General features: G+C 50.2%; 5 protein-coding genes across 5 annotated transcripts in view; 2 read left to right on the forward strand and 3 right to left on the reverse strand.

Moving 5' to 3' along the window:
* MFGE8 (milk fat globule EGF and factor V/VIII domain containing) overlaps window positions 1–5,216 on the reverse strand; it is a gene marked incomplete at both ends in the record, with an annotated part of 9,250 nt that extends 4,034 nt beyond the window's left edge. Inside the window, 5 exons of the mRNA XM_082004872.1 lie at window positions 214–395; window positions 850–963; window positions 1,489–1,614; window positions 1,892–2,017; window positions 5,144–5,216. Of these exons, the coding sequence (XP_081860998.1) occupies window positions 214–395; window positions 850–963; window positions 1,489–1,614; window positions 1,892–2,017; window positions 5,144–5,216 (621 nt within the window). The remainder of the gene's footprint in view (window positions 1–213; window positions 396–849; window positions 964–1,488; window positions 1,615–1,891; window positions 2,018–5,143) is intronic.
* A 24,855-nt stretch (window positions 5,217–30,071) lies between these two features.
* Window positions 30,072–53,933, forward strand: ABHD2 (abhydrolase domain containing 2, acylglycerol lipase; the record flags this gene model as incomplete). Its single annotated transcript, XM_082005202.1, has 9 exons — window positions 30,072–30,265; window positions 40,019–40,194; window positions 41,769–41,936; window positions 44,597–44,780; window positions 48,459–48,551; window positions 50,202–50,315; window positions 51,571–51,640; window positions 52,509–52,593; window positions 53,636–53,933. The coding sequence occupies 9 exons, from the start codon at window positions 30,072–30,074 to the stop codon at window positions 53,830–53,832; spliced, it is 1,281 nt and encodes a 426-aa protein (XP_081861328.1). The 3' UTR covers window positions 53,833–53,933.
* A 9,730-nt stretch (window positions 53,934–63,663) lies between these two features.
* Window positions 63,664–67,766, reverse strand: RLBP1 (retinaldehyde binding protein 1; the record flags this gene model as incomplete). Its single annotated transcript, XM_082005058.1, has 7 exons — window positions 63,664–63,965; window positions 64,076–64,186; window positions 64,834–64,992; window positions 65,673–65,851; window positions 66,893–67,094; window positions 67,359–67,487; window positions 67,755–67,766. The coding sequence occupies 7 exons, from the start codon at window positions 67,764–67,766 to the stop codon at window positions 63,807–63,809; spliced, it is 951 nt and encodes a 316-aa protein (XP_081861184.1). The 3' UTR covers window positions 63,664–63,806.
* Window positions 67,767–70,929: 3,163 nt separating this feature from the next.
* On the forward strand, window positions 70,930–95,191 carry FANCI (FA complementation group I; the record flags this gene model as incomplete). Its single annotated transcript, XM_082005274.1, has 37 exons — window positions 70,930–71,111; window positions 71,245–71,317; window positions 71,918–72,048; window positions 72,461–72,617; window positions 72,698–72,755; window positions 73,211–73,252; window positions 73,740–73,863; window positions 74,795–74,880; window positions 75,058–75,190; window positions 75,458–75,550; window positions 76,049–76,185; window positions 77,011–77,191; window positions 77,776–77,863; window positions 78,425–78,555; window positions 79,205–79,275; window positions 80,181–80,295; window positions 80,679–80,801; window positions 81,910–81,978; window positions 83,232–83,333; window positions 84,135–84,314; window positions 84,409–84,530; window positions 84,932–85,096; window positions 85,646–85,825; window positions 87,157–87,320; window positions 87,733–87,809; window positions 88,262–88,378; window positions 89,141–89,192; window positions 89,764–89,891; window positions 90,020–90,088; window positions 90,217–90,304; window positions 90,601–90,785; window positions 91,408–91,464; window positions 91,545–91,604; window positions 92,299–92,385; window positions 93,509–93,604; window positions 94,167–94,292; window positions 95,126–95,191. Exons 1-37 carry the CDS (start codon window positions 71,028–71,030, stop codon window positions 95,189–95,191), a joined length of 4,017 nt encoding a protein of 1,338 aa, XP_081861400.1. The 5' UTR covers window positions 70,930–71,027.
* Window positions 95,192–95,553: 362 nt separating this feature from the next.
* POLG (DNA polymerase gamma, catalytic subunit) lies at window positions 95,554–105,445 on the reverse strand (the record flags this gene model as incomplete). The annotated part of the gene is made up of 22 exons (XM_082005355.1): window positions 95,554–95,615; window positions 96,677–96,837; window positions 97,818–98,026; window positions 98,298–98,469; window positions 98,776–98,898; window positions 98,993–99,239; window positions 99,332–99,467; window positions 99,947–100,064; window positions 100,162–100,215; window positions 100,335–100,495; window positions 100,730–100,852; window positions 100,954–101,025; window positions 101,216–101,336; window positions 101,475–101,699; window positions 101,770–101,893; window positions 102,105–102,256; window positions 102,370–102,552; window positions 103,000–103,079; window positions 103,310–103,456; window positions 103,715–103,882; window positions 104,335–104,530; window positions 104,853–105,445. The coding sequence occupies 22 exons, from the start codon at window positions 105,443–105,445 to the stop codon at window positions 95,554–95,556; spliced, it is 3,627 nt and encodes a 1,208-aa protein (XP_081861481.1).
* Between the last annotated feature and the right edge of the window lie 35,059 nt (window positions 105,446–140,504).

The following is a 140,504-nucleotide window of genomic DNA, read 5'->3' on the forward strand; positions in this document are numbered from 1 at the left end:
GGGGGATTGCCACCCCAGGTCCCCACCTCCCCCGCCAGGAACGTTGCCTTCTCCAGGCACGTCACCAGATGCCCCTGGGTGGCACCTCGCTGCAGCACTCTAGGCCTGCCATTGCCACCAGAAGCAGAGAAATCCCATAAGAGCACCCAGCAAGACCAGCCGTGGCTACGGGGCTGCCCACTGTACCGGCGCTCCCAGTCCTGCCACAGGTACCTGGATCCAGGGGCTCTTGTCATAGTTGCTGGAGGTCCAGGCGTTGACAATGCCGTGGTTGTTGAGGCGGGCAAGCTCTGGCCCCCAGCGCTGGAGGCCGAGGAAGCCGAAGTAGACAGAGGACGCAGAGAGCTGGGCATCGGAGATGGCTCCTCCTTCCATGCCCAGGAGAACGGCACAGCCTGGGGGTGCGGGTGAAGGAGGGCAGAGTGGGGACATCAGCACCAAAGAGAGACGGTGACCAGGGAGCAAAATTGGAGGGTCATTTGCCTCTTGTCTGGGGACAGGGCAGGAGATGGAGGCCAGCACTAGGACCTGCCTGTCCCTCGTGTTCCCCCGTCCTCAGCTTTCAGCCAAAACCACACCGTTCACCAGCCCCTCTCACGGCGCAGAGGTCTGGGGGGAAAAAGGGCTGCTCTGAGGGCCTCCTACAGAGGAGACGGCATCTTCCCGGGCGTGGTCCCTGCATCAGGACCAGGCTGGCTGGTGTCAAGGGCAGCCTGCATGCAGGCGCCCACCGCTGCCCTCCAGATGCCCCAAACCAGCTGGTGAGATCTCTCCTGGGCATGCTGGTGAGGGGGACAATGGGGAACAGGGAGGAAAGGGATTTCTGTACAGTTGGTGCCAGGGACTTACGGACATGGCAGGTCTTCCCCAAGAATGGAGAAGGACACTTGCAGGTGTAGTCGCTGTCCAGGTCCAGGCAGGTGCCTCCATTTTTGCAAGGCTGGGAGTAGCACTCGTTCTTGTCTAGGAGACAGAGTGGGGGGGCTCAGAAGGTGACCCCAGAGCCAGTCCCAGGGAGGAGACGCCTCATTCGGTGCAGCAGGAAGAAGGGAGAAGCATTCCCTGAGTAAGGACCACGGCACCATCCCTGCTGATACGGTGGCACAGGTTGAAGCTCTAACCCAAGGAGCCACCTAAGCTGTGTCCCTGCTGACTGCAGCCACACGGGTGCATGGGGACATGCAGCCACAGCAAGGCTGGGAGCCCGTGCGGAGCAGGCTGAGCCTCAAGGCACCCCTTGTCCCATTACTCCAGGCACCATGTCCCCTCCAGAGATGCAGAGCAAGGCTCAGACACCGCCACGTCCCTGCACCATGGTCCTTCCCTCTGCCCTGCGAGGTCCAAAGCAGCCCACAGTCCCTGACAGAGGCCAGTGCCCGAAGCAGCCACAGCTGCAAACACCCCCCGTGGTCTCCCCAGACCCCAGGGGGTCCCCAAGCCCTTAGCAGCAAAGCAGTCCCCCCCAGCCCCCCACCCTGCTGTACTCACTGTTCTGGCAGTGCACCCCATCATACCCCGCAGGGCACTTGCAGATGTAGTCGGTGAAGACGTCCCCCCGGTTTGGGACCAGCTGGCACTCGCCGTTGTTGTGGCAAGGATTGGGGTGGCAGGGGCCTGGGGCAGGGGAAAGGCAGGGAAATGGCTTTAGTATCGGCACAGGTGGAGAATAAGAGCATCCAGTGGGCTGTTGCTCCCCAAAGACATCTCATCCCCTCCAAGTGATGGAGGTCACCGCACCCCTGCTTGGATCTCCCCTCTACATGCTCATCAGCAGCGCTGGATCCCAGGACCAGACCCCAGGGCCAGTGCTGCAGGGCCACAACGAGACATGATGCCACACTGCAAGGGTCCTGGACCTCACGGAGCCCCCGTGATGGGGTCAGCACCTCACCTTTCTCCGTCTCATTGCAGTCAATCCCAACGTAGCCGTCGGGGCAGATGCAGAAGAAGGGGGTCTCATTAATACCGGTCAGGCAGGTGCCCCCATTCTGACAGTGGTTCACATCACAGAAGTCACCTGGAAGCAAAGTCACGTGTCACTGCAAGCCATTCCTAAGGCAGGCATCCACCAGCGCCCTGCGGATGCACACGGAGGCATCCTGCAGGAACTGCTCCCCTGTGGATGCTGCGGGGAGGGAAGCATGCGGCAGGGGCCGGCAGGACCGGCTGCAAGATCCTGTGCAGGACTGCCGGTGTTGAGCGATGGTTGAGACCAGGAGCATGAGAGAGCAGCCAGGACCTGCCCTGCGCTGGCACATTTAAAAAGGGGTTTAACAGAGCCTGTATGTCAAACCAAAGCCTAGGGGAAAACCAGCTCTTCGGTGCATCAAACGTTTCCAATGCTCAGCTGGGAAGTGGGTGGCCAGGCTGGGGTTCGCTTGGGCATCAGCAGGACAGGATTATTCGAGGGAATTGGGCTGGTCCCATCACTGGGTTTTGCTAACAAAAGTTAGTACTCGTAAGACCAAAAAAAAATCATTGTGGCGCAGCCTGCACACCTCAGCTCCCAGATGCTGGAGACGGGCGAGGAGGGAGCACAGGGTTCCTCCCTGCACGATGCCTGCCACAACTCCTTTCATTCCGAGCACTCTCCGAGCAGCTCCCACCAGGCAGCCCCAGCCCACAGGCAGGTCCCCCCCAGGCAGCTGGTGGGGCTGCACTGTCCTCCCTGTCTGTACATCCACCTCCAGCATCTCCCACAGTATTGGGTTTACGTGGTGAGGCGGTGCTAGCTGGGGGACTGCAGGGGTGGCTTCTGCTAGAAGACACCAAGAGCTTTCCCCAGGTTGGGGACAGTCAGTCCCAGACAACTCCAAAAGAGACCCGCTGCTGCCCAAAGCTGGGCCCACCACTGACGCTGGTGTGGCCTCTGTGATAATATATGTTAAGATAAGGTAAAAACGGCAGCCCTGCAGCTGTGGGAGAGGAGTGAGAAAAATGTGAGAGAAACAGCCCTGCAGACACCCCAGGCAGAGAATAAGGAGCAGGAAGAGGTGCTCCAGGCACCAGAGCAGATTCCCCTGCAGCCTGTGGAAAAGACCATGGTGAAGCAGATTGTCTCCCTGCAGCCCACGGAGGACTCCATGCCGGAGCAGTCTGCTCCTGATGGACTGTACCCCATGGGAAGGACCCATGCTGGAGCTTTTTCATCTTATTTTCTCCTCCCTGTCCTAGCTGAGGAGGGGGAGTGAGGGAGCGGCTGGCTGGGCACCTGGCAGCCAACCAAGGTCAACCCACCGCACCCATCAACCTTCTGCTCCCTACTGCAGTGCTGAATCAGGCTGCAAGAGCCAGGCTGAAATTCCTCACAGCCCTAATTTATTCTGCCCCAAGAGCTGCAAGACAGCACCACTCTCCATAAACCTAGACCAGATTCCCACAGATGTGGCTGAAAGTCTCAATAACTCCTTGCCAAGCACTGGGACAGCACACCCCTTGATGCCAGGCTCTTTGCCATGGTGCAGGAGCCGGAGCAAGGGCTGAACTCAGGTAGAAACCCAGGAATAACCCCCCACTACCTGTATGCCCTGGAGAAGGTGGAAGTTAATGAGCTGTGGGCTCACTGCCCAGACCCACACCAAACAGCACAGCTCTCATTAGCCTAAGCTACTACTCAGTGAGCTCCTACTCATTAGTCTTTTAATAGTAGGGCTCCTTTGAGTTAATCCTACTCTTCCTGACACTCAACATCTGTAGGGTATGCACTGGTGGCGGACAGGCCAGCATTACGTGAAGGTTTCCGAAAAGATGCTGTAGCTCCCTTAGCCCAGCCTCAGGAGGCAAAAAAACCTGGGCACCAGTTCAAGTCGCTGCCTGCGCTGCCCAGCCTGTTCTGCATGACCTCATGCTCCATCAATGCGCTGCCATGAGCTACAGCATGGGAGGAGAGAGCTCGTGCTGATACGCGGGGATGCCTTTGCCCCACGCCCCTCCATAGGTCTCGGGCACATCCAGCTGCCCCATCCCGAGGATCTCTCCCGGCAGCCGGCCAAGGCCCTGCCGACAGAGCTGCTTCTGTTCAGCAGTAGCAGCCGGCTGCTTCCCCGGGCACGAAGCGCCAACGAACGTGTCCTCCCCAGCATCCACGCTGCCTCCAACGCAGGAGTCGCTGGGGTAGGACACAGCGGCAAAGGTGCAAGGGCTCCTCCCAGGGTCAGGACAGGAGCGGTCCCAGTTTTATACTTTAATTATCCCAAGTAACTGGACTCCCTTTTATCCCCTCCCAGGAATAATCCCTTACGTGGAGGGTCTTGCTAGCCAGCTCCCTGCCTAGCAGTGAGGCACATGGGTCACATTTTCCACTGTGGCAAGTAGTTTTGGATGCTCCTATTTCTCAGCTGTTTCAGGCCTGGTTTCGGAGCAGTTCAGCATCTCCATCGTCCCCACACACATTTTTCTCCGGTCAGGGACAGAGCTGTCATAGGCTGGACAGTCAGGAACCAAGGCAACAAAGACGAGCCACCGCTTTTGGAAATGTTTGCTTATATGAACCCACAGGCTGGCTGGAAGGCAAAAATAACATCCTCCGAAAACTGGGACGGCTAATCCCAGCAGGGCTGGGGGAGGTCAGGTCAAGCCTGTCTCGGGAGGGCAAAACGAGCACCTCTGCGCAGGGAGAGCGAGCACAAACAGGGCCTTCCTCACAGCACACCTTCCTGCTGCTCTTTGTCCCTGGAGCCTGCTCGAGGGCTTTGCTCCCCTTTTCCCGGGTCTCGCCCACCCCTTTCGGGGTGACCCACCCCAGGCATGACCCAGAGGGTGACGATAGAGCCGCTTCTCCCCGGGGTTCCCCCGGCCAGGCCAGGCAGGCGCGCTGTGCCGGGCAGTCCCAGGGAGGCTGTTTACATCGCGGGCACGGTTATCTAAGCCCGAGAGCACGGGACAGCCCGGCTGAGCTATTCCTGGCGCGGGAGCAAGGACAGGGCTGGGGACCTGAGCCCTGGGGCTGTGCACCCGCTCCCTCGCCCCCCCTGCACCCCGCACATGGCAGCCCTGACCCTCTCACCCTGCACCCCAGACCCTCTCGCCCTGCAGCCCAGACCCTCTCGCCCTGCAGCCCGGATCCCCTGCGCCCCAGATCCCCAGCGCCCCGGGCTCCCCCTGCACCTCGGCTCCCCGGGCTCCCCTGCACCCAGGCACTCACCGGCCACGGCCAGCAGGAGCGAGAGCCCCAGCCCCAGGGAGAGCAGCACCCGCCACGGCCTCGCCGCCTCCATGCTGCGTCCCGAGCCGTGCCGCTCCGCACCGAGCCGAGCTGTGCCGAGCCGGGGCCGCTCCGCGCGTCTCCGCTCCGCCGCGGGGCTGGGGGCGGGAGTGACTCGGCCCGGCCCGGCCCGGCGCGGCCCCACGTGCTCCACCGCCCGCCCCCGGGGCGGGGACCGGCCCCGCCGCGCCGGGCTGGGGGTGACCCGCGGGTCGCCCCCCCAGAGCCCCCGCCGGGCAGCGGGAGGGGGCCACGGGCTGAGGAGGCGGGGGTGCAGGCAGGAAGGGGGGTGCAGGCAGCAGGGGGGTGCTCCAGTCACCGCGGGGTGCAGGCAGGCAGGGCGGGGAGACCGGCCTCATAGCCAAAGGTGCTTAATTAGCGACCTGGAAGCGCACGGCGCGCTGATGATGCTGCGGGTGCGGGGGCTCCGCTGGCTCAGCCCCCGCCAGACCCCGGCCCTCGGGTGGCCGCGGGGGACCTCCCGAGCCTGGCAGTGCCCACGGGCCCCCGCGCGGGCGGGCAGGCAGAGGGGCGCAGAGCTGGACAGGGATGCACTGGGGACTGCCAGCACTTGGCAGGAGGAAGAGCTGTTTCACAGCACAAACCCCCTTTTTCCTCCCTGGGTGGGGTGAAAGCTGGAGAGGGCTTCCCCTCCACCGGGACAAGGCACGCGTAAGCACCCCACACCACCCTCGGGACCCAGCATGCCAGCAGCACGGGGTTTTCCCAAGCTCCTCCTAACCAGCATCAAGGAAAACAGCTTGCAGCCAGGCCGGGCGTGCACGGGAAAGGGTTTGGGTTGACAACAGCCCTGTGCCCAAAGCACCACACCACAGGTCTGTTGGTTCAGCCACAAACAAGCTCCTCTTTGAGCTGTGCCCGGCCCCGGAGGGCTGGAAAAGCCCAGCCACGCTCTCAAGAGCAGCCAGTGCCACACGAGGAGCTCAGCCCTGCAAGGCAGAAACCATCAGGCTAACGCGCGTTCAGGCTAAATTCATATTCAGCAGCAAATACTTCGGAAGAGGGCACAGGGAACTGCACAGCATGGGAATGCTGGATCATTTGCTCCCACAATGGAAACCTACTCCAAGCCCTTTTCCTAAGCATGAAGCTGATTTTATCTCTTCTTGCAAAACCCATTTCAGCATTAACTAACCTACCTCAGACACTCCGGCTGCTCATATTTACACGTTGACTCTGCCCAAGTGTTGCTACATTTCTGGCTTTGGCAATGCAGCCACCTCAGCCGGCAGCGAGCCGGGCAGCCCAGCTCCGCGCGGTGCACTTTGACCAGTCTTTCCACCTCGTTTTTCATCTCCAGCATCCAGCTACCGCTGTCAACCAGTGCCCGTGAGAGCACCCAGACTGGGAGCAGCACCCCGGGGACAGACCCGCCGGCAGGTTCGGCTGTCCCAGCGTGCCAGCAATTTGCACGGCTGTTGGTGGCTTTGCTGGAGCACCAGGGCATGAGGAATGCAGGGAGCCGGCCACGTATTCCCACTCAAACACACCACCCTCGCTGGTGGCGTTTCCTTCAATTAATAGTAACATGAAGGGCACTCCAGGCAGAGTTTAACTCCAGTGTAGGGAGAAACAGCGGCTGGAAAGGAGAGAGCGGACAGTACTTGCTTTCGAATAACCCTTCAACCTCAGGGTAATTACTGCTGTGGTGTTCAGAGGAAAACAAGGTCAGGAGGAGGAGAGCGCAGGGCAAGATTCCCAGGCCTGTGCACAGGCAACTAGGACAAGGGTGTTTGTTTGGCCTCTTGAGGGGCTACTGCCTCGGAGAGGATGCAAGACCCAGAGGGAGCTGCAGAAAAATCATCAGCGTCTCTAAAAACAGAACGGAAAATGTTTTCCTTCTGTCCCCGGGGATGTGAATGCTGATGTCCCGAGGAACGTGCATGGGAAAGGATATTAAAAAGCGAGTGGTGGAGGCCAGGCAGAGCTATGTTCTCCATCGGGAAGGCGCTTTCTGGAGGCACCCGTGTCTCTGGAGACCTGCGATGGAGCAGGGGATCCCAGTGAGAAATCGGGGTTGGGAGGAGCCCGTGCTGTTCCAGCTGGAAGAGGGAAGCTCTGGCTATGGGAGACAGAGAAGAGACAGAAGCAACCTGTCAAGGACAGGGAAGCAGCGAGGAATGGAGACAGCCCCCACAGGCGAATACCACACCCCGGTTCATATAGCCGCCAAGTTTTCGCAAGGGATGGCTCTACTTGAAAGAGTTGGGTAGGTCGAAGGTCAGGCATAATTTCACTCCCTTCTGCAGGGACTATTTAGGCCTTGTTATAGCAGGATTTACCACTGGGTTTGGTTTCTGCTGCATGGAGATCTGCCAGGCTTTGCTGTGCTGTAACCCTTTCTGAGCCGTGCAGATAGCCGATCCCCTGGTTCCCGTAGATGAGGTGATAAAGGGGAAAATAGGTGATGGGGCTGCACATTTCTCTGATGAAATCCGCTTTATTTCCAAACTTATACAAAGGTGTTTTCCTGTGAACGAGGGAGGTGAACAATACACAACCTTCCCCTTGCTCAAGCATAAAGCCCCCTTCCGCCATAGAACTGGCCAGGGTGCGTCTCACCGCCGATGAGTTTGCAGTGATGGCTTGGGTATCACCACAGTTTCGGGTTCCTTCTCTCCACTCCCTTTCAGACACCCACCTCTGACCCACGGGACCTCTCCCCCTCACCATCAGGTACCAATGACACCTCCCCACCCCCAGCAAAGTCCTGCTCAGCCCTTGCATGGTTCTTTTCTTGGGTGGCAGCCCCTATTGTTTCAGCTATTTGTTCTATAAAGGAGTTCACTGGCTTAGGTTTATCTCAAAAGAAAGGCAGCCGTTACACCCCAGAGGGATTCCCCACCCAAAGCGCTCCCACAACGCTCCCTGCAACATGGTTTTCCTCCCTTGCCCTAGCATCGAGGGCCCAAAAAAAACTTCTGGCAGAGGTAGCCAGCCCCATCCTTCGCAAGCATGGCTCCTTCCTAGAGCCCAAACTTGTGGTTCAGGCCACAGCACAGGTCCTGGGAAAGTTTCCTGCCCCGTGGGATCAAGCCTCCTGTCCTGCCACACGTGTCAGCCACTCTGAGTGGGAAGGAGAAGCGACCTGCGGGGCCATGGCAGAGGATTAAGCCTCAGTCTACTCCTAATCTCTCTAACAGGATAACCAAGTGCTTGGTGCCAGCATCTCTAACCTCCTGCAGCCCCGGCCAGCGTCACTGCCTGCCGGCATGCCAGCGCGTGGTTTGTAACGGCTGCGGAATACATCCACTGGCCGGGACAATCCTGGCATGTAGCTGGACGTCTCTCTTTATTTTCTAGAATAGAAAAAGCTTTCCACACTCTCTGCCCTTTCCACCGAAAGGGTGACAGTTTCTTTAAACTCAGGCTTTACATTTAGGGATGATAATGTTTAGGTACCAGGAACTTCAGGACTATCTGAAGAAACCTAGACACTGAATATCCTCAGGGCATGGAAAGCTCAGTACAGCTACCAAGTGCCCTTCAGGGTACATAAATCTTTCCATAAAACTTTGTGATTAAATAGGAAGAAGGCAAAGGGCAGCACCATCCCCCAGTTTTGCTCCATTCCCACTGCTGATCATGTCAGACCTCAGATGAGATCCCAGCCAGTTTAACTTCAAGGCCTTGCTTTAACCTCAATAAACAAGATTATATCCAGTTTAGAGCTGGCGTGTCTGTGTAAGGTGCTTAATATAAGCACCTTTATATTACCTTCTTCTCTGAATTGGAATGCTTTGCAGTCTTTAAAGATTTATCTGTGCATATCTCCAACAGAAAAGGTGTTGCCTTCATCTTCACTTGACAGATGGGAAACCAAGGGCTCGAGGGGCTCGAGGGAAGGACATGTCTCCATTTATTTTGTCCATCTAAAAGGTAAGCTGGCGGGCTTGGCCTCTTACACACACCTCCTCAGCAGCCAGTGGTAACAGCAGCATTTCCAAAGGTCATTCATATCTGCTACAGGAGGAATCACCCTGGGAAACAGCCTTCTCCCCGCGGACAATCGGATCAGCACCAACCACTGGCCAGGACTAAACCCCTGCGTGGTGGCGGTGGTTCCCTGCGGTGCCCGTCTCAGAGGACTGCCCAGGATGGATGGAGCAGAGCCCACATCCCGGGCTCGCCTTGCCCCTCTCTAGACTGTTGGTTGAAAGCACCCATCGGTAACATGTCCCGACACTCCATGGTACGCCGTGATGCACAATCGAAACCGCTTATGGATTAGCAGCGGTGAGTGGCCTGACCATGCCCGAGCACCAAGCAGATGCTGTAGGCAGATAAGCCATGGCTCTTTTGTTCTTTTTCAGGAAGCTCTTGGCAAGCTCCTGCCTTGACACAAAGCACTAAATTGTGTACTTGATAACTTTATCATCGAGTTTCCTCTGATAATCCTGGTTTCTGTGGCAAGGGAGGCATCCTCATCCTGTTAACATGCTCGCAAGTCCTCTCCTTACTCAAGCCATCAATTTGGTGCGTGTGCTTCTGGCATACACTTGATGGAAGGTCCTGCAAGACTTGTAGGGCTCAAGGCAAACCTGCAGTATGACTAAACACCAGGGGCTTGATGGCGCTAATGCTATATGAATATGTAACAACACTAATAAACTGTAATGAGCTGGGACACAGGGTTTGCAAGGAGCCCAGAACCTGTCTTACCGGCTGGTGAAGAAGAGGCAGTTTGCTCATTACGGCACGCTCCCCTCCCGCCCATCTTGCTGGGGAGAGGCTCTACCCAGGCGGGGGCCTTATTATTTTGCGAAGTTGCCTTTTGATCTCTGTATCTTGGAGCATAATGAGAAGGTTTGAACTCTGCCCATCCCGCCCTCTCTGTGCCTCCCATTTGCTCTGATCCCCCAGAGCCTGGCAAGCAAGAGGAGATCTGCCATAGCTCTGGGATTCATTTCTTCCCGAAGAGAGGCATATTTGGGGCCTTTTAAGACACACTTCTGTAGCCACATCTATGGCTGGTGGTAGCAGGAAAGCACAGGTCCCTGCACACCTCCCTCTCTCTCACAGACGCCCGACCCCATGGGGCATCCACACCTCAAAGACGGCTCCTTATTCCCTTGGTTCCTGCAGCCCAAAGTGGCTCTCAGAGGCCACCTGGAGCCAGTTGTGCCCCTGTGTGTGGTGGCTGGTGACCATCAGTGCAGGATCTTGGCTCCTGTAGGACCTCTGCTCTGGGAGGAAGCTCCTGGCACCTGGTGCCTTCAGCTGGAGCTACTGCAGAAGCTCCTGTGCTGGCAAAGAGCTGCATCTCACCCCCACCCTGAGACCCATCAGAGCATCCCCCTTGTGATTCAATCTCCCATGCCGGACGGATCCTGCACCACTGGCACACCGGTTGAAGCTCCTTCTCCACCACTTCCTGCCCCTTGGGCTGCACCCTCCAGAGCCGCAGCGGAAACCGCAGCAGGAGCTCATTTGGCACCGCAGTCCACGTCCAGGAGAGCCGGCTCAGCCGCTCATTTACTCCCCTCCCATGACTCCTCCTTTCCTCAAAAGGAAATGAAAACAAGCTCCAAGCCAGACATGTGTCCTCAATGAAACCCATCTGTGAGAGCCACGGCCTGACCGGGGCTGCTGGCTGGTCAGGGCATCCAGACCCACCCGGGAGGAGCGCATGCAGCCAGCCCCGCGGGCAGCGCGCACCCAAGGGGACACGAGGCCGGAGCAGGGGACACCGCAGGACTGCCGGAGCGGCTGTGTCCTCCCCGAGCACTCTGCCTGGAGCCGTGCTACCTCCTGTCTCAGCTGCAACAGCAGCTCCTGGGTGGGAAGCCAGCCGATAGCCCTGCACATCCACGGACATCTCCATACAGTTTCCATATGCACCATTTGGAGCAGTGAAGACCTCCTTAGCAGGAACAAGAGTGTCCTGAGGGGCAGGGGTATCCATGCATCCCCTGGCTCCTTCACAAATTTCCTCCAAAAGGAGATTTCCTAGAGCTCAGCTTTGTATCAGACCCTTGTAAAGTCTCCCAACCATTTCTCCCTCCCTGCTGGGAATTCTATGCTAATGTGTTTTTAAAACATCTGTGCTGTTAGGCATACTCCATATGTCCTCTGCAATCACCCCTCCTTCTCAGTGGGGTTTCCCACCACACCAATTACCTTGTCCAGCTTCCACTGAAGCCTTTATTATGGCATGGACTGATTTACCTTCTGCCATCAACCTCCCTCCAGGCATTTTCATGTTACCGTTCCCTCTTGTCTCTTTGTCCTGCCCCACGGCCCAGGTGATACTGGATGTAAATCCCACCTATTCTGCATCCTCCCAGTGACTCTTGGAGGAGTTAAATGGCCCTGGCTCCAGTGCCGAGTCCCCACTTGTCCACAGCTAGCAATGGGCTGCTACCCTGACAGCCCCAGCAGTAAAACCAGTGGCTGGTTTTACATCCAGAGTAGATACAGTAAGTGAAAACATGCAGGCTTCACAGCCCCTCTTAGCTCCTAACAGGGCTTTGCATCCCCCCAGAGCATTCCCTTCAGTCCATCTTCTGGGCCATGTTCCTTTGTGCCTCCTGGAGATGTTCCTCAGGGGCCTACAGACACAGCTCCAGCACCTCCTCGGTGCATGTGGTGGGGCCAAGGCAGTTATTAGAGGCTTGGATGGTAACCCCACATGTCTGCTCCCTTCCAGTCCTTGACATCCCACCTCAAGCTCAAGGTGGAAAACAGGAGGGAGGTCACCGACACAGAGACCTGATGTGGCTCATTTCCATGGGCACACCACATTGTATGGACACTGCTCACCTAAAAGACCACCAGAACTTCCCCATGACCCAGAGGTAGGTGCAGTCCCTTTAGGGTTGCTGTGAAATGGGTCTCCTTTGTGGTTTTCCTCCTTCGTCATGTCTGCATCTTCTCCTTTTTGGTAGTTTGTTTTCTGCGAGACCTATGAAGGTAAAGAAATATCTACCTGTGCTTCCTCCTCTTCTAGCTATGCCTGCACATTTGCCTCGCCTGCTGCAGGCAGCCAGACAGAGCAGATTTGCCAGCACTGAGGACAGTGACCCCACAACCACAGCCCAGGGGTGGCAGGGCTGTGTTTTGCAGAGCACGTGCAGCCCCACGCAGCAGGAGCGTTGCTCTGCGGTTAGCTGGCAGGCTTTCCAGGCAGCAGCGATCTGCTCAGAGAGCTGCTTGTTGGGAGCATGTTGTGTTTTTGCCTGGTCTTGCAGCTGCCTGTCAGCCGCTGTACAAACACAGCCCTGTCTCCCGTTCCCTACCCATTGCTTGTTCTGCCTCTCCTCAGCTCCACTCTTTGCTGGGCTCAGGATTAGCCACACCTCAGCTGGGCAAACAGGAGCTGATCCTGCCCCATCAGCTGAGGGCATTTCAGCCTCAGCCACCACAAGACTGGGGGAGGTGGTGCTTAGCAAGAAGAGCTCCTTGATTTTTCTCTCTAGCACATCTCCCTTTTCATCATTGAGCAGGTCTGCTGCCCTTAATTTGACACTGCAGCTGATGTGACCCTCAGATTGGTTTCATCTTCTATTCCCTTTCTTTATTCCTCTATTTTCTTGCTTTATTCTTCTATTCTCTCGTTTTGTTCCACTCAGCTTCCTTATCTTCTGATCTGTTCCTCATTTTCTCACTCCTTTTCCCCACTCCTGTCTCTGACCTTTTTGCTTTTTCACCCACCCGAGGAAAGCCACCCTTTCTGTATATCACCTTCTGAGTGCTAACTAATGAGCTAGACGGGGCTGGTATTTTAGACTTAAAAAGCCTTGAAGGTTGTTAGGAACTACAGCCAGCACCTTAGTCTTTATCTCACCTCAAAGGCAGCATTTCCTGCAAATTTTTACCTGCCTTTGAAGGGATGCTGAGCAGGGAGGGAGGAGGACACCCATTCCCTGCAGCACAGCACCCTCTAGCCTCCGCCGGGACAGCAGCTCTCTGCTGACCTGGAAGGAGGACCTCCACCACCATCAGCCAGCCATGCATCCCCCCGGTCCTACAATGCTTTGCCTGTACAGCCCTGTGTAACTCTGGCAAAATCCTCCTGCAGCATTACTGCCAAAGCCAAGGATGGATTTCCTGAACTTTATGGATCAGGATCTTAAAGCTGGTCTGTTCTGAGCAGACGCGTGGTAAATCAGACGTCATTCCCAAAAGGCTGAGACACCAGCTTTGCAAGGTGGAGCCCGCAGTGAGCTGAGGCGGTGTGAGCCCGCAGAAGTGATCATTACACAGCGTCAGCAGCACTGCTTACTTCCCCCAGCCCAAGCAATAATTTAACTCGGTGGCTGTACAGGCAGGGTTTTCAAAAGGGTAGTGGCCAGGCAAGGTTCGCTGGAGGAGCAGCATGGGGTCAGTGACAGCAATAGCTCTGCAGTTGCTGTTTTCTTGGGAAGTTGTCCTGCAACCTGCCAACTCCTTGTGCAGGGAAGAGGGCGATCACCCCCAGCTCACCTCTGGACGTGGCAGCAGACCTTCCCACTTGGCTGTGGCTGTTGGTGCATCTCCAGGAAAGCATCCAGCAGGTGGGAATGCTCTCAATTACCCCTTCATCCTGGCCATCCCACTGCTCCTGCTGCCTCCTCCCCATCTGCCTACCCTCCCAAATCATAGTCCTGTGCTCCCCACCAGCCTCAATCCATGTCCCCGCACCAGCATCAAGCCTGTTTTTCTTCTCAGCCTTGTTTTCCTTCTACACCTCCAGGAAACAGAGCTCTGGCTCTCTGCACCCTAACACCATCACCCTTTTCCCCAAATCACAACCATAACTGTTTCCTTCATACTCACCCTCATCCAAACACTGTTGTTTGCATGCCACCTCCCAGATCTATCCCAATTCCCACTATTTTGGCACGAGGCAGTAGCTTCCACCTCCGCTCACTTCATTTCCATAGATGTTGCTCTCTAGGAAGAGTCTCTTCCCCATACTAAAATTAAGGGTTTTACAGGGGGCTGATAACACCACTGTTCGGTTCACTGAGCATTTCAGTTTGCAGGATTGCAATCCCTCAGTCTCTTCATGCACCACTACTTCTATGGCAGCTTTTCCAGAGAAAGTATTTCACAAGCAGCTACTGAAAAAAATGTGGCTTTAGCAGTCTCCCTCACTGGCTTTCTGAGGCTGGATAATCATAGTCTTTCCAAACTCCAACCTCAGAAACACAGTATAATGGCAAATGTCAGACAGACCACTCAGAATTACATAGAAGACAAATAATTTCCTTTATTCAGTATGACATCTTGGAAACACTCCAGGGGAAGCTCATGCATCCTTCTGGCTTTACTACATTCATTTGTTCCAATTCATCCTGCTTTCCACCAAAGATACCTCCTCTTGCTGCCTGCCAGATACCTGCTGCTCTCATGCAGCCCCCCCTGCACGTAACCCCCCTGCCTGTGCAGACGGCTTTAGGGACAGGTGCCACACCAAAGCACCGCTTGGCTCCTGCAGCTGTGTCTTGATTTACCAAAATGTGTGATAAAGGGGCAGAAATGGCTCTGAAATGGCTCCAAGCAAATGAGAAGTGGCATCGGAGGTGGCTGCAGGGAATAGGTCTGCTCAGCCTGGCAGCTTTTTGTGCAGGGCATAGGAATTTCACCTAACTGTACTCCCTGGAAAAGTCAGGAGTGTTGTGGCACGGATTCGTCTCAGGAAGGTACAGACAGATCGTTCCCCTAAAGCACTGAGGCTGCTTGTGGAGCCAGGCAGTGTTCAAGCACCATGGAGCATCCAGAAGCAGGACCAGTGGCATTGCTGGTGCCAAGGAGTGGTTTTCAAAACCCCTTCCTCCAGCCAGCAGCTGTTGCTGGACATGGGGTAAAAGGAGTGATCAGGCTGTCAGGAATTTGTGGACAGAACCAGCAGAGCACAGCCTGGTAAAGCAGTCGGCTCAGTGGCATTTTTCTTTTGGCCTAAAGAACTGGGAAATGCAATAGCCCATCTGATCCAACATGATCAGTGAAGCCCCCTGTATTAGCAGTTAGAGCCCTCTTGGGTTTGGTAGAAAAACAAAAAAAAGAGAGTCAGAAAGTCTCTAGCAACTGTCTAGAGACTGTGTAGAGACCAGAACCTCCAGTCTACAGGGGACAAAAAGGTGGACAGCAGTAAGTCAGTAGGGCTGAGGTTAGTCAGTTAAGTTCTATAATTAGGAAATAAATAGCGTGCTAAATAAACCCAGAGCAGAAGCTTTTCAGGAGGGTGACAGAGCTGGAAGTTGGCAAGGAGCAGCTGAATCAGAATGTGATGGAAAAATACTGAGCAGGTGGGCCACGTGCCACCTCCCTGGCTCTGGTTTGTGTGATGCAGCCGTTCTCCCATCTCTGGCACTTGTCTCTTTACGTTGTCAGCTCTTCAGTACAGAGGCTGGTCTATTTAGGGATCTGCAAAGTGCCCATTACGCTTTTAGACACCATTTTCAGAAAATACGTAAGAGTCCAAAGAGCACCGTGCATCCGAATCCAACAGGCTCCCATCAGCACAGCTCTGCAGCCTGCAAGCCTTGCTGGTACTGCAGGGAAGGCAGAGAGCCGGCGAGAGAAAATGCATTGCCTTTATTTCCATCTGCAAAGCTTTTTTGTGCTCACATGTCACTGACAGGCACTTTGCTTATTTTCAGCTGGCAATCAAACCCTGTCATAAGAGACGTTCTCCTTTTTGTTCCTGCTACACTGGCAGAGATCAACACCCTAACGTTTCCTCCAGCAAAAAGGTTTCCTCCGAGGTGCTAAGTCCACAGAGTCCTTCAGTGCACAGCGCATTTGCTGAGCAGGAGAAAAGATGGGCCAGGGGAAATGAAGCAGAAAAAAAAGTTCAAGTTCCTTGTGGCAGCAACAGCCAAAAGAGAGGGATGTGAAGAACAGAAGGTGACTGTCACCATAGTATTGCATGGGGGTGTCTCAGGCTGGCTCAGCACCGTGTCAAGTTCTTTCTGCCTGGTACCTTTCCAGTTGTGGGGTTTTAAAAGGTGAAATTATTCTTAGCTTTTTTTTGGCCTTATTGTACAGAGGTAAGTGCCTTCCCAAAGCACAAGGCAAGGCTGTGTGTTCTTCATGTGTTTTTCCAGTGCCTACAGTTTCCAGCACACACGTTTGGCCTCTTTTGCAGTAGCCACACTACTCACAGAGCGATCCTCCTGCCCCTGAAGCATTAGGGTGTTTCTGGACACCCCCATCCCACTTCTCTGCAGGAACATCAGACCAGCATCTGCTGGGCTGGAACTGCCAAACCCTCCCTACAAGGCTGGGAATGAAGCTTGGCTCTTCCCAGCACCCTTTCTTTACAGGATGGTTTGGGCTACTGCTCAGATGGCATTTCGTGAGCGTGAGCTGTTTGCTGTGAGTGGTATAGCCTCGCTCCTGGCTCCTGGCCAGAGCGCTCCACCTACGGCACACACCATGGCTCCCACTGCCAACCAGCCCCACGGTGCTCATCAGCATACCATGGCCCTAGCAACGTCAGCTCCCCACACACTCAGAGGGAGGGTAGCTTCCTCTACAAGCCATGGCTCGCAGGCTGTTTTAATAGCCCAAACCTGGATTTGTATTCACAAAACATGCTTGCTTCCTCCCAGCCATCTCTGCTCCTCATCTCTGCTGGAACCCCCCAAACTGACTCGCACCAGTTCCTCCTTCCCTTTTGGGAGACCCAGCACCTTTTCCACCACATCCCTTCTTCTTGCAATGAACAGACAGCTCAAGAGTTTGGCTCCCACTGCCACAGCCACCTGTGAATTCGTGCTGTCACCTCTGCACTGTCAGTAACCTCCATTTCTCAGCTCTCATTCCTCACTGATGTATCTGAGCACCCCTGGTATGAAAGATAGCCTCATGCTTTATTTCTCCTCAGCAAGAAGTGGGCAGCTAAGAGTTTAGTTTCCTTTGCTTTGTGACAGCATACTTAAGAAAGCTCTCTTCTAATAGCTGAGCTTCTCACAGGTCAGAGAAATCTCCAGCAGCCTCAGGTATCTGAAGTAAAAGCCTTGCCTGGAGGCTCAGCTCCACTTCAGTGGTGTGTTTTCCTGCCTGGATCTGTATTGTCCTGCCTGGATCGATGGTGAGGAGCCAAGGTACACCTGGAATCACTTCGACTGCAATTTTCTGTAATCAAATTCAAACACATTCTTCAAATACTTCGCTAAGAGGCTGATACCGGAAGTTTATCTACTAAGCCTATCTCATAGCCTGATCACAAGCATAACTCAGCTGCCTTCAGACATACTAAACCTCAGCCCAGCTGAGTCGTTGACAAATTTAGCAACCACCATAAGCCCTGGGTATTTTCACAAGGTTAATTAAAAACTGAAGATAAGGAACCTGGCTCTCGTTTGACTGAGTGGTGTGGGATCACATCTGCAGCAAGTGAGGAGGAGTGCTTGCCATGGGGCTGCCTCGGTTTCTGCTCTGCCACTGTCATTTCAGCAGTCCCCTCCACCCTTCCTCAGGCTTGGAGCTCCCTTCTTCACCATGACTCAGTCTGCAACAGTTAGTCATCTCTCCAGATACATAACTCTCTGGAAAATGTGACTTGCTTGAGAGCTTTCTCTACGTAGGAAGCTCGAGCTCCCAGTAAACAGAGGAAACAAAATGTCTGAAATCAGGGAAAGGATTTTTCCATCCAGTTATATAAAGCAACCATTAACATAGCTAGAACAGTTGATGTTACTAGCAACGTAACATGTGGCTCTTTTGGGAGGCTACAAGAAAAGCAAGTTTATAAACATTGCATTGCAGACTTTTTTTTTTTTAGTATTTGCTTTCCTCCAGTGCCTTCCAGATGTGGCAGGCTCCATCTACCTCTGAGCAGATTTGTTGTCTCAGTTGCACATCCTGCCTGCTGGGAGGACACCAGGCAGGCACTCCTGTGCCTCCCAGGGGCCCAGGGAAGACCCTTTCGCTCCTGCTGGCAAGGCCCAAGAGGTGATGCCAGCTTGCACCCCAGTGCCAGCTTTGCCACATGGCGGTGGCCTGGGGGCCCACAGGAAACAAAACCAGCATGTTGAAGGCCCAGCCACCACTTTTAAGGCTCAAATTGTTCCTAAATGATTTTTGATTGCAATGTAATATTACATGACCAGTATTCAGCACCTGGGCACACTTGGATGGATTATCAGTGCCACACTGGCGAGCTTTCTGGCTCATCCAGCCCTCGAAACCACTGAGCTCTGTGTCACTGAGGGGCAAACACGCACCTCAGTCGCAGCTGCTCCCCAGGCTGCCTTTCCCCCCGCGGCAAGGGTGTTGGCTACGGCAGCAGGAAGCGGCCAGCGCCGAGGCCGATGCTTCACCCTCGCGTCACCGCAGCTCCCCACCTCCCCGTCGCGGCCCCGCTCTGTCATGGCGGCGGCAGCCGCAGCTCCCCACAGGCGTCGGCAGCCCCGCCCGCGAGCGCAAATCACCGCCCTTCTCCTGACTGAGAGGTATCCAAGCCAACAGAACCGCAGTGCCCCGCCCCGCTGCGTCTCCACCAGCCAATGGTACCCACAAAATCCATCTGGCGCACACTCCCACCTTCACCTCGCCTTCCGGCCAATCCGCGCGCAGGCTTGGGCGGGAATGGCACGGCGGCGCGGCCAATGGGAGGGCGAGGGCGGTTGCTAAGGGGCCGCGCGTAGCGGAGCTGGTGCAGACGGGTGGGAGCGGTGGCGGGAGTTGCTGGCGGCAACGCCGCTCAGCCGGGCCTGCAGGTGAGGCCGCGGCGGCGCCGCTCCGGGAGCCCCTTCCCCGCAGGGCTGAGGGGGCGGCGGCGGCGGCCGGGCCTGGTTCCCCGCCTGCCTCTCAGCGGTAGGGAGCCTGAGGGGGTGCGGGGTGTCTGCTGGCCGCTGCCCCGCGGCCGGGCCTGTCAGACGCCTGGCGTTCAGCAGTGCTCCCCAGGCTCCTCGTGCTCGTCCGGCCGCCGCCTTTCTATTTATTTCCTACAGCGGGCTTGCCTGATGTGTTTATTTGCTGGGGTGGAGGTGGGGGTAGCCCTGCGGCGGGGTTTGGCCTGGCCTGGCCTGGCTGTGGTAATCCGCGGTCCCGTCCCCTGCCGACGCCTCTCCTTTCGGTTCTTGCCGGGCTTGGAAGGTGTTCGCAGCTGGCAGTATGGTGACGGCCTTCCCCATCGCTTCGTGGAGGCGTGAGGCTGTGCAGGGCGAGAAGAGCGGTGGTGTGAGCAGCACAGGGAGCGAAGGCTGGGTGGGCAGCAGCGGGCAGCTGCCTGGGAGCTGAGCATGGAGCAGAGGTACTGAGGGGGCGGCACTTGCGTGAGTGAGAGCCAGGGGAGTTCTGGCTAACGTCTGTCAGGTTATGCTGCTTCCCCCCTAAATGAGGCTGCTCTTCTATGTTACTCGCACTCCTAGGTGCTGACACTGCTACTAGCATTTTGCAACAGCTTTAGACTTCCTTTTGTTGATGTGTACTATATACCTGCTTGTTAGCCTCTGTGACAGGACTCTGTCCACTCCATTCTACAGCTTTGTGTATCACTTGTGATTTACTCCAGCACAGGATGAGTAGATATATCTGTCACAGCTGATGCATTACAGCTGGTGAAGTCCCTCACCTGACACTAACGTGTTTTAAAGAGGTATGTTAGCAGCAGCTTTATTACCACAGTTATGGCTGGAGGGGTGGCATCCTGTAGTTGCATTCTTGTACAGGTCTCTTCAGAGAATGCATAGCAGCTTCCCCTTATTGTTGATGTACAATTGTCACTGGTGTGGTAAGTACTAAAGATTCCTGTCTACTTTTACAGATTGCTCTTTGGCTTCCACGTCACTGGTGCCTCCTTCTTTAACAAATGTTTGTGGCTTACTAATCAGCTAACTGGTACAGTGTGTTCATCGTGCACACTTTGTTTATCAGTGATTATCATGCTCAGCCATGTTTGTAATATTACTTAGGTTGACATGTTCTAGTCATCACTGATATGGTGTTCATAGAACATGCAGTTCAGGCATTTGCATTTGTGATACCTCATTTTCAGACCTTCTTCAATAATGCTTATTTCCTGTGCAGGGAGTTCTGTTATTGAGAACTAGTCTTTTGTTGTTCTGTTGTTATCTTTTCTTGGTTCATCCACTTCATCTTCTTTCCTAGATGCTTGTTTAGATCTCGGATTGCAAGAGAAGTTTGAATAAATTCTCTGGTTTCTTCTTAGATTGGTGGACATACAGCTTTTCTTACTATTCTAGCCATTGTTTATTTCAGTTTCAAAGTCAGGAGTAAAACCAGGAAGAATATTAAAGAGCTAAGAGCTAATGTTTGGGTTCTTCTGTTCTCATGCCTTACAAAAAGAGTTGTATTTCAGCTTTTGCATGGGAGGTCCTCTATGTTACGAGTGAATTAGCTGGATAGAGGACAAGGCTGACCTAAGATTGTGCCAGACTGTCTTTTCTAGTGGTGGAAAAGATGTGGAGGTTGAAGATAAAACCTTCCATCTTGCAAAACTGTTTCTGAAGTTAAATTTATTTGTCCTACTCTTCTTGTAAAAGCTATATTTTTCTATTCAGGGAATCAATAGCAGCTTAGGCTCTTAGTGTTTCATAAAGCTGCATTAATAAACTTGTCATGTGGAAAACCCAGAGATTAACACACTGAAATAGTCACTGTGCTGGGATGTGGTATTGGGAAGGAAAGATGGCAGAATAACATCATTTGTCCTTGACACAGGCATATGGAGAGGTCATCTAAATGTACAAGTTCCAGCTGTACTTTTAGATGTAATTTGATGTACTATAGAAAATGGTGGCTTTAAAGCAGTGATTCAAACCTTCTTGTAGTTGTAGTTTAACTTCACTTGATAATGGAAATGTCCTGAATGTTGCTGGATTCACATTGCCACATTACTCCCCTTTCTTGCCCTGTGTGTCTGGCCTCTTCATCCTTACTTTCATGCTGCCAGCTCTGGCACTGCCAGAACTTGTATTGAGTTAACAAAGAACAGGATTTAGCAAAGTCTCTGGTAAGGGTGTGTATGCTGGGGTCTTTGGTGCTTGTAATTCCTGTTGAAAGGTGCAGATGCCAGCCTGAAACTGGTGTTTTGGACCTTTCGGCAAAAGCCTAAATCATCATAGTTCTGTTAGTATACTGGAGTTTTCATCTATGCTTTTGAGTTTATCTGGAAGATTGTATTTCATGATGTGTTACAGCTCTGAATTGCTATTCTTAATGTGTGCTATATATCAATTGAACTGAACTTCTGTGCCCTTCTTCACCCTAAATAGCTCGTGAAGATTAAGCTTATATGTAGTTAAAAAATCTGATCAAACTCAGCTGATTGACTTGAGTACCAAACAATTGATTTAATTTCAGTGTGCAAGGGCCGTCTGTCCTTATGAAGAAGCAAAGTCCCACTTGCCCAACACATGTGGGTGGCAGTGATGCAAACTTAGGCAGCTGTCTTAGCCTCTTTTAGCTCTAGGCAAGCCTGTGTGCCCAAAGGCTTGTCTTTTTCTCCAGCTGATAATAAAGATTGTCTCCGACAGCTAACCTTACTCTGCCAGCATCAGGCAGCAGTAATTCAAAATGCTTTGCAAAGCAGTTCTGTACAAACCAGGTGCTTAAAACATCTTTGTGCCTGTGCTCTGTTAGAGGTAACAGCAGTGGAAGGAGGTGTCATACTTTGCAATGTACAGAAGACTTTCATCTGTATCTCTACATTGACCAAGAAGTGCAGTTGCCTAGTGCTTGCTCTGCTATTGAGAAATACTTGAGTTTCTCATCATCGTAGGCTCAGTCTGACTAAAGTAAATGGCAATGACAACTTCCTCTAATATGGACTGAGCTCCTGCAAACACCAAACCCTTCTGAAATGTCTGATATACTAGTTGCTAATAATTGAACTACAGCTGTATTCAGGGTATTGAGTACTCAGTGTAATATAGGCTCCTCATGGAAAGCATCAGGTGGGGCAAGTGACTGGCTGCTAGTGGGGGGGGTCACTGTTCAACAACTTGTCCTGCTTCTAAACTTATTTACCTCTTCAAAGATACGTTTGCATAGAGATGCAGTTTCCAGAAAGATTATGCTGAGGGTGTTCCAACCTGGCTGTCCTGTAACTGGAACATCTACTTCTGTGAAGTTTGGGCATATGTGAATATGAAAGATTGTACTAAGTGAAATAAGCAGCTGGACAGTCATTTACAGGGAACATTCTTGTAAGAGATAAGGAGAAAACGTCCTCAGATGTGTGCCTGTAATATCCCTAACCTCCTGCTCAGATTCAGCAGGAGAGTGGGCAGTGTACCTCTTCAAACTTTGAGTTGCTGGTGACTGCTGTAGTGTTCAAAAACCTCTGTTTTAATGGGCATTCTGACAAAACCAGAGTATTCTGCAGTAGTGGTAGCTGTGTGTTGGTCAGGTCCTTTCTCTTTGCATTTGGCTTTTTTGTCCTGAAGAGGCGTTGCTTCATTTTTAATGTAATGATGTGAATTAAACCTCTCTAGCGTGAGACTTCTGTCTATCATGGACAGACTCTGGGAGAATGACTTTGCAAGTGTTCTGTACTGCTGTGGAGCAGAGCTGCTCATCAGGGGGAAAAAAAAAGCTGGGTGTTTGAAGACTTCAGACTGAAGTGGCACCTCACCTTTTGATCATGCTCGGATACAGGCATTTTCCAACTGCATGAACTGGACCGGTCTTGAATAAAGTTCTCTTAACTGTCTTAACTTGTGCTTTAGTGATAGATGTTCTTCCCCTGCTGTGCTACTTCTCTGGTGTGGAGCATGCTCCCCACTTACTCGGCTGTGCACCCTGTAGCTGAGCAAAGAACAGCTGTGATGTGCTTGGGCTTCAGGCTGCTCCTCTGATATGTATGTCTGAACTCCATGACAGTGTAGGATAGAGTCTGAGAGTGAATAAGTCTTTAACAGTATGATGCTGCATTTCAAAGTATAGTGAAGAAATAGAGCGTACTTCTACGGCAGGGGTTAATCTGTGATGCAGTTTGTATTGGCTTGCTTAGCTATCTGTGGCTTGGTGCTAGTAGCATTCCCTCAGCTGCTGAGCATGGATTGTGGGGTTCTCTGCAATGTGTTCAGTCCCCTTCTTCCCTTGAGCTTAATGCTGCCTACTGACACAGGGTTATGTGGTAGGTAAGTGACACCTGCTAATGCTGTAACACTGTGGAAAGGCGTTAGCCAGCACTTCTCTGTCAGTACCTAAAGGTAACCTTTGCTACAAAGAGCTGAAGCTCTGCCCTGTAGTTCCATAAGGCAGCAGTTAGGGTGTGACAAAGTCCAAAGGCTCTGCAGTAATCGAAAAATGATGTTTGCTTAAATAACATGAGCCTTTCCTTTAGGATAAGGTGCAATTAATTGGTTTCTGTGGGGTCATCAGAGCCTTGTCTTAGCTTAATTTTGTATATCAGGTGTGTGTAACAAAAGCTAATGCAGTGTTTGGCAATCCCTCTGTGACAAACAGGAACCAGATATGGTGACATACAGGGAGTCTACAGCTTTCTTAGGTAATATACAAAAGCTGCCTGTCATGCAGTAGAATGATTTTGATCAGTTAAAATGATATTGTGAAGAAACAAAAGTAGTTCCTGTAGTTGGAAGGAAGTGAAATTCAAGGATGATTTGACTGTAAATTAGCCTTCTTGGGGAAGTGAAAGATGTAAAGAGTTTTTGGCCCTGTTGGCTATAGAATTATTTTCAGGTGCTTTCTTAAGCAAGCTGCCTTGGCATGTACACCCAGCCCTCTTAGGTGCTTGGCTTCTGCTCTGAAAATGTAGGACTTCTCAAAGTCAAAAAAGGAAAAAAGCTCCAGTTAAAGGCACCTGTCCACCTGTGCTGATGGTGCCTTATGCTATGGACTTTGTCCCTGTAACCTCAGAGTACCTCTAAATTTAGTATATGAGCCGAGTATTATATCTGATGAAAAGGTCAAATTCCAGTGAAGGCAGCAAGCCAAGAAATTCTTGTTGGAACATGGTGTAAACAGTACCTGCTGCTTTGTATACTCACCAACCAGCCAAATCCTGGCCTGGGTGCTGGCTCTGGCACAAGACGGAGGGATTTGCAGCAAGGACTTCCGTGTGCTGTCCAAATAATGTTCTTTTAAGCATCTTTGTGATAGGACATGTCAGTGTGCCTTCTTCATTTGGAGACATAATCTCTCAGATGTTTGACAACAAAACTGGTGGGCTTTGCCAGACGCCTGATGACTCTGAGGACTACATTTTATCTCTCATGGCCACATCTCCTAAAAACCTAAGCTGAAGTGCTTGAAGTGCTCAGCTAATTCTTAATTGTACCCTCTATGCTTTGAGGTCTGAGACTTAGTTGGCTGTTTTAAATGTCCAGGAGTACTGAGCAATACATCAAGACTATCTCAGCCTTTGCTTCTGACGTGTTCTCTTGTGAGCTACCACTGAAGATAATAAGAGGTTCTGCATGGAGTAATCTTGGGCTGGTTAGATGCCAGTCTCTAAGTGGTGTGATGCCTTGCTTTGTGTGCCTAAACTGATGAGACCTTGTACTGCTGTGGCCCTAAAATCCTTGCATCTATATGATTTTTTTTTTGAGACTTTGAAGTAGCAGTTCAGGCTTAACACTTTTTTCTGTAAAAATTAAAGCATCTTTTATACAAAAAGTATTAGGCAAAAGTCAGGATATGGGACTGCACAATAAAGCTTGAGGGTTTTTTTTCATGATTCCTCTTGCACGGATTCCTACACTCATGTGGCTTGTGTGACCTCAGACTGTCTTCCAGTGCTTTTACAAGAACTTAGTCTGGCAGCCTTTCCCATCAAGACACATTGCTTCAGAGTCTTTCCCAGGTGTATATATTCCCTACATACGTTTTCATCTGGGTGGTCTCTAAACATCTTCCTCTGCATGTAAACCACTGGAAGCTCAGCAGCATGACACTTCTGTATGCTTCTTGGTCTGAGATTTGAATAATATGCTGGTATAAAGCTTGCCTTTGTTTAAAAACCTTTGTAGTGCTCTGACTTCCCTCCTTTTCTTAGTAAAGTTCCCTTCTCCATAATGTGGTTCTAAATATCTTACTTGGTAGTGATAGGCCTGTAACTTCTGGTTTTGCTGTCTATCATTTTGGAAGAGGCATTAGCTTTGGCTGATATTAAAGGTGATTAATTTTCTGGAAACATTCCCTAAAGAACTAACTTCAGTGAAACAGCCTTCCTTCTTCCCCCTTCAAAGGTGGGGGTGGAACTCACTTCTGATCTCTGATCTGAATCTGCCTTGGCACAACTTTTTAAAGTAGGGTGTTTTGTTTTCCTCTTGTCTAGCAGGCTTGCTTTCAAAGTTTTATTCCTCAAGCAGGCACTATGAATAAATGAAACCAGTCCAGGAAATGTATGATGAGTTAGTTAACGAAGTCTGTCTGCTTAATCTATCTAGAAACAGCCTCTTTGGCTCTTCTGAATCTTAGTGGGGAAGAGAGGGTATTAAACTACTTGGTAGAAGCTGTAAAAGGGGACTTTTAAATGCTTGTAGTGTTGGCCAGGTATGCACTAGTGTTTTGGTGTCCAGCTGAGCTCTGACAGCACTAGCGAGCCAGAATGCTGACTGGTGGGAGGACATCTAGGAGGCTTTTGTATCAAACTGCCATTCCTGGCAACTGGATTCCTTCAAGATTCTTCAGTAAATGTAACAGAACATAAAATATCTTACTAGTGGAGTCCTTTTAATGAGCCTGCCTTTGCTCATGTCTGTGGACGGTTCCATACAGCTGCATCTTTGCTTTAGCCCAAAGGATTTCTGACGCTTCAGTGAAATAAATCTGCCAGGCTTTCAGCTGCTCATTAAAAGGCCTGAGGGAAGGACCCTATGGGAGTAGCTTCCTTTAATGTCTTTGGTTTTTTTTAATGTTGGCTTTCCAGTATGCAGAGTCAGGCTCAGCTTTGGCATGGGTGGAGGAGCTGTAATACTTGGTAGCTATCAAATCCTGTGCGTACCATGTTGAGTCACAGGGTGAAGTGACTTCTTGTCCCTGGAAGAGTGTCCTTTCCCCAGGAAATGTGTGCAGGTCTCAGATTTGTTGTCAGTCATGACTTCACTTACTGTACAAGTAAATATCTTGATGATGGCTTTTCCAAAACCCAGTGTCTTTAAAAGGATACATAAGGAATTTGCTGTAGCTCAGCTGGCTTTTGGTATACTTGTTTCGATTCCTGTCTGGAAAGGGGAGATATAGGGCTTTTGTCATTATACTTGCACAGGTAAGGTGCACTCTGTTAACAGTAATGCTGAAGTGTTTCCTGTAATATGACTTTCAGCTTTTTATTCTGTGACGAAAGGGCAAATTAAAAGACTCCACAAATGCAGCACTTGTTTTCCAGTGATTGATTTTAAAGTTAGTCCTCAGTCACAAATGGGACTTAAGAATATTGCTTGAAAAGACTGTCATTCTTTGGGGTTGTCATGCCTTTAAGTGACTTTTAAAAAAGGAATTGTATACTTAAGGTGCTTCAAAATGATGTCCTTGGCTCTAAGAGCATCAACTTCTTTATGTTCCTCAATGTGGATCTCAAACCCTGTGATGGATGAAAAGGCAGGCTTGATTGCTTGCAGTGATATACTTACTGCTTCTTGCTAATTTTGTCTAGCCTGTTAAAAGTGAAACTGGTGTTCTGTATACAGAAAAGGACAAAGGTTGTCAGTTTATGTTAATGCTGACCCACTTAGAGGAGATTCTAGATTAAAATTTGACTGGCTCAACACTGGTTATCTGTCCTTTTTTGTAAACAGACATGTTTATTGGGCCAGTGCAAAAAGACTTAGCAAAACAGAAGCAAGGTGACCTCATCCTGCTTGTAAATAGGGAGGCATTTGTCCTATGTGATTAGAGGCAGAGCTCTCAGATCCATTTCAGTAAGCTAAACTCTTAAAATTTTAGATCAGAGTGTTCTGCGTCAGCCCCTGCAAATCTGCCCTGGCTGAGACAGGTTTCTTTAGGCCGTCAGAAATACCGACTCTCAAAGAAGTACCTGAAGTGGCACAGCTGGATCCACAGGGTATGGAGTTCACCAATCTGCTTTTCATGGACTAGATCTATTGCTTGCTTAATCACTGCAGACTGCTGTGCAACTGCAGCAGCAGCAGTGCCAACTTTGTGTTAGCTGTACACAGACTAATTGGAGCTTTTAGGTAAGGATCCTGACAAATACATGAGCCTCTAGCACTTGTTTGAGGTGTGTAAGTTTGGTGGATGTGTAATTAGACTGTTTAAAATGGAAAAATACTAGCTCACAAGTATCAAAGCATAATCCTGCCTACCAACAGCTGACTTCTATGAAAGTAACTCCAAGCCAGTATGCTTTTTTAAGGTAGTGACAGGCTAAAATAAGATCTAGAAGTATTGGAAGAGATGTGGTGTGTTTTTAATCTGAAGATTATGTGGGAGAGAAGACTCAGAGATACAGTTTAGTTGGATCAGTTATATTGAGTCACTAGTACAAAATGCTAATGAACAGTCATGCCCATTTTACTCTTAAATTCACTAAAAATGTGAAAACTGTAAATGGCAAACTACCTTAAAATCCAGGTGGCAGGAATGTCTTAAATAATTTTGTATCAATGTCTCTGCTTTATTTAGGAAATTAATAATGAGAGGAAGATGCCAACCGAACTTTGGGGAACTTTCGGCTGGGGAGGATTTGCTCTTCCATTGCTGAGAGAAGCACCATTGCTGTAGTTTGTCTGTAGTCTCCTACGCAGTTGGCAGTAGTGTTGGTGAAAGTCTACTAAGTATGGAAGTGAGGTAGCATGCTACAGCTGAACAGTGTACTTGAACTCTCCATTGAGACACACGATGCCAATGTAATCTTCTGATTAGAATAAATGACTCTGTAGCCCACTTCTCTCTCCCTTCTGCTGTAAAGCTCGGAATTGGAACATAAAAGCTTCAGAGCTGTCCGGTATTAAATGTCTCTGCTTCCCCCACCCTCTGTTCTCCTGCAACACAGATGGTTATGGTGGCAGGAACTTGCAGCTTTGCAGCATGCTCTTAATCAATAGCTGATGTCAGACTTGTTTTCTTCCAACGGATTTTGGTGTAGCTGCCTTGGGTACAGAAAGAACTTTTGAGGTTTTGTCTTCCTGCTAGGAAGACAGGTAAGGCTTTGGTATGGCCTGTCCTGTTGGTGTATTTTCAGAGTTGGAAGCAGCAGCCGTGGTAGAGAGCAGACGGCTCTGGAGCTTTTTCCTGGAAGCTCCAATTCCCCATTGGTTTGTTGTGCCTGTAGGGAATCCAGTTCTAATTGTAAATATTACTTACATTTTTATGGTTACAGGCTGAAAGCTATCTCTTTTATTGGCATCATCAAATTCTTATAACAAGCCTTGGTGCGTGTGCACTAGTGTTAATTAGGTGGCTGTATCTGAGCCTCCTGGTGCCTCTCACTGTCTTGTTGAAGTGTGATATGTTATAACTTCTCAAAAAGCAAGTGTGGGAACAAGTGGAGCTTGTTTACAAGCTTCCATCTGTAGGAGTGAGCTGCCTTACTAAGCCAGAGTAGAAGTAGCAGAAAACTTCTTTCAGACTGGCTTCACACTTCAGTAACAGTGTAGATACTGCATAAAGCTGAGAAGAACAGTAGCCTGTTACTTACAGTATTTTAAATACGGAGGGATTTGGGTGGCTTTTGTAACTGGGGACAGTGTCACTGTCTTGCAAAGATGGTGACTGGTCTTCTGGAAGTTCATAGCTCAGCTTTCCTCTGAAGGTGCGCTGTTTTTGGTTACTGCTGTCTCTCGCTGCTCGTGTGGCTGTTTTTGTGTACTGCAGATGAACTAATAAGCTGTAGGCAATGGATCTAGTCTGGAATCTGTCCACAGGCAAGAGCTTTCCAATGCAGATGAATCAGAGTTAAAGCAGTTATAACTGAATACACAAATGGGACCTTTGTATAAATTTGTGTTCTTCCCTTCTAGCTGAGAGGTGCAGCCTTATCAGTAATAACTAATTTGCTTTTCCTCCCCTCACAGGGTAGCTGGGTAGCACGTGGGTCCAGACAGTGACAATTCTATTGAGGACCAGCAATTATTTCTAGTTTGAAGAAAAAGTGAAATTGGTAAGAGTTGACTTGTCAGTTGCTATCTTACTTGGGTTACCCATGTGACTGAGGAAAGACTGAAGGGAAAAACCTGCCCTTTCAATGTGAATGAAATGTCCCTGTAATAACTGCAGCCAGCTATTTGAACCATGTGTTCAAAAGAAGCTGGATCACTTTAAGAATTTCAGTTCAGACCGGAAGGATATTTTTATATTGTGGATTTTCTAATTCTTTCTGCTGCCCTGCTTCTCTTACTCTGAAGCTCTTGAAAGACTAGATATGAATCTAGTCATCCTTCAGCTGCAGAACTACAGTGAATTAAAAGAAATGCTGAACTCGCTGGCATGTAAAGTGACCACCTTAAATACATGTAGGAGTTGGCACCAGTATTCTCATGGAGGTGCAAAATTCAGGCTGAGGAGCTAACGTAGTTCTTTCAAGTTCTCCTTTTCAAGCCTGGGAAGAAACACGCATCCAAAGCTGCCAATGTGCCTTTATAGCCTGGCTTTTCACTCAGCTTCTATTTAAGTTGGATAGTCTTGGCCAAGAACCTGAAACTACTGACTGGCTGCAAACCATAGGCTTTGACACCTGAGACACTGTTGCAATTCTAGCGCAGCACAGATTAGGAATAAATCTCTTTCACGACTGATCATCCAGTTTCTATTTATTGTGGTGGTCAGCATGTTTAGAGCAGTACAAATAAACTTGCTTTCATCTTAAAAGTTGCTAGTCTGAGTCGATATGCTAGGATTCTTGTAGCAGTGTTAAGTGTAGTTGGTTAGCACCGTCTTATATTTCACAGGGCAATTGCTATTCATATCCAATGGTATATTGCAAAAAGATTTAATATTGTTTTTTATCTCCAGGCTCAAAATGAGTGCAATGTTGGAAACGCCTGAGTTGCCGGCAGTATTTGATGGGGTGAAGCTAGCTGCAGTTGCTGCTGTTCTGTATGTTATTGTTCGCTGCTTGAATTTAAAAAGCCCAACTGCCCCTCCAGAACTCATTTACCAGGACTCTGCTTTGGCCCGCTTTCTACTCAAATCCTGCCCACTTTTGACCAAAGAGTAAGTAGTGTATTTTTTCCATGTTGACCTGTGTTACGGGGAGAACTGCACTTGACCATTATTCTGCCTAGTGTGTTTCTTAAATCTGGGTGCAAATGAATGTCAGGGTATTCTTTTGATAAACAATACCTGTTTCAAGTCAAGCATTTCATTATTGTTAGTGTCCCAGGTACCTGGGTTTAGGACCAAGCCTTGTTGTGCAGGGCTCTCCATAAAGAAGTCATCCCTGCCCCTCTATATGGTTGCTGTATTCTGATATTGTACTATACCAGCACTGTATAGCCCACTGACTCTGAAAACGGGGGAGGGATGGATGCAGTTGGCACTTGGTCTGTTCATGTAGTGCCTTTTTTCTATTAGGGAAGAAGGGGCTCACAGGAAGGAAATATTTTCATGGTGTCTGTGTACTTACAATGAACATAGGGATGGCTATCAGTTTTAAAGTGCCTACCCTTATTTGAAGTACCTTAAGTTGATTGAAGACTAATTAAATTTATTACTGGGTAGAGCACATCATAACTAGTTTATTAAAGTAATGACATATGGGTCAGCTCTAAGCCTGTTGAATCCACTTTCAAGTTGACCTTATGTCAGCTGTGCGTTTGAGCAGGCTGATCCTTGACCTTCCATTCTAGGTTCTCCAGAATCAGTGCAGCTGCCCTTACCTTCACCAATAATATGAAGCATTTACTACAGTTTCATGAGGCTTTGGAGGGACAAGGAACTTTGATTACAGTACTTCTCTTCTGCAATCACTTTGAAAACTTGCAAGTTCTATTTAGAAGTCCTAAACACATCAATTATCTATTAAGTGCTGAGTACAGCTGCATGAACCTTCCTTTCGGATCTCAAAAGTCAAGCTGACTAATGATAGTCATTCTAGGGGAGATGAGAGGCTTTTAACAGTGCTGTGTTAGGTGCCTTGATTACATAAGGTGTAAGATTTTAGGCCATAGGATCTTAGAGTCTAAGACTATAAAGTCTTACAGGAAACAAAGCGTTTTCTGTTTAAAATTGGAGGCCAAAGAGGGCCTAATGCACTCAGAGTTTGGTAGTAATGTGTGTGTTGAAACTGAGCACTGAAATCGGATTCTTGATTATGTCTAGTGCCTTAACTGCAAAGCAGTTGCTTCCCTAAAAAAATACACTAAGGAGGTTCTAGTTACTTGGCATCTCGGACACTTGTCATCTCAGTGTTGGCACTCCAGATTGACATGTCCCTAGTCACTGAAAGAGCAAGCATGAAGCTGTGCTGATTACCAGTCTTGAAGCTGCATTGGTATCAGGCTAATCTTTGGAAACAGATTGTAAGCTAATTCAGAGTCCATTTTACTTCTATTTCAGCTCTGTTTTCATGGCACAAGCTCCAAGCAGTACTGTATTAGAGCCATGTTTTTGACTTTCAGTCAGTTGGAGAACAAAGCATTCCCAAAGGAGTGAAAATGCAGAACATGTCTAAAAATTGCAATACATCTGTTGTGCATTAATTGCAGGAGTCAAGAGCTTCTTGCAGAACTCTAGTGTTGTGTTACTAGTGTGCAATCTTGAGTTGTTTGCTTTCACTGGATCAGCTGAGCTCAAGCTTGCCAACTTCTCTGAAAACTAGCAGTGATGTCCAACACATGGTTCTTGGACAGAACATTGTTAGCAAGGCTTGCATGACACCAGGGAACAAACTCAGCTGAAACAAGCTAGAACAAGGTAGGTATAGAGATAACAAGACTAAACTATGTTAGGGAAGACAGGAATATGATTGCTGTCAGGAATTGAAAGGGTTTACAGGAAAGACAACTCTAAGATGATGTATATGTGGGTTTTTTTGCTATTCTATTGGTATTATCACAGACTTTTTTTATACAGAAATTTTAAAGTGAAAGAAATCCTGTCTTCAGGTGTGAAAGTCACCTGGAGACTAAAGGTGAACAAATATATTTAAATTCCTGCAATTATGCATGCAATAGTTTGTAGGACTAATTAGCAAAAAGCTATGTGAAAACAGCTTGTGCCATACTCCACTGAGAAATCTTGCAAGGCTTTGATTACTTGCTAATTATTCAGAGTGTTAGGAAAGCTGATTAAGCAGCTCTTTTCACATTCTACCATGCAAGCAATATAAGTAGCCCAGCAATCCCTCCTGTTATATAAGTACTAGGTTTGTTGTAAGATCTGTTTTAAGACCAATTCCTCTGTACAGCTGTGAACTGGCTTTCAGACCTGATTTGTTGATCTCCCTTGTGCTTAAGGGAAGAAGGGGTGAGAGTATTGCTGGAAAAAATAGGGTGGCAGGGAGAAAGCAGAAATAAGCAAAGCTATTCTATCTGTGCAGCTGTTCAAAAATACTTGGAAAAAAAACCACTTTTGGATTTTATATCCCCGTCATGGTACCATCCTCACCTATGGACTTAGTCAATACTTAATGACACTATGGTTACAATGTAAGCCAAGTGGTGGTGGATGAATAATTCAAGAACTTTGGATAGTAAAACTGCCTGAGATGGCTGCGTGCCAGGTACTTTGTACTTGCAGATGTTAGTACTGCTTTTTACAGTTTTTTAAACTACTAAAAGCTTTCTACATATCGATCAAACACTGGTAAGCAATAGACTTTGTCTTCCTAGAGCTCATATTTTCTTACCTCAGTATTTCCGTTCCTCTACCCCGTCCAGCTCTGTACTTCGACTTACCAAATGGACTAGCATAATCAGACCCTCTTTCATTCAAAGAACTGCTTCTTGCATGGAAGCTCTTGCAAATCAGCAAGAGCTATTGATGCCCTTTAACACTTGGGCCTAACCCCTGGCTGCAGCTGGCTCCTTTTCCTGTCTTTCAAACTGGTAGAGAAAGTATGCCATCTGCTCTTATTCCTGCATAGAAATGCAGCATTGGCTCTTTGATTCATGAAGACAAATTTGCCTAGTGCTTGCTGGGCAAGAGACTTTTTTTTTAGCTGTTCCTGGTTTCTTCTACCAAGTGTGCCTGTGTATCTTTATTCCTGTAGCATTGTGGCACAAGTGTCATCCTTATAGAAAGTAATTATCCTTGTCATCTGCATACTTTTATCACTTTTTAATAAAGGCAAGCTCCTCAAAGGTTGAGGCAAACAACTGTCAAGCCTGTTAGTAAACACTGTCAAAGATCCAGCCTAGATCCTTCTTATCCTTGGTTTGCACAGTAACCTATAGTGGATAAGGAGGCTGCCTGGTACCAGAAGACTCTTGTGGAGTCATTGCTGTTCTCCTAGATGTAAGGAGTCAGAAAAGCTGGCTTCAAGCTTTTCAATGTTCTTTTCCTCCATCTAATAGCAAACAGTGCTTGATTCCTGTCAACTCCTTAGTGTTTTACCCTGGGAGGAACACCTCCAGGAGAACAATAAACTATAGAAGAGTAGTGTTACTTCTGAAGCTTTGGCAGGTGAACATGTTGAGAGCTAGAGAAGAATGGCAACTCCCTATTGGTAAGTTGAAGCATTGACCTTGGGGAGAGAAGCAGACTTGGGAGTCCAAGTCCTTGCTAGGTACTCTGCTGTGGCATTGGCAGCAGCTTTGTGTTCTCAATCTCTCATCAGCAAGGAAGATGTGCTGTCATGCTCGTGCCTTTTTTAGACTAGAATACTTCTTGCAGTCACTGAAGGTTGAGGATGGGTGTGATGGGCACTTTACTAAATAAAAGCTACCTAAATCAGGAAGGAGGTGGTTTTAACCAAGGAGGCCAGCCTGTACTTTTAAATAGTTCTATGGGCAGCAAACACTTCTCCACTTATGTTAGTTTCTTTTTCAGAGGCTTAGGGGATATGGAAGCTCTGTAAGCTGCTTTAAATTTTTGCTGTTACATATTTGCTGGGTCTTCATCACATTGAACAGTCTAGCTGAGCTGATGCAGAAAAAGCTGCTTTCTACATGTGTGGGGGGAAGGGAATTGAACTCTGCAGTCTTTTAGATGAGCTTTCTTGATTGGAATTCAAATTGCATTCCCTAACATCAAATAAGGGACAAGGTTCAAACAAGGTTTGATTTGTAAAGCATCCCTTAAATACCTCCAAACTGCTCTGTAAAGAGGGGGAAAGAAAGAGAACCTGTCACCTGTTGTAATGCAAGTGGCAGTTCACAGGGTGTCCCCTGACATGGACAAATTGTAGATTCTGCCTGATTGCCATGAGTATCCAATGTACTACAGCACATCAAAGGTGATGTAAGAGTTAATGTTTAAAGTGTTAATCTCCTCAGATAAATGAAGTAATGCTCCAGAAATAAGCCTGTTGCTGAACTTCCACTTTAGATCTTTGAGGACCTGAATGCTGATGCTTGCTAATAAAAATAGCACAGTTTTTGTATGCTTTGTGTGAGCTGCTTATCCAGCTGCTGCTTTCCTAAATTCCTTCATACTGGGCTATGTGCGTGCTCTAAAATCATAATCTGCTGTATGAGAGCCACTAAAACTTAATCTACAATCACATGTTGTAATTGTTTTTAATACTAAAATGCCAGGAGAATGTTTGTGAAACACTTAGGAATTCTCTTGCTCTTGGGCACTGTTGTGGACAGCCACCTATCAAGTTGTGGGGCTGCACTGCACAGCTGCAACACACCATTTGGAGTTAAATGTTAGCATTTGTGAGCAGATTATGTAAGTGTGAACTCACTTAGCCAGTTAAGACTCTGTACTACTTGTGCTGTATAAGTCAGCTTCCATAACAAGTAGCTGGCATCCCCAGACCTGTTCTCCTGTCTGCCTTCTGTTGCAGAATCCTGTTACTGGAGGTTATAGGACTGGCAACTGGGAGCTGTAACTAACTGCCTCACATACTTGTCTTTACTCAGAGTGCCTGATTATCTATTGCAACTGACCAAAACAGGAAAATGAGTCAATTAAAAGCATTTGGGTCTGGAGCAAACTGGGAAGCCATTTTTGTATCACAGAAACTGATATTTTTGTTTCCAGTAAAACACAACTTTGCCTTTGGATCTCCTGTGTTATCAGTACTTGCTCGTCTGTGCTATTGTGGTACATCCTCCTCCTTGTGTGGGCATGCATACACCTCTTTGGCAAGAGGTCTTCCTGACTGCTGTTCACCACCCAGCTGGCTGCTTGGCTCCTGTCATCTGTAAACTGCTATTGCAGAACAGTGGAAACGCTACTTATAGACATGGTGTCTGTGCCTGGGCTCTCATACATCTGTGAGCAGCTTTGCTGGAACAGGGCACACTGGGGAATACATAGTGAATCATCTCCATACAGTGAAATTTGCTGTACTGGGATAATCTCTACAGTACACTGCTTTTCAAAACCACTTTGGCTTACAGCAGGCATTATAGAGAAGTTGAAGTCTGTCATGTTCTTAAACACGTTCCCTTTTTCTACTTAATATCAATGCCAGAGGGAAGCCAACTGCTTTTATGAGTGAGGGGCCCTTGTTTGGAAGACATGGTTAAATTTAGCAATAATGATAGTTTTAGCATAAAATCTAAAAGGCAATGCTTGAATGCTCCTTAGACTGAATACTACATAGTTGCTCCGTCTGCATGATATCTCGCTTGTGTTTCCATGTGTCACACCCTGCTGAGCTTGTTTTGTTAGTGAGCCATAAGAAAAATAGCCTGAGTACATGCTCTTCTGCCTACAGGACGACTGTTTCAGAAGAGCATCTTTTTTCAGCTGTTTGCCATGAGGAATGTTGGCTTCACTACAAAACAGTCTGTGCTAACTATCCAGTGCTGATGGCAATAGCTAGGTTTTTCAGCTGGATTGAGTATGAAAATGTCTCTGGAATTGTTTTTCACATAATATGCTAAATTTTATTTAATCTGTATGTGATTTGCACTTTCAGAGTGTGAGGGTTCTTGCATAATTCCTGGCTAGTTTTTTTGCCTCACCTGTGTGGTATCATGCACCTTCGTGACTGAAGAGTTCTTTCTATGACATCATCTTTGAATGGTTTTAGTAAAAGCAAGCTGAAAATCCACACATCCTGGATGAAAAGATGTCTTGTTGTTCAATTGTGTGTGGTCTTGCACTATTATGCTCAGTACTTGGTCTTGGAAATTCTTGTAGACTTTTTCTCACTGAAAAATATAGATAGAAGTCACTCGTAGGAAGACTTTTTTAAAAACGGATTTGTGCATTGTCAAAATGGAGAGTCAACAGAAACAGTCTGACAGACAGACCATATGCCAGATTCTGCTATAGATTATAAGGATGCTTTGCAAAGTCAAACTTGTCCATCAGCTGAGGACAGCGTTTACTGGAATACAATGATATAGAGGCATCACTTTGTTACTGTGAAGGCTTTATAGGGTTTAGTGGTAGGTGACTTAGACAAGTGGCAACTTGTCTTGATAAATGGAAGTCTAATATTTTCAATAGCTGCTTGCTTTTGCATCAATCTGGTAAGGTGAGTTTTAATATGGTTTAGTTTTTCACTGATTGTGCAAGAGCTGTACAACCTGGGCAACTTCTTTCCCCTTCCCTGTTGAAGTCTTGTGATGTCAGTCTGCTGGAGCCTGGATACTTAAGGGATTTTAGGATATCTATGTCACCATAAGCCTATTGCTTAAAGACTCATGGGCAGTAGTAAAAGAGAAGATAGGTGAGAGAGCGCAGCAGTTTGCTAACAACTTGCATGTATTTCAGAGCTTTAACTGCTTTATTTTTAAGTGCAAACTGCACAAATATACTTGACATGCTTAAGTGTGACTAAGTGGGAGTAACTAATCTCTGCATCAGAGTACTGTTCAAAGCACATTACTCATGCTAGATCTTGACCTTTGAATATTTATCTAGAAGAGTGTAGTTATATACAAAGTGACTAACACTAGCACATCTCTGCTGCAGGCAGTGTGATGCTTAAACAACTGTCTGGGGTTAACATGAAAGATAAGCTGAGCATTTTACTTGCCTGATCCATAGGATGCTCAGAAACACTAGCTTGTGCACTCTGAAGGGAGCAAGCAGTGAATGCACCCTTGTCCATAGGGCTTCACATGGTTTTAGCTTTGAGGGAAATGTGGAACCCATAGGTAGCATTTGTCCATCATTATGGATGGAGTCACATGGATTCCTGCCTTGGTTTTATTCTTTCCTTTAATGAGGAACATATCAATGAAACTGTATGGGCTGTTTGCCTGTATAAGAGCACCATAAAGGTTTGACTTACTGCAGATCAGTACTTCAGGTAACTTCCAGTTGGGTTATTCAAAGGCAAGTTTGGGTTTTTTTCCCCACAAAGAAACCAGCTGTGACCTGAGGAGGCAGGCTGTGGTAAGCAATACACTCTTGGGAAGCAGTATGCTTGAAGCCATTTGTCTTCATTTAGACTCCAGCAGTAGTGGTGAGGCTCTGAAAACTTCGAATTTCCTCTCTAACAACATCCTGTGGTATGTGCTGCTGCATCTGTTCCACTGGATGACAACTTATAGCTGGAAACTGAACATGAGGAAAAGATTGGTGCTTGCAGAGATCCTTGATTTTTCTTTATCAAGGTGGTAGCAGTAATCAGTCACAGCTGTATAACTTGGCTGTTGTAGCTGGAGAAATGGTTTTCCTGTTAGTCCTATGGGGTAAGACTTTGGGTTTTACCTAGGCTAATCTTTGATTTGAAAAGTGCTGTACAGAAGCAGAATCACCAAAACTTTCCAATGCATGTTCTTAATCTAAGATTAGAAACTGGGCAACAATGTTGTTGTCTGAGTCTCTTCTAAAAGAGCTGCGAATTCTTATTGTAGGTTGTATTTGACAGCTCTCATCAAAAAAGCTGCTACCAAAACCCGTCTGCAAAGGACTTCTGTGAAAGAAGACAAAAAGCTAGTCAAGCACAGTCTAGTGTGGGGTATGGCTACTGAACTGGTTATAAAGTAAATGACTGGGGTGAAGCCAGCTGCTTTTTCTTATGCTAGAAGGGCAGTGTCTCTTCCTCCTGGTATAATAGTTGCTGTGCAAAAACCGTCTGCAGTGAGCTGTATGTGATATGAGCAGAACAGTCCATAGTTGTTCTTGCACAGCCTTATTTGCATTGACCACACTATTCCCATGGATGTCTACTTTGATTCACGAGAGTGTATCCACTGACTAACTTCCTTCTCTACCAGCAGTTGCGGAGGATGAGCTTGTACAGTCCCCATCATTGCTGGGAACCTCTGCACGATACCTCTGAAGTGGTATCTAATTCTATGGGAATCTATTTTGGATCTCTTTGGGAAGTGCACTTGTAAAAACTGAGTGAAGCTGCACAATGAACCGCTATGTTGCATTGACTGTAAGAAAACTACCGCATGGATGAGGGAAGAAAACAGGGAGAAACCGCTGTTCTTGTCTTATTAAACAAGCCTAGATAGTTCTTATTTTTATAGGAAGTATTTTTTTGAGGAGTGTGTAGGGGCAACAGGGAGTTGTGGATATGACACATAAGAGCTGGCATGGGGAAAAAGGTCCTCAGAGCTCCTGTGTGAGCAGAAGGGCAATGTTTCTGTCACATTCTAGTGGATTAGGGGCTTAAGTAGTAAATCTGAGCCCCGAGCTGCCTAGTTTTCTGTGAACAGGGAAAAAAAATGAAAGAATATCATCTCTGCTTCATGTGGTCTCCAGAAGTTGAAAGGAATAGTTGCAGGAAGCCCTAAAAACACAGCAGGGAGGGAGTTGCTAATCTCTCAGGATCCAAGGTGGTGTCAGCAGCTCTCAAGCTGCTTCTGGTTACCCTGCTCTGTGTAGCAGAGACCACAGCTCCTTAATTGGAAGTGTGTCCCCTGGGGCTGCTGTTCTCTTAAACAATACATCATTCATGCTTTCCTGTTGAGAGCTGATATAACTATCTTTTTCAAGGCCTTGGTGCAGCCTCTCCTTTGCGGAGTGGCCAGGTGACTGCCCCACCACCACTATGTGGGCAACAATATGTCTCCTGTTAAACCACTTGCAGCTTGGCTTGTGCTAAAAAAACCCCAAACAAACCTGATAACTAAGCCTTTAACGCTTTTCAGCTAATAGCTGTGTTCCCCCCATGTCTTTTTTTGAGGGCCAGTAAAAGAAAGAAAATCTGCTTTGTCACTTAGCTTTAATATGCCCTTGATAAATATAATTGGTGGAGTCCCCCCTCTTATGTTGAAAGGGATTTACTATTCAGTGGAGTTTGGCCAATTCTGACAGCTCCTTTTAAAACTGTCCCAGCTTTACCTAAATCTGCTTGAGACAAAAATCACCCTGTACCATGCTCCTCACTTAACTGAGAAAAGCAGTTCTGTGTAAAATGATCCCACCCATCAAGTCTTGGGCTTTCGGTCTTCTAGAACTTGCTATCAATCCTGTTGTTTCTGCCACTGGCTTGTACAGTTAAGTGCTTACGAAAGTTCATGTGGCTCAACCCAGCAGGCTTCAGAGTTTCAATTAAAACAGATTTACAACATTTTACAGGTTTTGGAGGTCAGTTTGGTTGGCTAGCAACATGCTGTCCAAATGTCATTGAGGCACAAGGCCTCTGTGTATTTGGTGAGAAGCATTTGTGCATGTAATGTTTCAATAGAGGAATGTCTGGATTTTGGCTTCTGCTGCTGCTATCAGTGCTGATTTCTCAGCTTTAAAAGCATATCAGTCTGTCCCCTTGTGTAAGGCTGCAAAGATCAGTGCTGCCAGTTCAGTCATAGCAAAAACAATTTCATATTTGTTACTACATTTGGCAGCGAGGGGGAGATTTGTTATGGGATTGCTTATCTGTTCTCAAAGGCTCATTAACACAGCAGGGATAAACAATTAAATTACTGCCTCTTCCAGGTACATTCCACCCCTGATCTGGGGAAAGAGTGGACATATCCAGACTGCCCTTTACGGAAAAATGGGGAGAGTGAGATCACCACATCCATACGGACTTCGCAAGTACCTCACAATGCCAGATGGAGCAACAGCCACCTTTGATCTCTTTGAGCCACAGTCTGAGCACTGTATTGGAGGTCAGTAAAACAGCTGCTGGCTGCATATAACTGCTAACCTTGATTCTGTGCTCTGTGGGAGGGATGAAGACACCGCTACATGATTTAGTGGTTAGATGTTAATTCTGGTGATGGAAGTGAGCTGCTAAGTAATACTAACCAGTGAGTGGCGGCTATGAGGACATCTTGCTGTATACCTATATCTCGGACAGCAGGAGAGACCCTACTAGACTAATTAACTGTTTGTGGCAAGAGGTGGGGAGTTAACTGAAGAAATGTTCCATAACCTGTGCCTCAAGTGAGAGGCTGGCAAAGAGAATCTGGTGGTAAGCGATGTTTGGAGTGCCCTTTGCCTTCTAAGGCTATGGGATCATAGAACAGAGGCTAGCTGCATGAGGTCCTTCATAGCCTGGTGTGTATGGAAAAGAAACTAGCCTTTATCTCCCTCCTTAGAAACAGATTTTTGGTAGTCTTTACTAACAATAGGTGTTTGAAGATCTGCTTGAAAACAAACTCCATGTGCACAGGATATGAAGGAGTCCAGATATGAAGAGAACTCCATGAAAAAGTAGAAAATCATGGCAATCCCTTACAACACTATGTGTATATATTCAGAGTGAATGTCAGCTTTCAAACTCACTTCTGCTACTACTACTAACAGCAACACTTAAAACTGAATCAATTATGGATTGACTTCAGAAGTACAACTTACTCCACAGTAGCTGATTTCATTGTAAGTCTGTGACTTCCATTTGGCCTTCAGAAAAAGCAGAGTTCTTTTCTTTACTGTCAGTGTTGAGATCCTTGTGGTATAATGCTGCACTAGAACAGTTACTGTTATCTTTATCATTGAAGAGGATCTGAGCAGTGCTTGCCTAATGAGGCAAAAATTCAGTGGTTAGAGCTGCTAAGCATTGGAGCTTTGCACATAAAGAGTCTGATAGCTAATCTGAAGTGCATATGCTAATCCCGAATGTAATTTACTGTGCTTACTTGTATTACAACAATTATTTTCTTAGTTGATGAAATTATATCTTGTTAAAGTAGTGAACAGTGTCAGCAGATCAAATATCATTAGATTAGCCACAAAGCAGATGATAGCTAATGTCAGCCAATTGAATGTCTGTGCTTAGCAAAGCTTTATTGGGATATCTGTTACACCTAATTCTGGAACGGAAATGAGGGGGAAATGGTGTAACCAGTCTATTTGGTGCATGAATGGGCAGTGGGCTCCAGAGCTTCCACACACTTAGCAGTCACAACAGGCTGTCAGAAGGCAGAACATGTGTAATGTCAAAAACATCCTTCAAAGGGAAGAATTTACTCTTGGTCTCTAGGCAGTGCCTGTAGAACTGTTTGGGCAGCTTTCTCTGAAGTTAGAGAACTGTTCATCTCCTGTAACATGAATTACCTTTTCACATCTATAGCACTAGAGCTGCTAGTCTCCTGTCCCATACTGGATTTTTGGCAGACTAGTAGGATTTTTAGCTTGCTTCTGGTAGATGGTTTCCCATGGTTCTGAAATGGAAGCCTTATGAATCTCTTAATTTGCATGAAGTGACATTTACTTAACTTCTCTCTCTTTCTGTGCACAGAGGATGTCACGATGGTAATCTGCCCTGGGATTGCTAACCACAGTGAGAAGCAGTATATCCGCACCTTTGTTGACTATGCGCAAAAAAATGGGTACAGATGTGCTGTCCTGAATCACTTGGGAGCCTTACCAAATATTGAGCTCACTTCTCCACGAATGTTCACATACGGTAAGTACTTTATGGCAAGTGGGGACTTATTTTCAAGCTTGTGGAATTTCTAGGGCTTAAGGAGGCAGTTTTTTGAAAACAAAACTTCTGGAAAAAACCTCTTGTGGCTACTAAGAGCCTGCTGAAATTATTTTAGAGATGCTGAAATGCTAGTTTGGTGGAATGTGAAATAAACCTGGCTCTGAAGGATAAACGCTACTTCTGAGGCTTTGTAAAATGTAATATGAGAGGAGTTTGTACTTTCTGGCTAGGCTGGTACATTTCTATGCTAGGAGGGACACATGAGGATTGGTCCCTGCAGGTAACAAATGTCAACGAACAGCAACAATTCTACAGTATGACAATAAAGCTACGCAAGTGGTAGTGCTTAACGGCCGTGATTTTGGGCTTTCACCTTGAGTATAAGGAAATCTTTCTTAACCTAGAAATTAAAAGGAATAAAGGATGTGGAACTGTGTTAAGGGTGACTCCAGCTATTCTGAACTGCCCTGCCAGTGAGTAACACAATTTTTGTAGAATGTGGCCTTCTTGTCTGTGACCTGATCTGCCTGTTTCCAAGTTGTCTCGAGCTCTCATGTCCCTCCTTACTGCAAACATCTATAGGTACGTCATGTCAGGAGTCAACTGTGGGTTTAGCAGACTGGTGTTTGGTTTCTTTTTTTAAAGATAACGAAGATACTTACTGCTAAGAGTTTGGATTAACAGTTTGAATGTTTATCTTGAACAGTTGAATTGCCAAAATAGAAATACTGTGCTTCGAGATTCTAGTTCTGGCAGGCAAATAGGCCATAATGCTTTGTTGCTTGTTTTAGAGTTATTAAATGTACTCCTTGGTGGAAAATGTTTCAGGAGTACAAAGTACTTCAATTTGTATTGAAGTCCTAGACTGTTAATGGCTTCAAGCCTACCATGTCTTGGGTACTAAGCTTGGCCTCCTTTAAAGCATATGCTTTTTTGATAAGTCAAGAGCTTTCTTCTATGGAGCTTTGCTTTAGACCTTAGAGAGTTACTGTGTAGTGCATATCTTGAGACATACCTTTCAGAGTCTTTTATAGCCTTGGAAAGGACAAGGAATGCCTAACACTTCCTTTGAGTAAGACAGTAAATCACTTGGCAGACTTGCTTGTTAAGTGGAGTGCCAGCAAGACCATGAACAGTCTTTACTCTGCCTCCAACCCAAATATCCTAGTGTCCTTCCAGCTTTTGCTGGATTCCTGGCATATTTGTTGAGAGCAAGTAGCCTAAATTTGGGATTGGCTGAATCCTCCAGCCTTTACATCAAGCTTGACCTGTTGCTATTCTAGTTTCAGGTTTCTGAAATAGTTGCCAGCTGCCCTCAAATCATGAAGGTCAAACACTAAAGTATTTTGACTGCTGGCTTCTTCCAGAGGAAACTAGAGCAATGCAGCACTTGACATCCTGTGGAAAACTGCTCATTAAGAATGTTCATAAGGAAGTGCCCAAGCCCTGCTGAAATGGTCAGCCAGAAGCCTGCTGTTTCATTGAAGTAAACACAAACCCTGGTGCTTGGAGTCTACTCTAGACTAGGCTAGCCAAAACCTGCGTCTGATGCCTAGCAAGGGTGCTATAGTTGGGATGGGGACACAGTGGAGCTGTGTTAGGTTGGCACAGGGTGGAATCCCAACTCTGAGGACTTGCCTGAGTTCCAGGCTATAGAGTTGAGATTCTGACTCTAGACAGGAATAAACAGCTGGAATTTTATCTGTTGCTCATGTGGCACTTCCTGTGTGGCTTGCAGTCTTAAATCCAATGGGAAGGTTAACAAAGTGCGTAGACAGTTGGTATCAGTGTATTCAGGCCATCAGTTTTGCAGCTGTTTCTCTTCATGTTTGCTTTTCCCAAACGCAAAGGCAGGAGAAATAGCTGTAGGTACTCAGATGTTGCATGTGTGGAGGCCTTCAAATTTGTCAAACAATCTGAGGACCCCAAAGCTGGATCAGAAGCTTGGTCCCTGCAGCCTGTGGGACACAAGTGGGTGTTAGCTGAGAGCAGAGCAGATCTGTACGGAGGCATTTACCTGCCCTCTTGAAGAGGGGATACCCATACATATTCTAAGAAGCTGCAGTATCTCTACCTCATCAGTGATTAAAAATGGCTAGCTGCCTCTGCTTAAACCCTTCCCTCCGATTCCAGAGAGCACCTGCTTAGTCAGGCTCTGCAATGGTCACTGAAAGCTCTGTTCTGCATTTCCATCCCCTCACTGCATCAGCATGGATTTAAGAATCTATGGCAACCTTGCTAAAAGCAAGCTGCTTTCCCGACACCCCACTTAAGGTTCGGAAGTGGCAAACTGCCTCAGGAAGGGAACAACGTGCGCTGTTCTTACATACTAATGTTAAGGCCAGAGTTGTTGGATGTTGCTTTGGAAAGAAGAGTTTGGATTGTCAGATTAGCTGTTGCTGTGACTTTTTTAAGCAAGCCAATTTCATCTTACTTTGGTACTTTGTCAGAGCTAGGCATAAGCTAAGGTTCACAGGAATCTTAAAACATACATGAACATGTGTGAATCAGAGCTCCTAAAACCTTATGGTTATTGAAAAGTGAGTGTAAGAAGCTGAACTTAAAGCACACAACTGAAGCTTGAAGTGGGAATTCTAGGTATGTTATAATATGATTCTTGACTTTGTCCTTATTTTTAGGTTGCACCTGGGAATTTGGTGCCATGGTTAACTACATCAAGAAGACTTACCCTCAGACCCAGCTGGTTGTTGTGGGCTTCAGCCTGGGCGGAAACATTGTGTGCAAATACCTGGGGGAGAGCCAGGGCAACCAGGAACGAGTCCTGTGCTGTGTCAGTGTATGCCAGGGGTACAGTGCATTGAGGTAGGTCTAGAACCTTCTCTGTGCCAGTCTCTTCTGGGGTTGTGGGAGGGGGCAGATCTTTGGCAGGGTGCATGTGGAAGGGCAAGGTGGAGAGTGTGTTGCTTCTCTGGTGTTGAACTGGTCTGACAGACTGCAGCGTATGGGATGCTGCCCTCCTGAAGGAGCAGCCAAAGATTTTTTGATTTGGCAGCACAAATAAGCTTTCTGTCAACGATGCAAATAAGTTTTCTGTACCTGGCCAGGTACATGCTGGCAACTTCTGGTCTGTGTGTGTGAGCTGGCTTAACTGTCTCACTGCTACAGCATCCCAAGAGGAGGCATTCCCCATGCAGTCCTGGTATAATTAACCAGGCAGGCTGGGCAGCATGACAAACTGCTGAGATGATGCCAGATTTGCAAGCAGTAGTTTACACTTTCTCATCACTTTGAGAAGTATCCCTTGGTTCGTAACAGCTTTTCTGGCTTCAGTGTGCAGTTTCATCTGGCAGCTCTTACCTGGGGAGACTGGAAGAGAGACACACCGCTCATACACTGTCAGTCCGTGCTTCCCACCTAGTGTGTGTCGCTGAAATGGTGCCGTGGGCTGATGAAGAGGTGGAGAGACGCTTGCAACCATGATATACAATTTGGAAGGTGGGGAGGAGAAGGCTTAGCCCTAAAGTCTGACTAAAATGTTGACCTGTGGCTCCCCACCGGGAAGCCGAGGCTGTAGCACTTCACGAGAGCTGTAATGGCTCCACCTAGTGCTAACACTTGTATTTGCTGATGTCTGGGTGCAGCACTGCTGCGTGAAAACTGGTGGCTCAACTAAGAGGCAGTAACTTTCCAGGTATGCACAGTTAACGAAGATTAAACCAGTGTAACTGATAAGCTACTGCTTTTCGGTTTTTACTGTCTGTACATACGGACAACTGCTAAGATGTAGCTGACTTCACAGTAATTTAATTTTACTTTTGAGCCCTGAGACTCCCTGAAAGGCAAAAGGGGCTGTTGAGACTAGGGTATTTGGGTCAAGATCCTTTGGGCAGATAAAAATGGTGAAACTATGGCAGCCCTGTAAGGGGTTTGCTATGGAGTTTGGCCTCCCAGCCTGGTCATGGTAGCTGGAACTCTTGATGCTGCTGGTGCTCTGCCTGTATAGGGACCAGATTAATATTAATCATGAAGACACCTTTTATGAGTTAAGCCCTTACAGGTAAAAGAAAGAAGCTTTTCTGGAAGCATTAAGATGTGACTAAAAGCTTGATATGCATGTTAGTAATAGTCCGGTATACCTAATCCCTTTTGAGATCAGATGTGACTACTCCTAAAAGAGTATATAATCTATTGCTAGGTCCCCATGAGTTCACACCCTTAAAATTTGAACAGATACTTCCAGGAACAGTTTTTCTGTTTTGTTTCAAGTAAAATGTTGTTAGTTGTCTTGGGGTTCTGGCGTGGAGCACAGCATCCTTTTGAAGCCAGCTCCTCAATTGCAGCTGTCAAACAGTGTTTGCAAGAATCACATCTGGCTGTGGTCCACTTGGTTCATCTTCTGCAATTATGTAATATTGTATTTCTGGTCTCCAAAATGATGTTGCAAGTAATGCTCTTCCCTAAGCCTATTTCTGTAGTAGCATGTCATGATGTGCTGGTAGAATAGCAGGGCAAGGACAACCTGTTTAACAATAATCCACTTGGATATCTGTGTGCAAAAAGAACAGCTGCTTGTTTGAGTTTAATGCAAGTCTTCTGTGGGTTGTGTGGATTACTGAGCTCTTGACTCCACCTGCTGGGTAAACACCTACTACCAAACCTCTGGTCACAAAACATCTCTGTGCATTACTGGCCAGTCAGCAGGAAGGCTTTTCAGATCTTGTGTCTCCCTACTTAATATCTACTTCTGCTTTAAATGATAATTAGCTGAAGAGCTAGGAGAAGGCAACATCAGTAAATGTGTACTAAGCAAAAGACAGGACAGGGGAGGGCCCTGTGCCCCGATTATAGAAGTGAGAGGAAAGAGGTACAAAGCACTTCCAGGCAGAGAATGGTTAAACCTTAGCCTTCCTGGGCTTGGTCTGGTAGGTTAAAATAACTGGCCTAATCATACTGGGCTACATGGAAGTGGATTACCCTGGTAAACATGACCAGTTAGTTTACAACTCTTGTTTTCTTTTTATATTAGCTTGTACAGCCTTTATCCTCCAAATAACTTTAGGAAGTGAAGGAAAAAAGTGGTGGTGAGCAAGGTGAACCAGGGATCTGAAATATGAAAGCCTTTCCAGACCAGAGCATTAAGTGTGAGCTCTACAGATGGACATGATAAAATAGCAGCAATACTAGGATCTGCCAGAGGAATGAGACACTTAGTTTAATGAATTAACACAGCATCTGGGGAATGTGTTCCCCGAGGCTAAATGGGGATGCATCTCCTTATTCTTTAATCTCTTCCTGCACAGGCTTGATTCTGCTTCTTGATCTTGTGGAATGCATCTTTACCATAGCTACAGGCTGTGGGGAGAGACCCCAGCTTTTAAACCCGTGCAGTCCTCAAAATACTGGAAGCTGCCTTTTTTCAGTGCTTGCAGCTCTTCATATTAGGAGTACTACTGTACACCACAGGAACTGCAGGGAAATGTAGTAGCTTTAACTTCAAACATCTCCTAATAACTTAATAGGTTTGCTTGGAAAAATCTTTTCTGAAGAAAGAAATGTGCATCTTCCTGTCTTCCTTAATCTTCTGCCCTGGCATAAACATGGTAGGTATAGTCTGGCTAGACAAAAAGATAAGGAAGTTGTTGTTTGTGGTTTTTTAAATTCCATATTCCAGCATGGCTTACTACAAAAAAACATAGTTTGCTTTTGCTCTGGTAAGGAACTTGCAGGTGGTGGCTTGGGAGGTCACGCTAATCCGCTGTAGTTCTCATAGTATGTTAATGTTTAAATGGTAGGACTACTTCAGTAGCTGAAACGGCTCCCAGCATTCCTGTGTTGCTCAGTAAATGATAGTGTGTTTCCTCAGTAACAGCAAAGCCTGTTAAGAGTAAAACTATAACCTGCCCATGACCCTGCATAGTAAAGGAGTGCTGGTGTCTGGCAGAGCTCACAGAAGTCTGGATGACTTTAGTTCTGTTTTAACAACAGATAAGCTGTGAAGTGCTGTTCTGCTTTGAGAATAGGTAAAGACTTCAGCTCAGATGCCACTTGCAGCTGCAACTAGTATTTATTCCTACAGTGTCTGCCAATGAAGCTAAAACAATAGTGTCTGTACATATTGGAAACATCTGCACAAATTATTTCCTCTGCAGAGCTATATGCACAGCAGACAACACTTTGTTCAGCAACAGGTTTTAGTCCTTTCCTTGGTTAGTCCCATTAGGTAAATTACATTCAACTTATGCAAAGGGATACTAAAATCCTCTTGTCAGTGTTGCAGATCTTGACTGATGGCTCTTAAATGCTCCCATCAAAATTGCTAATTGTATTGTGCAAAATGAGACTGCAGATCTGTTTTCTGATACTACCAGACTTCATCAAAGTGGAAGTCATTTCCTGGAAAAGGTTAAGCTGTGGCAGGGAAGGCCTGGAGATTTGTTTACATAGCCTCTAGGCTGCCATAAGATGCTACAGTGTATTAATCTGATCTTTCAAGATCTCCATTAACAGCTTTGATTGTTCTGCACTGTGGTTTTTTTCTAGGGCACAGGAAACCTTCATGCAGTGGGATCAATGTAGAAGATTTTATAACTTCCTCATGGCAGACAACATGAAGAAGATCATCCTTTCTCACAGGTACTGCAATACATCACTTACACTGATAGAATTGATTGGGTCAACTGCTATTGGATTTATCTTCTCAGTCCTCTAAAATGGGATTCCTGAAAGATTATGCACCAGTTCCTTGCTTGGTGGTCTTCAGATGAACCAACAGAGAAGGGGAGTCCATATCAATCTCATTCATATAGTGTAGATCTTGTTAGAAGAAAGCAGGCTTTGTCTTTTTGCCTTTTGAGGAAACTTGCTTAATGAATAAACAAGATGCACACAGGAAAACAGTGCAATTAGACTTCAAAGTGGAGTATTCTGCATCTGTTTCACTTCTAGCCAAAGAATTCCCTATTCAAGGAGCCTCTTGTTCTGCCACCTACCTGAGGTAGGACTAATCTTCAAGATCTGCTGTATGGGGCTGCTGCTTATGAAATAAGCAAATAATCAAACTGTAGTTCTGGCTTCTAGCTGTTCCTCTAGAAAGAGCATGTAGCCAGCAAAATTTTTAGTGTTGCTTTTCTTAGAGTGCAAGTGTACTTGTAGGATCCCTGTGCTGCTGTTGTGATCTGTGGCTCTCGCATATCAAGGAATGTGTGTATGAAACAGGTGATGTGCTCAACGTTGTTACCTCCATCAAAAGTTCTCTGTACTTCTTTTTAGAGCATTAAATGTGTAAGTATCTTGTCTGTGTATATTCAAAGTTGCCTGACTCAAGGGAAAAGGAAGGGAAATATCTAAGACCTATTAAAAAGCATGTGTCACTTGCAAACTTCTGGTTCATTGTTTACACTCCTGTGCAGTATGAAACACTTGTAGAAGGAATTAGGGCAGCTGACATGTAGGATGATCTATAGAATTCATTCCAGACTGATGAATATTTAGACAACTTGACCAAATCTAACATGTGATGTTAGGTAAGCCTCTGTTAAAATGTTAAATTCATAACACCGAAAGCCAGTGCTGGCTCAATTAAACTTCTTTCCATCATCACTTGTGCTCTAAGGCAGCTCCCCCAAATCAAACCTAGCCTCCCTCCTACTCTGCCCTGCAGCTGCTTCTGAAAGGGAATAAAAACTCCTTTCCAACTTGTGTCTTTTGTTCTATTTGTTAGGGGAGAAGTTTGTTCTGGTAAAGAAACTGATCCTCTCCTGAGGGCAATAACTGATTATGACAAGTGTCCATAGTAAATAGCTTTCTGCTAAGGTAATGCCCCAAGTAACTTCTGCTGTGTGAGCTAACCTAGTAGCTGTGCTGGAGAGACTTTAGGACCAGATGGTGAAGGAGATGCTATGCCCAGGACTGCTAGTGCTCTCACCCAAGCCACCCGCAGGTTTCATCTGGAGCCAAAGGACCCTCCCTCTAACATGCAGCCTGTGTTCCAAATACTCTTAGTGCTGTCTGTTCTAGGAAGATTCTTTTTAGAGGCCCCTCATGCAGTTTTTCAGTATAACAAGAAAGTTTTTTTTTTCTGTAAAGAGACTGCTAGGGTTTCTGTTATGCCTTGCTGCAAAGGGAAGTAGACAGCTGTGCTTGTTCCCAAGAAAGCCTCATGTGTATGTAGCCTACTTCTAGTCTTCCCTTGTCAGACTTAGTAAACTCGGCTGTCCTTGAACAGGTCAAGGCTTTGCTGCTCTTGTGTTATATGGATGTTTTTTCTTGATGTTACTCTTTCAGGCAAGTTCTCTTTGGAGATAACAACATGAAGAAGCCACAAAGCCTGTCAGATGCTGATCTGAGCAAACTCTATACAGCAACATCCCTTATGCAGATTGATGATAATGTTATGAGGTATGAAGGGCAATTCTCTGATCCTGTGTAGATTTCTGAAAGTACCTTCTCATTCAAGTGTTGCTCTTGCATGCTTCTTGCTGTGCCTGTAGGAATCTGCTAAAACACAGTGCTGACAAACTCATTCTTCCTTGCCTTCACATTGAGTAAAACTTACCAGAAACAAAAAATACTATTGACAGTCACAGCTTATGTAGAATCATCTAGGAGGCATTTATTTATCAGTAACATCTGAACCTGCAGCCTTCAATAATGTAGGAAGAGACCAGCTCTGTGTGCAAGCTCTAGGGAAAAAAAGGTGCAGAATGTAGAAAGCAGCTCAGAACTGCTCATGAATCTCCTTATCCCTGCTTGAATTTTGAAAAAAAAAAAAAATCTTCTCCCCATAAAACCACTACTGCCTTCTCAATAACCATTAAGGTTGGCTGAGATAATACCACCTTTTTTTTACTTGTGATACTGACACCTAAATTAAGCTCTCTGCTGTATTAAGCTGTAGCCTGTTACTGCCTGTGTCCTTGAAAACAGCATAGCACTTTCTTCAGCGGCAGTGTTCATACCCAGGCATGTTCTGTATCAGGGGTTGACGCCTTTCTAAAATGAAAATGTAGACTGTTGCCTATACAGCTATAATGCTTTTGGCAGACTGGGAGTATTGCTTCTTTTTAAAAGCCATTCCTTTGGAAATCTCCCTACTCGACCCAAACTAGAAAGGCCTCAGGGATAACAACTATATTCTCTTATGTCAAAAAAAAAAAGCACTTGAGTATAGGTTTACTGAACCCTTGGTTTGGGATGGAGTGCTAAGGGTTTGGCAAAGAACTGGAATCACAGTGAATTCTGGGTGGCTTGTAGGAAGGCCCTTTTGTTCAGTATGTTTGAGGTTCATAAACTGTGGTGGTTTTGTATTTGGAAGGCTTTCAGGTGAAGATGAACAAGATCGTAACTTTTCTTTCTTCCATATGTACAATTACTTAAGTGAAGTAGGATGCTTTAAAAGAAATGGCATGAAGGCTGCTAGACTTCAGCTTGCATGTGTAACTTGTTCCTGCTATTACAATGTTTGAGTCAGCACAGAAAGCATAAAGGTATGTGCTGCCAAAGGTGAGTTTTGCAGACACTGGGTAGAAAAAAAAACATTGTCTATGAAAATTGAGGCATCATTGCTATCTCTGCATATATGTCCTCACTTGAAAGTAAAAGTCCCATGGGTGCTAGAAACAGATGATTGCAATGACAGTCTTCTCTGTTTCAGGAAGTTCCATGGCTACAGTTCCCTAAAGGAATACTATGAAGAAGAAAGCTGCCTGCAGTACTTGCACAGGGTAAGCTCTTGCAATAGAGACTGCTCATGTACTTTCATTTTCCTACTGGAGAGAAAATGCACTGTGGTTTCTGTTATTGATACCTAGACACAGCTGTCTTAGCTGGGATTTTCAGAAACAATCAGACACAGTATATTGGAGTGGGATTTCAGTTATTGCTGCTTGCAATAGTGGGGCTAAATGCTCTGGGCTTTTAAGAGCTCATAACTCTGGGTAGTGGCACCCAAGTGTTCTTGATAAAGCCATGTGTTCAGCTGAACCACTCTAAGTGTTTGAGGACAAGGTGGGAAATGGGTGGTGGCACAGAGCCTGCAGTTTCAAGGAAGAAAGACTTACTAGATACTGTTGAAGAGACTCGGGACACCATCTGGCAGGCAGATGCTTAGCAGACCGAAGTTTTGCAGAAGTGGAACTGAAAGATTAATTTCTCCTTGATCTACTGAGCCAGGGGATGGCAATGTTCCAAGGGAGTTTCCTGGACTTTAACCAAGGTGTCCATATCAGGCAGCTGGTGCCAGCTCTGTTGTGCAAAGCAATACAAAGCAGAAAAGGGTGTAGCTATTCGAATACTGAGAATGCGGAAGATCTGTGACTCAATCTGTATTTGCTCTAGTGCACCACTGCCCCTTTCATACAATTGGGGGGGGGGGGCGGAAATCAAGTGCTGCAAAGTACTCCATTGGTGAAAAGCCACCATCTTAAATTTTGACTCTTTCTGCTTTTCTGATGCTTCTCCAGGCACAGGGCAATTCTGAAATAAGATGTCTTAACTGAGTTAGGCTGAGATGCTTTTACAGTTGCTAGACTGAAATTTAAATACCAAACCCTTACTCTGTTTTTTCCTTTTCTGCCATGTTTCTTGATGCAGATCTATGTTCCTCTTCTGTTGGTTAATGCTGCTGACGACCCTCTTGTGCATGAGAGTCTTCTATCAATTCCAAGAGCTCTTTCAGGTATGTTGAAACAGTCTGTTCCAGCTGTGCATATTTGTGTACCTGCAGCTTCCTTATCACATCATGATCCATGATTTCAAAGCAGTTTGACTTGCCTCCTTATATCTGTAATCCTGTGGGAGGTGTACTAAGCCTCTTTAAATAACCAGTCACTAGAACTAACAAGGCTAACCTTGAGCAGGAAGAACTTCAGTCCTTTCAGGCTCCTTCTGCTGTGTTGGCTTGTTGATAGCCAGCAAGTTACATTTGGGTTACATTCTTGAGTCAAAAAATGCTTCCTCATGTCTTCATTCCTCACTGGGATTTAGTAGAAAGGTGGGTTATTATAGTGATAGTCTTGATCGAGTACAGATGAACAGCCCCCTTTGAAGAGGGTGGGCACGTGCATGGCTGTGGTGTTTGGTACTGAACTAGGATCTCTCCCTTGAAAGGAGTCCTGTGAGCTGTCTATCTTCAGCCAAGGGAAAAAAGGCAAATTACCTTTAGAAGCACAGAAGAGGGAGCTATCTGCTCCTTTGTCACACAAATAGTGTGTACACAGGGAGGGAAGCAGGGTTCACTCTTTTCCTGGTTGAAAGCTGTGAACAGAGAACTTATCCACAGCTGCTTCCAGACAGAAGCACACACAGGGGATTTTTCTCACTGTACATGGAACAAAGTGGCTGATGTACTGTCAAAGCTTTGGTGCAGCTCAATGTGATGCTAACAGTCCTAGTTCCAGCATACATGAGTTAAAGATGTTAATTTAAGAATATTCATTCTTACAGCAATACAGGTATCCAGCCAGCAGCATTTCTTGGGCAATCTTGTACTGGCTGGGACGGGTTCCTGCAGACTGTCCTGTTCTGTGAAGCAGTAAGGTTATGTGCTTTGGACTTCAAAGTAGCTGTGGCCTTTGTCAGTGCATTTCTGCTTCCTACACATGATTACTCCTTTAGGTGCTGTGCCAAGGATAGAATTGATTATCACAACTTAAGATGGCTTCATTCTCAGCTCCAAGATGTTAACCTTCTGGAACTTTGTGCCTTTTTTTTTTTTACAGAGAAACGGGAAAATGTCATGCATGTGCTGCCCCTTCATGGAGGCCACCTGGGATTTTTTGAGGGATCTGTACTATTCCCAGAACCTCTGACCTGGATGGATAAGCTTGTGGTACAGTATGCCAATGCCATCTGCCAGTGGGAGAAGACAAAATCTCACTGCTCAGACACAGAGCAGGCTGTATCTGGCCAGGAGTAATTGACCCAAAGACTCTGGATCACTTCAGTGTATGTCCCCTTTGGGAACATCTTGTTCCCTCACCTGCTGCTTCAGGTTTCCATTCTCCTTGATATCCTATGGCTGGGGTTTGATCACGATGTTTTCTTCCAAAGTGGAGTTAAAGCAGAGGTTAATATTTGGCAAGAACATCTTTGCATATATAGTCACTTGAGTTTGTAATTTACTGCTCTGCTTGAAGAATTTGGTTGCCAACTGGGACTTGTTACAGGATTATTGAGCTAAAGACTGCTTGTTTTAATATAGCAGAAGTTTCAAATATCAAATTCTCTCACCTGCTGGTCAAAAACTTAATCTGCAGCATTTGTTTAGGTGTAGGTGACAGTAACTATGACACTGTTCTCCTTTGTCCCGGTGCTGGAAAAACCCTGTACCAAGTCACAAGCCAGTGAGCCGTTCAGTCTGTAAGCCACTGAAGTGTGGCTTGGACAAACAGATGCTTGACTGCAAGTGGAGTTCCAGCCCTGCACCATCTCAAGGGAATCCTTTTAGTTCCTAGAAATGCACTTACACAAATGAATCAGTTTAAAAATAGTTAACTTTTCTATACTTCAGCTGTCTGTGGATTGGGGTGTCTTTATGCTGGGACTCAAGTAGAGAAAAGCTGCAGGCTGGTAATACCAGTTAATGTTTCTATGTAAACATGTTCTCTTGCACCGAGACCAGATCAGTCACCTTGTTGTCTTTGCCTCTTTTTAAATGTAGTCATCTTAGTACTGGATTTTTTTTGTTTGACCCAGGGCTTTTTAAAGCTGGCTCTGGCTTCCAAATGGAAACCAGTGATTAAGAATCTGCAGGATCTTTCTGAGCTCCATCTATTTGTAAGAATATTTCAGAATTATGTACTGTTAGGGATTAATTTGTTGGGGGGTGAAGGTATCTATTTAGATTTACTCCCCTCATGTCCAAGTAAATCATAACAAAATTCTTCCCCTTAGCTTTCAAAGCATCAGATGGTTTTCAGACACATGATCTGCCTTACTGTTGATGGGGAACTGGACGTCTCCAGTCCTGTGCAACTAAAGTGATATCTTTGCATGGCTAACTACTTTCATATCTGTGTAAATGCTGTAGGATTAGTGGCTCCAGTAAGACACTGGGCTCTTCACTTGAATTCTTTTTCCACACCTAGACTTCCTCTTCTAGTTTTAATGTGTGAAGTATGAAAGCTGTTTGCAGGAAGGATGCCTACTCACTTGTGCTTTTCCCTCAAGTGGCTGTTATGGTCTGTGCCAAGATGGTTATTAAAGATTCCATTCTATCCCCTGGAAGGAAAGTTGTCCCATGACAATCTGGAGACTGAAACTTTGTGGTCAAAATCTTTTTCTCTTTTTTTCCTCTATTTGTTTGTTCTGTCAATATTGTAGTCTCATTAATCCATCCTTAGGATTTTTTTATCACAGTGTCAGTGGAGTTTTTCTCCTGTCACACTTCCCACATCAGTTAGCACTTTATTGCTTCAGCCTTGGTCTGTGTTCCAGGCACTTTATAGCTTAAGGGTGAAACAAGCTGCAAGACTTCATTCTGGTGATACAGGGGAACAAGCCTTCTGGACAGCCCTGTCCCTGAACTTCAGTAGGTTGATTAGGTGAGTTTTTGTTTTAATAAAGCAATAATTAACTATTGTAGCAAAGGTGCATTATCATATCAGGAAATTCCTTTCATTTGCCTTAGGCCAGACACGTTGGCCTGTTACAATGAACTGTGGGTATCTGCACATTCTCCTTGTTAGTAAATCCAGATTTCCCTTTTTCATCAAAGGAAAGATGTGACCAGGTAAAGCTATAGTAAGACTTGGTCATGCTTGTGGCTGTTCCTTAAGAACTATTTTAGGGCATCAGTTAGCAAGGATATTCTTAGTTGGTGGATATGTTGTCTCTGTGTTGTTACCCTCTTATTCATACTGCATCTGTGTATATCGCTAAAATATGTTGCAAAAGTTATTTCAAATTTTTGCTTTAGCTGTTCATGTAATATTCATTGGATATGATTTAAATATCTTCTTGCTTCAACAGAAGTGGAGCGTGTACACATCAAATAGATACAGTATGAATTTAGGTGTGTAGGGGGATACGTTTTTTATCTCCAGTGGGTTACAACTTCAGAAGTGTTTTGACTTTCATAGTATACTATAGCTGTAGCTTACACAGGTCGTGGCTGTCTGCCCTGAGGAAACAAGACTGCCTGTGCTTCGTGTGTCCTTCCTCAATCCAGCTTTACTGTGCTGAGATGAATATCAACTTCAGACAGCTCTAGAGGAACAGAAGTTGTTCTTGGTACTGATGCTGCTGTTGAAGTCAAGAGCTCATCATATGACCAGACATGTGGATACCTATGAAAGAAAGGTCAGTGTGCATCTTACCTTCTTTGAGAGCAAAATATCTGCTTTCAACGTGAGAGCCTTATCAAAAGCCAGGGGTTCTCTGCCCAGCTCCCCAAGCAGCTGAAGCTCTGCCTTCCTTCCCAGGACCCCAGACTAGCAGAACAGTTCAGCTGACTGTCCCAGAATGTGAAAGTCAGGAGAGCGAGAACTGGCTTGGTACTGTCTGGGAAGGTTAATGCTGAGGCGAAGCAAGTGTGTTGCCTCTGCTTTTTGGCCAAGTCATGCCAGTCCCTCTGAAAGCAGAGCTTTGTCCTGGGAAGCTTTTTCTTGGGAGGCGGGAGGGATCTTCCTCCTTCTTTTTTGTAAAGGTCATGCTTCATGAACCAGGCTTTTCTGTTTCTAATGTATGAGGGAGCTATCTTCTCATCAAATGTACCTTCATTTCAAGCTGATTTCACTATAGGAGATGGCCAGTTAATCAACGACCTGTATTTAAGCAAGTCTTCTAAGATGAGGTGAGCAACTGCACAGTTTTCAAAGCAACAGGAGATGTAGCTTTGTCTAATCAAATAGATGTTTTGCTTTAAAGTTGGAGGGTCTTTTTGAGGAATACTCCTTCCTGCCCTGCAACTCAAGCCTTCATACTTCAGAAGTGCCAATGCTGTGGGCTTTCTGAAACTCTCAACTCCCAAAATAATACAGGTCTCTGTCTTTGACCTGTTTTTGCATCTACAGCTGTTCAAACCACTTCTGACTTGACCAACTAATTCTAACCTGTTTGGGGAAGAAGAGCTTTTGTCATGGCTTGTTTTGGCAAGGCTTCTGGAGCCTGAGGTTCAGCTTACTAAGCATTGTTGTCAGTGGAAGCAGTGGGAAAAACCCCTGTTCTCTCAATCTCATCCAATTTGATGCTGCTTTCAGGGCAAGACTTGTGATGTCAGACTTGCAGCAGTAACGTAAGAGATCTTAGGGAAGTGGGAGAGGAGAAAGTTAAGCTGCAGTGTGTGTTGTCTAAAGACCTTCAAAGAAAAGAATTGTGTGTTAAGTCGTGCTGCTGACAGTGACTGGCAACTGATACCTAGTGCCAGTATGCCAAGATGCATGGAACTTTGTCCAATCCTAATCTGAAATACTCTCCCAAAATAAGGCAATACTAGTCTTGTAGGTAGGTGGTCTTCATTTGCCCAGTGAACTCAATCTTAAATGCAATCTGAATTTTTAAGTCTTAGGAGTGAAGACATCTTCATCTCTTGTTAAGGCATGAGGTGGTTGAGCTGTGCCCTTGTAGATCGTTACAGTATAGTCTGATAATGCAGTTCAAGATTACAGCATGATGAATCTATCATGTGCTCTGTTTAGTTTCAAACTGGGATTTAGAAAAAGCATTAGCAGAGCTCTTCCCCCCCGGTAGTCTCATGTGGTATACACACATCTTTCCCATCACTGGATGTAAGTAGCACTTGAACATAAACCCTAGGGACTTTCTGTCAGATAGCAAGTTGCAGAACTACTACTGTTTGATGGTTAGGGTTGTCCAACCATCACCTTTGTCAATGTCTAGAGAGATCTGAAGCTTGTAGGTGGGCAGCTGCGACTTGCTCATGCTGAACATAAGGAGCTTGCAGCTTCCACCACATCAGATCTGCCAGCATCTTTAATGGTCCCTTGGTTAGCTTCTAAATTGAAGGTGTTTTCAGATGGGTCTGAGAGTGTTGTAGTTGCACTGTAGAGACATACACTTGAACTTCCCTGCAGTCTTTTCCTGAGTATTTTTCTGCAGTCATGTTTATGAAGATACAGGTTACAATGGCAGGGCATTAAGCAAAGATGTTGGGAACTACTATCTCCAGTACTGAATTTAGCCAAGCTGTGTCGTCTGTCATGGGTCTGTCACAAGTTCCTAGACCACAGCCCTTTGACACGTGGTGCCTTGCCCTTTTTCTCCTCCTCCCTTGACATCAGCATATCTAGAGACTTCAGTAACAGCTCTATCAGTTTTGGGGGCTTTACTTTTTAGTAAATGAATTTTCAAACACTAGATAGTGAAACTCTGGCAATGTACACTGTACAAGTGTGTGCTAACTTAAAGGACCTTTGTGGGCAGCCTACAGCTAGCTACAGTCTATTTCAAGGCTTAAAATAACAATGTATATATGCAGTGGGTCATTTTCAGCCCTCTGCTCCTCTAGCAGTAGGGATTGAGTCACAGAAGGAGGGTTTGCTTTGCTTAACATGTGACTTACCTTACAATCACAAAGTTCTTGTGTCTGTTAACTCTCCAGCAGTGTAGCTGGAGGTAGATTGCCTAAGTGACTACAAAAGAAAAAGCAGAGAATAGCAACTTCAGGATTTAATTGCCAAACAGTTTAGTCACCTAGATTGCTTCTCAGTTTTTCTGGAAATATTATGGCTGTCTGGAGCTTAGTGGAGCCTTTTTCCAAGAGACTAGAAAACTCCCTAGCCTTGTTCTGCATGTGTAAGTAATTTGTTGTGAAGAGCATCTTGTTTCTGGCTTGAGTCGTGCTCCATGTGTCCTTACTCCTTAGGTGGGTCTGCTGGTTGGGTAGGTCCTGGAGCCATAGTGACTCAAAGTAGTGTCACCTTCATGGCTTCTAGGTGAAAAGCAAACAGTCCTTCTCAGCATGAGGACTTTCTGAGTTTTCTCCAAGCTCAGAATGCCTCAGAGCAACACCAGCCCAAGCAAGGGGTGCCTTGTAACAGTACCCCTTTTGTCACTGGGAGTGTCTGTTATGCTGGCCTGGACTTTCTCAGCTGTTGGGGAAGCTTAGGCATGAGTGCCATCAATGAGTCAAAGTAGTTGCCAGCTTTCCAGGCTGTGGCAGAAGGGTTATTCTGAACATCTGTATTGGTTTTGCTGGTGAATCAATGGACACAACCGCTGCAATCCAGGGCAGCATTTATCAGGTTGGCTCTGCTGATATTGAACAGCCTTTTTCAAGTCTGGTAACAGTCTCCAAAAGCTCCAATCCTACATCACTGGTGGATAAAGGCTTTTCTTTCCTTCTTGCCCAATGGCCTTGCCTAACCCAGGTAGTTTCAATGCCAGTAAGGAGCCTGACCCCACAAGGTGGCTCTACAGAAAGCCTTTTTGCTTCTGCCTGGATGACAAGCTCACATTGTCTATCTCTGGTCATGCAAGAGCTTTGATTAGATACAGAACTTTCTTCTAGGATGTCCACTATAGCTCTACTGGGATGTCAAGCCTTCTCATGGCTCCTGCCAACTGGGAAGTCTTTAAAGAAAAAGGCCAAACAGAACCCACTTGTATTTGATATAACCAAACCCTACTGCTTTGCCCAAGTCAGCAGCTTTCCAAAGGTGCATGTTTTTTCCTTGTGTTACTTGACAGCTTGACCATAATTCAGAGCAACAGATCACTAGACATTCTTCCTGAGAAAGCATAACCTCTTTCTCTGAAAATACCACGTGGAAGAGGTGTGTGGAGAGTTCAGGAAGAACAGACCTGTGTCCTTGTTTTGCCCATGCAGCTGTGTTAGAACAGGCTGAGTGACTTCTAATGTTCTTGGTGAGCAGTTTACTATGAAAATATTTTTGAATTGGCAAGGTTATACTCTGGAACCAACTCTAAATGCTGCCCTGAAAAAGCTTGTATACTGAGACACCCTCTCTGCTGCTGTGTTCTGAGTCAGATTCTCTGGAGCTGACAGCTGCAGGGGAGATGTGCAACTAGCAATGCAATTTTTCTATATCTGCTGATGTTTACCTTTAAAATTATATATATAAATATATATAAAACAGTGTCCTTGATTTTTTCTTTGAATTTTGTTCTTTTGTGATGTAAAATGGAGATCATTGCAAAACAAATTGTAATTTTGTTATCTTTGATTCAGTGGGATTTCTTTATTTAAAAATAAAGAACTTATTGAAGTCAGTGCTACATGTAGTGACTGTGTGCAATGTTATTGGGTGGTGAAGTCCAGCTGTGACTCGACAGGCAAAGCAGCCATGCTTTCTTACTCACTTCCTCTGCAGTGAGGAGAGGATTGTCTGATGTGGGAATACATCGGGTCACCAAGGTAATATTGATTAAAATGCAACTGGGTATCTTAGCATCTCCCCTCAGTTATGGGATTTGGATTAGCTAAAAGAGGAACAAGGGCGATCCTTTAGCCCCAGCCCTTACATGTGAATTGGCATTAGATATTAGGCAGCACTAGTGAACAGAAACTAAACCAAGACAGCCTTGGGGAAAGGCTGTCCTTGTACCCCTGTGGTATATAGCAGTGTGGGAGCTGGCTTACTGCTCCCTCACTTCCAGGCAGGACCACCTTTGTCAGTGATTCCTATCTCTGAACTCTGGTGTTGCCTCTACTTTTTGACCCACTAGTTGACTATTCTAGTGGTAAATGCAAGGGCTCTAATTGTTCTAGGAAATGTGAATGACCTCAAGCTTGCACTCCTCTTCTGGGGTGGGGAGGACAAGAGGCGTGGCAGTGTTGGGAGTGTCTTTTCCACCTTCCACTCCTTTCAACAGTTGGTGCTCCTGTGCCCACCTCTCAAGGACCTGGATCTGCTGCCCACTGAAAGCTGAAGCGAGGGTCAAGTAGATAAATGCAAAGACTGCACAGAGGCTGTATGTAACAACTATGGATGGCGTGCCAGCCCCTGCCACCACTGTCATCTCTAGCTGGAGCCTTCCTCTGCCTCTGTGTTCCAGAGCAGAACAAGGACAGAGCTGCTACAGAAAGCCTCCAGGGAGAAGTCAGTCTTAATTCCTGCTATATATAGAAGCATCTAACAGTCACCCTGGCGCTCTGCTGGGGCTGGGCTTGGTGGCTAAGCATGGGGTGTCTATCAGGCTCTTGAGCTAAGGAGCATGTGGCTTTCTTGGCAGTTGACAGAGGCTGGTGGCTCAGCCTTCCCTAAGGCTCAGCTTGGGGAGCAGGCTGGGGGTTGGGCTTTATCTTCTTCCCTCTGTTCTCCCTTGCAGGGTGTGGCACAAGCCCTAGTGATGCTCGAGCCTTTCTTAGTTGCTTTTTGTCTTGTGGCCAAGAGAGGTCTTTGATGCCTCTCTGGTGGAGAATGGAGATGGCATCAGCTTAAAAACGGAATGCCTGTCCTGAAAATGCTAAAAAGCTATTTTTGCTGGTGGATGAGAACAGATTCTGACAGTCCTGTATCAGCTCCCAGGATCACTAGGTTGCTGGCTAGAGGACTCCTCCAGAGCCAGACCTATAGCTGTGCTGGGATTAAAGGCTGAAGCAGGGACCAGGGTTTAGCTGTGGCCCTTCCTGCTGCATACAGAAGGACTGTCCTCCGGAATGACAGCTTTCCTGCAGCGGGCAGTAAAGCTTTTGGCTTGTGTGTGTCTGCAGAAACAATCATCTGTTATTTTTCCCTACTTGAGTGAGTGGAGTTCCTAATCTTTCAGTGGGTGGCAGAAAAAAAACAAACACAACAGCATCTCTGTTAGGGACGGTTTGACATCTAAGGAGTTAACTGCTTGTTTGAGCCTACAGCATAGAAGAGCCTTGCCAAGAAGCAGTACTTGACTGATATTAAGAGCTCACTGGTGTGTGGGGTTTTTTTTACCTACAGACCAAGTGAGACAGATCTGGAGGGTGACTGGGACTGGTGAGCCCTGGGGGCCAGGACTGTCACTGCTGTTCCCCTGTAATGGAATTGCTCTGTGGGAGGTGTGTTGGGCTCCATCTCTTGTAACAGCTAAATCAAAATGCCCAATAAACATCTACTTCAGAACTCCTTCCTGGCTTGGTCAGAGTCACTCTGGGGCAAAGCTGAGGCTGGCATGGATTGTGTTCCCTGCTCTGTTTGCTGTGCTTTTCTCTGTCTCACCATCAAAGCAAGTGACTATTTGTCCCAGCAGTGGTGAGCAGCCACAGGGACCTCCCAAGAGCTGTGGCTGTCCCAGTCCAAATCCCGGAGGCAGCAGTGTGATGCTTCCATCTGTGCATAGGGGGGTTTTTTGTCTTTTTTTTGTTTTTACAAGTGAGCTGCAATTGCTCTGTGTCCCAAGCAAGCTGTGCTGTTGTGTTTGCACTGGCCTGATGATTGTAAGATTGTCACATGTGATTTCCTTGGGATGGCTCCAGATGCTTCTCAGCCCCGTGAAGAGCACTGCACAGCAAGGAGCTAAATGCAGCAGAGGTGCCTTTCGCTCTCCCTCTGGGCTCTCGCACAAGGTTGGCACAGCCTCAGGCTGGGATTCGCCCTGCATGGACCAGACCTGCTGCTGAAGCTGGAGAAAACAGATTTAACCCCAGTCACCCCTGCTCAGAGGCCCCATCCTCCCCACAGCTCCCGAGCCGACGTCCTGTTTGGTTTGAGCCTGAGCCAGTGCCCTGATGAATGCAGCTCTTGTCAGCACCCTCCACCTCGGCTGACTTTGGGTGGGGGTCTGGTCCTCTGCTTGGCTGATGAAAGTTGCCTGTGGGTAGCTGCAGAGCTGGGGCGGGGGGGGCATGCTGTGGGACCAGCTTGTGGAGAAGGAGGAAACCCAAGCAGAGACCAGTGCCTTGCTCCTCTCTGAGCCCTACTGCTCACCAAGAGAGAAAACCATCTGGAAACAGGTATTGGATCAGCTCCTTGGAGGAGATGCCTGGTTCATGAACCAGAACAAACCACCTTCCATGGGACACAGCTACTTCTGCCTCCCTGCTCCCCACCTTGATCCTGCTGACTCTACATCAGCAAGGGCTAATTAGCATTAGGATCAGGCACAGCTCGTTTGCCAGGTGAGGACCCTCCTCTGCCCTCTGTGGTGACTTTTGGTGGGGCTTCCCTGACTGAGCTCCATCTCATGGTGCTGTGCTAGGAGAAACAGCTGTGCTGAGGCTTTTGAAGGAATTAGGAGGGTATATTCTGTTTGTCTTTCACTGTCCTGTGGTTAAAATCTGTCTCTTAGTGGCTGCTGCAGCCTCTGTTCCTCCTGTCTGCCTGGCTGAGCAGGAATTAGGCAGAGCCAGCTCCACCTGGGCCCCTGCTTGGGTTCTTGTTTGCATTTTTTGGGCTGTTTTTGCTGGTTAGAGCAGATGACTGACAACTGGGGGTTCTTGCTTGGGCAGGGGTGGGGCTCGTTCTGGGATGCATGGAGGATGGAGACAATGAGTTCCTTGGCTGCTATGCCAAAGGGTAGTCAACGATGAGGGGACAGGGGTTTCCTACCAAGCCCTGATGCTCCTGGCCTCCTTAGAACCAGCGGCGCAGCCAGCGCCTGTGCCCGAAAAGCTGCACCCCTGGTCCTTGCCACATGCCACAAGGGACCCCAGAGCTCTGCTGTTAAACACTTTATTTCTCCCTCGCTGTAGCCCTCCCTTCCCAGAGCAGAGACTGTCCTGTCCTCCCTCCGCAGCTCCAGGGCATGCTGCAGGAGAGGGCTGGTGACCTCCTTTCTCTGCTGGCTCCCAGGGGAAGGGTGCTCTGCCTGGGAGCGACAGAGCTGCCGGGCAGCCCGCTGCCAGGTTTGGGGAGGGGAGGGACAGGCGTGGAGCAACGCGCCCAGAGTGCCTCATCACGAGCAGTCATTCAACCAAAGCTACGGCAGGAGGTGGCTGGGGTTAGGGGGCCACCTCTGATCCTATTTTACAGGGGAGGGGGAGCAGGCCCTGGTTTAGAGAGCCGTGTCTTCAGCCTCAATGCGGGGCCCAAAGAGCTTCTCTGCAGTGGCTTTGCCGTCATACTTGGGCAGGTTGCCGCCAAAGTCTGCTGGTAAGATGTCAGCATCGATCTCCTGGTAGAAGGACTCCAGCTCCTCCCCGTGCACAAAGACCTGGAGGGACATGGGAGCGACCCTCAGCAGAGGACCAGGGCAACTCTTCCCGGTTGCTCTCTTTCACCCAGGGATGTGCCTCTGCCTCCTGGTCCCTTTCCCACACTCACCCGCTCCAGCAGTTTGCTCTTCAGGAACGGTTTGACCACGTTGTAGGTCGTGGTGAAGTACCAAGGCTGGTGAATGAAGTGGACGGCCTTGAACCGCGCTGGGAAGGAGTCCTAGGATCCCAAACCCAGACATGGATGGTTACAGAGGCCGATGGCCATGCGGAGCCAGGCAGGCAGCAATGGACACCCCGGCACTGCCATGGCTTCCCTCGCCCTATCTCCCCTTCTCTCTTTGACAGATCCTTTCTTGTTCCGACCCAGCCCCAGGAGTGCCAGGGAAGCTGAATAGCCTCCCAGATGGTTCATTGTTCCCACGCCACAAGGAGGACCGCATCTCTGCTGTCCTCATTCCCAGGAGAGAGCGAAGCGTCTTTGGCCTCTGGTCCAAGGGCAGAAATCCTGGAATGCCTGTGAGTCTCCATCCAGCCTGGACCAGGCTTGGCTGAGAGGGTGGTGAGGAAAGGCCTCCAGGCCATGCCTTAGGATGCTGCAAGGAATGGTAGTACTGCTTCTGGTTGGGCTTTTGAGAGGACAGGGACCTGGGACTGGAAAAAATATGATCTACCTTGCAGGATTAAGCCAATTAGCTGGTAAGAGAAGGAGTGTGTGACGGGGAACAGCGTCTCCATGATGCTTTCTTCTGGTGTCAGCGTGGCGGAAACTGCAAACCCTGCTAGCCCTGCCTGCTCCTTTCCCTGAGCTCTCTGCTCCCCCAGGACCTGCTCTGACACTCTTGGGCACGGACTTTACCACCTCACCTGCAGCATGTCCACCATCTTCTTGAGCTCAGAGGGTTTGATCCCTGATGCCTGCTGCATGGTGAAGCCTTTGAAGTTCTCAATGATGCAGAACCCATTGATCTGGGTCTCTTCATTTTCCAGCAGCTTCTCCAAGATAACACAATAGGCACGAAGGATCTGACGGAGAGGAGAAACAGCAGGTCTGGTATTAGGTCTCACCTTCCATAGACCCCAGGAGGTTCCCAGGAAGAGTCCCATTGAGTATTAGCCAGAGTCCGCTTGGCTCCAGCCTGCTTGTCACAGCCAGCCCCAGGACTTCACAGCAGGGAGGGCATTTTGGGGCATGCTCAACAGCCACCATGTTCCCCTTTCCAGTCAGGTGCATCTCAGATCTGCATCAATGATATGTCGTGACCCAATTCAGAACTGAGCACAAAATGGAGCTGAGAGAATTTGTGAGTTACATACCTGGAGGCCTCTTTGCCAAGAAGCCCTTTGTGTGTCCCGTGCCTCAGTTTCCTCCTCTGCCCTCAGGTCCCTCCTTTCTAAAGCACCTTGATTTAATGGCGTGGTGCCTTTCTTCACCCTGTGTTACCTGGGCTGGGGGATGCACATCCCGAATTTGGCCTGCACCTTGCACCACATTGGGGGAAGGAAGGGGTATCCTTTGGGATGGACTGTGGTCTCCCATGCTCCATGGAAGGATAAATTCAAAGGGCTACAGACTTGCTTCAGCCTGGATGGCTGGAGGCTGTGTGTGGACACAGGTGTATGTGTGCGTAAGGGATGCTGTGTTCAGACGTGCCGAGCAGGGCAAGCCCGGGAGTGGGACCGCTCTGCGGTGGGGCTGGGCTGACCTCATCAAAGGTGATCTCCTCGTAATCCCAGTTCTCAATGTTGAAGAGCATCACCACCCGGCCATACTTGTCTCTGCTGGCCAGGATGCCGGGGTAGCCAGCCTCGATGGTGCTGCGCACAGCCTCGGGGGTCAGGTTGTCGAAGAGCTCGGGGTACTGCTGGCGGAAGTTCACGTAGCCTGGAGAGAGGCAGAAATCGAGGAGGACAACGGCGGCTCACCCAGCCTCAGGAAGCCAGGGCAGCGCTGGGGGAGCCGCCAGAGATGGGGTGGGCTGGCAACGGCAAGACATTGGTCCTGAGCTTGAAAGCTGTGGACTGGCTGTGCCCAGCGTCCACATGGGTCAGGTCTTCTCCAGCAAAGGTTGGGACAGGAGCTCAGCCCTGGCCCCAGAATGCTCGGTGTTATTCTCCCCGTGCCGGGGCCTTCCCATGCCTGCCTTCTCTCCAACACCTCAATGAGCAGATAAAGTCATTTTTCCCCTCATTTCCCTTTTCCCCTTCCTCCCTGTTTGGGTGACATTCCCCAGCTCCCCTCCCTTGGCACCCCGCTGGCATGAAATAAGGAATCTCGTCCTGGATAAATGCAGGCGAACAAAACATCTCGTCTGGGAGCCAGCGCTAGTAATTACAACTCATTATGCCCCATGCTGACACAAAGAGGAGCGGAACCAGGGCCAGGCAGGTCCCTGCAGGCAGCCACCCCCCAGGCTGCCCTCTCGTTCCCCCACCATCCCTACGGGTCATCATCAGTGTGGGTCCCAGGGTTGCTGAGCCCACCAGGCACCATGCACAGAAGCATCAGGGTGGGCGCAGCACCAGCTCCTTACAGGGGTACGTAGGGGTGTGTATAGGGCATGGAGGTCTCAAGGGCATGCAGCCCAAACCAGCTGGGTTCGCTGCACAAACGAAACAGCCTGCCGCTGCCAAACATATTTTTCTTTCATTTTGTCCAGTAAAACAGCAAGGAATGGGACTGTCCTGGCATTGGGGGATGCCTGGCACCACGCTCATTTATTTCCTTCCCCATCCCAACACTTTCCCCTGCATCCCAAGCCCCCAGCCCTGCCTTTTTTCTGTTTATCCTCTCTCCTCGTCCCCTTCCCATGTCAGGGTCCTGCTCTGCCAGCACAGCCCAGACTGGAGGGCTGGAAAGCTCCAGCTGCTGGTGGATGTGTACCCCCATCCTTGCCTGCTCTCACAGCCCGGGGCCCCTCCCCACCTTTCAGCAGGTCGTAGGCCCTGTGGACATCGAACTTGCGGGCACGGATGAAGCGGAGGAAGAAGGAGTCATCCTTCCCCTGCATCTTCTCGGCCACTGCCTTGCACACCTCCTCGCCGCCCGCCCGCTCCTGCACCAGCTCCCGCAGCGCCTTCACCGCCGCCTCCCTCTGCTCCTCCGTCTCGTTCAGCTCATCCTTCGCCTGGGGGGGAGCAAGGACAGGGTCCGGCTCAGTGATGCCCGCCACACATCCCAAAACACCCCAGGGGTCATTTAGGCACCCAAAAGCTGGGTGGTGTGCAGTGGTGCTCACTCACTGCAGCATCCCAGTGCGGGGAAGGCAGGGTCACCCAGGTCCCCTACTCAGAGACCCGCTGCAGTAAGCGCATCCCCACAACGCGAGAGCCCATCGGGGGTCTCCTCTGGCCCCCGAGAAGGAGCAGGTGCTCCCCACAGCCGCCCTCACCTTCTGCAGGGTGTGCGGGGGGATCTTCTCGCACCTCCCAAAGACGGGGCCGTGGTCCTTGGTGGTGAGGCGCTCCAGCTTGGTGCGCAGGGCCTGCTCCTCCTCCGAGACGATGCGGAAGGTGCCCGTCTAGGGGCAAGGAGTGGATGTGGGGTCTCTCCAGTCAGCCCCCCAACTCCCTGCCCCACCACTGGTCTGGATGAGGGGCTATGGCGAAGGGCAGAGCCTCCATGCCTGCACCCAAGGGGATGCAATGGGATGGGGATGGGCTGCATGCTCCCCACCACCGGCTAAGAGCAGATGGGGGTGAGAGGTGTGTGGGGTTCACCCCATCCCGGCGCTGCGGGGAGGGGATGCTGAACCCAGAGGACGGGGCAGTGCAGGGGCAGTACTCACAACCGCAGACATGTCCTCTGTCCTCTGTTGGCCGCAGAACACTGGGAGAGGGAAGGAGGAATCAGTAGCGGTGAGGACCCCGACAGCCTCTGCAGCCCCCCTGTGCCCCACCTCCTGCCCCTCTTGCTCAGGCGGGGACACCCCAACCATCCTCAGCTCCATCACATACTGCCTGCATCTCTGCCTGCCTGCCAGAGTCTGAGCAGCTTTGAGAAACACCAGGGACATTTGCAAAATCAGCTTAGAACTGTGAGTATTGATCGTCTGACACATTCATCCTTTTTTTCTGGCTCTGCCTTTCCGCTGGAGTTTGGGGGCATCTCATGGGGACCCCCAAGCCCACGAGCACAGCCAGCCAGTCATCCCAGACCATCCTCATATGGGCAGAGGCCAGTGCCCAGCTTTGGCTACGTGGGCAGCCAGCTCATGCTTTTACTGCCTTTTATTTCCACTGCCCCATTAAGCCCAAGGTGTTTCCCAAACCCTCAAGCCCTTGCTGCTTCAGCCCAGAGCCCATCGCCAGCTGCAAGGTTGGACCACGAGCCTCTCGGCATCTTTCTGATGCTGTCTGGGTGAAACACCTTGTTCCCACACATGAGGAGGAGGAAGCCTGGCTTCATCCTCCCTCCAGCACCTGACCCTGCCGGGCTGTAGCATCGGCTCCGAGCCCAGGCTGTGCAACGGATGCCTGGCTCCAGCTCAATCACTTCTCAGGGGCATCCTGTATCCCACCAGCGCCCAGGAAAGGGGTGGGCCTCCCCTTTTTCTGGGAACTGAAAACAATCCCAGCTTTAGAGGTGACAGGTTAAGGGAAAGCTGGATTACAGTCTCTGATGCAAAGTTATTTTGGGTGGAAGAAGTCGCAGGTACTCACCAGGTAAAGGAAAGGCTGAGCCGTCCACAGAGGGTCAGTGCAAGGGGCAGAGATGGACGCGCGGACGGCAGGGCCGGAGTGGAGCAGGAAGAAAGCCGGGCGAAAGCTTTGTAGAGTCACCAGGTTGGGATTAGACCGTCACAAGGCATCAACTCACTGCAGCTTTGTAATTAAATCAGCACAAGCCAGGCAAGAAACCCCATTAAAACATTACAAAAGGCAGCTGAGGAGAGGGAAGGAGGGAGCCGGGGCTCCACCGGCCGGCCGGAGCGTGCGTGGAGGGGCGGGCTGGCATGCCGGACCCGATTAATGAAGTATAAAAGCTTCTCGTTGTGTAACTCGCTCATTAGCGCAGGGCAGGGGCAGAGGAGGCAATGGGCAGCCTGCCACCCCGGCCCAATCCCCTGGGCCAGGTCGCTTCCCCAGCTTCTGCCCCAAAAAGCCTTGCAAGGTCCTGCTGTGAATTTGGCCACATGGGCATGGTCCGGCTGTGGGGATGGGTCCATGGCAAAGGGTGCTCCTGGGGCTGATCCTTCTCGGGGCTCCCCAACTCCTCCCCGACGAGGCCACCCAAACCAGCATCCATACAGGACGCCTTTCAGCTTTGAAAATAAAACCTGTGGGCAGATGGGGTGTTTTTATAATGCCCTCAAGTGATGGTTGTCGGCTCGGAGCGTTGGGAACCCACTCCACCCCCAGGGTGATGCCACGGATGCGTGAGGGAGGCAGCCCCGGGATGCAGCAGGGACCGCGCTGAGCCCGCATCTGGGTGCAGCAGGATGAGGCTTTTTGGGGTGTCTGCATCCCAGCGTGCTGAAACCGTGTGGGGCAAGGCAGCCCTTGCAACCTTAACTCTTTTTGGGCCCAGCGTTGCAGGAGCTGGGTGAGGACACAGTGAGGATGGGGCTGTGCATGGCTCTATCCCCAGGCTCAGGACAGGAGCTCGGCCAGGCTCTTACCACAATGGGGATTTTGGGGAGGTGGTGGGGCCAGGCTAAGCACCGGAGCAGGACTGAAGGGGCTTACACAAGGCATATTTTGTAATGCCACCGGGATTTACGGATTTGGTTTCCACAGGGCTGCCCTGCAAACAGAGCTGAGACCCTGCTGCGAGGGAGGGAGGAGGAGGAAGGCACGAGACTCCAGATGAAGGGCAGGGGGGAGCAGGAAGGGAAATCTCGAACCTGTGCCAAGACCCCAAGCGATGCCGCCGTGGCCAGGAACACCGCACGCTGCTCTTCACGGGAGACCTCCCCGAACTTCCCATTCCCTTCCCACGCCAGCGCTGGCACAAGGCTCAGCTCCCTCCCAGAGCTCGTTGGACCTCTGTCTGCAGCCCAGCGGGCAAGACGGTGCATGACGGGGCCACGTTGTCAGCGTGGGGGTTCCTGAACAGACCCAACGGCCCTGTATGGGGGTGGCAGAGGGGACCTGTGCTCCCCTGGCCACCTTGTCATCCTGGCCATCCTGCTCATCGCAGATGAAATGGTTCGGCAGACTCACGCGCAACCCCTGGCACCACCACGCGGATGATTTGTCCCAGGAAAAGGAGTCTCGGGAGGGGTGGCAGCCCCAAGGGGACCCACCCCAAGGTGTTGTGGCCGGATCCCTTTGGGGATCTCTCAGCCAGGTCCGGTTATTCCCCTCCCCACGGCCCCTGGCCCTGGGCGAACCTGTTCCCCCTCACTCGGCAGCGTCAGCTCCCGCTCCCCCTGAGCACGGGGCTTGCGAAAGCTCCCATGCTGTGCTGGCACCGGATCCTCCGGCTAAATCCCACTGCTTAAAGGCGGGCTAAACCTCCTCGTGCGCCCAAGGCCACCCCTCGTGCCCCCCGGAATTAAGGGGTTTACTTGAAGGGATCCGCACCCCACGTGGGTGGCACTCGGAGGGGCCGGGTGCTGCTGCTGCGGGGTGGCCCTGAATGGACGCTTTGTGCGGAGTGACCCAGTCCCCCCACGGCTGTCTGCCCCACGTGCCTGCACCCCATGCTGCCTGCACTCCACATTGCCCTGTGCGCCATGTGCCTGCACCCCACACTACTCTGCACCCAATGCTGCCCTGTGCCCCATGCTGCCCTGCACCCTACCTGCCTGCACCTCACACTGCCCTGCTCCCCACGCCGTCCTACATCCCACACCACCCAGCACCCCACACCACCCTGCACCCCGGGCAGCTGCACCCCCGCCCCGGGACTCGAACCCTCAGCCTCCCTGGGTCGGCCGCGGTCGGCGGGAGCGGCCTGCGGCTGAGAGGGGAAGTGAGCGCTCGGGGGCGGGAACTGTTGCCCGGGTGACGGGCGGGCACTTCCGGGCGGGAATTTCGGGGTGGCGGAGCCAGGGCCGGGGGGTGGTGGCCGCTAGCAGCGCGTCCACGGCCGGGCCGGGCGGCTCCGCGGCCCCATGGCCCAGCGCATCCTGGCGCTGGCGGCAGAGGAGGCCCCCGAGCGGCTACAGGAGGCCCTGCAGAGCCTGGGGGAGAGTGAGGTGTGCGGGGCCGGGCCCTGTGCGCGGGAAGCGGCGGGGGTGCGCGGGCGGGCCCTGTCAGGCGGGCGGAGGCGGCCTCTCCTCGGGAGGCCTTGGGTGAGGTGCAGCTGACGGCGTCCCCTTCTCTCTGCAGATAAGCGATATGGTGACAAGGCAGGCGCTGAAGGGGAGGGAGATGGCAGCTTTGCTAAGAGGGATCTTCAAAGGTGAGTGACCTCAGAGCTGAGCTTTGGGGGGCGCGTAGGGAAGGGGGACCGCAGTCCCAGCCCCGCTGACTGGCCATGAGCCGGTGGGTTGCGGGCCGGCTGGGTGAGGTCAGCGGTCAGCAGCACAAGGAAGTGTCACTTTTGGCAAGAACCAGCCTGTCAGGGCTGTGACAGGGAAACGGGACATCCGAAAATAGATGCAGGGAAATAGGAAGCTGGAGTCACGTCTCTGTAATGAGCCTGTTGTAAGTGGGCTTTATTCTGGGGAGCCCTTGGGTACCTTGAAGTAGAACTGAGCTGGCCACCTGAAACTTAATTGCCAAGATAATTCTTCTCAGCATTTTGACACTTCCTGATCACAGGCAGCAGGTTGAGTGAGCCAGAGGGTATGATAACAGGGTTGAGTGTTTCAGCTATTTTACCCAGGAGTTTCTCATTTCCTGTGCTCTGTTTTTTATCTGTTTTGTCAGATAGATAAAATAGACTGACATGCAGTCAGGTGACAGTTTAGCCCTGCTAATTTCCTGTTGTTTAGAAACATGTTGTTACTTGCATAACTTTTTTTTCTATTCTTTGTTTTCTTTATTTTCTCATTATAAGGCTCCCCTTGTTCCCAGCAAAGCGGTGTTCTCAGGAGGCTTCAGGTTTACAAGCACTGTGTCCCGCTGGTGGAGTCAGGGGACCTGCATTTGAGCAAGGTGTCTGAGATCATAGGACTGCTGATGCTGGAGGTAGAAGCTTCTTGGGGCTGGCTTTCCTGGGTTCTGCTGGGTATCGGTTCACATGTCAATTGAGATACTTCACTAGGCCACTGAGGAAAATGATTTGTGTCCTTTGCATGGATCTGCCCTGGGCTAAGTTAGCTGGTATTGGAACTTGTTGCATGTGTAAATGTGATTATCTTTGGATATTTAGGCTTGGACTCAACACTCCAAACCTATAATTACATCAGCTTGTTTTACTGCTTTGTTCTATAAAGGACTGTATGAAATAGAGGTCTTGAGGCTGAATTCCCCTTTTAGGGGAACATTTCACTGTAAGAAATTTTGTCCTTTGCTGGGTTTTGGTGACGGTTTGGATGTATGTGTGGAATTCTCCTGTGCACTGCCTCAGGCTCTTTCATGTTGTTGCATCTTCTCCCAGGCTCGCCAGCTGCCAGGCCATGCGTTGGCTGAGCTTGCCACCCTGTTTGTTGATGTTATTAAAGGCGGCAGCCTGTCTAACGGGAAATCCTTGGAGCTGTTTTCCACTGTTCTCACTGCATTGGCCAGCTCAAAGGAAAGCCTGGCTTATGGGAAAGGTAACCCCTCTCAGTTCCTTCCCCCCAGCCTGTTCTCCCTTCCTCTGGAATCAGCTCCTGAAAGACTTTTGCTTTTTCAGGTGAATTGAATGGGGAAGAATTTAAGAAACAGCTGATAAATACCCTCTGCTCCAGCAAGTATGTACAACTCTGCCAGCTCTTAGTTACATGGCAAAACATTGTGTTTCATGGTGTGCTTTGAAAAAGACATCATGATAAGCTGCTTGTCACTGTCTATGTCCTGTTCATCTTTGAATCTGTGCCCTCCGTGGCAGTGTCTGCTCTGGCTGGGAAGGCAAGGGAACACCCTGTTCCCAGGTCTTGTAATAGTGTTGCATGAACTCATCTCTGGAAGTGCTTGTTTTTATTCTTTTCTTGGTATTTGTTATTGTGGGGGCTGGGGTAGTTCAGAACCATTATAAGTCTGGGTGGTTAGGGTGCCGGTGGTGATTTCTGGTGGAAATCTGGCTTTTAATCTTAATATCAGAACGTAACAGGGAAATGGTGACATTGAATAATTGTCTACAAGGAGGGAAAGGACAAGTGATAATTCTGCTTGCTCTCAATTTTCCAATATGTTTTTGTTTTACCAGGTGGGATCCTCGGAATGTAATACATCTTGCCAACATGTTCAGGTAATTCTTTGTCCCTTCAACATCAACGCTTTCTGGTGCTGTGGTCATGTCCGTGTCCTATTTCACATGTGGTTTGGGGCAAGTATGAATAGGTCTGACCATACCAGGCACAGCCCTGTAGATGGTTGGGTCCATGAACATCCACATCGGATCTATTTGGATACAAAACACAGCTGGGCAGGCATGCCCCAAAGACTGGTCATGGCATCATGTTTTTTATTCCATGTGTGAGTGAGCCTTGGCAAATTAACAATACGTTAATGAACAAGCATAATGTGGAGGAGTTCTAAGCACTGAAGGTTGAAGAGTGTCCTGGGACAGCGGAAGGGTATTGAGGGATCTGTGGCAACTGCTTCTGGTGAGGACTTTGGGAGCACTCGCTGTCTGTCTGTACATTAGGACCCTCTGTCTAGTTATGGGTTGAATCTGCTGTGGAATTCTGAAGGAAATTAGTGAAAATTATTAAGCTGTATCTTTGATTTAACAGGGATATTCCACTATCGGGAGAGGAGCTGCAGTTTGTAGTGGAAAAGGTCCTTAGGATGTTTTCCAAATTAGACCTGCAGGAAATTCCACCTGTGGTCTATCAGCTGCTGCTGCTTTCTGCAAAGGTAAAAGCTCATGGGAGCTGGCCTTCCCCTAGGTATATACCATGAGAAAAAAATATGTACTGACTGAGCTATAGGCTGGATTTTGGTGGGGATTCTGATTGTTCCCAAACTGTGCTGTGGGGAGCAGGACACAGCAGGACTCCAGAGGGTTTTTTTCTCTAACCCTCTAACTCTTCTAACCCTCTAACTCTAGCCTGAATAAGCTGAATGCTCAGAGGAAGATACAATCTTGATCTTCCTTGTGGGGAAAGAAGGAAACTTTTGGGAAATAAGGGATGAACATAGACCTAGCAGACAGCAGAGAGGATTGGGGTTTTTTTCAGCATTCTTAAGTGTGGTTTGGCTCACTCTCTGTGGTCTGCACGCTGTAATAATTGCTCAGGCAGTATGACTGTCTTCTGGGTTGTAGTCTGACTTGTCAGACTGTCAGAATGTCTCATCTCTCTGTGGTCTTACTGCAAGCAGAGGCTGCCAGTGACATCTCTGCCCTTTGACAGGGTGATCTGGCTCTTTTGCTTGCTTCATCTGTGACCAAATCAATGCCAAAATGTGTGTTATAGGAGGTCATTTGGGTCGACTGGCCAAAATGTATTGTTAGATTTAAGGTTAAGAGTTTGAAAGTCTCCCTAGTTGATTACAACATATAAAAGATCCTTTCTAATTAATGACTTAAATCACTTTAAAAAAAACAAAAAATCTGAGAGCTTCAGCTTCTTCCAACTCTTTGATAAGAGCAGTCAAGAGAAATGTGCAAACTAAACCAGAGGCACTTCATCTGGAAATGAGACACACAGGATCCTTCCCCCACCTCAGTGATTTATGAAAGGAAATGAAGGATACCATGGCATTTGTAATTGGTGTTGGAATAGAGTGCCATTCTCTGGGATACTGCAGGGTCTGCAGTGGCTTAATGTAATGTCCTGCCTTGCAGGGCAGCAAGAAGACTGTTTTAGAAGGAATCATCAGTTTTTTCAATCAGTTGGATAAGAGACAAAAGGAAGAACAGAGGGTTCCCCAGTAAGTTCTTTCTCTGTCATCCCCCTTCTTTACTCCTTGGGTATTTGTAGTCACCCTGGTCCTGCCCAGGGCTTCTTCAATTTGAACTGTCAAACCTTGTGCAAGTAAATCCTCCTTAATACATAATAAATTAATAATGGCATTGGATGGCTTGTTTTCTTCTGATAAATCTTACAGATCAGTGGACCTTGAGGTAGCCACAATGCCCCTAGATCAGCTCCGCCATGTGGAAGGCACCGTTATTCTCCATATCATCTCTGTTATCAACCTGGATCAGGACCTGGGAGAGGAACTAATTAGGCATCTGAAGGTACAATAAAGATGGAACAGGCACTGTTCTGGAAGGTGTTGAAGTAGGATTTTTAAAATCAACTTAATGGTTATCTTTAGAAGGGATTTAATTGTGTTTACAATCATGGTCATGTTCACTTTAGCAAGTGCTATGATATGTTTGAAGAGACATGTTTCTTTCTATACCATAACAGCAGTGTGATATTGGCCTGAGAGTTTCCCTGAACTCATGGAATACTGCAGTTGAAGATAACAAGCTTTCTGGCTGTTGCTTGCTGTTTTCTAGACTGAGCAACAGAAGGACCCTGGTAGAGCCCTGTGTGCCTTCAGCGTGGCTCTTTTGCTATCGGTTGCAGTAAAACACAGACTGCAAGAGCAGGTATGTGGGTGATAAGCCTGCAGAGAACTTCCATGTGGATGTACACTGCAGTCCTTGTAAAGGAAAGGAAGCATGGTTAAGTCATAGTTCCACTAGGATTATGCTTAAAATGGTTTCAGGATGCTCGTGAGGAGGCAGTTAGATCATTGGTACGCTGTAGTTTACTGAACACTATAAATGACCCCAGAGCAATATCAGAATTTTCTAGAGTGGTGATTCCTGTGAGTTGGTATTGTGGGATAAGAAGAAAAGCAGTGTCGTCTTTTTCTAATGTTTTGGCTTAGTGGTGGCCACCTGAAGTGCATCTGGCAGCAAGTTACTCCCCTTGAGGCACTTTGTGAGGTTGGTGTGTTTGTCCTGAGAAAGAAGTGAGTTAAGATTTTTGGCAGGCTGTACTGGAACTTGTGCTGTGGCTGGTGTTCTTACTGGAACATACCCAAGACTATACAGTCCCATTTAAAAGATCATTTCCTCACACCCAGTGATTTTATGTTCCAGATATTTGATTTCTTGAAAACATCAATCACAAGAAGCTGCAAGGACCTGCAGTTCCTTCAGGCCTCCAAGTTTCTGCAGGATTTGTTTCCTCAACAATATGACGTAACTGCTGTAATTCTGGAAGTGGTGAAAAATAGGTGAGTTGTTGCCACATGCTGCAGAACGCTCAATGGGCTTTGGGAGGGGGAGAGTTTCAGCCTTGCTAGAATGCTCTGGGATGCTAAATACTGCTGACCAGGTGCTGGCAGGGAACGGTGTCAAAATCAAACATTTTTATCCCAGTTTTATATATGTGAATTTAAAAAAGAAAAAAAAAAGGCAACAAAATGCAGCTGTATAAATCTGCCCCCTCTACCTCAAATCTCATCATCTGGTGGTACAAAGGACTAAACTGATCAGGACCCTACATGTTTCTTACTGGTAAAGCAGCTGACAGTATGAGTCATGCTGCCGACTGTAGTTTGTGTTCTGATTAAGGGATGAGTGAGGTTCATTATTTTCTTCCCCCACATGGTTATTCCTTTAAACATCCTGTGGGATAGGTCTGTGATCTGTCACCACTTGTCCTGTAGTTTGATGTGAGGCATTCCTCTTCTGTCTTCCTCTTTGACTTCGGGATCAGTAGGATATTTGTGCATCCTGACTGTAGCCTAGCATCATGTTCAAATCAGACCTGAGTGCACATCATTCCCCATAGCAAGGAAACCTTTGGTCTGGAAAGGAAGTCTGATGGTTTGGAGAACCAGGACTGCAGGACGTGTTGTGCTGAGCACCTGTCCCTCAGCCTAAAGACAGTCATGGGGCTGTGAGGAATGTCATCGTCCCTGGCATGATCAAGCATCTCTCACTGCTTCTTTGGACCCTGGAATGACTGCAGAAAATTTTACTGTAGACTGCTCTAGATCTAAAGCTTTTCTGTGATTAAGTTGTCTCTTTTCTGGTCTGTTTAATGTTTTCCTCAGTGCGTTTGGCTGGGACCATGTTACTCAGGGCCTGGTGGATCTCGGCTTCAGCCTAATGGAATCATATGAACCAAAAAAGCCCTTTGGAGGAAAAGCTGCTGATACTAGTTATGGCCTTTCAAAAATGCCAGCCCAGCAGGCTTGCAGACTGGGAGCGAGTATCCTGCTGGAAACGTTTAAGGTAGTGTATGTTTTGGAGAGTTTTTTTCTGGGGGGAGAGGGAACTCTGTTCTCTCTTGGTAAATGGTGTCAAAACCTTGCCTGACGTATCCATCTTGAGCGTTTTACAAACAATACTAGATTTAGTGCCCTATTTGCCCCTGTCCAGCTGGAAGAGGCCACCCTCATAAAGACCTAATCCTACTCTGTTCCAGCTACCATGATACTTGTGTAATCCCTATTACAGTTTCCAAGAAACTGCAGAGAATGTAGAGAAACTCAGGGGTACAAAGAAAATCTGACAGAGGTGGGATTGAAACCAGCAGCTTCACTGAAGTGGTAACTTTGCATCCCACAGACCATTTGACCCATTATGTTCCGAGTGTACTGTGTGTGCCTCACTGATGTGCTGGTTCTGATTGGACTGTGATGAAATCTGGATCAATCTGTGTGAATTTAGCTGAAAGGGGACTTCTGGCAACCATTCCCAGCTTACCTGTTGGATCTGGATTTGCTTTGTACTGCACAATGCCTGTGCTGTGAGGTACAGGAATATCTTAAATTCATGTAGGGTTTTATTTTTATTTATTGTTCTTTCTCTTTCAGGTTCATGAGCCCATCAGAAGTTATATTCTTGAGCAGGTCCTGAACAGAGTCCTCACAAAAGCAGCATCTCCTGTCAGTCACTTCATAGGTAACAGGAAAGAGACAGAAATGTGTTCTGCTTTGTGGACACTCAGAAAGTAGCTTCTCAGAACAAGTTCTTGCTGAAGTGACCCGAAGCCAAGAAAATTGGTTGTTGTTTCCCTCTTACTGAGGTGTCAGCTGCATCAGATTACCTTGTATTCATTGCAGGTGAAAAACATGTTTGCAGGCAGTTGCCATGGAATAGCTGACACATAGAAAGCTGGTATCCATCAGTCAGGAACTTGTTACATGTTCCTAGCCTTGCCTTCCTCCTTGTCCTTGGGCAAGTGCTTGGGAGTAGCTGGGGCTGCCGAGAGGCCTGTGCTGCAGCCTCTTCTCCTGTACCTCAGTGCCCTCTGGTGGGGTGAGGCCCTGCAGCCGGATTGTGAGTGTTTTACACTTTGTGCCTGCAGCAAAGCTCAGATTTTCGATGCTCATCCTATCATGACCTCTCCATGTAATGAAAGGGCTTTGATTATTCTATAATTATGAGCTCTATAGTCATCTTTTGCTCAGACTTTTCTGGCCCCTTGGCAGCTGCTCCTTCTTTTGTCATTTTATTTTTCAGACTTGCTGTCCAATATTGTTGTGTCTGCTCCTCTTGTGCTTCAGACTTCATCCTCCAAAGTCACAGAGACCTTTGACAATCTGTCCTTTCTGCCCATTGACACAGTGCAAGGGCTTCTCCGGGCAGTACAGGTAAAGCTTTGCATTTCTCTATGAATATCCTTGCTAGTTTAGTTCCAGTGACAGCTCTAGGCCACAATTATATGCATGATCTAATAACCCTCCTCATAAAATAAGCCTTCATACTCTGCTGTATGTTGTGCAGTGTAGCATGGAACTGTTCTTCAAGCATGAATTTGCATGTGCCCTCTAGCAAAAAGCGTATGGTGCGGTCTGGCGTGGTACCGAAACTGCTCTGTGCTGACCTTTCATCTGGAAGATGCCCAGATGCTGCACAGTGTAGAAAACTAAGTATACAGTGTTTAGCTGAACAGCTGTAGCTGTCACGTTGACTTTTCTCCTTCCAAGCTCCATGTCAGTATTTCTTTTTGCCTGGGCTGAGATATTGCCCAGCATTAAATTTTTACCTGCTTTGTCCAATCTGGGACAGTTCTTATCCCAAACCTTTGCACTGTGTCCTCACTAACCTGCTACGGTGTCTCACTGCTACAGCTCTCTGGGTTTAATTTTATATTGTTTTAAAATATTTTGGTTTTCCTGCTGTACTGATGACAGTATTGGAAATGCAGGGCCAGATGGGCCTGAGGAAGATGAGCTCATACGCCCCAAGGGCTTGGCATGCCTTAATGCTTTTCTCTCCAAAGCATATCTTCCTTTCCAGCCTCTGCTCAAAGTCAGCATGTCGGTGAGGGACTCCCTGATACTTGTTCTCCAAAAAGCTATCTTTTCCAGGTAAGCTGGGAAGGGAATTCTCTGACAAGATTTCTACAACTCATTTATGATTTTGGAGCAGAAGTATTTTTTGTTTTGCCCAAGTGTCGTCTTACTATGTTCTTGCCATAACTAGGGTGGTGACATCTCCTACCCCTTTAGCCTTGGACTGTAATACAGTTACAGCTGTACCAAACTGAGACACAAATCCCAACCCCCAGCTGAATGAGCTTTGGAAATTTAGAAAGCTGTTTGGAACTGTAAATAAGTAGGCAAAATTAAAACCAATTCTGACGTATGTCTACATGGCTGAGTACATCCAGATGCTAGGGAGAGTCTGGAAGGAACCACTGATCAGAATGCTGAGCTGATCCTTACAAGGTGGTAGAGAAGCAGGCTTGTTGTCTTGGTAATGCTTTGAGCAAACCATCCTGCTGTCTTCATAATGCTGTGATTGTAGACTGGATTTTGTTGGGCATGAATGAATACAGAATTCATTTAGGATTATTATTCAGGGCAAGAGACTCGATCTTGGGAAAGACCCGGGGTTTTGGTGAGCAAAGCAAAACACCAGCTTTTTGTGAGGAATTTTCCAACTCTGAGAAGAGCTCTGTGAGACACTCCTGTTCCAGTTTTCAGAGGATGTGTAACGCTTGCATCTCGGCCTGGGGCTCTCCCTCGGTGTGAGCATTGTGAAGGCAGAAAGGAAGTTGAATGTTGAGAGAGTTGTAGAGCAAGGGAGTTTCCAGAAAACTTCCAGGCTCCCCACTTGTTTGGGACTGTGCTGCCCTCTTGGGGAATACAGTTCCACTGGGCCCAGTCACTCTGTGGACCCTTTTTCATTCTTGAGTTGATCTTGTATTTACTGCTGAGCTTCTTGCTTCCATTTTTCCTTATGCTTCTCTTTTCTCACCCCTGACTCACAGGCAGCTTGATGCTCGTAAAGCTGCGGTTGCTGGCTTTTTGCTTCTGTTAAGAAACTTTAAGGTTTTGGGCAGCTTGTCCTCTTCCCAGTGCAGCCAGGCCATTGGTGCCACTCAGGTAAGTGCTGTTCTGCAATCCCTGGTGTGGACTTACGAGACAGTCTCATGTCTAATACACACTGCTTGAAACAACTCAAGAGTGGAGTGTTTCCCCAAAATGAAAATATAACTTCAGTAAAGATTAGTCCTGGAAGAAAAGCTTTGGAATGCAGTGTGCACAAGGAGCTGGCCTAGGGATGTTGCCTCTCGGAGTCGTTCTCTCTTACAGCACCAGTATTCTGGGGAGTATTCACACTGCTCCATGATGATGATAAAGAGCCTGGCAGCACACTAAGGACTGTTTCAGTGATTGTTTAGGGGCCAGGCCCCTTATCACCTTGTGTCTGTGTTGTGATATTTGAGAATTGTAACCAGTATAATGTGACTAATATTCCCTCTCAGGTCCAGGCAGATGTTCATGCCTGCTATAATTCTGCAGCTAATGAGGCCTTCTGCCTTGAAATCCTGGGCAGCCTGAGGCGATGTTTGAGCCAGCAAGCAGATGTTCGACTCATGTTATATGAGGTAAACAAGGTTTCTTCAATCTCCTTTTAAACAGCGACTAACACTTCTGTAGTCTGGTTGTACTGTAGCCCCAGGTAAATAATGATCACATTATTGTGGAAAACAGCCTATCATCTCAGTTACGTTCTTCATGGGACACATGTACCAAGGACTATTTTTTTTTTTTTTTCAATCCTTCTGCTTTTTATTTTGGATCATTATAAGCCCAAAGACACATTGATACATCTTCCTCATCTCACACATTGCTTAAGAGCAAAAATATGTCAAAGTCTCACTTCCTGTGGTGTGCCCTAGGAAATGGGAAACGAGTTTGATGCCCAGTGAGGAGGAGTGTTATAAGAGGCATTGGATAGATAGAGAGTTGCTGGGAATTAATGATGGGGTCCAAAGAAAACCCTGACTGGACAGTATGGGGAAACTTCCTTAGAGACTGCATAGGAATCTGTCTTTCTCCTCTTCCTTTTGCAATTTTCTATAAAGGTTTGTCTGTCCCTTAGATTTCTTGTGACAAATGGCCTAATATAAAGAGCCATTTTGGGGTGTGTATCTTCACTCCTGAGGTAACCGTGGGATACCACCTTGAGGGGAAAAAAACCCAAACAAACATTCAGGTCAGTTGTTTCCTTCTTGACTTGGTTGGACTGACCTTTGGTTAGTCGCAAGCTTTGGGTATGTTTGTCACTGTTGCTATAAGACTTGTGCTTGCTTTATCCATCCACTGAGTTTTCTCAGTCTGAAGGACTTTTTGCCTCCTACAGCTTCCCCACTGGCTTATTTTGCCTTTGAAGCAGGATTTCACAGTTTGAAGTTGAATCTAGTGCTAGTGTTAAATAGCAGTGAAAGTCACTCTGGGCTTCATGCCACCGCTGCTAGGGAGATACAGCTTGTGAGAGGGCCTCTGTGAGGAAATTCATACTCTTTCTGATTCATACCTTCTTTCTGTGGTGCCTTTGCTTTGCCAGGTATGGGGTTTTACACTGAGCACATTGCTACTTCCTCATGGGTCCTTGCAGTGCCAAAGGGTCGTTGCTGTCTTATGATGCCAACTTATGCATGCGGTTCATTTCTTCGTTGTGTAAGCCAACTTGTCCTTCCTTCCTGTCTTCAGGGTTTTTATGATGTCCTTCGCAGGAACTCCCAGCTGGCCAGCTCTGTAATGGAAACTCTCTTGTCCCAGGTAAAGTACTGTTCTGTAGTGTGGCTGCAGGGACTCGTAAGAATTCTGCACTGCAGCCAGTATAGCAAACAATTCAGGTTAAACATTAGGAAAATAGTTCTCCCTTACACTGGAAACATGTTTAAGCGCTGTGCACTTCTCTAAGGAGATGTTCAAATCCCTGCTACATTGAGAGAGCAGACTAGGTAAATGGCTGGAGACTGGTTCATATCCTGTCACAGAGTGGAAGAGAAAGGATCTCTTGGAGCCTTTTCCAACCCTTCTTTGCTGCAAGAAGTGTGATGCCCAGAGAAGTGCTTTGTGTGCTCCCTGTTCCTTAGCAGTGCACAGAAGTTATCTTCCCATACTTCCCCAAGGATGTATGCTGACACAGTACTTATTATTGCTGTCCTCCCATCGGGAGAATACCCAAGTCCATGTAGGATCTGGGAGGATTAACTCATCCCCTAACATTGTTGCTCGTGGCAACAAGACAATCGCATTTCCTCAATCCATTGGACAGGCTGTGCTTTCTTTGAGACAAGTAATTTTCTTCCCTTTAATCATCTGTAAAGTTCATGCTGACTAATTCCAGCTTTCCTGTGACAGTATGGGGTCTGAGAAGGGAACGTGAACAGAGCCAAGGCAGCTTTTGGGAACAGAGCAGAGGGCACTTAATGGGAACTTGGTGTAAATGTATACAATTTTATAGCATCATTATATGTACAACTTTCCCTATTCAGTTCTGTTCCTATATCAGTACTCAGAGCATATCCCCTTCCAGTGGGGTGCCAGACAGCCAGGAATTGGTGCAAGCATGGTCTCTCATGGATTTGTTTTAGTGCCAAGCATAGCCTCCATAACTTTCTACACCCTTAGACCAGGAAGCAGGATGCCATAGCAGGGCCGAGTATTCAGTATGGATGCTGGGCAGGAGCAGTTATGTCTCCTCACTCTTTAAAGGACGGGTAGCACTGCAGCTGAAGTGCAAGTGATGTTGTGTATTGAGGCAGCACAGCAACAAGTGGTCAGATAAACTTGTTTTAGGGCAGTGACTTGCCCTGGCTGAGAGGTACATGAGCAACTCAAGGAGGGATTTTAATTACTAATAGAGCAGATGACATGGCTTGGGTACATGTATAGTCCCTTTATCATAGTGCCAGTTTTCCCTCTGTAGAACGGAGTACAAAGATTATAAAATTCTCTATTGAAACAACCTAAGAGGCTCAGTTACCAACTAACTGCTTATTTTTATTTCTTGTTTACTGTGACAGATAAAGCAATATTACTTGCCCCAGCCAGACCTCCTGCCTCCACTGAAACTTGAGGGATGTATTATGGCTCAAGGAGATCAAATCTTTCTGCAAGAACCACTGGTAAGAGCTATATTGGCTGGCCACATCTGTTCCATAGCATTTTAGTTGTGCTGCTACATGAGCTGAATACTTTGTGTTTCTTCAGCCTCTTTTAGCCTGGAGCAATTCCTTTAATGACAATAGAGCTGGGCATCTCACCCTTGCCTCAGGCTCTCTATTAGAGCTCCGTTAGCAAAGTGGTTTGGGGAACCTGTGTGAAAAATGCTCTAGGAACAGTATAGTTCTGATATCCTCTATTGAGCTCAGTCTGGGTTTTTTTCCTCCAACTTAATTCCGCATAAAACAGTTGTTCAGTGTGTGTGTAGCAGAGGGAGGAATCTTCCCTTTGGTTTTGCTCCTTTGATGTTGTTGGAGATGAGACCTCAATGATTCATTGGATTTCTGAAGGAACAAACTCAAATTCATCATTTTGTTTTCCCTTAAAGAAGCTTCTGTGCTGTGCTGCTGTAGCACACCCAGGAAAGCAGCAGACACTTCAGGTAGAGCGAGCGCCCTTTTGGAAATTCCCTTTTCATCTCCTTCAGCAGTTGAGGTAGCTGGGTTGAGGGAGCAGTTAAGTCTTTACTTCCTTTATAGGCAAGCTCAGGCAGACAACGTTGTCTGAAGCTAGAACTGGGTAGCTGTGTGCAGGATTACAGATCCCCTCATTCTGGGAATGAGGCATATTCTTGAGACTCACGTGAACCTCCGAAAGCAGCTATGGCTCTTTGCATCCAACTATAATGTATGGCCTTGGTCCACTTCTGCCAGTGACCTCCAACTCTGGAAGGCTGAGTGTGACTGTGTGGCTGCTTTCTTCAGGCCCATCTGCTCTGCTGTATCCAGCACTGTCTTGCCTGGTATAAGAGCACTGTGCATCTATGCCAAGGAGATGAAGATGATGATGAGGAGGTGGATGTGGGATTTGAGCAAAACTTTGAAGAGATGCTAGAATCTGTCACACGACGAATGATCAAGAGCGAGTTGGAAGACTTTGAACTGGTAAATCAGATTTTCAGTTTGACTCAGTGGAAGAAGACACTGAGTTCTTCTCAGGTTTTGAAAAGATTTTTTACTTGTTTCCTTTACCTCTTAGGATAAGTCGGCAGACTTTTCTCTGTCTTCTGGTGTTGGTGTAAAGAATAACATCTATGCCATCCAGGTGATGGGAATTTGTGAGGTACTGATTGAGTACAATTTCAACATAGGGAATTTCAGGTAAAACATCAAATCTTATCCTCCAGCACTAGCTGTGCTATACTGTGCCTTGCTTTTCAGAGTACAGACTCATTGCAAGCACAGAATAATAGTGCCAACACAGAATCAGAATGATGTTTTCTGAGTGTGAGTGCCTTGTGGCACAGATGTTCACAGAACCTTGGGGAGTATCTTCCTTTTGAATGTCATGTGTTGTGGGATATGTGATGTTGACATTTTGTAGGAGAGCAAGTCAAGGAGGTATGGATGAGCTATGCACTGTTAGGGGGGCAGGGAGATGTCATATGACAAGGTTTTATCATTTAGAAAGTGTCATTGTGTAATTTGGCAACTGAAGCTTCAAATGGGAAACTTACAAGACTGGATTGTCTCCATTAATGCTTTCTACTACTTTATTGCAGTAAGAACAAGTTTGAGGATGTCCTAGGCTTGTTTACATGTTACAACAAACTCTATGAAATCTTGAAGGAGAAAGCTGGAAAGAACAAATCTACCTTGGGCAACAAAACTGCACGGAGCTTCCTGTCCATGGGTTTTGTATCTACTCTGCTCACAGCTCTGTTCAAGTGAGAAGCTGTCGTATCTGGAGAAGCTTTAAGGCCTATTCATAAGCTGCTTTTGTGGTGTCTGTATGCTGGCTGTCTTGTGCACTGCATACACAGTACAGGCATTTTCATTTCTGTACAAAGCACGCGTGCTAACAGCACTTATTTGGAGAGCATCATAGTCCAGGCAGCAACTGTAGCCGTGCTATTCCTGGTATTGACAAACCAGCTTTCTTGGACCTTGCTTATGACTTGCAAGACCTTGGAGAGTCTCTGCTCTTCCCGTCCTGTGCCATTCCCAGACACCAAACTCCAGTGTTTGAGCTCCAGTCCTCTATGGAACAGAGCTGGGCATCAGTCTGAACATGTTGGTTAGACAGCCTGGAGAGGCTGGTAGAACTTTATCCTCCAAGTGTTTGCTACAAGCTACCAAAACAAAGGGTCTCTTCCACCCTGAATTCAGCCAGTGATTTAATTTGTAAATGCATATTTAGATTTTGAATCTCATAGGCCATCCCTGTGCTTTTTCAGTGCATCCTCAATTCTCTGACAGTGTTCTTGATTCTTCAGGGACAATGCCCAAAGCCATGAGGAGAGCCTAGCGGTTCTGCGCTCCAGCACAGAGTTCCTGCGCTATGCTGTCAGTGTAGCTCTGCAGAAGGTACAGCAGCTGGAGGAGACAGGACAAACTGATGGACCAGATGGACAAAATCCTGAGAAGATGTTTCAGAACCTCTGCAAAATCACACGGTGAGTCACTGTGGCACCTGAAGATACCAGCCCTAAAAAGCAGCAATGCAGTTTGGGGATTTTTGATTCTCAGGTAGGTTTTTGAAAGAAGAATGCAGTCTATAACTGTTTCAGACAGTTATTATTACTGGGTTTGAGATCATTGCTTTTCTTTGCTCCTGAGAAATCAAGTGCAGGCACTATAGTTTCTGTGCCAGAGTGAGTGATACAGCTCTAATAACAATACTTGTCCTGGAAGAACCAAACGCCATCAAACTCTCATTTTCAGCCTCTTTCTGACTTTTGGCTCATCGTTCATTGTCACAGAGGAGGTAGGATGGTTACAGGCTGGATTCTTGAGGCCTCCGCGATGCAAGGAAGTTAAAATTCACTTCTAGATACAGTATAACACAGATGTAAGAGGGACACAATCTTTAGAAAATGTTTGTTTGGGACTTTTGAAAGATGCTTGAAGATATTCATGCATCTAATCCTTTGGAAATCCAAGAATGTTAAGCATCTAAATGTCTTTTGGGATCTAGGTCATATCTGCATGGGGTCTTTTCAGATCCCACTCAGCAGAGAGCACAAAATGCAAATTACCCCTGCCATGAATAATGCCTGTTTTGTGTCTCGCCCCAAATAATAGAGGCTATTTTTTTTGCAGTCATTAGGACTACATGTGAGCTACATGTTTTGCGTGATTGGACATTGAAATAGAATAAGATCATCTGTGCAGGCAACAGAACTAATGAGAAGAAAGGAGAGGGAGCAAAAAAGGGAAGAAGTGGGCTTAGGGGAGCAGAAAAAAGATGTTTGCCTACAAATAGAAAAGTCTCCTTTGGGCCAAACAATTTTGCTTTCTTCAAAGCTTTTCACTTTGCTTGGCCTGCCTTTACCTTTCTGATTTTATTTATATAGAGCCCAATAGAGATATCTGACATTTCACAGATTCAAGCTGCCAAGAGAAAAGCTCTTTTTGTCACTGACAGATTTGACACCAGTGGTCAGTGCTTGGGTAGTCTGAGACAGAAGGAAGGCCAGGTGGAAGAAATGAGTGTATAAAGATGGACTTGAAATGGGATTGGAAGGTCCCTTGGCACCTGGAAAGAATTAAATTATTTAGCTGTGCAGGAGGAATGCAGTAGCTATTTTGCTGATATTGAAACAAAATCTTCTTAAAAGTGGATCTCTTCTCCCTCTGCTTTCCTGTAGGAAAAAGACCATCCAATTTAGTTATATTAAAAATACGATACTAAGAGCAGAATCTGGGATTAGCCCTGTTCTAGCTCTTGCACTGTGCAGCCAGTTTTACTGGAGCATGTGATGTTAACTCCTCTCCAATCCCCTAGGGTTCTGCTTTGGAGGTACACTTCGATTCCCACTGTTGTTGAAGAGTCAGGGAAGAAGAAGGGCAAAAGCATTTCACTTCTGTGCTTGGAAGGTTTGCTGCGGATCTTCAACACGGTGCAGCAGCTGTACACTGCAAGGATACCCCAGTTTCTGCAAGCCCTGGGTAGGCATGTGGTACAATTCTACTCTGGGTTTCAGCCCATGTGTGGGCAGTTAGGGACCCAGCACCCTTACCTAGTGCCTCTCCCAGTAAGTAGGGAGAGGACTCTGCTCTTTGTCTCTCGGTAACAAGGTGGGCTTAGTAGCATTGATTTTCATGCCAGACGCCAAGTTCCAGAGATATATCTACCTGCTTTTATAGAGCTCTCAGTCTGTCAGCAGAGGATAGTTGGGGTCTGATACAGCATTCATCTGTTTCAAGTTTTCCTTTAACACATTTTTCCGCTCACCACAGCTTTGCAGTCTCTATTCCTCCTCTAGCTGTGAGCAGTTGCAGTCTTTCCTACTTTTGGAAATAAATCCTATATTCTGCTCTTGGCATTTAGGTTTTTTCTGCACTTCTCTGTCTCTGCCAGATATTACTGATGGTGACGCAGAAGAAACGGATATTAATGTCACGGAGAAAGCTGCCTTCCAGATCCGACAGTTTCAGGTAAGTACCACTGTGTGCTGCAAGTGTTCCAAAGCACTGGTAATTCTGGCAGAAAATGCTGCTAGCTCTCTGTTACTTGACTACAGGATTGAGTATGTGATAGCAACCGTCACACTGCTTCACTGGCAGTTCAGGGAAGTTTCTGATCCCTAAGGAAATCTTCTTCAGGGTGCTGTGCAGAGCTGGATTGAAGTGCACATGTATTTACAGAGCTGTAAGGTCCTTCAGAGCAGCATAAACTTACCTGAGTATTGTAAAAGTCACACTGAATCGTATGTGGGCCTCTATGTAAACACTCGTAACAAAAAACAGGACTCGCTCTTTAGTCGAGTCCTCTTTCTATATTCTTTGTCATTCTCATTGTTGCTGATTCCTTTGCTGCCGCTTCTGATTATTTGCCTCTTAAAATGGCCCTGCAACAAGCATGCACACTCTTTCCTTCCCATCATCAGAGGTCCTTGGTGAACCAGTTCAGCAGTGCTGAAGATGACTTCAACTCCAAGGAAATGCAGTCACTCATCACCGTTCTCTCCACTTTGTCCAAACTCCTGGATCCAGCCTCTCAGCAGGTACTTCCCAACCTTCACGGGGTAGCGGGGATGTGTATAGTGGCCATAGGTCTGGGTAGAAGATTATCAGACTGGACTGACTTTTGAGGGCTTTGACATGTGTGCGTGGTCTCCCTTCTCTGCAGACCAAACCATGTCTAAGTGACAGTTTGGTTATGTTATCAAGCATGCTCCTGTCAAATCCCTGCAAGGACAGTTAGGAACAAGTTGTCTTCCCACTCCGCTCCTGCATGTTCTGATCCTGCCTTTGGGCACCTGGAGTCTGACTGACTTGTTTGCCTGAGCAGGGACTCCTAACAAAGCCTTGATGGGGTATGTCTTCCACATGGGAATAGAGCCAAAAAAGGCCAGCAGACTTATGACTGGTCCAAACTGGCCGAGTGCCTAATTCCTTCCATGCAAGGAGGCATTTTCTAAAGTGGACTAGAGGTGCCTCATTTTAACAAGCTAGGGACAGCACTCAAAGTGTGCCAGAAGTCTGGAGTCATCATTTACCTTAAATTAAATGGAGCTGTTACTCTGTCCAGGGGAATGTATAGCCATTCCCCTGTGCTGGATCTCAGCTTTTTAATTGTTAGTAGGTTAAATGTCCCTTGTGGAACTTCACAGAGCTTGGCTGGATGCCTTTCTGCCAGAAGGGGCCTCTGCTGGTCTCCCTTTGCTGTGATTCATTGTCTTGAATTTTTGTATTATTTTTATATTATTAGTTTTGTGCTTTGAATTCTGTTTCAAAGCCATAATATCTTTGCTCCCCTTATGCAGTTCCTTCAGTTCCTGACTTGGACAGTCAAAATTTGTAAAGAAAATGCTGTTGGTAAGTATGCTTTGGGGAACATGTTTAGATGTGATGTCAGGTCTGATATTAGACCCTTAGGTGCTCTGCTGTTGCCTGTCCTGTTTTTAACTCTCTGTTACATTCAGGTCCCATTCTGTGGCAGATTGCCATGACTTTGTGGCTATTGCCACCAGTGTTAGGGTAGAAACTCCATCTCTAAATATTGGCTTTGCTGGAGAAAGAGAAGTCACTTACTCAACTTTTTTCCCTTGTTATTTAGTACATCTGTTGCTCAAATATGGATTTATACTCTGGAAAGATACTACTCTTCCAGAGTTTGTATTGCACTTCCTCAGCACTTCTTGTCATCATTTTTCTATGAGCTGAGGACACTGGCTCCTGTGTGCCATACTTCTCCTTGCAGTATTATATGGGATGCCCGATGTTGTAAACTCTGCTTTTTTAACTGCGGTACTTTGGTAGGATTTTCATCTACTGTGTATTGTTTCTGGGAATGCAGACTGTTAAATCCATACTGAATATGAGACTTTCACTCACTAGGGGAGCTCTGCACCTGATAATGTATCATTTTCTTTTCCCTTCCACACAGAGGATATTGCTTGCTGCAAGGGTTTGCTGTCTCTGCTCTTCAGTCTCCATGTTCTGTACAAGAGTCCTGTCAGTCTGCTGCGTGAACTTGCACAAGACATCCACGCTTGCCTGGGAGACATAGATCAGGTACGATGCAGAAGCAGCCTAACTCCTTATCACTTAGTGCTGTCAGGTGCAAACTGAGAGATCTGGTGCAAACTGTGACAGCAGGTTAAGTTTTACTTGCCAGAATTTGTTTTCTCTCTTCCAACCAGGATGTAGAAGTGGAAAGTCGGTCCCATTTCGCCATAGTGAATGCCAAGACTGCAGCCCCTACTGTCTGTGTGAGTCAAAATAGCATGTACAGAACAACCTGTAGCGTCCAGGGCTACTCTGGTACAAGTGGCTTATGGATTCCTGTTGTGCCAAACTCCCCCAAGAACCTCTTTTGTTATTGGTGTTTCTGTCTTAGCTGCTGGTTCTGGGTCAGGCGGATAAGGTCCTTGAAGAGGTTGATTGGCTTATCAAGAAACTTTCCAGTCTGGGATCAGACACATCAGGTGATGAAAGTATCCCATTCTTTACACCTTTTGTTAAAAACAGACGACGATATAGAGCAAAAAGATATTTCAGGGTTTTGATGTAGCATCATCTGAAGGCAGGTTAAACTCTCCCTTGAGCTGGTTCAACATGAACAATGTAAGATAGTGTTGTCACAGAATCCCTCCAGTGATTATTTTCCCTGTGCCATATGGTGCTTTGTGCACCAGATGCAAAGGTGGTCTTTTGTGCCTCCCACCTGCATAAATGGATTCATTAAACACACATTCACCAGGTATTCTTCTCTTTCTTCTAGAAGACTCTTCTCAGGCATCAAACCAAACCCAGGCTCTGGAGAAAGGTGTAATTCTCCAACTGGGAACTCTGCTGACAGTTTATCATGAGCTGGTACAGACAGCACTCCCTGCAGGGAGCTGTGTGGACACACTGCTGAGAAGTCTCAGCAAGACGTATACAATTCTCACCTCCCTCATCAAACATGTGAGTGCTGCTCTGCTGACAGTGGGCTGGCTGCGATCTAAAAACTCTTTCTCCATCTGCTACAGCGAGCTCATAGTGACCCCTGGCAGCAGCTATGCTCAGGACTGGGCTGTTGATCTCTTGAGTCCTTATTCTGTTGGCTTTCAGGCCCTCAATTTCATGACCTTTCTGCAGCAGTGATAGCTGTACCAGTGGAGATAAAGGAAAGCTTCTCTCCAGCTAAATTTGGCTGCACATGGCTTGGAGTGGCTCTTTCCAGTGTATCTTGTAGGTTCCTCTGCATGCAGCTGTGTGCCATAATGAATGGCACTAGCAGTGTTCTCACAGTGCTCAGCAATCTTGCCCTTGCCACTCATTCCCATCTAAGGCTTGAAGCATCAGACCCGGGGGAACTGGGCCACGAGAACAGACCAGTGGAGCTAGTTTGAGACAAGGTGGTGAATTCCCCCCTTACTGCTCTCTCAGCTCTGGAATGCAGACATGGCACTTGGGATATAGCAAGCCACTGGGGAGGATGGTTCTTGCGAATCCTGCTCTCCCCACTGTGCCGTTGGACGAGCTGCTTTGAGCCCTGCTTGGAAACAGCATACCTAGAAGAAACTTTCTTATGTTTTCCTTGCAGTATATCCAAGCTTGCCGCAGCACCTCGAATACGATTCCAGGAAGGCTAGAAAAGCTGGTGAGTGTGAACGAATTGCTGGGTGAAATGACTCATTGCCTTGAGTTAGGAGTAACACCAACCTCTCTGCTGCTTTGCAGGTGAAGCTCTCAGGTTCCCATTTGACCCCACAGTGTTACTCATTCATTACTTATGTACAGGTAAGGCCTGTACTGTTAGTCTCTCAGATGCTGAGTGGTGTATCAGCTGCAATACATGGGCGTCTTTGGGGTTTATTAATCTTCCTGACATGATTTGAGTTTCTTATATTTCAAGCTTTACTGTATCAAATAATAGTAGAAGACATTCCAGCACCATTGGGACCAAGCATGTTGATTTCTGCTTGAGCAGGGATGGAAGACTGTTTGGGGAGCTGGTTTTTAGCTTTTATTTTCCCCTTCTCTGTTCACGTCATTTCTGGGGGGATGAGATTAATACTGCTGTTAACGACAATGGCAAATAAAGGTCAACAACACTGCAGTAATCACAGCGTACAGTAATGTGGGTGCCAAACACTGCAGTACTGAAGATGGGATTTAGCTGTTTGGAGAGCAATTGGGTGCTTGAGTGAGGAATTACAGGACAGACATGGCATATTGGGGAAGGAAGAGTCCTCTCCTGGGGACTTCTCACACATTCGTATTTTTGTGTGTATAATTATATGTATCAATTATCAAGCTTTGTTCTTTTTTTGGACATTACCCCCAATTCCATCCTTCTTCTTGTATCACTATTTTTCTGTCCTCCAGCTGGCAATGCTGTTAGCTGGCCAGAGCAGACTTCTCTGGCCTTGCTCAGCTGGCCTTTCTTCCCTGCTTACCCTCTAATGCCACATCTTTTGGCATCCTCCTTCAGAACATCCACAGTGAGAGTTTAAGCTTTGCAGAAGAGAAGAAAAAAAAGAAGAGAGAGGATGAAGCTGCTGCAATTGCCACAGTCATGGTAAGATTGACTCACTCTCTATTAGAACATGGGCTGCGTTTGAACTTGGGATCGTACCTCAATGTTTGTGTTACCTGTTGGCTTCACCAATGACAAATTGTTATCTGGGCCTTTAAGTAAAAATCTAATTTCTTCTACCTTAACTTTAGAGAAAAGCTTAAAAAAAAAAAACAAACAACAAAAAACCCAACACCAAACCCTTCACTAAACACAGTCTAAAGGCCCACAGGCATGAAACAAAGTTAAAGTCTGGATAGCCTGTCTTGTCTGATATTTTATCATTTGGCATAAGCTATGAAATTACAGAAATGGGCTCATTTATTGGAACCAACACTGCACACTGTTTCAGTGTTTCTTATTTTTGTCAGTACATTTAAAGATAAAGTAGTGGATTCCACTAAAGTAATGCAGTTGAGAATGGCTGATTTGGCTGAGAGCAAGTGCGCAGGCCGCCAGGTTCCTGGCCTTTTACGTCCTTTGTTTGTGCTCCCAGCCAGCATTCCCTCTGTCTCGTCAGTTGTCCCAGACATTCATACGATGTTAAGGGTTTAAAAGCCACAAGCATGATCTTCCTAGCTATTCCGTGTGTGTGTGTGGAAATGGGCTGAGATGCTGGTCCTTTTGCCACTCTATCAGCATGTGGAACAAACATCAGTAGTGTTAAATAAACAGGGAAAAAATATGGTGTAACAGCAATGTGCTTCCAATGCTGGAAGGCATATGCTGGTGCTGCCTTTGCAGAGCGGGACCAGAAAAAGTTTTGCTGTGATGGCTGTTAGGCTTATCAGGGCTGTGGACTGCAGGCAGAGTACAAAACAGTATCTGGGAGAGCTTCACTGCAGAACCATCGTGGGAGTCAATTTAAAACCAGTAACAAAACGGGCAAGGCTTGGTGGGGCAGGTCTGGTAAGGATCAAGGTTACTGAAGAGACTTTTCTAAACTGGAGTGGTTGGGGTCTTCATGTCATGCTACAGCATCGTTGTCTTTTGGGGGAACTAAGCTGCCACTATGGGTGCTACATTAGTGCCATAGCTGGGATGTTTGTCAATGCTGACAGTACAAGGGAATCTTCAGGCTATTTACTTCCAAATCTGACCTTTCCCCCTCCTTTCTGCATTTCAGGCTAAGGTGCTTCGGGAAACCAAGCCAATCCCAAATCTGATTTTTGCAATAGAGCAATATGAGAAGTTCCTTATCCACCTCTCCAAGAAATCAAAGGTAATGCAAAGCAGAGCTCTTCTGTGACCTGAATTCAGTGGAACAGGGGCATGGTGGAGGGCTATTGTAAAAGGTGGAACACCAATCTCCACTGCTGCTGAAATTAGGAGATTGTAAGAACCTTACCCCTCTTTCAGCCTTTGCCCAATACTACTGTGTTGCTGTCACACTGATACCAGCAGCTGTCAACAGCAGTACTGCCTGTGACCTGGCACTGCATGGGGTTTGGCTGAGCAGAAGCTTACACATCTCATGCCAGCTTTCCTCACCCCACTCCCCCTGTCTGTTTCATAAGCAGGAGAGAAGTGTACCACGATGAGGTACTTACTACACAAGAGTGAGAGTAACTGGTAATCACTGGGCTTTTAGGAAAACATAAATGGGCCACTGGATTGCATGGGGGCAGGTGCTTTTTCACCTACCTTTTGCTTCAGTCCTGCATCATTACTGTGATGGACTTGGCCCCAGAGCTGTGCAAAAGGATTAGGCAAGGTAGAAAACGAAAATTAAGATGCTAACAGCATAATGACCTCTCCCCCTCATTTCACCTTGGTTGCTGCAGGTGAACTTAATGCAATATATGAAGCTAAGCACCTCCCGGGACTTCCGCATCAATGCATCCATGCTAGACAGTGCGTTGCAGGAGCATAACACAGAGGATGCTGAAAACGAGCCAGACAACGACCAGGTCAGATCTCATTTAGCAGCTTTTACTGATAGGTTCCTCCCTCTTTTCAGGCCAACTGTATTTGAGCTGTGCAGGTGTATGTAAAATCAGGACAGTCTGTCTTCCTGGGGTTAGCTCTCACTTTAATACTAAGCTGCTACAAAGGAGTGAACAGTTAGTCTGGCCACTGTTCCCTATGCTCCAGCCCTCTGCCTTGAGACACCTTTATTTCCATGCACCAGTCGACTGTACCCCTGGTCTTAGGGAAGTGAGACTGCTCTTAAGGCCTTGTTGTTTGTCTCAGCAAGCAGAAAGGTCTGTTGGTGTTACCTCTGAGGACCTACAGGCTGGCCAGGCTCAGACCTTTGCAGAATGATGCAACATGGTTTTGCATCCAGGTTAACTTCTGTAAATAAACAGCTGACAGGGCAAACTCTGCAAGACACCATTCTCCTCAGCCTCATCTCCTTGACTAGATACTGTTGGTGAAGGCAGTGCAACCTGTGCTGGACAAAAAAAGAAATAGACCATTTACTTTGATTGTCCAGGTTTTTATTGGTGCTTCTGTCCCTATTTTCCTCAGTATTTCAGCAAGCCAAAACCCAGCACAAACAGTCCCTGTCCTGTGCCATTGATAACCTGTGGTCTAAGTTCCAGCATGAACTGGGGGGGGGGCCTACAGGAAAAGTCTCAGTGGGTGAGAGGAACCCCATATTCAGGTCATTTTGTTAGGGAGAAAAAGAACACTAAATCCTGTTCTGCACAGCTGGTTTCTTGCTTTAGGTAAACATTCCTTAGACTAGTCACACAAAAACAATCACACTCTTCCCTGCTACTCTCCCTCCCCCCTCTAGAGTAGCACAGCAGAGCAAACAGATGAGAACCAGGAACCCAAAAAGAAGAGACGGCGAAAAAAATAAAGCTGGGGTTGCCACTTTCAGCTCCGTGGCAGAGTCACCTTGGTCTTGGGAGAACTGTGTGTATGGAGATGGTGGTTTGTTGTTTCTCTTGCCAAATAACTTACGACGACTTCTTTCACGGGCATGCAAGCAGTGACTCAGGCTACCATCTCAGGTTTTACAGCTGGGTGCTGCCCTCAAGAAGCGCCTCTGCTATCTGAATGTGCTGTTTTCAAAGTCTTCCAACCCAGGAACATCCCTTCTTACAATGAAAAGGAAACAGAGTGACTGGGATCAGTCCCTGCTAAATGATCTCCTCCTGAAAGGACAGCCAGGTGCTGGCATGCTCTCTGGACAGTTGTTGTTCTGGCACTTGAGTGTCATCATTTCTTCTCCAGTGAACCTTTGGTTATTTCAATTAGCTGATAGATATCCAGTGCTTCTCCTGGAAGACAATGGGACAATCAGTTCCCTACACTCTGCAGTACCCTCAGACTGTGAAACATGAGAGTGATGGTCATGATTTGCTTTAGTTCAGAGCGTGTAGCACAAAGCCCTAAATGTATTCAAACTGCTGTTTTGTGTGGTGGTGTGAATGCAAGAGCCAGCACCAGTAGGAAGCTGGAAAGAGGGGCTGTCCTGCTATGGAGTTGAAGCTTGCTGCTGCGTGCAGCTCGAAGCAGAGCTGACAGCTTCCTTGGGTGAGGCTGGTTTTGCCATTGTTTTTGCTGATGCTGATGCAATGCACTTGTTTAATTTGCCTTGTTCTTGGTGAAAAGAGAAGTGCCCTTTTTGCCCACAGAACACAAAAACACAAATCCTGTTTCTAAAAGCACCCTTTGCCTGTAAGACTCCTAATAAAGGTTACCTAATGGTGGAGTGTCTGCTGTGTCCAATGACTGAGAGAAAAAAGCTGAGGGCAGGTTCTCCTTAGCTGGGAAGAGGCTGCTGCACACAGAGGAGCTGTTTAAAGCAACTCCCAGTCAAGAGTTAAATGTTTGTTTGCAGCAGAGGGTTATAGCGAGTGCAGACAGGGATGACTGTAGGCGTTGGGAGTGCTGGGGAAGACCACAGCAGCTCTGAACAGAGCCCAAGAGGGGAGGGGGGAAGGAGAGAAAGCACCGAAGGGTGGAAAAGTTTGGGTCTGGAGGGCAAAATGGACAAGGTTGGTGAGGCACTTCATTTTAGAGGGAACAGTTCAAGCTTGGGCTGTGTTAAAAGCGCATGGTGGGGCTCCTCTATTTATCTGAGGGGCACAAAGCAAACATGGGTATGGGATGACAGAGCCAGGCCTGGCTCATCGCTATCAGAAATATTTGGAAGCAGCAGCACAAACTACTCAGGGATTGTGAAAGCAAAGAGGGGTAGAGAGGGGCTGGAACCAGGGTGACAGCCAAATGGAGGAGCCCTCGGGGAACACCTGCTTAGGCCAAGTGCGCTGCCTGCGCAGGGGAGGCTTCTGCAGAGGGGCCCCCAGGGGGGCTACCTCACGCAGATGCTGCTCACCTTGAGGGATGCCGTATTTCTTCTCCATCCCAGTTGGATTGGATGGCGTGGCACAGTTCATAGTCACCTCTTTTCTTAAGCACTGGTCAACATCCACTGCGCTGAAGAAAGCCACTGACTGGGGCAGATCCTGGAGGCCCAGTTTGTAGGCAAACATGCAGCTGGAAGAACAAACATCACCCTTAGCCTTGTCACACCCAGCTTTGACCACCCACAGGTTCACAAAACGCTGGCCAGCCATCACCAACAGGTTACTCTGCACCCATGCCACTCAGCGGCTGGAAGACAAGGGTGTGTTTTCAAAGTACCAGGTAGCAGGAGGGTCAAGTATTGCTAAAGTGGCTGTGGGAGGAACAGCGTAACAGTACATTGAGCCTCCTCAGAAGAAAGGAGGAACCCGGTCCTTCACTGCTGGCTAATCCTCCCCAGCAGAGCAGATGCTGGATTTTCCCAGCAGGAAGTCCTGTGCTTGCAGGAGCTGGCACAAAGGCACAACGTCAGCGCGCCTGCCCCCGCTGCACCGGCACAGGAAGGCTGGTTGCTGTACCTCCATCACGGCACAGGAGAAAAGAGCTCAGCTTTGGCCGGCTCCCATATAACCAAATACCCCATAGCGCCGGGAAGGGGATTTGGCAAAGCTGGCTGTGCCAGAGCCGTATCGAAGGGAGCCTTTTGAGGGCAAGAGCTTTCTAGGCTGAGCTTAACTTTGTATGGGGCAGGTAGGCAGCAGGAATGCCCCATGCTGCAGAAGGGACAACTGCAAGCAGTGGGGAGATGAGGGATGGGGACAGTTTCAGGCTCCCCACTGCTCATCCAGGCCCAAGAGCTGCTGCCACATGATGGCTGCAGACCTGACTGGAGCACGAGGTGATGTGCTCCATCCCAGCAGAGCGGAACGATTGGCCCAGTCTCTGCAGGAGCCAAAAGCTGAGCTCTGTTTACAGCCATCCGAGTCACGTGCAAAGGAACCGCAACCCCCAGTGCTGCCAACTTCCCTTGAGCAGAAGAAAACAGCTCTGCGCCAGCTCACTGCGGGCAAAGCTAACCCCTCTGCTGTCACCCATCACCAGGCTTGCCCCGTCCCACCCCAGAGGCGCTGGCGCTCGTCCCCAGGAGACATCACAGCGTGGTCACATCTCACCGCGTGAGGAGGTTGGTGATCTGCAGGGCCAGGGCGGCCCGGTAGCGATCCTGCTGCTGGACCAGGTAGCGCACCTCGTCGTGGATGCTGATGCAGAAGCGCCCATTGATGTCAAACTCCTCGAAAAGCCACTTCATGGCAACCAGCATGAGGTGCAGGTAGTCAACAGCTGAGCTCTGCACCACCCAGTTCACTCTGCTGGTCAGAAACTGGTGGAAGGAAACACAGACAGATGCTAGAGGACCGTCAGGGTCCAGGGCCTGGCACCAATTCAGAATAGGTCCTGGGAGAAGCCTATTTATTAAATTCAAGGTTGCTGGTTTATCTTGATGGCATGCAAATAAAGAGCACAGGGAATGGGTCTATTCAGGGCTCCAAGAGCCTTCTGGGTCTCTGCCGTCTAAGGGCTGAACTTAGGGTTGCCATTTTGGAGAAGACAACCAAAGCTGAGCGCTCAGCAGCACAGAGCCCTGTCCTTACCTCTCCCTTGGCCACAGCGGGCTCCAGCGCCCTGCTGATATGACAGCCCAGCACTGGGGTCTGCGGGGAGGGGGATAAGGCGATGCTCTCCAGCTTGTTGAACATCTCAGACTCTGTGCCTCCAGCCCACACTCGGTGCTCCACCACGTCCCACTTCTTCTTTCTGCGGGACCTGGTGGGGCAGAGGGGAGGTTTGCTGGACGCGTGGGACAGGGCTGCGGGCCCTGTGTGAGAGTCTCAAACCCTCTCTCCTGGTTTGGGGCAGCTGGACAAGCCACTGCAGCCTCCTATGGCTAATTGCTCACTGGGAGAGATTGGGAGCTCCCAGATCAAACTGACCCAGCTCTGGGACAGCAGGGAGGGAGGATCGGGCCCGTCCAGCCCTGCCCTCCTTCTCTGCCTGCTACCTGTGGGGCTGCAGCTCGTTCTGCCTCACACCCCGATGTCACCAGAGCTGCGCAGTGTTGGAGCATCTCACCTTTTCATGGCTTCTCTCTGGAGCCGCTGGACATCCTGGGCTGACACCGATCCATCCTCCGCCCTGTCCACAGCCAGGTCCAGCTCCCTCACCAGCCACTCCCCATCCTCAGAGAGTCGAAACCTGAGGGGCAAAGAGTGACACACATCCATGTCCCGGGGGACACCGCCACCATCCCCGTTCCCACTCACCCTCTGCCGCGCTGGGCAGCACCCACCTCCGGACGCCCTTGGTGACCGCGTACATCTGCTGAGCCTTCTCGCGCGCCTGCTGCTGCGTCAGCCGATGGTTGAACTGCATCAGCAGCCGCTCGGCGAAGGGCTGCCCGGCCCCGTAGATGCGCCCGTAATTGAAGATTTTGGCGTGCTCCCGGCTGATGCCCACCGTGGCGGCTGTCTTGCTGTGCAGGTCTGTCGCGTTGCTCTTCTTCCCCTGCAGAGTCATCCAGCCGAACGCCGTGCAGCCTGCCGAGAGGGGAGCAGGGATTGGGGACCAGGCTCGGGGGGTTACCCCACTACCCAGCGAATCCATTCCTCGCAGCGCAGCCCCGGCTCACCGTGCATGCCGGTGAAGTGCGCCTCGCCGAGGATGGCAGCTATCCAGAGCTCCTGGGAATCCACGTCCGCGCCCACCAGGGAGTAGCCAGGCGGCACCTGGACCATGGCTTTCAGCTCGCTGCCCACCCGGTCAGCCTGTGGGACATGATGCTCAGCTCAGCACAAGCCCTGCGCTTCCCCCTCCTCCTCGGCGGCACGGGAGCAGCCTTCCGCCCACAGCCCTGGTGTGCTGGCACCACACTCCCCATGCCCTAAACTCTGCTCTGAAAGTCAAAACAGGGTTTAACACACAGGCGGGGCATCGCTCATTTGGTTAATCCCCCCAAGCTCCTCCACTGTGGAAGAAGGGGAGCTTGGGAAAGGACAGAAACTGCTGCTTCAGTGTTTTCTTCTCCTTTCAGCGAAGTTTGAAGCTCAGGAGCCTCTGCTGACTCCTTCCCCTCTCCCAAAGCCAAAGCACACCAGCAAGAGAAGGGCCCCAGCATCAGCTCCGCCACCTCAAACCCCAGCATCCAGCCCCAACTCCTACTTCTAAATCAGGCTGCTCCCACCAGTCCAAAATACAGAGAGGGTGCCCCAAAACTTCCCCGCAAAGGACCTGAGTGCAGCCGTACCCGGGCATTGCTGGCCGTCAGCCATGTGGGCTCCACCGCCCGGCGGGTGATGGTGCCCGCGGTCACCACCTGCGGCAGGATGGCTCCATAATCGTCCTCCTCATTATAGTCGGGGTGCCTGGGACAGAGGTGAGGGTGAGCACCATCCTGCGAGAGTCCTCCCGGAGGGGCATAGAAGGGATCACGGTCCCAGTTGGGGCTGTTCCTCCCCGTACCTGGTCACCACGCGAGGCAGCTCCCCTTTCTTCAGCCACACCACCATCTGGGAACTGGGGAGACATGCAGAAGGCAAAATGCTGAGCCCGCCACATGCGCACAACCCTCCCCCGGCCACAACACAGCCTCCACGCGCAAAGATGTCACGATTCAGCTGAAGGCAGCTGCTCACCTGATCCGCTTGTGAGCGTTCCTCCAAAACGAGATCATTTTGTTAATCTCAAGGGCTCTAGTCCCGTGGGTGCGGCCCACGGCAGCCCGCAGAGTGCCGTCCTCCATCTGGGGCAGGAAATCCTTGGCAAAAGGGCTTCCCACATTGTTATCGTTCCCGTCCTTTAGCAGCAAAAGAGGTGCCAGGGCTCAGCACATCACCGCTTGACATCAGTAAAGCTCTGTGCACCCTCCTGCCCCAGCTAGAGATACCTTTCCACCACCCTATGCCACGGAACAAGATCGCAGGGTCCCAGGAGTGCTGCAGCACCAGGGAGACAGACAAGCCGACACGGGAGCTGGGATGCGGGGTGGCTGGGAAGCCCCCGGGAAGAGCCCCAGGAGCACCCAACTTGCCTTGTGAGGCAGCTTGAAGAACCAGCACCCAGGGATGTTGACATCATTGTAGGGACCATTGCCGTGATGGTACGAGGGCTGGCTCCTCAAGTCCGCCAGCTCACACAGCTCATCCATCTCCTCCTGCAACCAGCAACGCGAGGTGATGCCGGGAACGGTAGGAGAGGGAAATCAAGGAAACAGGGACCAATCTGCCACCCCATCCCACAGGAAGGCCCCTGTACCTGCACCAGGCTCTGGTGTGCTCTGCCCATTTTCTCTTCCACGTCCACCTCTAGCTGGCTCAGCTCCTCCATCTGTGGCAGAGAGGGACCGTAGGGGGAACAAGGTCAAACACCATTTCTCCAGTGATTTAATACTTATTAAAAGAAATTTCTCACTTCAAGCTCCCAGAGCCACACACGGAGCTGTTTTGTGCATGCATGTGGGAGTAAGCCCAGCCCCACATCTCCCTCCCGCCAAGGGACCCTCCATCCCTTCCTTCACCTTTTGCCACATCGTGCTGCCATCCATCTCCAGCAACTCATCCTCCATGGCAGCCTCCAGCCCCGGGGGCTGCTCCTTGCCCTTCTCCAGGCAGTGCTGCCTGTACAGGTACTCGATCACCCTGACACGAGAGAGGGCAGGGCTCACACACCCATGAAGGGACCGGGGGTCTGGGGCAGCACCTGGGCAGGGTCCCAGGGAGCTCCTGAACCCCCCATGGGGCAGCCCCCGGCTCAGCACCCCGCTACATCCCCCTCACCTGTGCGGGCAGGGAGGGCCCTCCGCCTCCGAGTGGGCTGCCAGCAAATTGTCCTGCCGCCCAGGTACCAGGTAGCCCCAGCCATGCTTCTCCGAGTAATGGAGAGGGAAGCCGTCCCAGGCCAGGCGCATCAGCTTCGGGGTCACCCTCATCTGCAGGCTGATCAGGCTGGGTCCCGGCACCCACCCCGCCTCCTCCAGGCGCGGGCACAGCTTGCGGTACCAGCTGGGGAGCAGCAGGGGTGGGTCAGAGAGCGCAGGGCAACTGCTGGGGACACCCAGTGTCCCCAACTCACCCCGGGTGGCCCGGCAGGTGCTGCAGTCTCTTGGGTTGCAGCGTGACCGTCTCCTTCAGACGCTCCAGGCAGACCCGGCTCGCGGGGGCTTTCAGCTCCTCATCCTCGCCAGGGGGACCAGGGTCTGGGGGGGCAAGGAGGACTAGCTGGCAGAGAGCCCTCTGTGCCCCCTGGCTGGGGACGGGGACCTCAAACCAGCCCTGCACGCTGCATGGGGACACAGGCCAAGCGCCGCCTCACCCTGCCAGTGGCACCGAACCGCATCCCTTCACCTGGGCGCCTGCAGGAAGGCGTCCCTCGAGCGTCCCTTGTCCCCAGGGACCACCCGCGCTCACCTTCCTGCCATTCCTGTGCGGACCCGTCTGCACCTGCCACCGCAGCTTTGCTGTTCTTGTCCTGATCCTTCTTCTTTTTGCCCGGATTCTTCTTCTGCTTAAACTCCTGCGTGTCCCAGTCGAGATCCCAGAGCCAGGGGTCATCCTTGTACCTGCCAACACACTCCTGTCACACCGTGCCTTTGCTCCCAGCCCCCCAAGGACCACCCGGTGCCTGGTCTCCATCCTGCGAGCGGCAGGACCTGCACCCCCAGACCACGGGTACCTGTCCTTGTGCAGCAGCTGGCAGGCATCGTTGGCCAGGTTCATTAGGGACTTCTTCATCTCCTTCTGCAGCTCCTCATAGACGCCCTGAGCATCGTTCAGGTACCTCTTCCAGTTCCCGTTGACTGGCAGGTAGGATACCCCCATCTCCAGCATCCCTGCAAATGTCACGGGGTGGGGGCACCTAGAGCCCGAAGCAGTAAGGAGTTAGATGTCCGCTGGAGATGATTTGCCCTGGAAGCACCAGACTATGCCAGACACGAACATGCCTTGCAATATCGTGTCTTCACCTACAGTTTCCCAGCCCCACACTGCCCTCGATGCCCTTCCTCTCAACCCATACAGATTCCTGTACTTTTTGCCTGCCCTGCACACAAATCGCAGCTCTAAAAGCAGCCCTGCGCACCAGCCACAAAGCGGTATTGCTCCAATCCGCCTCGTTAAGCCTGCTCGCCTCCACCACCCACGCTGCGCTGCCGCTTATTCCTTCTCGCGTGCCTTGGGGTTCAGGGCCTCCCAACCTCCTGCTGCCACCCCAGGGACACCGCACCCCATCCCCAGAGGGACCGTGACCTTCCCTGTCGCCGGTCAAGACCACAGCCAACGCTGGGCAGAGCTCAGCAGCACCCACCTCTCCATGAAGAGCGGCAGCTGCTCCTGAAACACCTCGTGGGTGGCCTGGACATCGCGGGCACAGTACGACATCAGGTCCTGGGGGCACAGGCAGGTGAGAGCAGGCAAAGCGGCCACCCCTCTGCCGGCACAGGGCAAGGCACGGCGGCTGCGGGAGGATGGGGGACATCACAGCCCCACGCCCACCCAAAGCCCTCAAAAGGAAGGGCAGCAAAATGGAAACTACCCCGGCAGCGCCTCTCGCCCCACTCCCAGGGGATGGCTCCGGCTCCTGCTGCCCATTGGGATGTCGGGATCCCTGCCCGCACCTGGAAGTGACTCCTGATGTCGGCCATGGTCCCCTTCACAAAGAGCTCCCGCGCCTCCTTCTCCAGCGGCTCCCCGCCGACGTACAGCGCGTGCACGTCTGCCAGGTTGTTGATGCTGCTGACGTGCACCCAGTCCCACGAAGTGACCTGCGAACGAGGAGCGAGACAAGGACCGGCCGCAGCCGAGATCAGGAGGGGTAAAGGATGCCGCTGCTCCACTTCAAACTAAGGCTGGGTCATCTGGAAGGGGCTGGGAGAGCGTCACCCAGCAGAGCTGCTCCAACAGCTCCTTCTCTGCCAGTACAGGAGGAGATGGTCCCAGTACAGGAGCAAATGCTCCCATTACAGGATCAAATGGTTCCCTGCCACCCACGCCCCTGCCAGCGGCTCAGCTCCCTTACTCACAGCCGGCCCCTCCGTTTTGCTGCGTGTTTTCTTCATGTGCTCCTTGACCTGCTGCAGTCCCTTCCTTTTGCCGTGCTTGGCAGCCATCCAGAGGCTGCGCTGGAAGCCCGTCAGCCCCGAGATGGCCATGTGCATGCTCATGGTGTCCAGAAAACGCACCCGGGAGCCCTGGGACACATCGGGGGAGACAGGAGAGGCGGTTTGGGATGTGCTGGAGAAGGAACGTGCTGCCAAGTGTCCTGCAGCTGCCAGCAAGCACCGCCCCGTGTTACAGAGCTGTAAGTCCTCTGCTCGGGCTGCTTTTATCAAGGCAAGGCTTTGCCTCCCAGCACCCCTCTTCCGAGGGCCATGAGCACCCCCAGCGCGGGCTGTCAGCTGCACAAAGGCTCCTGACACGTCCCCAGCTGCAACCCTGCAGCCTCCAGCACCTTTATGGGGTGCAAGAATATCTCCCTCTAAATGGGTCCAACCTCAACCCGTTCTGCAGCACGAGGCGAGTACAACTGTGGGGTGTCTATGCAGAACAGCATCTGCCAAAATAATCCTGAAAATCCAGCACAAACAACTATCTGGGTAACAAAGTGCAGCTGCTGGCACGAAGCAATGGCACAGTGGATTACCTGGATGAGGTACTGCTCCTTGATGAACGCCCGGTCAAAGGCCACGTTGTGCCCCACCACCACTCTCTCCGGCCAGTCCTGCCTGCCGGCACAGCCGGCGCCCGCTGGGCTCTCCAGGGGAATGAGGTCAGCCAGGGTGAGGTGGCTGGACCAGGAGTACCGCTGCTCCAGCAACCGCTTGCTGCACCACGAGTACCTGTGAAGGACAAGCAGCAGCCCAACAGCCGTTAAAAATAAAGCAGCGGCTTGTGGGACCAAAAGCACCTGCCGTGCCGTGGGGTGTTGAGCAGGATCCCACCCGTGGGAGGGAGGCAAATGACCCCAGAGCGCGCTGCACTTGCTAACCAGGACACACGTCCCACATCCTGGAGCCGCATTTCAGGGTTTCGCCGCATTTTCCCCACAAGCCAGCAGCGGTTTGCAGGAAGAGGCTCTGCTCGGGAGCATCCCCATCATTGCCGAAGCTGTGTCCCCCCCGCCACCACGACCCCAGCGTCGCAGCCGGCACCGCATCTCACCAGGCATGCGGCGAGACTGCCACAGCCAGCGTCGGGCAGTGGCCGTCGGCCACGCACACCTCCACGTCGAACGCCACCGCCCGCTCCTCAGGGAAGTCGACGGTTTCCATTTGCCCGTCGGGGCCGTAGCGGGTCCAGCCGAGCCGCCATGCCCACTGCGTGGGCACGGGGGGCAGCTGGCACTGCAGGAGCTCGTTGGCCGCCTCCAGGTAGGGCAAGCTCTGCTTCTGCGCCAGGAGGCGGAAATGCTCGTCGATGTTGTCCCCGTACATGCGGGGCAGCTGCAGGTCCACATCGGGCAGCGTGGAGGTCTCCTTGCCCCACAGGTCGTGGCGTCGCAGGTGCTCCACACTCCTCTGGATCTCCGCCGCCGAGTAGCGCACCCGGGCCCCCCGGAAGATCTGCTCGTGGAGGGTCCTGGACAGCATCTGGATGTTGAGGGGGTTCACGCGCCGCTGGCCCTCGGCGGGCCCCGGGCTCGGGCTCTCCGGGAGCGGGCAGCTGGCGGAGGAGCTGGAGGCGCGTCGCCGGGGCACAGCACCGCGGGCTGCGGCGCAGCCCCTCACCGGCCTGCGGCAGAGCAGGCGCCTCATCCCGCCCCGCTCCGCGGACGCGGCTCCAGCGCGGGCTGCTCCCTGCGGGGCCGGGAGCTGCAGGAGAGAGCGACAGCGCGGGGCAGCCCCGGCACCGCACGGCCAGGCAAAGCCGGGCTGCCCGGCACCCCTCGCAGCCACGCCGTGCTCCCCCCCGCCCCGCAGGCATGCACACCCTCCCCGCAGGCGTTCCCGCCCAGCCGTGCATGCCTCCCCCCCTCGCAGGCACGCACACCCTCCCCGCAGCCGTGCACACACATACACCCCCCCTACCCCCCCCCGCAGGCACGCACACCCTCCCCGCAGCCGTGCACACACATACACACACACACACACACACCCCCCCCCGCAGGCACGCACACCCTCCCCGCAGCCGTGCACACACATACACCCACCCCCCCACCCCCCCACCCCCCCCCGCAGGCACGCACACCCTCTCCGCAGCCGTGCCCTCCCCGCCCCGCAACTGCGCGCGCGCGCACACACGCACGCACGCACCCCCCCCGTGGGTGCGGGGGAGCCCGCGACGACGCGCCCCGCTCACCCCACGCGCTCACCTGCTCCCGGCTCGCGCCGCCAGGGTCTGGGCCGGAGGGCGGATCTAAACCTGGGTGCCCGGGGGAGCTTCCGGCCGCACTGACGTCCTGTCCCGCCCCGCCCCCCCAACCAGTGCGCATGGTACGCTCCGCCGGCCCTGGACTCAGTAGCGCGCGGAAAAGCGTCAACAGAAGCGGCCGCGTGGCCTAATGGATAAGGCGTCTGACTTCGGATCAGAAGATTGCAGGTTCGAGTCCTGCCGCGGTCGACGAGCGTGCCCGTGCGGCGTGTGCATATTTTGCTCACAGCGCCAGTTTGGTGACTGCGGGACTGCTGCCCCGCCGCCGCCGCCGCGGTCACCCCACGCAGGTGTCGCGTTTTGTTCCTGTGCTTCAGAGCCGGGGGGCGGCTGCGTACGCGGGGTCTGAGGCCGACCGTGTTCATAACACGAGTGGAGTAGCACGGTACGGCGGCGCAGCTGGCGAGAGCAGCCCCCCAGCAGCGGGGGGGTGCGGCGCGGTCTCACGCTGACCCTGCGGGTGCACACCCCGTTACCCGGCTCCCCGGGAGGGAGATCAGGCCGCGGGCTAGGAGGGCCAGTAGCCCCCGGCCGGCCCCGCAGCCCCGGAGCCGCTCCTGGGTGATGTCAGGCGTTTCCGGGGTCCCTCACAGCCCGCCCGCGGGGCTCGGCGGGAGCCAGGGCGCCCGCCCACACCCCAACACCCCACGCCTTAAAGGCCCAAGGCCTCAAGAGTGGCTCGGGACGAGCGGGGCCCCAGGGTGGGTGGCGTGCGGCCGCGCGGTGAGAGCTGGGTGCAGGGACGCTGACAGGGGTGGGTGACACGGGTGGGGAGAGCTCGACGAGTGGGAGAGCCCGGGGTGACCGCGGGGTGCAGGGGAAGGGAATCCCGAGGTGCCGGGGGCGGGGGGGGGTGTGTGCAGGCTCCCTGACCCGCGCCGGGGCTCTTCTGGCCGGTATGGTGGCTCCTGTCAGAGGAACCCGGCCTTTTAGCGCCGTGGGGTGCCGTGCCATGCCGTGCCGAGCCGCCAGGTGGCGCTGAGGCCCCGCCGTTACCACCCGCGACGGGTCGGTTCCCACGGGGCAGGGGCCGTCAGGGCGCGGGTACCGGGCAGGGGGCAGCGGGCACTGTGACACACACACCCCCTTCCCGGCCCCTGCGGGGTTGCAAAACCGGGGTACGCCCCCCCCAGACCTGCACAGGCATGGGGGGAGCGAGCGGAGGGCACCCGCTGCCTTCCGCCCGGCAGGATATGGCCCCGAGGTGGGTGCCCGTGCTAAGCCCCCCCATACCGGGGTCTTGAGCTTTCTCGGTCCTTCCGAGGGCACGGCGAGGAACTGGGGGTACGAGAGGTGCGGAGCCGGCGAGGAAGGACGCTCCGGGGATGCGGGTGCTCTGGGCAGGAGGTCCTGCCGTGAGGGGTTTGGGGATCCCCCTGCTATGGGGTCTCTTTGGAGAAGGAGCCGGCTGCGGGGCACTTGTTCTCCCCTCCGATGCATTATGTTAATGCGGATGTCCTCTTATTTGGGGGCTTTGATCTACTTATTTTTAACGTGGTGGCAAAAAAACACATTTCAAAAAATCCTAACCTGCCCCACGAAAACAAACAAAAAAATCCCTTCTACCTCAAGCGGAAAAAAAACCCCAAAGAAACAACAAAAAAAAATTAATTCTCCCCGAATTACGCTCCCCGCTGATTTCTGAAGCCCTCCCGGGCGGCAGCGCTCCGGGGAGGGTAGAGGACAACGAGCTCCTACTCGCAGTCAGGGCCGGGGCTGCCTGTACCCCACGCGGCTGCGGGTAGGGAGATTCGCCAAGGCGCGGCACGAGAATAACCCCCCAAATCTGCCGTTTCAGCAGGGCTGGTTGCAATGCAGTAAGTCGGGATGGGGTGTGCAGGGTCTTAGTTTTATAGATTTTTTTTTTTTTCCGCACCCTTGGCTCTTTGTCTGTCTGTCTGTGTGTCGGGGGGAACAGCCCCATGCCGGTGCGCCCCGTCGGGCGACCTCCCCCCCGCCATGTTAGAGACCCCTCTCCCCGCCGGGGCTCGGTGCTGTCGGTGGGATAATGGGGCGGTGGCACTTTGTTTAACCTCGTTGCTCCCGGGGCCAGGGGTCAAGGGCTTCCTGTTTTAACGGGGTACCGGTTTTAACGAGGTTTTAACCTCCCCTCTCAGCCGCCCCCCGCCCCCCTCGGGAGCCAAGAAACGGAAGAAACGGGCAATTTTTATAGGTGACGTACGGGCTTACGTGAGAATCCGTGCCCAGCTCTTTCAGGGTTTTTTGTGGGTTTTTTTCTCCTGAAATAGCACTTCCCTGCAGCTCGCACCCCCTTTTCCTTTCCGGGGTATAGAGGAGCCCGGTGCCGCGGGTGCTCCATCATCGTCCCCGGGCCGCGGCTCCGGCGGTGCCGGCGCCGTTTTGGCGGCTGCGGCTCCCGGGAGGATCAGGGCCGGTTATCGCGGCCCCGGGGCTGCGGGCAGCCCTGCCCACTCCCTGCCCGATCCCGCGGGGCTGGGCCGGGGTCCCCACGGGCGCGGCAGCCCACGGAATCTGCTCCCAGCCCCCGGGGCTCCTCCCGTGTGTGTCTCAATTCGCTCAGGCTTGACTTGGCAATAAGCTCTCTCAATAGGGTGACAATAGAGCCCCGGTGGGACCCGAACAAAGAATTTGAAAGTAGTTAAATTGCAGGACACGTCCATCGCCTGGGTGCTTGAATTAAAAAAAAAAAAAAAAAAGAAAGAAAAAGGAAAAAAAAAGAAAGGAAAAAAATCGGAGAAAAGAAAAAGGAGAGAGACTTTTCTTTGGGCTGGTGAGAAAATGCTCGGGGTAAAAGTTGGTTTGGCGTCTTCATTTCAGCGACAATGGAGCAGAGCTAATTCAATAGGAAACGCGGGGATTTTTTAATGAAAAGACCGCCAGGGTTACACCGAAGTTAAGCTCTTGTGAATTAATTATTAGGGCAAATAAACTGGGGAGGGGGGGAGCGCTCGGGAGGGAGTGTTGCAATTTCTTAATATTCTCCTTTTCGTGTTTAACGACAATGCCATTAGGTTTTCGACTCTGGGTGAGCGAAAGGATTTCTTACACTCCCCGGGAAGAGGAGAAGACGCTTTTTTTTTAAATGGTATTACTTAATTGCTTTTAAAATAAAATACTACGGAATTTGGCAACGAGCTCCAGTTTCTGCTGGCGGTGGCGTTTGGGGCTCGATTTCCTTTCGTGGCAAGTCGCAGATGCAAAAAGGAAAATAACGGGGGAATTTAAAACTACGAATGTAAAGGCGAGGCGGCGTGTTCGGCTGTCGCAGATCTCTCGGGCTCGATCGGTTTATTTTTTCCTAACACAGAAAAACCCGTCTGGGGATCCCTGTGTAACTCCTCGTGGCGGCGGGAGGCTCCCCGGAGCCGCTCCAGGGCATCAGCGGAGCGAACCGGAGAGAAGGAACGAGAGCCGGGTCACCGGCGGGAAGGACAAGGCGTAAGGGACGCGGAGCGAAGGTGTGCGGAGGGTCTGGGGGAGCGGGGGGCTCCGCGGGGCGTTTTGTGCCTTACTGCCAAGGCTGCAGGCGGTGCGGAGGGCGTGTAGCTCTGTGAGGAGAGTAGGAAGGGGGGTGCCACGAGCGGTACCTGCCGTGCCCGCGCCGCGGCTGTCGGGGCGAGGCGCTCCCCGGGGCTCGGCCTGGCCGTCGGGGCGGGGATGGCCCGCCACGGCCCCGGGAGGGACTCCCACCTCCAGGGCCGTGGCCGCAGCCCGGGGGGTGCCAGTGCCCCGGCTCTGCTCGACGGCTGCAGGCGAGCCGTGCCGGGCCGTGCTGCTCCTGGGAGCCGCGGAGACGTTCAGCATTTGGACAGCGGGGCCGCGCCGGGCCGGGCCGGGCCGGGGCCGGGGAGGCAGCCGGGGGGCGGTGGGTGCTGTTCGGGGCAGCGGGGGTCAGGGGGCGGCTGCAGCCCCTTCCCTGCTCGGCGGGGCGGGGGGGTCCTCAGGGGAACGGGGACGCCGCCGAGGGGGGTTGCGGGGGGGGGGCCGGCTCCGGCTCTGCCCCCCGAGGAGTGCTCCTCGGGGCCGGGGGGCAGAGCGGGGTGCCCGACGGTGCGGCGGGGGCTCCGGGCGAGCGGGCGGCGGAGGGTCTCACCTGGGGGCTGGGGACACACACACACACGGCCCCACTCCCTCGCGCAGCCCCGGCCCCGGGGGGCAATTCAGGGGCGAGGCGGGGGGCTGCGCTCCTGCTCTGCGGAGCTTGCCAGCCGCCAACCGCCGTCGCCACCGCCGCCTTCCTCCCGTTCTCCTCCTCTCCCCCTCCCTCCCCCCGCCTTCTCCCCTCCCCCCTCCCTCCTCCTCCTCCTCCTCCTCCTCCTCTCCGCCATGGTTGGAGTGAATCGGAGGCTGCCGGGCTGACGTCAGTGCGGGCAGCGCCTGCCGGCAGCGGCAGCTCCTGGGCAGCGGCCAGAGCCGGCACCGGCCGCCGCCGGGAAGAGGCGAGGGGCCCGGCCAGAGCCGCCCCGCTCCGCGCCCGGGACCGCCGCTCGGCCGGGGACAGTCCTGCCGACCCCTCGGCCCGCCCGGGGAGCGGGGGGGGCGGCCGCCGCCGCCACCCTCTTCGCCCGGGGACCATGTCCTGCCCCCGGCAAGGCAGCCAGAGTGAGTGTCGCGGCCGGGCACCGCCGCCTCGGCGGGGCGGCCCCGGGGAGACGGGCGGGCGCGAGGGGACCTTACCCGCGGGGGGGCACAGTGGCCGCCGAGGGGAGGAGGGTGGGAGGGGGGAGGCGAAGTCGGGACGGTCCCCGCCGGGAAGTTGGGCGCCTCCAGGTGTCGGCACCACGCGGGACCGCGACCGGGACCGCCCCGCGCCGCAGCCCGGTCCACCCGTCGCGGGGGACGAGCGGGAGACACGGGGGACCTTTTGCTGCCGGGGACGCGTTTGCCCCGGCAGCCTCTCCCCGGCTGCCCGGGACGTTGCAGATCGGCAGCGGGACCTCGGGCGGGCTGAGCCCCGACGGGGCGGCGGGGAGCTGGGGCCGAGCGCTGCCGGGGGGCTGCCAGGTCACCCCCAAAACGTCTCCGCTCTCCGGACGAAACTCCTGAACGAGGCCGAGCCTCCCGGGGCACGCAGGCTTCAGGCCGCGGGAGAAATCCCGGGCTCCGGGGGAAGTTCTCCTTCCAGGTGCTGCTGCGGGGCCCCGTTTCGCGGGGGGTGGGGGGGAGCACCGGGGAGCGCCGGTCGCCTGCTCGGATTTACCGCCGAGGAGCAACAGTGGGACCACCGCTTCCCGTGCCCCGATCCGCCACCGGCTTCTGGTGCTGAAGGATTTATTTTATTTTTCATTTGCTGTATCTCTTTGCTTAAAAAAATACATATTTTATTTCATCCTTCTTTCTATTTTCTTTTTCTTTTTTCTTTTATGTTTTGCTTTTTCCATTTTTTTTCTTCCATTCATTCTTCCCTTCTGCTCCCTCCCTTCCCGCGAACGCTTATTTCCTTCGTTGTGTTGGGGTTTTTTTTGTGGGTTTTTTTTTCTTTTCTTTTTTTCCCCCCCGTATCTCCCTGGAAGTGAAACACATTTTAGGCCTCAGCCTTAAGGAAACCCGAATCATAGCAGTGCACATGGCCTGAGAGCCCGTACCTGGCCGGATCCCCTCGACGTGCCTCCACCCCCGGCGCCCCGCCGAGCGAGGAGGCTCCGGGACCGACCCCGCCTGGGTCCCGGCCCCCGACGGCCGGAGAGGAGAAAAAAAAAAAAAGAGCAACGGGGCTGGGCCGCCGCTGCTTTCCCTACTCAGCGCCGGGGCTCGCTCCGAGGCGGTTTTTAATTGCTAAACAAAAGCACCGCGTTTCCTTCATACCCGTCGGGAGCTGCCGCTGCTGCGCGAAGCCCCGATTGTGGGAGGAAAAGAAAAATAAAAAAATAATAATAAATAAAGAAATACCCCAAACCCCCAAACCCAAAAAACCATGAAGAGGAGATGCAGCTCGAGGCGGCGAGGCGCGGGGGGTTACTCCAGGTTGGCTAAAAATAACTTCTCCTAATTAAAGAAAAGTGACGTCAGACGTGCAGGACGTAGAAGAGGGGAAGGCAGCGGGCTCGCTACAGGGCGATCGCGCTCGATAGCCCAAGGGCGGCCCCGGTGGCCGGGGCGCGGGGCAGCGGGGATCTCCCGAGGGGCGGCCGGCGGGGCCGAGGAGGCAGCGGGGGCCGTTCCACACGCGGGTGGGCGCGGAAGGTCCGCGGGCGTGTGGGGGCCGCTGCAGCACCATGGCCAGAGCCGCGCCGGCTCCACCGCCCCTCCCCTTGCCGTCGGGCCTCCCGCGGCCGCGGGTGGTTTTCTCTCGTGGGTGCTTGCAGGGGAAGGACGGTCCCACGGACCCCACTGCCCCCCGTGAGCGGCCCAGGTGAGCTCCCGCCGGAGCCCGGGCAGTCCCCGCCGATCCCTCCCAGGCTGCTCCTGATGCTTTCGCTGTGCCAAGGAGCCATTTTGTACGTATTCTGCTTAAATAGCGGGCTCCCCCTAAAAAAAACCAAAAAACAAAAAACAAACAAAAAAACCCCAACAAAAAACCCCAGCGCCCCGAAAAACAAAATGACAAAAACCCAAAGCCTAAAAAAAAACCCCAGCCCCAAACACCCCACGCGCAAGGCGCAATTTTCTGCCGGGCGCTGGGGCTCTGCCCGCATGGAGCGGGTCGAAGCAAGGGCTCCGAGCAGGGCATGGCAGCGCCGGAAAGGAGCAGGGGGAGCAAAGACAATTAAAAATAATAATATTGTATCTATTTCTGACGAGAAAATCGCCTCCTTTGCCCGCCGGAGAGGGGACACGCCGTCCCCAGCCCCACGCAGCCCGACGGGTTGCGGTGCCTCACCCGCAGCAGGCTCGCCCGGTGCCCGGGCGGGAGCGCTCGGGCGGCGGTGGGGCAGAGCCGCGGCTTGGCCGAGCCGGCCCGGCCCTGATCGCCGGACCCGCGGCTGCGGCGGTGGCGGGGCTGGAGCGGGGCCGCACCGCCGCCGGAATGGCCCCGCGGCCGGGGCAGGCCGCCGTCAGCCGTCACCCTAACAGCCGCAGCGAGCGATTAGGGGAAGATCCAGGGTCGGAAATTTAAGGAGATCCCTCTCATGGCAATTTTATTTTTGTTTTTGCCCCCCTCTCTCCGGGGCGGGTTAAAATAAAACCCGACCGAGATCCCTCCCGAGCGGCTCCGGGCCGGGGAAGGCACCGAGTGGCTGGGGAGGGAGCAAAGATTCCTCCCCACCTTCTGCAGCCCCATCGGGGCAGCTGGGGCACCCTCGGGCCCGTTTCTCCTTAGGCAAGAGGCAGAAGGGAACCGGCGGTTCCCCGGGAGCCGGGCAGGGCGGCCGAGCTCGCCCGGAGCAGCGGGGTTGGCAGCGCCGGTCCTTTAGCTTTTAGTCTAATTCAGTTCGTAGATTTTATTCATTTCATTTAATTTTATTATTATTATTATTATTATTATTATTTTAAGCGGATGGCGGGGAGGAGGGAGGCGAGGAGAGGAAGAAATAAATAACGCGAGTGGAGCTCGCCGGGAGCCGGAGGGACCGGCGGGCTGCGCTCAGCCGCGGCTGCTCCGCCGCGATCGCTCCGTTTCGCGGATCCCTCGTTTTGCAGCAGGTCACGTTCTACCCTCGCCTCGGATTTAAAGGAAGGCGATGTTTATAAGCGGCGAGGGATTACAATTTTTTTTTTTTAATGCGGAATAGGTCAGATAAGAACCCCAGATAATCATATTTGCCCTCCTGGCATTTTATTTTTATTATTGTTGTTGTTTATATTTGTACGTGCCGGATTGGTCGCCACACGCATATCGCGTTAAGAACCTGTGTGGGAAATGGCAAATAAATAAATAATTAAAATAAGGGAAAAAGGGAAGCAGAGGGGATCGGTGCGGGATTGCGGGTGCGTCCCCAGCCCCCGGGTGCGCTCCGGGCCGGGCGGGCCCGGCGCCTGGCTGCGGTGAAAGGGGCTTCAGGCTGCCCCTGTGTGCGGAGGCTGGACGGGCGGGGGGAGCGGTGAGAGAGGGGCTCTGGATCGGCGGACACGGCGTGGTAGGGAGCAAGGAAAGGCAGAGGGAAAGGGGTTTGGAACAGGGAAAGGCCGAGGATAGAGGAAAGGATGCCGAGGGCACGGGGAGCGAAGTTACTTGCCGGTGGCCCCCCCGCGCCGGGCCGGGCTGCCGCCCGCCTCTCACCCCTGGCTGCCGCAGAGGCGCGGCCGGGCGGCAGGAGGCGGCGGGAGGTAGGTCCCCGCAGCGCCGGCCGGGTGGGGAGTCACGGCGGGCGGAGCGGGGCCGGGGCCGGGCCGCCCCGTCCAGCCGCAGCGCAGCCCGCCGCTCGATGCCGGCCGGGCCGGGGCTGGAAAGCGCGGGAAAGGGGGCGCTGATTTAAATGCGGGTCCGGGGATTGGCTGAGTGCGGCGTGACGTCACTTCCCAAAGGGGGCGATTCCCGGGCGAGGGCAGTAGAAGTTGGGCAGCGGGGCGGCAGCGCGAGCGCTGTGCGCCCGGGCTGGGGCGGCGGCAGCGGCAGCAGCGGGGCCCGGCCCGGCCCGGCCCGGCCCGGCCCGGCCCGGTACGGTACGGTACAGTACCGTCTGGCTGATGCCGCCTGGTACGGCCCAGTGCCGCCCCCGCCGCAGCCCCGCAGCCGGCGGTGCCGCCCGCTCGCCTGCCGCTCAGCCCCGACTCGTCCTCTCCGACTCGTATTTACCTTTTTCTCTATTTCCCTTTTTCTTTTTTTTTTTTTCCTTTTTGTTTTTGTTATGTGTCTGTGTGTGATTCCCGGTGGCAGCTCCCGGCCGCCCTGCCCCGGCCGTGCCCGCACCCTGGAGCGGACGGACGGACGGATGGCCGGCCGGCATCCCCGACGGAGGGATGTTTCTGTCTTTGGTTATCTAGCTGTATGAGTGTTGTGGAGCCATCATAAAGCTAGATAACCGAAAGTAGAAATGACTTCCAGACCTGCTTGCCCGGGGGAAGCGGCCGCATCGGCACCGGCGGAGCAGAGGCGACCGGACCCGCCGCCCGCGGGGCTCCAGGTAAGGACTGCGGCTCAGCGCCCTCCCCGTCGGGGAGCCCGGGGCTCCGCGGCAGCGGCAGCGGGGCGGGAGGGCCGGGGAGGGGGGCCAGCCCTGCGCGAACGCTTCCATTGCCGAAGAAACGCGGGGTTTAACTCTCGGCTAAAGGCACCTCGAAATTCACTCCTCGGCTGCGGGAGGACGAAGGGAGCGAGCGCCCTCCCCAAACAAATCGTCCCCCGTCACAGCCTGCGGGTCAGACCCCGAAAACCCTCGGCTTTGGGTGTTTTCCTTTTTCTCCTCTCTCCCTTCTCGATTTTTTTTTTTGTCTTTGGGCTTGATCCCGGCCTCCCTTTGGAAGGTCAAGTTGGTGATAATGGGACCACTTTTCTCGTGCGGTGGCTGTTGCTTTTGCCCGTAGCTGGGGGTGTCTCTCTGGGGAAGGGGTTGCCTGGGGAAGGGGTCCTGCTACTGGGTGCACCCCTCCGGCGGGCAGCCGCTGGCCCCGGGTCTTCTTTTGGGAGCCGAGTGATTGGCAAGGCACAAAAGCCTCCCTCACCTCCGCCGCCAGTCCCAGAAGTTGAAAGATAATATGTATGACAATGTCTGGCAAATAATTAAAAAAAAAAAAAGGAAAAAGAAAAAAGAAAGAAAAAAAAGCAATTGGCAAATCTGCATTCCGTTCCCATGGTGACACAAAGCACCGCGCTCTCCTCCGAGCCTCCCCGGCACGTTTTCCCAGCTGGAGTGGGGTGAGTGCCTGTGGCCGTGGTCCCCTGGGCCCCCTGGCACCGTGGGGCAGTGCATGGGGCATCACCGCCAGCCCTCTCCAGAGCGCTCGCGGTTCGCATCCCCCAGGGATGGTCCCGGCGCTGCCGTGAACCCACACGGGCCGTGGCAGCTCTACGGAGGCCGCAGAGAAAAAGCTTCCCGTGGCTGGGGTTGTGAGTGGGCTGTTTGCTGGCTCTCTGTCCCCCGGGAGATGGGAGGGGTGGGAAAGATGCTGCCGTGCTCCCGCTGCTCGGTACCCTGCTCCATCCTTTTCCTTGCGGCTGGGCATCCCTCGCCCTGGGGAGACGGTAGCACCGCAGGGCCGAGCCGCCCGCGCCCACTGGCGTGCAGGGACGGCGAGAGGTGGGAGCCCCACGCACCTCGGAGGCAGGTTTTCCACCTTCTCTTGCACGGGGTAATGGCGTCAGACGCCACGTAGGCCCGCGAAGCTAAATACGCCTGTGCACCCTTCCAGGGCCAGCAAAGCACCGCCGTAACCCAGTAAGGAAAAAGGATCTCAGCCTGAATTTGGCTATACCGGGAGAAAGAAAAGTTCTGAGGAGCTGTTGTTGTTATATATTCTAATGAGAAGTCATTGGAGAAATTAAAAAGGGCAGAGAAAGACGAAGACGCCAGCACTAATTCCACAGGAAGCCTCCCAGGGAAAAGGCTGTGTGAGTGTGAACGCTGAAAAGCATGAAGGCCTGGAATTAGACTATCATTTAGAAAGCGTTACTAATCCGAAGTTACAGCAGTAATTCCATGATTTGCTGGGTCCCACACGCAGCGCCAGAATTAAAGATACGGATTTTCTAGAAATGTAACTCAACTGTGGCACCGAGTCTCGGCGAGATCCGAATGAATCATTCATTCCAAAGGCAGCGAAAGACGTGTCATTAAGATCCAACCTCCTTCTCTCCAGCCCATCTGGAATATGTATGCTTCATGCAATCCCAGAAATTGTGGAAGAGATCGGAGGTGGGGAGGAGGGAATGTAGTCCTTTCCCTCCTTTATTGTGTTGGTTATTTTTAAGAAATAATTTTCCAATTATTTCCACAATATTGTGAGTGGCACTCAATTCCTCTCCTATTTATTTATTTTTTCCCCTTCCCTATGCTAGCATTGAGTCAGGTGCAAATGGTTTCAGTGGAGATACTTTAAAACTAGGCTGAACAAAGCAGGAGGGAACTGAGCAAGGTGGTTGATGAATGCATTTATTCTGGAGTAATGATTTGATGGGGGATGGAGGAAAGAAACATTCCAATTCCTAATGAATATAATTCAGGAGGAATCATTCAACGAGAGTGTTAGAGAAAAATCTGTTTGGTGGGAGTGTTTCTGCACGGGCAGAACCCAAGAGGTGTTTCTGTCCCTGGCTTTTGTAATTGCAAAAGGTGAAAATATAAAAAGAGGATCTGAGGGAAAAAAAATATATACACACATATAATAAATGTCTTTGTGTGTGTATATAAATACATATATATTATGAAATAAAATGGAAGTGTGGAAATCCGTGTCTACATGTAAACTCTTACAAAGGATTGATGCAAGCTTTTTCACCTTGCTGTGGGATCAGCTGGGCAGAAAACACCCTTGACTCCTAACATTTTTTTCTTCCCCAAAATCGCCTCTTCTGAGCTGGTTTTTCAGATAATTTTTCAGGCTGTGGGTTTGCTTCGCTTATCCCAGAGCAGTTCCCCCCAAAGGGGATTGAGACAGGGACTGAGCAATTTGGCCTTCAGTTTCCAGGAGAGAAACCAGGGTTGAATTTTTACTGGCGCTTAAATTCTCCATTTTTTGCCCCCCTTGTTGGCACGAACTCGCGGGTGTTTGGGGGGGGGCGTGGAGGCGGCCCCCTCTGTGATTGAGGGAGGTGGCAGTGGGTGATGAGGGACAGTGGTACGAGCACCCCCAGCTCGTGCGCGCGTGGGTGGGGGGTGAGAAGGCGGATAAAGCCCCCCGGTAAATCCCTGCGTGTGAAATACCCGCTGCGATTACAGAGTCCCTGGCAGCCTGCCATTAGGTCTCTGCTTTCTGCCATTTTTTTTTGTTTTTTAATCTCCGTGGTGGAAGAAAGGTCCCCAAGGGTCCATCTTTGGGCCAGGGATGGATTTTGGCTGCACACGGGTCCATTTGTGGCTTAGCCCTTTGCCCTGTATGTGTAGCTGTTGGCTTCGGCTGGATCTCTTCCCCTGCGCAGCCCAAACCCAGAAGAGAAGGCATCTTTTTTTTGGCTGTGCAGGGAGAAGAGCCCAAGTCCTGGCATTCACGGTCCTTGCTGGTGGGTTTCTCTTCTCGGTGGCACTCTCCCGGCGGAGCAATAGGATGCAGCGTAGGCCAGATGTGGGTGAGGTTTCTGGAGCTGGGCCGTGATGTCTTTGTTCTTCAGGCAGAGCTGGGGATGGGCAGAGGGAGCCAGAAACAAGAATCGGCGTGTGCCGTTGGGGGATAAATGGAAAATATCATTTGTGGGTTTCACCTTGGGGAAGTGATGCCCTGGGACATCACATGCTCCAACTCATTATTTCCCATCTTTTCCTAAAACTTGGTTGCCCTGCAGCGGGTTTGGCTCAAGGCTTGAGGTGAGGGGGCTTTGTACCAGACACCCGGGGAAGCCAAACCTGCCCAGGCTCGGGGGTAGGCAGAGAAGGGGCTGTTCGGTCCCTGCCGTTCGAAGGAGCCGGGCCGGGTGAGCCTTCCCGCTCGGTTATGGATGAAATCCCATCAATGGGCATTTTTGCAGAATCGCCTGGCAATGGCGGGTTTGACGCTTGAGGCCGGACTCGGCCATTTCTTTTGTGTCTCTCGGCTCCCACCCCCTCCCCGCGCTCTTGACGCAGGCGGACGGTGCCTGCCTTTACCTGCTGCTCTGCCCTGGCTTTGTCTGTGCCGCTGGAGAAGGGGCAGAACTCAGGGGCTTAGAGGGTCCATCTCGCCTGTATCTGCGGATGAGTCGGGCTCGTGCACCGGGGAGGGATGCGCGGCTGCGTGCTGGAAGCACGCTTTCCCATGTCTTGGTGGAGGGAAGGTGCTAATTTGGCATCTGTGCAGGTGATGGCAGTTTCTCCCGGCTGCGAGATGCTGGCGCCTGGCACGTGGCGGTGCACGCACGCCGTTCGTGGCGTGGGTACTGCGTGTCACCCCTGCCGCCGGTGCTGCCGCGTCACGGCCCCTCGGTCGTCCTGAGCCTCTGGAAGGCCTCGGGGCCGCGAGCGCAAGATGGCCGTGTGGCTGCTCGTGCTGCCTTCCCCGCCCCGTGATGCCGGGAGTCGCCCTTTCCAGGTCGGGGGTTTCAGCGTTTCGTGCCCAAGAACCCGGTCACCTGGGAAAGGCATTTGCCAAGAGCCCAGCTGGAAAAGCGTCGTCTCAGGCTGCTCTCCCTCCCTCCGGGCGCACGTGTTCGGGACCAGAGCTTGTGCCGGTATGAGGTTGAGCCATCGCACCGCCCGTGGCAGGGCTCCCGGCGTCTGCGAAGAGTCGGGACCGGGCTCCAGCTTTTGCGTTTTCAGGTGCCGTCATCTAATATTTATTCAGCGGCTCAGGTTTGGTTAGGAGCGTTTGCCTCGAAAGCCCAGGAGTGGGGGTACAAAAAAGAAAATGGGGGAGAGCAAAAGAACACAATCTCCGGCAGTTAGCTGTCTCTTGGTAACTCCGTTTGCTGTTCCTATAGAGGCTTTCTCTTTTCCTTCACCCTGGTCTGGCCTTAAGTACCACTTTAAGTGGGCTTTGCTCATTCACATCCAGGCTCCTTAGAGCAATTGAGCCTGCAGGGGTTTGAAAAGAAGGGACAGTCCTTCAATGGCAGGACCTTGGGCCAGGCTAATTGGTTTTGGTTCAAGGGGATACTGGATTTGTGAAAAGCCCAAAGACATCTTTCCCACGCCAAATCCCGGCTCTTCAGAGGGGGAAGTGAGGGGTGCCGGGTGGGGAAGGGAGCCGAAAGAAAGATGGTTTAGTTAAGGAACCTTCATAACCACCCGAACACCCACTAGCCTAGGCAGGGATGGGTGCGGCGGGGGCTGCGCCCGGGGTGGGACGGCAGCAGGGGGACGGGGTCCCTCCGCCTCAGGGCAGGTGGCTGGCGGTGGCTGGCTCCCGGTGGCACGCTGGCAGCGATTGGTTTCGTTAAAACCAGGCTTTTTCTGTGCACGCCGGACTCCTGTGAAGATGCCAGGAGCGAAGGAAGGATGGGACCTGGGTCCAGAAACCAAATCACTTCTGCGTGCTTGTGCGTGCAGCCGTGGGGGGAATTTGCTGAGGTCTCTTGGATCTCATTTTGATTTAGGAATTTATTTATTTTTAAACATCGACACTCTCTGACACCGTTCCAGCAGTCCCACGACCTTTACTCTCCCAGATCCATAAAAATCACTTAATTATTGGGCCAAAAAGCAAGGCTTGGAAACAAAGCCAGCTTATGGGACCATCATTTCTTGATATATTTCCTGAGAGGACATACTTCTGGGCACCTTCAGAGCAGTGTGTGCTGCTTGTTGGATATGAGATATCAGGGCATTATTTATTGAGGAAGTCTTCACACTCCCTCATCTGTTATAATTAACTGATGACATTTTTTCTTAGGTTCAAAATTTGGTGAAAAAGTATAATTAGCATGAAGCCAAGGCACTGCATTAAAATGTCTCCTATACTTAATGTAGGGTAGTCGTGCTATTTATTATAGGAGGAGTTGGCTCTGACCTCTGTGTTGCCTAACACTTTTTATTGTAAAGATTCTTGAACTTTTTTTTTTTCTTTTTGAGCACCTCTGACACTCCCATTGTTTGCTGCGGGCCCTTGAAATTCGGCCAGGGGAAGCTCTTTGCTAGAGAAATGCCTATTCTTTGTCCCTTAAATTCCTTTCAGGTTTAGCTGAATTATGAATTGTTCAGAATCACGATTTCCCTTCGGTTGCCTCTTGGGGCGGGGCGGGGAAATAAATTAAAATTTATTGTTTCCCTGGAATAATAATAACAGACCACGAGCAGGGTGAAGCCCTGGACTCCCACCACTGTATTTGCAGAGCTCGACCAGCTGGGGAAAGTGGGAGGACAGTTATTGCCAACTCCACGACACCCTTCCACCTCTAGCTCATATTCTTCTAGCACAGCCCCATCACCTTGCAGAAAGCTCCTCTGGGTCCTGGTGCCGGGAGGAAAAAGTATAGGGGGGTGTGGGCGCGTTGGTCTGGGCACTGCCAGCCCCAGTGGTCCCCCTTCCCCGCCGGCCCCGGGAGAGCAGCCTTCTGCCGCTGCCAGATAACATTAGTCCTGTATTTCATAGTGGCAGAAATCTGTGCCGAGGCTCGGGGCTTGAAATCGCTCTGCCCACGCAGGACGGCGACAGGGATGGGTGCGGGGTGGAGGGAGGGGAGTTTGTTACACTTGCCTACAATTGTTTTTCTTTTTGCGTATATAAACAATCTATTATTTATTAGCTATAAATAATGCATTTTTCTGTATGTTTGGAATGCACGTGATTTCTGTATATTAAAAATGTACATGGTTGAAGGCACCAAAGCAAGCGCTGGCAAGTCGGGGGGTACCCGATTTGCGTTTGACCATGAGACGTTAATTCAGCCTCTCCCTGCCCCTGCCCTTACGAGGCTGTAATGACATGGTCACAGCCTATTTTTAGCTCGCTCCCTCTTTCCCTGGCCAGGGCGGCTGCACAGGGAGACGGAATTAAGCTTGCACAGACAGCCATAAATTGGACACTTCCTAACTTTTAAGTGCTTGACCATGCAATCCAAACGAGGGCTCTTCAGGGCAGTATTTCTGCATGTGGCACTAACTGCGTTGGTTGGGGACGGCAAATACAGGGGTAGAGAAGCTGTAGAGCAGAAAAGACCTATCAGACTATTGAAAGTGCTCATTTGTATAGATGGGTGAGTCAACAGAGCCTACACTTGATCTGAGCTAAATGGCCAAGAAGATGTCTCCAAGCTGAGAGGGGGAAGCCTTTGTTCCTTCAGCCCCAGCCTTGATGTTTTCTTTGCCTTTGGTTTTGCCTCATTCACTCGGAGGGAGGTTTGGGCTGCTGCTCTTGAGGAACCTTTGGCTTCTGTAGTGAATTTGTGTGCTTGTGAAAGCCAGGCTGTCCTAGGAACGTGCACGTGCACGCACACGCATGCACGCTCCCGTCATCACACCCGCAGACGTGTGCTACCAGCTTGCAGATACTTGCTGCTTGGCACCCTTGCCTTGCCTCGCCGTGCACGCTCCTTCTTTCTGGTGTCGCTCATGGGGGGTGTTGCAGGTGTTGGAGAGGAAAGGAGAGACCTTTGTGCATTTACACGGGAGATCTAATCTCTTTTTTAACTGCTGGAAGAATTACTTCGGAGGTAATTACATGCAATGCAGATTTTTCTTTGCTTGAAATGTGGGCTGCTTTTTTTTTCTTTGTTTACTGGGAGGTTTCCTCATTCTGGCTTGCGATAAGACATGTGGCTGGCTGTTTTCTAGCAGACTGGACTCTGGTTCAGCAGATTTGTCTGGGGAAGTAAGCAGTCTTTTGTTTTACTTTCCCAAGTGTAATGCAGTCATGGCCCCTTGCACGTACCTTGTGGTGATACCGGAGCATTTTCCCCCAGCCAGCAGTGTATTTGCCCTGGATTACAATTATTTGATCTAGTGTTTTTGCCTTGTGGACTCCTGGAGCCTGATACCTGCCTGGAGTTGTTCCTGCATCGGCATGGGTATCTAAGTGTCCTAGGTTTGGGTTTCCATCATGTGGGTATGGGCTTGTGTTTCACAAGCATCTTTTTCAGAACTTTCCCCCTCTCTCTTGCATCTCAGTTCAGCAAAGGGCCTGTCTGTCTGGATGCAGGCAATAAACGTCTGTTCTCACCCTGACTTCTGTTAATGAGATAGAGACAGGTAAGCATCACACATACCAACTTTCCTGCTCTCAGCAACATCAAGGGAACGGTGACAAGCTATTAATGGGAAGTGATGGTCTAGGTGCTAATTAGTGCTTCCTTTTCAACTTTTACCTACATGTCTGCTGAGATGCCCATCCCAGCCTCTCCTCTCTCCTTGCATCCCTTTGTTTCCAGCACGTTCCTTGTTCACCACATATATCCCATGTCAAAGAGGCTTCTCTCTTTATTTTTTTCCTAGCAATCGCTTTCTGCGCCTCCCCATTCCTTTTTTGTCCTCTTTTTCCCTGGGTGATTGCACCCACCTGGACCCTCATTCTCCTGTGGTTGCTCCCAGCAAAGAATAAGCACGCTATTGTAGCAGAATCTGAAAGCTCGGGGATGGGGCACATGAAGTTGATCAGGAGTTTCTCGTCTTCATCACCTGGTAGCAATATTTGCTTGTGGCACCAGTGCACAGGGTCAAATTACCCCAGGGACGTGAGGTCAGAGATCTGTCCCCTCTCTCAGCAGGTAATGCTGTAGGGAGGCTCCCAGCAGCTCACAGGTCTTGACCATGGAGCAATTAGTATTTAAAGCAGATCCTCTGGTGATGCCCACAGACCAGGTAGGATGGGCCTCCATGGTGTGAGCCTGTAGGAGATGACAGGTCCTGCCCTGGAGAGGTTGTTGTCTAAACCCTAGATGCTTTTGCTCTCCACCAGCCCCCGTTTATGGCTGTTTTTTCAGATCCACCCCAACTTATGTTGCTGCAGCAATATGATGCCTAGTCTCAGCTTGGTGCCTGGTCTCTCCCGTCTCCTCTTTCTCCTGGTCCCTGGGTTCTACCCCTTCCCCAAGGACCCTAATTGTCCCCTCCTCACTTTTGTTGCACAGACTGTGGATTTCTTGCTGCCAGCCTTGTGTCCCAAGGAGCTGCCTAATCTGCTCCTGTCATTCCCAGTCACAGGCTCTGCACACACCATAGCTTTATGGGGAATGCTTGCAGGGCAGTGGGAAGAGGCAGCCATGGTTTGCACATTAGCTAATTAATTTTCATGACTGAACGATGCTGCCTGGTCTCTTGTTTATACTCTTTGCCACTCGCCTTCTCCCCCCTCTTTGCTGACACACACACAAGACGACACATCTCGTATGAACGTCAGCATCCTTCCACAGCCTTGAGACGCGAGCGGTTATTCTGTTGGCTTGTCAAACGCGGGTTTCCCTTCTTCATGGTACACAGGGGCCCCCTGTTTCACATTTGCTGACTCTTATTAGACCCAGCGCGCCAGGGCCCTGTCTCTCCCCGCAAAGCAACATGCCGCATCCCATCCATAAATCCAACCCTGGAACAAAGCCTCCTCTACCCTGCCCCGTATTTCTACCCAGCCTGCCCGCTTTCCCCTCTCTCCCTCTCTCTCCCCCTCTCCCGTGCTGAAGGTTTCCTAGTGCCAGGGAGATATGATAATTCTTGTGAAGAGAGCATGAAATGCCTCTGCTCTTTGTGTCTGTTTAATTCAATGAGAATCCCAGCCCCAGATGTCATGAATGGTGGGCTTTGTGCTGGCCCTTCCTAAGCCCTAACCGCCAGCCCTGCTCTCTGTCTTTCTTGTTTCCCACCACTGGATACTGATTAACAAACTAAATTATTTTTCCTCCCTAATGATGTTTTCCCACTTTGCCCACCAGGCTGGAAGAAGCCACGGGGAGGAAAGAGTTTGTGCAAAGGATGAGATAGCCAGGGAGAAAATTAAAGAGACAGTGTTGCTCTCTGGGCTCTGGCAATGCAGGTCCGCTTGGCTTTATTTCCTTATTAGAGACCGGGGTCGTGTCTGGATGTATTTTATGGGGCTGGGTGTATTTCAGCCAAGGGGACGGGCTTGAAAGCATCGGCACAAGGTATGCTCTGAAGCATGCCAAGGTCCGTAACTCACTCGCAATTGTGTGTGCGGGTTTGCACGTTCCCAAACTTAAGGTCTCTCTTCCAGCCATGAGTGACATTCAGTAATTACTTGACATCCATCCATGCATATGGGAGCCTCTTTCTAATTGAGACAAATTCTCTTTTCCTTAATCAGACATGACTGCGAGGTCGTGGAGTGGGATGCCTTGGGAAGGGCTGGGATGTCTCCACCTGAGCAAGGAGAGGTGAGTCTGTGGAAGTCTTTCTGAAGGATTGAGTCCAACTCGTGTGTGGGACGCCAGCTCTTTTGCCTGATCCCTCCCTCCCACAGCCAGTTTTCCCAGCCAGGCTTTTGAAATGGGGCCAATTGTTAGCTGCTGCTAGAGGAGGCCAGCAGTGATAATCCAGGGAGCCTGGATGGAGCTGAAGGCAGGTGGCCATGGCAGGTCTGTGCAAAGCCACCTGCCTCCCGGAGCCCAGCAGTGCCTCCTTGCTGGGCACCAACGAAGCTGTGGCCAGCAAACACCCTGCTGGAGTAGGGAAAGAGGATGGGTGTCAACCTTGCCAGTAGAAAAGGCGGTAGGGACAGAGAGAGCCTTTCAACAACAGCCTGGGGGTCTGAATTGTGCAGCTGGGAGTCATTGAGAGGAGGGTTGGTTTGGTGTTTTGGGTTGGTGGGGTTTTTTTTGTTGTTTTTAAAAACCAGAGGAGCCCCTGGGCTGGCAGTGTGGGCTTCTCTCAGCTGGGACGTGGGCAGGGGCAGGTCTGATGGACAGGGCACGGCAGGGAGCTGGGGGTGCTTGGGCAGGCTCTATGGCAGTGCAGGGCTCAGCCCTGTATTTATCAGACATTGTAAGACCTCCGGTCGGAGAGGGCCAGAGCCTTGCCTGCCCCTGTGCAGAGCAGTGGGGCTTGTGCAGGCTCAGCTTGTAGAGCGGCTGCTCCCCTCGGAGCCACACCACTGCTGCAGTACGCAGCTGTGGTTCCCCTTTTCCTCAGCTTAGACTAGAAGGGGGAATAAACAGAGAAAAGGGTGTTGCTTGTCTGCACCCACTGAGCCCCAGCGAGCACACCCGCTGCATCCAGCAAAGTACCGCCTCGCGTACGGCCTTTGCTTCCCACTGCAGTCACATCTGACCCTTATTACTTCTGCAAGGTAGAACAAGGCAGGAAAAATGGCTGTGCAGTGAGTTTCTTCATGCGCCAGGATTTATTAAGAACAATAGGGGAAATCAATCCATCTATGTAGAATACATCGCAGGCTGCAATGGGATAAAGCATTTATTCCGCTCTTGAAGGGTAGAGCTATAACTCATGGGAGGCAAAACCCTTAGTGCTCTGGAGTCCCTTCCCTTCATATGTGCAAAGAAATGCTTTAGCCCATGGCAACCTACCAGCTATTGAATTTGTGTGGAGAATCTGCTGTCCTTCCCCTCTGCTGGCCCCTTTTTGGAAGGAGAGTCACTCATTAAAACACACCTCTGGAAAAATGAAGGGGCTGTCTGTTCGAAGGCATCTCTGCATCTTGGTTTTGCTTGAAACAGAAAGAGACTAGAAATGTCTCAGTAATGTAAAAGCAACCCCCCACCAATTTTGAACGGACAGATTGTGCTTAAACCAACACAGGATTTGTTACAACTTTCTGCTGATGCCCAAGGACCAGGCATTGCAATTACAGCAGAGGGGGACTGGTTGGGGTGTCGTGACAAGGCGAGATGCTGTGCAGGGAGATCTGTATTCTGTGGCTGAACATCTCCAGTGCTGACCAGATATACACATGTGTGTGTATATATATAAGTACTACCCTGTGCCCGGCTCTCTACTTGCAGCAGAAGGCGTGCAGTGCAAATACTGCAGCAGTAGTTAGCAGGGGCAAAAGGTGACCGGGATTTGTTATAATCTTTCTGGGTGTGAGCGAGTGTGAAGGCAGTGGGGGGACATTAATAGTGAAATGGTATTTTCACTAAGCCTATTTTCACTGGGTCTAATCTATGTTGTGGGAAGAGGATCTCTTCAATAGGGCAGACCCAGCGAGGCTGGTGAGCTGTTTGGAGGGGGTGTGGAGAGCCGAGGAGCACGGGCAGGGGGAAGCATAGCAATTGAGCGGACATGTCAGATGTCCTTCCTCAGCAGACATGACTTGGTAGGTAGTGTGCTGTTGGGCAGATGGGGTTAATTCTTACACCCAAATCAAAAGGCAACTGAGGGGGGAATGTTTTATTAATGAAAGCAGCCCTTTGTGAGTATTCCTCCTGAGGCACGTTCCCTCCACCCACTGCCTTCCCCCCGGCTGCTGTCTGGCCCCGCGTCTTGCTCGGTACCTGCTCAGCTGCCACTCACTCACTGATAGGTTTCATCAAGAAATGTCTCCGTATGGCTGAGTCCTGGACCTGGGCGAGTGGGACGGGGAGGAGGGACGGGTCCTTGTCTAGGCTGAAGAGAGGGATGTGCCACAGGCAGTCAGAGCTCGGGCTGTAACAAGTTGCATGTCAGCCCATCGATTGCCGCAGTGGTGCTGTGGGGCTCATCTCCTGCTGGTACCAAAGAGCAGAAGAAACCATGGTTTGCAGAGCACAAGATAAAATGCAGGTTGAAAGTGGGCATCTCAATGGGCTGGGGATGAAGGGGCCAGATGGAGACTGGGTTGAGGAGGTTGGGAGTGCCTTATCCGCCATCCAGCCCCCTTCCCATCCTGCTGTCTCACTGCCTGCCAAGTAATGGGCTCAAGAGAGGACAAGCAGATTTCTGTCCACCAGAAAGCAGCCTCTCCTGGTCATTCCTACCTCACTCTCTTCCTGCGCCTGTGTCATCGGGGGGACCTGGGCAGCTTTTTGTGCCACAGGACGGGTTGTGGGAGCAGCAAGGGCTCTGTGAAGAGATTATTTCTGCCGCTTTGTTAAAAATAAAACAAAAGCTGGTTTGTGACAATTGATTTAGAAGGAGGAAGCAGAGCTCAATTCCCAGAGCGCCTTTTAGCAAGACTCTGCACGCGCACGCCCGTGTTGTACGCGTGTCAGAACAGAGCACCCAAGGAAGGCCAGGTCGGGAAGCCTCACATGGAAGTGGGGAAAAGACCCTGGTGCACGGCTGCTTCCCTGAGGGAACCCCCGCAGGGCTAATGTTTGATCTGAAGCTTGGTTGTACTCCTCTGAAACCTTGGGATGTCAGGAGCTCGAAGGGAGCCTGGGACGGAAGAAGATGCTATTTGCATTTTCCTATGAATACATCTATTTGTATAAATATGGTGTCTCTGTGCATGCGCACACTCCTCTACGTATGCATTTGTTTGAAAAGCAACATGCTCTCCCCGTGGTGTTCTCCACTCAGGGCCAGAACTGGTTAGTCTGAAATTCAGACTCTTTCTGGAGGAGCCGTAACTCCCCTCCCCGCTTCAAATCTAGCGGTGGCTACGGACGTAGGAATCCCGAGATGTTTCACCGTGCGATAGCGGAGTTTCATTGTGGAGGATGAAGGCTCCCCCTTTCAAATTCACACAGACATCAAAAGAGTCTGGAAGGTTCAAACAGATCACAACGTAATCAAAATGCCAAGCCACCGTCTGCTTCTGCCTTTGGGTTGACAAGCAGGATTAGCACCCAAGGGAAGCAGGGTGTAATAGTGTTTCACGGGCACTATGAACAGCCCAGAAGTGTGTGGAGTACAGAAAGGTTAGCCGAAGGGCAGGTCTAGCTACAGACGTGCAGTTGGGGGGTGGATTTTAAAGCAAGGAGCTGTACATATACAACCTCCGTGGATATTTACTTTACCAGAAGGCAGGGTGCTCCTGTATCCTGGTTATGTCATGCTGGAAACAGTTTAAGCTAAACTGGAGAAAGCCAGTTTAAGAGTGGAGATGTGCACCAGCGTGGCAAGGGGCAATAGCAGTTGACCTATAGTGCTGTCATCATTATGGTGTGGTTTTCTGTGTAGACAGCCCCGGAGTGGAGCAGCTAGCCTGCCATCCCTTATGTTTCACTGTCTAACGGAGATGTATAACACGGCCTTGTCTGTATGTGGTTGCAATCACCCTTGTGCTCTGGTTCCCCATAGAGTACTGGAGCAGATGCCGAATTTTCAATGTGTGTCATGTGCCTATTGCACCATGTGAAATAGCCCTGTCGTGGCTGAAGACACATGAAACGCTTCCCAAATACTGCTTTAATGTCAGTGATTGCTTTAGCTGTCCTGAGGACAGCCTGGGACCGTGGATGAGGGTTCCTCGGTTGGTATTTGGTATTGCTCATTTGGAGAACTGAACAACGCTGATGTTTCCACTGTAAAGCTCCAGTGGAATGGGAAATGCAGGTGTAGCTTTGTTCGTGTCATCTGTGTAACCGTGCTTTTTCCTTTTCTAACTGATCTTGTTTTAAATGTCTGCTAAACTAAGATTTAGGAAGCTCGCATCTTCTTTACAGGTCTCTGCAGTTTTGGTTTGGGACTTATTTTGTTTCCACCAAGAGAAAGGCAGAACTTGCCCATAACTCTCTCTCTGATGGCTGGGCAGGTGACATTTTCCCTCATAGCTCTCAGACTGCCAACCTGTATTGCTGTACCTGTTCAGGCCGATTCTTCCAGGCTCAGACCCCAGTCAGGATGCCAGTCCAATGTCTGGCTATGGGACTCATCGGGGCACATTCAGGCAGGCAGCTGTGCCCCAAAAGTGGCTGCCCGCATGGGGCTAACCCTGCCTTTGTTCCTGCACCCCTCGCATCCAAGGGGAAAGCCGTGGCAAGGGCGCAGCCACCTCTGTGGTCCCAGGCAACTTGTGCTGCCTACTGAAGGGGAGGTGTATTATGATTTTCCAGTCAAGAGGGGTGGGGTAAAAGCTGCGGTAGTGCTGTGCGCCCAATGCCTTGGCACTGTGAGCGAGGCCTGGGCTAAGATGGCCGCTAGCCAGGCCTTGAGCACATTCTGGCCTGCCATGGTGACTCCCTTGCTCCCAGGGCCCCCCTTTCCCTGTGAGACTGTGGAATGGCTGCTGCTGCTCCCAGCTGCCAGGTGCCAGCTGCCTCAGGCCGGGCGGAGGGGAGCCTGCCGGGGCAGGCCGGCCGCAGGCCTGAGGCAGCGTGGGCCCTGGCAGCCATTTTGCGGGAGGCGAGCACCGCCTGTAAGATGGCCGCATGGGCATGAGGTGGGGTACAGAGCTGCCTTGTCCTCGCCACGCTGCCTCCCTCACGCCGTCCCCTCCTTATCTTGCTAATTACCGATGAAGGCAGAACAATAACGGGAGCTGGCATGCCCCAGTTCTTTCTCTGCCACCTCCTTCCTCGGGCGGAAAATCTGCGCGCACACCTCCCCCCCCGCCCGCCAGCCCCTCTGTGATATTAATTGAATTAACATACTTCTTAATTTGCCCTGTGTTTTCCCCGCGCCGGCTCCCAGCCGCCTCGTCATGGCTTCTCCAACTGGTAGGGACGGAATGAGCATGTTCGTCCCCTCCGCTCATTTGGTTGTATGCGAAAAATCCTTAATGACATCTAAAAGGGGTGGTGGGACAATAGCCCACGCGGGGTTTGGCAGGAGACGTGCGATATTCACCCCGCCAGACCATCCTTGCTGCCGCTTTGCCGGGGGATTACGACGACCGCCGTCCCCACGTTCCTCCATTTATTTATTTTGCCGGTGGCGGGGGGGACGCGTTGGCACGCGGCTGCTTTGTGCGCCTTGCTTCACCTATGAAAAGGAGACATTAAGGTGTTTCCATAAACCCCCGGATGACAAAGAAAGCGCCTTTCTCTTCGGCTCGTAGGCAACAATGACAGAAGCCTTTAAAACCATGATTTTTTTTTTTTCCTCCCCCAACGATTGCAGAAGGCTTCCCCTAAAAGGAACTTAAATACATATCATTAAATCTAAAGCTCTGAGCTCCGCTCCTGCTAACTATGCCATGCTTTTTGTTTCTGGTAGTATTTGTCCGTGGCAGAGAGCAAGCCAGGGATGCAGAGCCTCCCCCGCCCTCCTCCCTTTGTTTAAGTGACAAAATGTTTCTATGTTCTTGTTTAGAAAATAACCTTTGTGGGGATTTCAGCTTTTATTTTTATTTTTTTCATTTATTGTGGTGTGAAATCCAAACTCCCCTTCTTCCCAGGTCTTGGGAATCCATGTTCCTCATGATCAATTTTTGCTCCTTTATCTAAAAACACAATGTTATTTTATAGCATTACTCCAAAAACGCAGCAGCAATATTTTGAATTTGAGTATTTGGGGCTTCAGGATATTGCAATATTTTTTTTTATAAGCGATGAATGAAAGGCAATGATTTAAGTGTGTAATGCACAATACAGATGCCATGCATTGTAAATACATTTCAGGGGCATAAAATCCAACACAGCCAATGTTCCACGAAAGCTGGGAGTCCAAAAATAACTGTAAAAATGAATTGTCTGTCGGGACGAATCTCTCAGATCCCAGCCAGTATTTGCAGGGTTACAATATACAACTGGGTTACTTATTGGCATAAATATCTCATTTTAAAATGCCGATGATAAACTGAAAAAGAGGTGAAGGAGATATTTGACTGATTACTGGATGCCATGGATTCCCTGCATTTAATTTCATACTTACATGCTATTTACTTATCCCATGTTTATGGGTATGTGCTTTAGCTTCATATAAATCTCTCCTGTCTGTCTGTCTCGCTGCATTCTTTTCTCTCCTGCCATCCCATCTGCTTCTTGTGGTCCTTCTCCTGAAACCATGTCGCAGGATCTGATGGGGGTAATGGGAATCCGCCTCTGGTCTCTGTCATAAACATGCCAATGTGGGCTATTGTGTCAGGAGCCGGCGGTCACCAGATGGTGCTTGGTTGCCCAGGGTCTGTGTCGCTGGGTTTGGTCTCTCGATAAACCAACAGCTCCTTTCGCATTGTGTTTTCCCCCATTATCTACCTACCCTGGCTGAGGAAGGTGTAAGGACCTTGGGTAATGTACCCCAAGGGACAAAATGCTTCTGGGTGTGTTGGGCACTTCACAGCCTCAGCCGTGCAGCTGTGAGCTGCCCTTGCGGAGCTGAGGTTTGTTAATCGTTGTGCTCAGCCATGTTCACCCCATCTGTGTTCCTGGGTAGGAAAATTAGCACGTTAGCTTGTGTAGGATTCAATGCTGTCTTCGTGTGAAAAGTGGTCCGTGTGAACTCGAGCAGGCATCTCCTTGCTACCTTTATGTACTGGGCTTGGGAACACAGGGCAGAGAGATCTCTGTGCCTGTGGGTGCAGGCAAAATCAAGCTACCTCCCCTTGCCTGGGCTCCCAGACAGCTCTGGAGTGCCTGCACAAGGACTGGCTTGTGCAGGTATCGTTGAGAGATGGAGGTGGTTACTGAGAGCGACTGAGGTATGGGTTTTCCTCATGAAAAAATGTCTTCTAGCTGGGAGAGACCAGGGACAAATCCGGCTCTTCGTTTGGTGCCTGTATGTCCTCAGGAGGTCCCGGACGTTGTTGTGCATGTGAGCTGCAGAAATAAAGATGCAGAAATAAAGATAGAAAATAAAAACACTGAGAGCTATGGCTCTTCCTGAACACAGACAGATGGAGAGAGCCTGGCATAATTACATTTAGTGAAGGGCCGCCATGAATGAAACCAATTAAAGGAGAAGCAATGCTCATACGAGAGAGTGAGTGAGAGAGGAAGACAACCACCTCTCTGGGTGTTCTCAGGCATCTACCTTCCACGGGGCTGAGTCACGCACAGCCCCCAAGTCACGGGTGAGCTTGTGCATGCGCCTGCTTCCTGGCTTAGGGGGACTTTGCTTATCTGCCAGGGCAAAACCAGAAGGAAACGGGAAACATAGGGTGCTGGTGGGGCCGGCGCAGAGCTGGCTTGCAGCCAGCTCCAGCCTCGCCATCTCCATTGTCTCATGGCTTTAACGTGTGCCTAGAAATCCAGTATTTAGGATTCAGGTTACCATTGTAAAGCAGAAAGGTCGTGCTCAGCGCTGCTCGGCGTGGATTCCTCCAGCAGCTCTTTTGCCTGTGTGCCCCATGTCAGGACGGTGTTGGCGGAAAGCCTGGGGCCAGGAGGCTGAGGAGCACGCCTTTGCTGCCTCTGGCGTGGCATGCACCTTGCAAGCGATGCTGCTGGCTTTGCGATTTAGGGAAGGCAGCAGCAGGCAAAGGGAGGTGTCCAGAAAGCCACATAAAAGAGAGGGTGTCAGGCCAGGTTTGCATATACTGGGCGGCCGCGGCTGAGCATGCCTTGCTGACAAGCTTGGCAGAAAATCTAGCAAGACAGGAGGAATGTGTCTCTTCCTCTGGCTTTCACTTGGACAAATTTGCTGGGAGCTTCACGAGTAGCTGCTGCTGGTGACCAAGGCTAGGAGAGGCTTTTGGGGCTCTTCCTCCTGATTTAATTCGTAGTCCCAGAAATAGGGGTTTTCCAGCTTTCCTCCCTTCTTCTATCCTGCTCTGAAGGGCAGATGCCTTTTGTGTAGAAGAGCAGCTGGCAAGGCTGGACCAGAATGATTCACAGGGGTTTTAGTGCAAAGCTTGCGATTTGGGGTGTCTGTTGCAAACCCCCAGCAACTGTAATCAATGGCTGTTTGAAAGTCTCAGTTCTCAATTAAAAGTAATAAAATGATGCTAACAAGAAATGTATTTAGGGACATCATCATTGCAGGGAAAACTGGAAATATGTCACAGACCTCGTAGGGCCTAGGCATTACCAGTCTGAAAAAAATCCCTCCAAATACTTGGGTTTTTTGAGTCAGGCTTAGCAGTTTTGGGGATCCAGACTCCTGGTATTCAAAGCTCAAGGCTAACAGTGTAGGATTCTGCGTAACACTGAACAGGGAGTGAAAGAAAGCCTGACAACTCAAAGTATCATGGATTACATCGGGTTGGATGGTGGCCGGCTTGAGTCTCGTTTAAGCCATTAGACGTACTGATGACTCTCAGGAGTGGTCCCAGCCACTGCCATATGGCTCTGGGCACAGAGAAACTTGGAAGCAAAGGTCTGTGGTTTGTGCTTCAGCCTCTGGAAGGTAGTAACTGGTGATGTTGGTCCCTGGCACTCTATTTTGTAGGATGTATGGAGGCAGTGGGGACAAGGGTGTACAGACACAGGATGACTGTGCCTATGGACATGTACCGGTCTGTCTCACTCTGGGGACAGCTTGCAAAACAGCATTTGACTTGCCTACTGCCAGGACTAGGGGAAAAAAATGCCTTCTAAAATTTATTTGGTCTTTGCTTTAACTGAGAGGTCACATACTGTGTGCAGCGCTGTGGGAGACTCTGCCTAAGATGCCAGAGGAGGAGACGCTGTCTCTCTGCTGTCCTCATGGGACCGTGCAGGATCTCCCTAGGCTGCTGCAGACATGTCCCAAGTTGCCACTCAGACCAGTGTCTCAGGGGAATGTGCTCGTTCAGTCCATTTGTGAGACATTTTGTAGGCATCGCCCTGGCTCCAGTGGCCGCTTGCCTAAATGTTCTGTAACCAGTGTAAGTTTTAATAGATCTTATGCAGAAGTGTACTGCAACTCTCCAAAATGAAGGGCAAACTGTATGCACAAGTCTGGACTTGTACAAGGATTTAAAGCAGTTGTGGTCCTGCACCATCCCTAGGCTGGGCTTCCTGATGGCGTGGCACCGAGGAGCAGAGTAGAAATACAGAGGGCTCATGAGCGGGTGCTAGGCTGGGACCCATCACACTCATTTTGCTTGCGATCAGGTGGATGGGTGATGTGGCAGAGCAAGCTGAGAGCTTGGAGAGGAAACAAATGGTTCATGTAGATAAGCGCTGGCTGGGGACCCTGTTAGGGGACTGCTTCCTTGCAAGGCGAAGATCTTTCCAGCAACTTGCTACCTTTCTGTAGGCTCTGACTGACTTCTGCCTCCTTCCATCTCCATATGCCAGAGGTTAAAGGAGTGCCTGCTATTGCTGCAAGGGCTTGAGGATATGGTAGGAAGTGGCTGGTCTCCAGTACCTAATCGACAGTGTGCAACATGGCTGAGTGCTGGGAAACAAAGGCACAGGTTTCTGCCCTGTCTTCATTCCCTAGCCCCTAGAAGAAGACGCCCTGCTCATCCCACGGAATGTTTGCATAGATGCCTCTGTGGGTGTGGAGGGGGCTGTCTTGCTGTGTGCAGTGGGATGAGGATGGTGATGCTGTGCCTTATTCCAGCCTTGGGCCATGCATGCTGGGGGAAGCACGGCTGGAGGAACAGGGATACGTCCCCTTTGCTTGGGCTATTCCCAGCAGCGGCTGTCTCCTGAGCCCTGCAGATTGCCCTTGTGCCTCCTTCAGGGAAGAGCTGCCTGTGTTGACCCACTTGGGTGTGGGGCAGGCAGAACCGGCTGTGGATACCTGCTGCAAGCAAGGCTTTGCCTGCTCCCTGCTGCAAAGGCAGAGCCCGGCTGCCGGGATCAGCCCGGGATTGCTGGCACCAGTGCTCAGCAGGGCCGGCACGCTTGGCTGCAGTGCCAGGAGCTGCGTGGGCTCTGCTGAGGAGGGATTCACTACGTCCTTGGGAATTTTCACACCTGCGTCCTCTGATCAGACCCACTCAGTAAGTGTCACGCTGGCAGGCAGAGGGACACCAGGATGTTTGACCTGTGCGCTGTGCTCCTGAGGGACTCACTTTATGGCTATGCAAGAATTAGTCTGTGTTTTCTAGGCCACCTTTGAAAACAGCTGAAAATTTGCTTTCCATAGCCTAAAAACTGAGCTCTCTGTTTGGCTCCTTAAGTGACAGGCAAGGACTAGAGATCTCCTGTGACTTGAGAACCCAACCAAGCTGTGAATGGCTCAGTGAGGGTGGAAATGGGTTTTGCATTTTGTTTTGAACACAGCAAAGGTTGCTGTTGTTGTTCCTCCAGTCTGGGCAAGAGTGCCACGTTGATATCATCCTCCTTGAGCATCCCAGCTCCCTTCTGCTGCCTGAAGTTGCTAGGGCAGCAACATGTCCTTTGGCAGGGCTGTCTGGTTTGGGAAGGACTGGGGTGGTGGTCATCAGGACTAGCACCTCTTTAGCATTGTCTCTTCGTGGCTGTGCTTGGAAAGGGTGGGTAGGCATGAGGCCACTGAGCCCAGGGAAAAGAGACGTCTCCAGTGATGACGACTCGTTTTGCCACACAGCCCTGAGGAGCGGGAGGCTGCGTGACAGCCTGATGGACGCTCTCTGCAGGTCCCCCTGTGCCAGGAGCTGGCAGTGACACATTTCTGACACAAACTGAGAGGAGATGCTGACATGAGATCCCAGTCATGTCATCTGGGATCAGGTACCAACCCCGGCTGTGGCTACGAGCAGCGAAGGAAGCAGCTGCCCCGGGCGCTGGTGAACATGATCCAGAGCTAATTCTGGGGTGTCTGCTCCTCGCGTGTGCCTGCAGCGAGGTGCCTTCCTTAAGGTCTCCCAGCTCCACACCGTAATTGCTCCCAGGGCTCTGCAGCTCTCTGGAAACACTGCCGGAGTGATGCTGAGGATGCCGGAGGGATGCCGGCTGAGGATGTGATGGGTTTGCACTGGGTTTGCAGTCAGATGACGGGTGCCAGGTTTGCAGGGTGCAGGCACAAACATCTCAGGGGGATTTGCTTTCCTGCAGAGCCTATTGCTTTCCGAGGAAGATGGAAGGATTCTGGTCCTAAAGGGATGAACACTGGCTGCTCTTTAACGGCAGACATCCCAGGAACCATAGGGGAAAAAGACACCCACTGATGATTTTTTTTTTTTTTTTATTTCTCCCTGTTTTTGTCTGCTTATCAGCCTGTCAGCCAGCTAGATGCTAATCCACAGCAGCAGCAGCACAAATAAAGCTAGACTAGAAGGATGCTAATTTATGCCTGGATTTCATGCTTTGTTTTACTTCCCCACTTTATTGGACAGAGTAGGCTTTGTGAGTGACGTAAAGTGTCGCGTGTGCTCTCCCCATGGCAGGTTCCCGCACATGCAGCGGGAGAAGTTCATTTCTCCATAGCCCCTGCAGCCTTGCACATGCCCTTCTCTGCCTCCCTTGGGTCATTTTGGGGGGGTCATTCCTGAAAAACCACATCTGATGAGGACTCACTCTAAGTTTTGTTGTGCTGCATTTGAAACCCAGGGATGTATTTCCAGTCTCATCGTGCCTTCTATGATGGTGCCAGCATTTATGCATCTAAACTGTAATTTTTTACGCTCTTGCTGGGTAACCAGACTACAGCCTCTGCAATTTGCATGAATAAATGTCATGCAAAATCATCCGCTCGTGGGTAGTGACCAGCCAAAAAGTTATGTGGTGAGGCAATCTGTTCTGAGTGATCTGCAGAGCTATTTAATGAGATGTTGAGATTTACACCTCTCAAAGTCTGAGGGGAAAGGCATGTATAGATTTAAGGTCGCAGCCCAGAGCTGACCTTACCTATGTGGTGCAAGTAGGTGAGGAGTTTTATCACTTATTGCTTGTGAAACGCAGAGTGTTAAAGTGTGGTGATGAGCAAAAGAGCCTTTGAAATGCACTGTCTTAGAATAAGGTAAAATTTAAAGAGCAGTTAAATACGTGTTAATAGTGGAGGGTCTTGCGTGGTTTCTTGCGAGGGTCTTGTATGGGATCCACGCTGGGACCTTTCAGGTATGGGAAAGGAAGGATCAGCCCCCAGAAGCAGGGAATAGATGTCTTGAAGGATTGCTGAGATCTTCAGCTGCCATTAGAGGTAAAGGGAAAGAGATGCCCAAATACCTTTGAGTCTCTGTGCTTACGAGGCTGGTACTGACTTTCCCCTGCAGCCAAGGCTCCGTGAGCAAAGCGGCAAGTCACCGGTGAAGGAAAGAGCAGCTGAGACGGAGCTGGAGGGGGCTTTGAAATGGCCACGTTGGCTGGGGGCTACAAACCCCCCTGCTTTTTCACTCAACTTTTTCACAACTCACAGTGATGTCCACAGAGCAAGTCACGGGGAAGAGCTCAGAGGTGGGTCTTGTAGTGAGGTCTGCCCTCAGCTTCATCAGATTAAATCCTAAGTGAGGATTTAATTGCATTCAGTAAAAGCTGCCCAAATTTACAGCATAGAAATGAGAGCAGAATTGTGAGTGTCCTTGTTTCTCTTTACCGTCAAATAGCTTTTCTCAGCCTTGAGCCCTGGCAAGCTGATCTCTGTAGGGTTTTATTTCATTCGGTGTCTGCATTGCCCTATTAAAACCACCGCTCTGTCCCCGAGTCCCTACATGTCACTATGTTGTGCGCATATCCCAGTGTATTGGGGCAGAGGAATGGCAATAAAACTGCTCACAACCACTTGTTTGGATAAAAAGCACAGATTTGCTTACTTGGCAGTAGCTTCCCTTTTTTAAGCAGAAATGTTTGCACAAGTGAGTTTCATTTTGTTGCAGTTGTTGTGGGAAGGAAATGCTTCGCTGTCATGCATGTTCTTGGGTTTCTGTGTGATGTTTTCCCTTTTTTATAGTGATGTCCAGAAATCCTCAGATTTCCTCTTACGGAAACCAAACAAAGGTCTAGGAGGTGGATCTGGCTGCAGGAGCAATGTCAGGGGAGCTGGGCTACCTCTGCCACACTGAGGCAAAGCTCTCTCTGGTTTGCATCACAGCTTTTCTCTTCTCTGACTAAGCTGATGGACAGGAATAGTTTCTTACTCCTAAGGTGCATCTGCTTGTGTAGGAGGACGTGGGATTGTGGCATTTGTGTTTGCAGTTTTTACTGGGCTCCTCAAAACGATGCTTTCTTCGGGCTGATATCTGCTCAGATGGGGGGAACCGCTGGGCGGCATCGCATCTCGCTTTGCGCAGGTTTTCATGTGCAAGCACCATAGGTGTACGGAGGTATCTGGCTTTGTGTGGGTCTCGGAGCCAGCCTCTTTGAGGTCTCTTTGTTTTGTCTCCCTCCGGGTATCTTGTGCGGATGCATTTGCATATATGGAAAACGTTGTCATCATTTTCTCCCCCTCCCCAGCTCCTGTTCTCTTTGCTCTGCCGACTCACAGGCATTTCTAGCTGAACGGTGTCTGCCGAGGCCAGCCAAGCGCAGTGGGGCTGGGAGCTAACACCCCCCAGCTGCACCGTCGCTACTTCCTTCCCCAGGCGTGGCTGGAGGGTGGCCAGGACACTGGGGGCATTTTTTCCTATTTTTTTTTCTCCTGATATTTAATAACTAGCCCTAGGCAGAGTCGGGTCCTGAAGGGAGTCCGGTCTGTTCCCTGAGCCCGCAGCCCCGACACCCCGCTGCTCCCTGCCTTTCTTCTCGCACTGTAGCGTGTCTGGCAGCAGCACCGAAGAGAGCAGTCCAAACCGCACGGCAACTCTGCTCGCTTGCTCTAATCCACGAGGCCAGGCTTAAACACTTTTTGTCCCTCCTTGGAAAACCTTGGAGTGGTTGTGCCAATAAAACCCTTGCTCCTCCGTGAAGATGTCCTTCCCAGGACATTTTAAGTCACTAATCCTCTCCAAGACATCTCTGGCTCCATCTTCTCTTCCTAAACCCATACCTGCCCTGCTGCTGCCGAAGACTCAAGAGCCCTGAGGCTTCATCCCTCCAGTCTACCATCTCTCTGTGCACCTCTGTGCAGCCCTGCTCCTGCTCCTGTCCTGCCGTCCCGCTGTCCTGCCATCCCGCTGCCTGCCTTGCACTGGGGACAGGCTGGGCCATTGGAGCTGCCGGGGGCGGAAGAAGGGGGTGGAGGAGAGAAGACAGGGCAGCTGCGAGGCTTGTGTTAGTAAACACTTCCTTGGGTTCACATTTTAATTCCTTACCCCCCTTCCACATCTTCTCCCCCATCCTTTCCCTTTTCTATATGCTCACACAATGAGACCATTGTCAAGGGGTGATTTGAATGAGGGGTCTCCGGGCATGTTCCCAGCATTGTCAAACAGAGTGGGAAAAAAACCACAACTCCAGCCTAGCCAGGAGGACCAGACCAGACTGAGACAGATGCCTAAATTAGTGACAAAGCCTTTTGAATGTCCCCCCTAGACAAGGGTTGCCTTGTGCATGCGTGCGTGTGTGTGTGCATGCTCGTGGGTGTGTATTTGTGGCTGGGTGGCAGCTTGCATGTCTCCCCATGTTAATTAGTTTTGCATGCATGTCTGATAAGGTGCCAATGAATATATTTGTACTCCTTCCATTGGTGAAAGCTGTCTCGGCGGCGGGGGAGAATGCGGGGCGGCGGGGGTGTGCTCAGTGCAGCCTGGGGTAATTGAGCTGTGCGGAGCCGGGAGAAGAAGGGGTGAGGGTTGCTGTGACTTCTGGTGCATCGCCAGAGCTGAGCTTCCCAGCAGTGGGATCTGCCTCTCGTTGCAAATCGTGGAGAGTTTAAAAGATAACTGAGGCTTTTTTTGGTTCACTGGGTCTTTCTTTTCGTCTTTGCTGATTGTCTGGCTGAGGGTCTGGAGGCTCTTTCTTCTCCTCTGCCCTGTGTCTCTCTCTCAAGTCCTTTGAAAGGTGTTTATTTCCAATGGATTTGTATCCATCTTTGTATATACACATACACATGCAATCACTCACACAAAGGCCCAGCAACAAAACCTCCGCCTGCTTCTCCAGAAAGGGAGTCAAATCTGCTGCCAGTTACAAAATATGGGAGGGAAATGAAGCGTGTGGGCGCCAGGGGTGGAGCAGTGGAAACAGGCAAATGGAAATGCAGAACAGGAGTTGGGGAGACAGAGATAACATGCGCTATAAAGGATTTATCAACATTTGCTCAGGTTAGAGTTATTAATTACCAATGCAGAGAAAAGTCTTTCTACATCCCCAGCGTATGGACCGGCACATAATGTTGTTCCTAGAGTGCTGTTATCCATCCATCCATGCATCCATCTGCATTCTGTAGGTTCACACAAGAATTCATTGTATGTGTAGGGATGTAAACACCAGTTCACATCTAATTATCTAATTAATTCCCCATCTAAATTAATTTTGCATCCTTTCCCTTAAATCAACAAGACTTAAGAGCCCACATACATTTCTTGAACCGACAGAAGAAGCTCTAGAATGGGCCAAGATGTCTTTTCTCCCCGTGCTCCCGT

The sequence above is a fragment of the Phaethon aethereus genome (genome assembly GCF_964289735.1).
Source record: "Phaethon aethereus genome assembly, chromosome: 12".
Classification (NCBI taxonomy): Eukaryota; Metazoa; Chordata; class Aves; order Phaethontiformes; family Phaethontidae; genus Phaethon; species Phaethon aethereus.